Source organism: Trachemys scripta, chromosome 6 (genome assembly GCF_013100865.1).
Source record: "Trachemys scripta elegans isolate TJP31775 chromosome 6, CAS_Tse_1.0, whole genome shotgun sequence".
In the NCBI taxonomy this organism is placed as follows: Eukaryota; Metazoa; Chordata; order Testudines; family Emydidae; genus Trachemys; species Trachemys scripta.
In genome coordinates, this window is record NC_048303.1 from 31,979,305 (window position 1) to 32,102,078 (window position 122,774).

A 122,774-nucleotide genomic window follows, 5' to 3' on the forward strand; every position below is an offset into this window, starting at 1 on the left:
TATTTTAAAATAGTTGCCTAATTTCAAAGTTTCTTGCCTGGCAACATTTCATTTCACTGTGTGAAGATTGTCCATTCCATGATTATTTGTTTGCCACACAGGAAAGCAACCCATAATAAAATAAACAGTTATCTTAAAAACCACTCTTCAGCAGGGAATGTTTATAGTCTTTCTCTGTAGACTCATTAAAAAGAGATTAATATTTATATATTTTCCCGCTTATATATATGTCTTTAAAACAGCTTTTTTTTTTTTTTTCTTTTTTTTTTTTTCTGGTGTCAACATGCAAATACTGGCTCACAAGAGAACAATACAGGGCTCTCATACTAGGTTCTGTGTACTCTTTACCCTAGCTTTGCCTGAATTGGCCACCAGGCAGTTACTCTGGAACAGGTGTATTTCCCTTGGTGGCATAGAGCTGATGAAATGATCCCTTTGTCACAAGTAAGTAAGACCACTGAGCTGTGTGAATGTTCTTTAGCTCAGATCTTGACCACTACAGCTATGCTCTGTAAGGGTATATTTACACTTCAAGCTGGGGTTGTAATGCCCAGTTTGAGACATACCTGTGCTAGCTTTGCGCTAGCGTGCTAAAAATAGTGTAGCTTTGGGGTGTTGCAATCAGTGGGAGGGGCTAGTCCCCACCCCCATATACATGACTAGTGTCTAGGATGGGTATATACTTGGGTAGGCTGGCCAGCCCCTCCCGCTTCTTAAAATGCCATGCCTACACTCTATTTTTAGCATGCTAGCATGGGTATGTCTCCTTGAGCTAGGAATTACATCCCCAGCTTGAAGTGTAGACGTATGCTAAAAATCTTCAAATATTACCAGTTCTACCACATGGACTGTGTTTTTACCTAGTAGTTATCCTATTGCTGTAAATTTGGCTTTCCCTAGAATATATTATTTATGTTTAGTCTTGATTTTGCATTTTTTGCAATGAATTTTCTGCATGAGACTGAGTTACATTCTACCTTACAACTTGCAGTAGGTATTAAGTAGCAATAAGACCAAACCAGCTATTCACCCACATTCTGTGAACTACCAAGAATGTATCATCCTCTGAATACATATAGCATACTGCTAAAACTGAGTCCCAATTTCATTTCCTGTAACTTTCTAATTATCTTCTAAGTTTAGGGAAATATTCAAATGAAGCATGTGTGCTTGTTTCCAAGCACAGATGAATACAAAGAGGTTGTGCCAGGTGTTACTAAAATTGTTTCGTGGGTCATATTATTAATCTTCAAAACTACAGTGTGTTATGTAGTACCCTTAAATATAGGTATGTTTTTGTTCTTTTCATTGAACAGAAGTAAAAAAAATTACAGCGAGGGCAAGTGATGAAGGAACTAGCCTGGCCTGTGGGTGGCTGACATTAAGTTCTCTGCTCTGCCACAGACATTGTTTGCCCATATGCAAGTCACTTGGGGACATATTTGAAAGGTATTTTAGAAACCTAAAGATGCCGATAGGGATTTTCAGAAGCACCTTTCTTCATCTTTGGGCACCTAAATATCTTTAAAGATCTGGTCCTTGATCTCGCTGCCCCTCCGATAGAAATAAAAGTACTTCCCGACCTCACGTGGGTTGTGAGCATACAAACACTAAAGATTATGAAGTGCTCAGATTCATCAGCAATGGGGGCATAGAAATACTCAAGATAAAATAAGTTGAGTTGTAGCCATGTTGGTCCCAGGATATTAGGCAAGATGGGTGAGGTAATATCTTTTATTGGACCAATGTCTGTTGGTGAGAGAGACAAGCTTTTGAGCTACACAGAGCTCTTCTTCAGGTATTAAAAAAATGACCTGAAGGAAGAGCTCTGTGTAATCTCAAAAGCTAAGTTAAATGAATGGTGAAAAACATTGAAGTGAAACAGGCAGCCTGATTCTGCTGTGCTGTTGTTAATCTAAGGACACTAATTAAAGTCTCCTATCAAAAGCGCATGGTCATGTGCACATCATATATTGGCGCACCCATAGGGACAAAACATCTCAAACTGTACAGATAAGTGATCTCTTTCCTGTATCGAACATGCTATATGTGGAATACCCCAAATCTACCTCTGACCTGCCAGAGATGCTGCAGTTTTCTCAGCTAGTACTAAGTGACTGTGATTAAACAATTTGAGCATTAAATTGTCCGCACTACTTGGTGATTAATTTACACCTTAACACCATACATTTGGGATTTCCTTGCACTATAGTTTTTCTGTTTCCTCCCTTTTAACTAAGTAAGCTAAAACTGATATAAATAGAATGTCTAATCTAATCCCTATTAATAGCTGTTTATCTTGCTTAAGTTATGTTGTTTATCTTGCTTTTCCTACCATCAGCAAAATGGAGGATGCACACATTCTGAGATGGGGTGATTGTTTATTCATATAATTTTTTTCTGAAAAGATGACTGAAATATGCTGAAACAGAAGACATTGACTTATTTTTGTCTGTTTGCGGTACTCAGGAAGATATTGTACAGAGTGTTTAGTTATGTATATTGAACTGTTTATTCTGTTTAAAGAAGATATTTTATATGAACTGAAAAATACATGAACTATTCAGGATTCAGGTCAAATCTTTATTATTCATTGAAAGATTGTAATAATCATATCATAGCATTGCGTGTAAAAAGCTAATCAGGTGACACAAGGGTTTGGCGCTTAATTGGTACCATTGTGCTAAACATTTAGTTTCAAATATTAGTTTGAGCAGTTTGGATGTAGGTAAGCATATTCTCTTTAGAGTATGTGTCATGAATTCCATTGTAGGTGCTCATGTATATAAGATTGGTGTCATTTGCATAGTTGTACCCATGGAGGTCGCATGTGAGCCTTGTGTTCTTGTATAAAGGCATAAATGGCAGAGCAGCCATGCCCCTCTCTTCGTTCCCTCTTACCACCCATGGCAGCAGGGCAGAAACTGGTGAGTGTACGACCCACTAGTTCTTAACTTTGGCTAAACCTCACTCTTTAAAAAAAAAAAAAAAAAAAACCTTCAGAACTCTCCAATTTATTGGTTTATGACAGCCATGAATATCTACCTGTCTGAACTTAATACTGATGATCAGACCCGCCACTGTACACACTTCACTGTACAGGGCACCTCAACATGGGGCACTTAAAACTTGCATGGTTCAATCTCTGCACATTCTGTGATGGACTAATTCTATTAAATGATAGATACAGTTCTGCCTCTACTGCTTAGGCCTTGTCTACACTAAAGGGAAAAGTCTATCTAAGCTACGCAATTTGAGTTACGTGAATAGTGTAACTCAAATCGACGTAGCTTAGATCTAGTTACCGCGGGGTCCACACTATGCGACCTCAACGGGAGATGCTCTCCCCTCGACTCCCCTTACTCTTCTCGATCAGGTGGAGTACAGGAGTTGACAGGAGAATGATTGGTTGATTTAGCAGGTCTTCACTAGACCTGCTAAATTGACTGTTGATGTATCGATTGGCGTAGCATTGATCCTCCGATAAGTGTATACAAAGCCCTTAGAGTCTTTTATACCAAATCAGTGTTCAATGTGCCAATCATTCTCTGCAAGAATGTGCAAATCATGGGATACTTGGTTGAAGCTTCATCTCCTGGAGTAATCTGTGAAGATCTGTTTGTTGAACTTGTCTCCACAGGACCCAATCTTGGTAGAGGACATGCCAGCTTCATTCAGCACTCCAACTAACAGGCCAGTGACATCTGAGACCAGCACAGAGAGGACTCCTGTAAGAAAAGACCTGGCATCAAAGCAGACTCCCCAGCACTGCTGCCGATACTCCTGGAATGAAATTTACTCCAAACACAGGCAGACATTCCAAGTAGCGCTCCATGTCATCCCATAAGGACAGACTACTTATGGCTTTGTGGGAGAAGCACCAAGCCCTGCTCTGTCAAGGGGATAGAGGAAGACCCCCTCCCATACAGATTGCAACTCTGGCGATAAACCTTTGACATCAACACTCAAGCTGAAAATGTATCTCTGGAAGAGATATGGTGATCTTTGCTACCCAAGCATCTACTGGTGCAGACTCCTGGTACCGAGAGCACTGTATATCTTGGCACCAGCCCTAAAGGAGGTCTCTTCCCCCTCTCAGACTCTGGAGGCAAATGTTCTTACCACCTTTAAACAGAGAAGCCTCTCCTCTGAGATTGTGGGGGAACACCACAGAAAGGCCTGCTGGCTCTCCGTTACAGCCACTGTCTTGTCAGGAATGGCATTGGACTAGCCAATACTAAGCAAGCCAGCCATAGCTCATAGATCATTGCCATGGCTCCCCTATCCAGTTTCTCTCTCTACTCCCTACCCATCTGCTTCCCCAGTTCTCTTCAGGGACTGTCTCACAAGAGATGATTGCAAACAGAAGTGGCCTTGTTGCTTCATCTAGGAGCCAGGGAAAAGGTGCCCCCAGAATTCAGGATATTTCTTTATCTCAAAAAAGAAAGGAGATCTTTGTTCTATCCTAGACTTGAGAAGACTAAACAAATGCATTACACCATCTCTGGTTCAGGATGATAATGCTTGACCCCATTTCGTGAAGCTCAAGACTGGTTTGTGACTCTCAGCCTCCAGGATGCATACTTCCACATAGCCATCCCCCAAGTCTACAAAAAGTACCGAAGATTCACAGTGGCACCCGGCTATTACCAATACAAAGTACTGTTCTTTGGATTCTTTGTGGCACCAGGAGTATTGACAAAATGCTTGCCTGTGATAGCAGTGCCTTAAAGGAGAAAGGGAATCCATGTCTACCATACATGCATGACTGGCCGGTCAGAGGTAGGTTCCAGAAAGAGACTGCAACAGCCCTAGAATACATCCTTTCCTTTTTCTTGCAAGTAAGACTCCTGTGAACTATGAGAAATCTTGTCTTGCACCATCAGACAATGTAAAGCAGAGATTATAGGAGCCATGATAAAATTTCAGTCATTGAGAGCTTATCTACCAGAGGATAGGTTCTGTAGTCTCCAGTCAATGACACAAGTCCTATAATCAAATCTGACAGCAATGGTGTATACATATCTGAGGCTACTAGGCCACATGGCATGCATGCATATGATGCTGCTTGTCAGACTTTACCTGTCAGCCTTGCAACTTTGACTGAGGTCCGTGTACTCCTGTCCAAGTATCACATGAACATGAGTGCTCCCTGTTGGCTGTTAACCGTTATCAGGTAGGTCCTCAGTGGCTCAGCCTCCGGCTAAGTCGCACATAGTTTAAAAGCATGAAGGAACCCCTTCCAGGGTGAAAGGTCCACCAGGGTCTGTCCCTGAACCCTTGTTGATGTCTTTAGCCCCATCTCTGGGCTCAGTTCTCAGCCCCTTCTGGGCTAACTCTAAGTCCATGCCTGCCCTTGTATAGAGCAGTCCCCCAGGGCTTTCTCCCTGGAGATTTTGTCCTCAGTGATTCTCTGTTTTCAGCTTTAAATTCTGGCCCCTTTCTTAGGTTTTTAATACTGAGTCTTACCCCTTCTTGAGGCTTGGGCCACTTCCCCAGTGACTGATGTGGGAGAGGGGGACCTGGGCCCGCCCACTACTCCAGGTCCCAACCCAGGGACCCTACAAATAGAAGTCCATTGCTGCTATCTTTAATAGTTGCTGCTGCAGCATTCCCTGGACTGATTCTCACTCTGTCCCATCACCACCTTGGATCCTCTGTCTATTTCCTGTTTGTCTATTCCCCTTGATGGGATAGATCTCTCCCAGACCTCCTTGTCTAGAGAGTTTCCTCAGCCTCTGACCTGATTTCTCAGAGTCTTCTCTCAGGCCTCTTTGCTGTCTGTCTGTCCCCTTTTAGTCAGGGTTCTTGCTCACAGACCTATGTGCCTGGAGAGCTTCACAGTCCTGTCCTTTCTCCCCAGGCTCTTTACCTGTGGAGTTTGTCTTTTCGTCCTCCTTCACCCTTCTGACCCCAGCCAGAAGCTGATGTGCTCAACCCCTGAAGCTTCTTTTAACTGAGCCTGCTGCATTCTGGCTGCTTTCCTGGAGCCTTTCTAAGCATTCCTAGGGGACCCACTTTCACTGTACTTTTTGTGGGACAGCATGTGGTAGGACTGTAAGGACTCTGAGGCCCCTTGCTAGAGGACCCAGTACACCCCATCACAGAGCCACATTGATAATAATTGGCTAAGGCATTTTGGCTGCCAGGCATCTTGCAAATGTCCATTTGCCCGATCACCTAGTGCACTGCCCCCAGACATATCTCAAAACCATATTTGTCTATTGTACCCAGTTATTGACCTGATGGCTTGGATGTTGGTGGTTGAGCCCTATTGACGAGGTTCCTGACAGGCTCAGAAATTTTCATACAGAGCAGGAAACCATCTACTAAGAAGGCCTACTCCTCCAAATGGAAGCAGTTCTCCATTTGGACAGTGCAGGGTAATTTGGACCCAGTCAAAGATCCTTGACTATATACTGCACTTGAAACACACTAGACTAACATTTTAGTTCTGACAGTCCACCTTGTGGCAATATCTGCTTGTCATGCTTCAGTGCAGTCATACTCTATTCTCACATCCAACAGTACCAAGATGGCCTCCTACATAATTACCCAGCTGTCAGACACCCAACTCCTACATGGGATTGTGACACCATTATCTTGAAACTCCTGGAGCCTCTATTCAAGCTGTTATTGGATTGTTCAGTATGTCTCCTCATCCTTAATGTGATCCTTCTGGTTACCATCGACTCAGTTTGGAGGTCAGTGAGCTCCAAGCCAGATCTCTGTACACATCCTTTCACTGGGACAGAGTGGTTCTGAGACTGCATCCTAAGTTCATTTCTAAGGTGGTTTCAGATTTTCATCTCATTCAGCCGATTAACCTACCAGTCTTCTTCCCAAAACTACACTTGATGCCAGGAGAGAAGAAGCTACGTACTTTAGATGTTTCCCACCCTGCTCTGTTACCTTGATGGGACAGATAGCCTTTTTGTCTTTGTGGCTATATTGAGCTCTTTGAAACACCAAGCCATCTCATCACAGAGAATCTCCAAGATGTGGAGATACATTGCATGATCCATATCAGCTGGCAAGCATCTTGCTCTGAATGTCAAGGCATGCTCCACTAGGGATCAGGTAGTACCTCCAGCTTGCTTCAGGAACATGCCAGTATGTGAGATCTGTAAAATGGCAATGTGGGGCAATCCACTGACTCTTTTGTGAAACATTATGCCTTTTGGCATGGAAGCTAGATCTGATGCCAAGTTTGGGAAAGCAGTATTTCAATCTGTGTAATCCTTCTGCCAGGTAGAGCTGATAGCAACACATGCCTGGTTCAATATCCAGGGGTTCCTTTTAACAATATGAAACCAAACTAACTCAAAACCCCACCCAGTAATCTGGGAAAACTAAATACCAACCGCTGGGCGCCTCTAAGGGTATGTCTACACTACGAAATTAGTTCGAATTTATAGAAGCCGGTTTTATTGAAATCGGTTGTATACAGCCGATTGTGTATGTCCACACAATAAAATGCTCTAGGTGCTCTAGTCGGCAGACCGCGTCCACAGTACGAGGCTAGCGTCGACTTCCGGAGCATTGCACTATGGGTAGCTATCCCACAGCTATCCCACAGTTCCCGCAGTCTCTGCCGCCCCTTGGAATTCTGGGTTGAGATCCCAATGCCCGGATGATGCAAAACAGTGTCACGGGCGGTTCTGGGTACATGTCGTCAGGCCCCTCCCTCCCCCGTCACAGCAACGGCAGACAATAGATTCGCGCCTTTTTATCTGGGTTACCTGGGTTACCTGTGCAGACAACATGGAGCCCGCTCAGCACAGCTGAGCTCACCGTCACCATATGTCCTCTGGGTGCCGGCAGACGTGGGACTGCATTGCTACACAGCAGCAGCTGCTAACTGCCTTTTGGCGGTAGACGGTGTAGCATGAGTGATAGCCGTGGGGCTGGCAGCCGTAGTGCTGCATTGCACCAGCCCCTTGCAGGCGATGGTATATTATGACTGGTACCCGTCGTCGTCGTACTGGTATGGCTGTCAATCATGGCCACCTGGGCAGACATGCTACTGTTTCGATGATGACGGTTACCAGTCATAATATACTATTTTCTGCCAATTGCCCAATATTGTCTGCTAAGCACCCAGAAGAGGCCGAGGGCGATGCTGGGTGCTGGCGGACGTGGGGCTGGCAGACGTGGGGCTGCATTGCTACACAGCAGCAGCCCCTTGCCTTTTGGCAGATGATGGCATATTATGATTGGTACCCGTCATCGTCATACTGGTATGGCTGTCACTCATGCTGCAGCGTCGGCTGCCACCTTAAGATGTAAAAAATAGATTTGTTCTGTGTTCATTTGCTTCCCCTTCCTCCGTGAAATCAACGGCCTGCTAAGCCCAGGGTTTCCAGTTTAATCTTTGGGGGGACCATTCTGTGTGACAGTTGTTTGTGTTTCTCCCTGTTCCTGTACCTGTACGCCATGTCGTCACTCGGCCCTCCCTCCCTCCCGCCCTCCTTCTCCTGGTCCATCAGATACTACTTTCGCGCCTTTTTTCTGACCAGGCGCCATAGCTAGCACTGGGATCATGGAGCCCGCTCAGATCACCGCGGCAATTATGAGCACTATGAACACCACGCGCATTGTCCTGGAGTACATGCAGAGCCAGAACATGCCAAGGCGAAACCCGGACCAGGCGAGGAGGCGATTGCAGCGCGGCGACGAGAGTGATGAGGAAATTGACATGGCCATAGACCTCTCACAAGGCACAGGCCCCAGCAATGTGGAAATCATGGTGTTACTGGGGCAGGTTGATACCGTGGAACGCCGATTCTGGGCCCGGGAAACAAGCACAGACTGGTGGGACCGCATCGTGCTGCAGGTATGGGACGATTCCCAGTGGCTGCGAAACTTTCGCATGCGTAAGGGCACTTTCATGGAACTTTGTGACTTGCTTTCCCCTGCCCTGAAACGCCAGGATACCAAGATGAGAGCAGCCCTCACAGTTGAGAAGCGAGTGGCAATAGCCCTGTGGAAGCTTGCAACGCCAGACAGCTACCGGTCAGTCGGGAATCAATTTGGAGTGGGCAAATCTACTGTGGGGGCTGCTGTGATCCAATTTGCCAGGGCAATGAAAGACCTGGTGATAGCAAGGGTAGTGACTCTGGGCAACGTGCAGTCAATAGTGGATGGTTTTGCTGAAATGGGATTCCCAAACTGTGGCGGGGCCATAGACGGAACCCATATCCCTATCTTGTCACCGGAGCACCAAGCCACCGACTACGTAAACCGCAAGGGGTACTTTTCAATGCTGCTGCAAGCCCTGGTGGATCACAAGGGACGTTTCACCAACATCAACGTGGGATGGCCGGGAAAGGTACATGATGCTCGCGTCTTCAGGAACTCTGCTCTGTTTCGAAAGCTGGAGGAAGGGACTTTCTTCCCGGACCAGAAAGTGACCATTGGGGATGTTGAAATGCCTATCGTGATCCTTGGGGACCCAGCCTACCCCTTAATGCCATGGCTCATGAAGCCATACACAGGCAGCCTGGACAGGAGTCAGGACCTGTTCAACTACAGGCTGAGCAAGTGCCGAATGGTGGTGGAATGTGCATTTGGACGTTTAAAAGCGCGCTGGCGCAGCTTACTGACTCGCTCAGACCTCAGCGAAAAGAATATCCCCATTGTTATTGCTGCTTGCTGTGCGCTCCACAATATCTGTGAGAGTAAGGGGGAGACATTTATGGCGGGGTGGGAGGTTGAGGCAACTCGCCTGGCCGCTGATTACGCGCAGCCAGACACCAGGGCGGTTAGAGGAGCACAGCAGGGCGCGGTGCGCATCAGAGAAGCTTTGAAAACGAGTTTTGTGACTGGCCAGGCTACTGTGTGAAACTTCTGTTTGTTTCTCCTTGATGAACCCTCCAACCCCCCCCCCGACCCGGTTCACTCTACTTCCCTGTAAACCAACCACCCCACCCCACCCTCCCCTCCCCTCCCGCTTGCAGAGGCAATAAAGTCATTGTTTTTTCACATTCATGCATTCTTTATTAGTTCCTTACAGAGGTAGGGGGATAATTGCCAAGGTAGCAGGGATGGGTGGGGGAGGAGGGATGGAAAAGGACACACTGCATTTTAAAACTTTAACTCTTATTGAAGCCCAGCCTTCTGATGCTTGGGCGATCATCTGGGGTGGAGTGACTGGGTGGACGGAGGCCCCCCCACCGTGTTCTTGGGCGTCTGGGTGACGAGGCTATGGAACTTGGGGAGGAGGGCTGTTGGTTACACAGGGGCTGTAGCGGCGGTCTCTGCTCCTGCTGCCTTTCCTGCAACTCAACCATACGCTCGAGCATATCACTTTGATGCTCCAGCAGACGGAGCATTGCCTCTTGCCGTCTGTCTGCAAGCTGACGCCACCTATCGTCTTCAGCCCGCCACCTCTCCTCTCGTTCATGTTGGACTTTTCTCATCTCCGACATTGACTGCCTCCACGCATTCTGCTGTGCTCTATCAGCGTGGGAGGACATCTGCAGCTCCGTGAACATATCGTCCCTTGTCCTACGTTTTCTCTTTCTAATGTTCACGAGCCTCTGCGAAGGAGAAACATTTGCAGCTGGTGGAGGAGAAGGGAGAGGTGGTTAAAAAAGACACATTTTAGGGAACAATGGGTACACTCTTTCATTACAAGGTCGCATATTTCGGCTTGCAGGCAGCCATCGTAGGCCACAGTGTTTTGGCTTATTTAACCTTCTTAACATGCGGGAAAGGTTGCAAACAGCAGCGCATTTCCCATCTCAAGGATGAATTGGGTTGTCCATTTAAAATGGGGTTTCAATGTAAAAGGAGGGGGCTGCGGTTTCCCGGTTAACATGCGGCACAAACACAAGTAAACCACCCCCCCCACACACACACACACGATTCTCTGGGATGATCACTTCACCCCTCCCCCCCACCGCGTGGTTAACAGCGGGGAACATTTCTGGTCCGAATAGCAGGAACGGGCGCCTCTGAATGTCCCCCTTAATAAAATCACCCCATTTCAACCAGGAGAGCTTTCTGGAGATGTCCCTGGAGGATTTCCGCTCCATCCCCATACACGTTAACAGACTTGCTTGCTTTTTTTTGTAATGTTTACAAATATTTACAAAGTTACACTCACCAGAGGTCTCCTGTGTGCCCTGAGGGTCTTGGGTGAGTTCGGGGGTTACTGGTTCCAGGTCCAGTGTCACAAACATGTCCTGGCTGTTGGGGAAACCGGTTTCTCCGCTTCCTTGCTGCTGTGAGCTACCTACAGTACCTCCATCGTCATCTTCCTCGTTCCCCGAACCGTCTTCCCTGTGTGTTTCTCCAGTGAGAGAGTCATAGCACACGGTTGGGGTAGTGGTGGCTGCACCCCCTAGGATCGCATGCAGCTCCGCGTAGTAGCGGCAAGTTTGCGGCTCTGCCCCGGACCTTCCGTTTGCTTCTCTGGCTTTGTGGTAGGCTTGCCTTAGCTCCTTAATTTTCACGCGGCACTGCTGTGTGTCCCTGTTATGGCCTCGGTCCTTCATGGCCTTGGAGATCTTTTCTAATACTTTTCCATTTCTTTTACTGCTACGGAGTTCAGCTATCACTGCTTCATCTCCCCATATGGCGAGCAGATCTCGTACCTCCCGTTCGGTCCATGCTGGAGCTCTTTTGCGATCCTGGGAGGACTCCATGACGGTTACCTGTGCTGATGAGCTCTGCGTGGTCACCTGTGCTCTCCACGCTGGGCAAACAGGAAATGAAATTCAAACCTTCGCGGGTCTTTTCCTGTCTACCTGGTCAGTGCATCTGAGTTGAGAGCGCTGTCCAGAGCGGTCACAATGAAGCACTGTGGGATAGCTCCCGGAGGCCAATAACATCGAATTCCGTCCACACTACCCCAATTCCGACCCGCAAAGGCCGGTTTTATCGCTAATCCCCTCGTCGGAGGTGGTGTAAAGAAACCGGTTTAAAGGGCCCTTTAAGTCGAAAGAAAGGGCCTCGTTGTGTGGACGTGTCCAGGCTTAATTCGGTTTAACGCTGCTAAAGTCGACCTAAACCCGTAGTGTAGACCAGGCCTAAGAGGCAGTACTTCCTCACTCACAAGCAACGAGTTTGTGTATAAGAGAGTATTTTTATTCAAAGGAAAAGGGAACCCAGCACTAATTTGAGATTAGCAACTATGATTCAAAAGTATGTGGCCACAAGCACACTCACCCCACAGTATGTTGGGCAATGGCCTTTGCTTTTTAAAAATCACTATTCGGCTCCATCAAGCCTACTCAACTAAAACTGTTTTAAACCACAACTTGGAGTGGGAGACTTGGTTTCTATTCCTGGTTCTACCGTACATTTTTATGAGACATTTGAGGCCTGCTCCTGCTTCTTGGTTTAACTTCTCATTAATTTATCACCACTTTAGGATAAAAATTGTCAAGCAGACACTGATTTTGACCTATTAGAGCCAATTTTAGTAGATGGGGGTCTGCCCTCTTTAAAGGGCATAATTGGGAGAGGAGAGCAGCAGCCATGATCCAGCAGCCATACTAGCATGGTTATGGCCCTGCCACTCCCTACTTTCCAGCTAGGACATTATTGGGGTAGTGGAGAGGAGGAGTGTGTGTGCTAGGCCTTCTCCTTCAAGGTTACCCTCTTCCCCCTCATTGCAGGAACAGCAACTTAGCCAATAAAGTTCCTGCCTCACTGCCCACCATGCAGCTAGGACAATTTCAGGATGGGAGGAGATGTCTGCTCATGTGAGGGGATTCCCATACATCACTGCATAGCTGTGCCCTAAATGCCAAAGTGCACATTGTGGATCAGAAAACATGTTTCTGGTACTGATTTCAATGACTATACTTTTTCTCTATATTTTCTATTTAATTTTATTGTTAGTCTATTTGTTTCTAAATGTTCTTCAGTCTGATACCTTCTAGTGCTTCCATTTGGTAAATCACATAAGACACTTTATTTAAAAAAAAAAAAAAAAGACTTAATTTCGTCCCATTGAATCATTACAAATAGATTTAACAGCCTGGATAACTTATGCTGATTTCACTAACTGCTTCTGGACTTGATACTGTCATGTGATAAGCACTCTATTCCAATCCAGCAAAACATTTAAGTATGTGCTTAACTTTAAGAATCTAAGTAGTCCCATAGAAGTCAAGGGATGACTTGCATTCCTTTAAGTTAAGCACATGCTTAAAAACTTTGCTAGATTTGGTTAGAGTGCTCAGCACTGTGCAGGACTGAGCCCTTTTTGAGTTGATTTCACTAACTAAAAACAATACATTAAGTCCGTCAGCACAGGGAATCATTAGACAAAATCCAGGATACAGCTGATGACATTACAAAAATAAAAACATAGGACCAAACCGTGAACTTCTTGCTCATGTCTCATTCAGACAAAACTTTGATATCTAGGGGAGTTTTGTCTGAATAAGTAGTGAGTTCAGGTTTAGTCCATGATTTTGGTCAGCACTGATGGTTAAATTATTGATTCACAAGAGTTTATGGCTTGCAAAGTATCTAAATAGTTATAAAAAAAAACTAAGAAATTTAAAATGTTGGAGTACACTATCATATTAAAATACTGTTTAGCAGTATTTAATATATTTTAATGCAGAAACAAAACAGAACAAAAGTATCTCCTGGAGTATGTGACCCAAACATGTCCACTTAGTGCACCCAAACAAACTTAACTCTGCCCTGCAGTAGAATCATGGAATTAGAGCTGGACAAAAAAAATTCATCTGAATGATTTTCTGATGAAAAATGTCCTTTTCGCAAAATGGAAAGTTTGTACTAGAAAACAACTTTTGCCAAAAATACTCAATTTTCCAACAACAATAACAACAACAAAAAATGATGGCTCCCTGACTGCTTGCCTGGACAACTCTTGTCAATTTCACTTTCTGCAAAGTTTGAGTGAGTCTACATGGTGGGACTTCTCTGGAGCTGCAGACTTTGGGAGCCTGGGCAGCTGCAGAGTGAAACTGATGTTCTTGTTATCTAGATTTGGTACAAACTCTTGATATACAGTTTGGGGCCAGCCATCAATAAAGCTGGTTGGGGTTCAATTGAGATAGGAGTTGAGGGAAAGAAGATACTTCACCTGAACTGGCAGAGAACTGGAGGAGACTTGTTTTCCTGGAATATCCAGATTCCACCAAGGACTTCCAGGATTAATTTGCAATGGACAGATTTATAGACACTCAGCTGGATATAGACTTGCAGATCAGGTTCAGCAAAAGGCGGTCAAAGGCACTTTGAAAGGCTGTAGAATTTTCCATGGAACTTCTCCTTGCAGCAGTGTACCAGAAGAGTAAGCAGTTTCTAGTTGCCATGAACCTTGTACATACAGCTCCATGTCTAATATGTATGATGGGGGTGGAAAGGGATTCTAATCTGGTTTGCTTTTGAAGGATTAAACTGAAATAATCACTTTTTCTGTTAAACAAGGGAAATTGGCAATAATATAAAAATGAAGGGTAGCGATTGAGTTAAATCTGCTGGTACTGTGGAAAATGGCCACAGAAAGGATTGTTATAAATTTAGGCTGGCTAGAGCAGAGCATCATAAGTGCTTATGAAGATCCTTCACCCAGTTCAGGAAATGGGGTATGTGGGGAGGTACAAGGATCAGCCCAACAGTTTTAGATCTGGGCAAACAATAATGAGAGCCTGACTATTGAGTGTGTGATAGGATCTGTGAAAGGTATGGGGATAATGGATGGTGGTTAAACGTAAATTTAAGACATAAGACGTGCTGAAAAGGCTATGGAATAGGGGATCCAAAACTTACTATCTAATTGATTTCAAAGGGAAACTATGACTGGGGAACCTGCACTTGTTTGAAAACTGGATCTCTGGAATTTGGATGGTCAGAAGTCTGGATAGCCAAGATGGTGCATTTGCTAATAATCGGTTTGGATTTTATTATGGCTAATAATGGTAATAAATACCAGGAATGGTGTCTTACAAATTGTCTGTGGACATTCCTTTTAAAAATGTGGCTGAGGTGCAGCAGATGATTTGTAGGCAATTGGTTTGCAGTGAACTAATTGTACTGCTTCCAGAGGCAGAAACCAGCTCCATTTTGTGGTAGCTTTCCAGCAAAAGTAACATGGTGAGTAGTTGTAATCTGTTTTGCCATCTAGAGCTCAGGCAACTCTTAACTGCTAAAATTCTGCATTCAGATCCAGAACAGATTCCTGACCTTTTTGCTGAATGGTTTTTGACCAGCTGTAAATAGTTTTTTTAAAAAAAAGGGGGAGAGGGGTTGGGGGAGAACCATGGTTACAAAATGTGAACCAATGAATCTAATAAATGCTAAGAGTAAAACTATAAGGGGGAGGGGTGCAAGTGAGCTCCCAGAGTTTCTATTGGACTTGTTCCAGTGCAGTGCTGCTCATTTAAATGAGCAACAGTAGAATGGTCTAAGATATTCTGGCTGAGAATCAGGAGTTCTTCTCTCAATCCAACAAAGATTAAGGTTGTATGGCAATGGTCCAGCACAAGATTGATACTGGGAAAAACTGGACAATTAAACTGCCACCTTATTGTTTACCAATAACTAAGAGGGAAGAGGCATTGCAAGCCATTGAAGAAATATATTAGCAACACATGATTGAACCTTCCACTGGTCCTTGGGTCTCACCTATAGTTCTGGTTAAGAAAGAGTGGCAGCACCAGATTCTGAAATAGAGAAAATTAAATGAAGTTACTTTAAAGGATTCTTATCCAGTGCCACAAACAGATGATACCCTGGATGCTGTGACAGGTCCAATTTGGTTTTCCACACTGGATCTTAAAAGTGAGCATGGGCAAGTGGAAACTGAGCCAAAGATCAGTGAAACAACTGCTTCACAACAGCACAAGGCCTGTGGGAATTTAAAGTGCTGGCTTTTGGCTTGTGCAATGCACCAGACACATTTGAAAAGCTAATGGAGAGGGTATTACATGGCATGCCCCTCTTAGCTGCTTTGCTATGCCTAGATGATATCTTGGTGCATGCTAAAACCTTTGAACAAGAGCTAATACTTATAAATAATCTTTGATAAATTTAAGATTTGCAATCTGAAACTGGACCCAAAGAAAAGTTATTAGAAAAATATTTACCGTGGGCACACAATAAGTGAAGGGGTAATTTCCATTCAGGAAAGAGAGAATTGAAATTATACAGAAATGGTCACTTCCCTACTCTGATGTGCAGAATAGGACTCTGCTCCTATTACAAGAAGGCTTATCTGTGGGTTTGCCAATATTGCAAAACCACTCCATAGGTTGCGTGAGACAGGAAAACCATTTCTGTGGTCAACAGTGTGCAAATTAGCATTTTCAACGTTTGAAAAAAGCTCTTGTGACTGCTCCCATTTTACCTTACAATTACATGTTACAAATCCCCTTTCATATTTGACACAGATGCTTGTATTTATGGCTTGGTGGCAGTTTTGAAAGAAGAACACACTGATGGGGTGTGCTCCCTGCATTAGCCCTGTAGGAGCTGAATTAGACCAGGAGGGGCCCGATCAGCTAATTATGCTGCAAACAAAAGAGTTTTAGGCTGGAGACAGTTAATTGAAAAGAGGCTCACCTGTGTAGGAACAAATGGGTCCTAAGAGCCAGGTAGTGGGCTACAGACAGAGGCTGCTGGGAAAGGGCGAGGAGTTGAACCAGTGGTAGGAAGCAGTCCAGGGAAGGAGCAGTGAGGGCTGGGAGACGAAAGCCCAGTACTGCTGAGCTGAGGGTCCCTGGACTGGAACCCGCTGGGGAGGGTGGGCCTGGATTCTCCCACCCACCACTGGAGTGGCCAGGGCGTGGGAAATGCCAGCTAGCCAGCCAGCAGGTTTCGAAAGACTGAATTCCCTGGAAGGGGAGGACCTTGGTGACCTGACCGGACGGCCAAGCCATGAAGAGGATGCTGCAGATCCAGGAGTGAGTGGGGCTGCAGACTGAGACAGGACGTGGGGAAGATGCCACTGGAGGGAGAGCGCAAGTTGGCAGAGCTAATTCCCAAGACAACCAGCAGGAGACAATAAGCGGTGAGCAGAACCTGTGACAAACACACAGGACTTAAGAGGGTAGTGGTTTATTACATCAAAAGTCTAAGTTCTCCGGATATAAATTATTGCACCATCAAAACTGAATTCCTGTAAGTGGTTAAATCTGTAGAACACTTTCAATATTATTTATAGGAGAAGTTTGTGGTCAGGACAGAGCAGTGGTTTCCCCAGGAATTGAAATGGGGGGGGGGTCAGGGCCAATGAGATGTATATAAAGGAGATATGAATAAAGTAAATGTTTTGTTAGGATAATGCAAACCACATAACAGGTCTAGAATTCTAAAAAGTATACATAATTTTTTTTTAAATTATTTAATTTAAATTGACTTTCGAAAAGTAAGCCATCATGGGATAAGAGGGAAGTCCTCTCATGGATCAATAACTGGTTAAAAGATGGGAAACAAAGGGTATGAATAAATTATCAGTTTTCAGAATGGAGAGAGATAAATAGTGGTATCCCTGAGGGGTCGACTGGGACCATTACTGTTCAACATATTCATAAATGATCTGGAAAAATGGGTAAACAGTGAGGTGGCGAAATTGGCAGATAGAACTGTTTCATAGAATATCAGAGTTGGAAGGGACCTCAGGAGGTCATCTAGTCCAACCCCCTGCTCAAAGCAGGACCAATCCCCAAATGGCCCCCTCAAGGATTGAACTCACAACTATGGGTTTAGCAGGCCAAAGCTCAAACCACTATTCAAGATAGTTAAGTCCCAGGCAGACTGCAAAGAGTTACAAAGGGATCTCACAAAACTGGGTGACTGGGCAACAAAATGGCAGATGAAATTCAATGTTGATAAATGCAAAGTAATGCACATTGGAAAACAATCTCAACTATACATACAAAATGATGGAGTCTGAATTAGCTGTTAACACTCAAAAAAGAGATCTTGGAGTCATTGTGGATAGTTCTCTGAAAACATCCACTCAATGGGCAGCAGCAGTCAAAAAAGCTAACAATGTTGGGAATCATTAAGAAAGGGATAGATAATAAGACAGAAAATATCATCTATATAAATCCATAGTATGTGCACACCTTGAATACTGTGTACAGATCTCGTCACCCCATCCCAAAAAGATATTGGAATTGGAAAAGGTACAGAGATGGGCAACTAAAATGATTAGGGGTATGAAACAGGAGGAGAAATTAAAATGACTGGGAATTTTCAGCTTAGAAAAGGGACGACTAAGGGGGGATATGATAGAGGTCTATAAAATCTTGACTGGTGTGTAGAAAGTGAATAAGGAAATGTGTTATGTGAAGGATTAAATAACAAGAACTAGCAGTCACCCAATGAAATTAATAGGCAGCAGGTTTTAAAAAAAAAAACAAAAGGAAGTACTTCTTCACACAACATAAAGTCAACCTGTGGAACTCTTTGCCAGGGGATGCTGTGAAGACCAAAACTATAACAGGATTAAAAAAAAAAAACTAGATAAATTTCTGGAGAATAGGTCCATCAGTGGCTATTAGCCAGGATGGGGAGGGATGCAACACCATGCTGAGTGTCCCTAGCCTGTTTGCCAGAAGAATCATAGAATATCAGGGTTGGAAGGGACCTCAGGAGGTCATCTAGTCCAACCCCCTGCTCAAAGCAGGACCAATTCCCAACTAAATCATCCCAGCCAGGGCTTTGTCAAGCCTGACCTTAAAAACCTCTAAGGAAGGAGATTCCACCACTTCCCTCGGTAACCCATTCCAGTGCTTCACCACCCTCCTAGTGAAAAAGTTTTTCCTAATATCCAACCTAAACCTCCTCCACTGCAACCTGAGATCATTACTCCTTGTTCTGTCGTCTGGTACCACTGAGACCGGTCTAGATCCATCCTCTTTGGAACCCCCTTTCAGGTAGTTGAAAGCAGCTATCAAATCCCCCCTCATTCTTCTCTTCTGCAGACTAAACAATCCCAGTTCCCTCAGCCTCTCCTCATAAGTCATGTGCTCCAGTCCCCTAATCATTTTTGTTGCCCTCCGCTGGACTCTTTCCAATTTTTCCACATCTTTCTTGTGGTGTGGGGCCCAAAACTGGACATAATACTCCAGATGAGGCCTCACCAATGCTGAATAGAGGGGAATGATCACGTCCCTCGATCTGCTGGCAATGCCCCTACTTATATAGCCCAAAATGCCGTTAGCCTTTTTGGCGACAAGGGCACACTGTTGACTCATATCCAGCTTTTCTTTCACTGTAACCCCTAGGTCCTCTTCTGCAGAACTGCTTCCTAGCCATTTGGTCCCTAGTCTGTAACAGTATATGGGATTCTTCCGTCCTAAGTGCAGGACTCTGCACTTGTCCTTGTTGAACCTCATCAGATTTCTTTTGGCCCAATCCTCTAATTTGTCTGGGTCCCTCTGTATCCTATCTCTACCACTCCTCCCAGTTTAGTGTCATCTGCAAACTTGCTGAGAGTGCAATCTACGCCATCCTCCAGATCATTAATGAAGATATTGAACAAAACTGGCCCCAGATCCAACCCTTGGGGCACTCCGCTTGATACCGGCTGCCAACTAGACATGGAGCCATTGATCACTACCCGTTGAGCCCGACTATCTAGCCAGCTTTCTATCCACGTTATAGTCCATCCAGCCCATACTTTAACTTGCTGGCAAGAATACTGTGGGAGACCGTATCAAAAGCTTTGCTAAAGTCAAGAAGTAACACATCCACTGCTTTCCCCTCATCCACAGACCCAGTTATCTCCTCATAGAAGGCAATTAGGTGACTGGAAGAACTGCAGTGCTATGATTTCACTGTCGCATACAGACCTGACTACAAGCACAATAGTGCTTGATGCCTTGTCCAGACTGCTTTGCCAGGAGGCTAATTACAGATACTACTGTAATAAAAAGAGCAAGGAATTTGTTTGCTCAAAGGAACGTGTGTACTCAGGAAGAGATGTCGGTTTCCCTTTACGTAATTTGTAGAAGTGCAAATGTTCTTGGTTCATTCATTGGAACAGTGCATGTGGAGGTTGCAGGAATGGACTGTTGAGCAGCTAAAAGCTTCCCACAGGGAGGAACCTGATATCAGCATACTCTGTGATTGGAAAATCATTTAACAACTGCAACCATCTTAGAAGGTAACATCACCTTAAATAAAATAAAAGCTTTCTGGTCACAGTGGGAAAGTTTGGACTTTAAAGATGAAATATTATATGGGGGGGGAGAGGAGGGGAACAGCAGCTTGTAACAGGAAAAGGAAAGTTCTGAGGTTTCAAAAGCTTTAGCCAAGCGAAGGGAGAATTTCTACTGGGGCAATGCTGTCAGGATGTAGAGATTAATTTCCTGCACCAATGTGATGCTTAAATTACAAAGAAGGGTTCCCCTAAAACAGGAAGAGCCCAACGGCAGCCATATGTTGTGGGTGCACTGGTGCAGTGCATTGCTATTTATGTGCTTGGGCTTCTTCCTGAGAGCGAGGATGACAATGAATATTTGCTAGTTCCTACTGATTTCACAAAAGGAATTGAAGTTTGCCTCCTAAGAAACCAAGTGTCTATGAAAGTAGTAGTGGTTCTAGTGAAGGAATTCTTCATCAGCGTTGGGGTCCCTCCTACTGGGTGAGTTAAACACACAAATCAAGGGAGAAACTTTGAATCTAGAGTGTTTCAGCAGGTTGTGATTCTTGGAAGTGACAAAAACCCCACCATGTGACAATCTCATGGGATGGTTGAATAGGTCAATTACTCTGAGGGTTCAGTAGGCTAGTGTTAGTGCTGTTGTGTAGAGATAGGCTTCTGGATCCTCAGTTTCATTGAACAATTAACTGTCCTGGTAAATAAGCAGGATTGCATTAAAGGTACCTCATTCTATCAGTTTCTCCTCCTAATAGAACCACTCCACAGGGCCTTGAACCCGTGCTAAACGCTTGGATTAAAAAGGGTAAGGGTATCTACATCCTTGCAAGTATAGTCCTTGCTCCCCTCTTTTGTAGCCCTGCTTCAGTCATATTATGCCTTCTATCGTTTTGTGATGCTGAAGGATGGATCATTTTCGTAGATTAGGGCATAAGCCTTCTAAAAAAATATAATACAACCTCAATTTTATCACCACAACGCCTCTGAACGACTCGTATGAATCATTTTCCCCTGAGGCATGGTGGTGGGGAAATCACACAGTGATACTGAGGAAGAATAGCTTAACATCCTTTCACATTCTAGTTCTTTCAATGCATTTGAAATCTCTGCACTAGTTTGACAAAGGGAAGAAAGCATCCTGCAACTTGTGCTGTACCTACTGTAAGTTTGAAATGTCAATTTTATTAACTGAAGTTCTCAGTTCATAAAATGGAGGGTTTTATTGTAAAACAATTTAAACTTAGACTCGCTTTTTGGTCGTTTCTGGTTTACAGAGTTGATGCCTTAACTACCTAGTCCATACTCTGCCCTCCTCCCCGACCTACCCCCGAGATACCAGCCTATGGACAGGGGGAAGGGCCCTGGCAGTGCCCCCTCTCCTGATCGTTTTCTGAAGCGGAGGGAGGGTCTGTGGCGGTGTGGGGGAAGCCCCGCGCCTGGGGTCGCACGGCGAGGGGCCACGGCAATCTCAGCTCGCCTGGACTTAAGCGTCTGGTCCTGCGCGTGGAGCAAAGCGCCCTGGGGAGAAGACACCCCCGCCCCCCCGCAATTGTTTCATGTCTCTTGATCTGTTGGCATCTGCCTGGGCCCTTCCAGCTCTTCGGGTCTCTCTCCCGGCAGCGGGTCCTGCCCCTCCCCCGACGGCGGCATATCACCGCCTCCGCCCAGGGGCCAGCGCTACCCCCGCAGCCCTACGGCTGGGCGCTGTCCTGGGCGGCCCTGAGCGGGCGGGAGCCGGGGGCCGCGAAGGGGGCGCCGAGCTGAGGAGCGGTGCGGGACTGGGCGGCGCCGCGGGCGAGGGGCGCTGTCTCTCCCGCGCAGGGCCAGCTCCCTGTCCGTTAGCAGCAGGTGAGAGGGCCCCGCCCGTCACCCTGCGCGGCGGGTAGGTGCCCGGGGCGCGTCTCGGGGGGCGAGGCTGGTGCTTGTTGCGGGGCTCGGCAGGTTTGTGAGCTGTGGGCGGGTTGGAGAGATGCACGGGGGTGCTGTGATCCATTCAGGGGCGGCGTGTCTCGGGTGGGTTGGAGGGATGCACGGGGGTGATGTGATCCATTCAGGGGCGGCGTGTCTCGGGTGGGTTGGAGGGATGTACGGGGGCTGGGATCCACTTAGAGGCGGCGTGTCTCGAGTGGGTTGGAGGGACGCACGGGGGCTGCGATCCACTCGGAGGCGGCTTGTCTCGGGTGAGTTGGAGAGACGCACGGGGGGGAGAGGGGGCGGCTGGGATCCACTCAGAGGCGGGGAGTCTGGGTGAGTTGGAGAGATGCAGAGGGGGCTGGGATCCACTCAGAGGCGGCGTGTCTCGGGTGAGTTGGAGGGATGCAGGGGGACTGTGACCTTTATAAGGTCTGAGTGTCATTTGTGGAGTATGCTTGTGCGCTTGCTTCAAAGACTTCGCCTGCCCTGTTCTTTCTCTGCTTCTTTCCCTCTCTTTCATTCTGTCCAGTACCAGTCTACCGTGCTCCTGTAACACTGTGGGCACACGGGCTGTAGCTCTAGCTCCTGTCCTGGGGAAGAACCTCTTTGTCTTGTCACCGCACTGACACTTTGTCACTTCTCCAAATCTCACCTGAAAATCTTTCGAAGAACTCTGGATTTCTCTCTTCCCGTTATTTAACTCTGTAATCTCTTTGGGATGAAAGATGATGTATACATGCTAGTTGTGTTGTGTTTGTTTCCTAAGGCATAGCATCCATCACATATGGAGGACAATTCTAGTTTCCTAAATGCCCAACCCCCCAAGACACAGCATCTCTGCACTGCGGGATTTTGTTTCATAAATACCCTCTGCTCCCCAGGGGCCCAGATGTTCCTACTGGAGGTGGTACTCTCTCTCTCTCTTTTGTCTTTCCTTTTATTTTTTTAACTGTCTTTGGGTCCAAACAGGAAAAAGTGTTACTTGTACTTTGCTTAGTAACTTCCTATTTCATTATAGCCTCCTTTAATCTTTAGAGAGGGAGGGAGGATGCATTCGCTTAAAGAGAAATCCCTGTTGTACAGCTACAATAAGTTAAACTTATCTTATGAATAGTGGTGTTTCTGTTAAATCTCTAGGATGTCCGGTGTGGAAAAGTAACTGATCTTTGCTGGAAGTGATGCTTGCATGAGTTCAGAACAGTCTAGAATAGATAGCAGTCTCCTTTGGTGCTGAGCAGCCTGATTATATCTTCGGTTCTGACCAGAGGCTATATAAGAAGGTTGCAGCTCAAGCAACTATTCATTTTTTTCACTGCCTATATCAGTAAAAGTTGAAATTCAGCTCTGTCACTAATTGTCAGTCTCTTTTTGAGCACCATTTTTCTAAAAAATTTAATTGCTATAGTTTGATGTAGTGTAGGCTTTTTGCCAGATGTTTGCTGCTTAGGGCATTTTGGTTTTGCTTATGATTCCACTGAGCTGCTTCTGGCTGTTGTGGATCATCCAGATAACTCATTTCTATAATGATATAGTGTCTAGAGCAGAAAAACATATTTGGTGCTGCTTTGCCTAGGGGAGGAACACATAATAAGTTGATGCTTGTATATAAGGCTTTCACAAACACCACATGAAGAACCTAGTAAAATATCCTTAAACTTTCCTTTTAGAGTTGGCTACGTGGGTGTTGTCTCCTGAGGCAGATTGCCTAAAAGAGTTCATGACTACGTTCCTGTTTCAATCTATAGCCAGCTACTCGGTGCCAGGTGGGTTTCATGCTCGAAGGAAGCATGATGTGCAAGGATTTAATTAAAGCATCTTATGGGACAGACTCCAATGCTGAGGGTCATACTAAACTGTCCTTTGAACATGTGGTTCAACCCAGTGAGTAAGAAGGGGTTAGCTCCAAGATCAAGCACCCCTTGAACACTGACATCAAATCCACACGTCATTTAAGTCATTTAAGGTAAGTCTTCGCTGCAATTAAAAACCCACAGCTGGCCCATGTCAGCTTGCTTGGCTCAGGCTGTAGCCTAAACTCTGGTATCTTCCCATCTTGCAGGGTCCTACAGCCCAAGCCTGCACCATAATTAAACAGCTCCTTAGCCCAAGTTGGCTGAAACAGGCCAGCCACAGGTGTCTAATTGCAGTGTGGACATACTCGTAAGACTCTCTTTTTCAGCAATATTGTTCCTTCTCATAGATAAAGGAGAAGAAACAATGAAGATAAGAGTTTCATGACACATTTTGGTAGCATGACCAATGTTATGTAGAAAACCTGACCTATGAGGAGAAGCTTAAAAAAAAACAAAAAACACTGGGCATGTTTAGTTTCGAGAAAAGAAGCCCAAGAGAAGACTAAATCTTCAAATATGTTAAGGGCTGTTATAAAGAGAACAGTGATCAGTTGTTTTCCATATCCACTGAAGGTACGACACAAAGTAATGGGTTTAATCTGCGGCAAGGGAGACCTAGATTAGATATTAGGAAATGCCCTGGGCAACAGTAGCACCACCCCCAGGCAGCGACATCCCATTGGCACCAACCATCACCATCACCCAGCAACAGCCCATTATGTAATTGTAAATGTATACATACCATTAAAGCATTTAATGTTTTTAAATAATGTATTTAGTGTATTTTCAAATTATTACAAATTAATTTTTTAATGTATTTCACTAGTTTTTTTTACATTTCCAAATACATGTTACTATAGTATTGCAACTTTTTTTTATGGAAGGTGCCCCTGAAATTGTTTTGTCCCAGGCCCCCTGAATCCTTTGGACGGCCCTGAGCATCATCAGTGTCAGGCAGAGTGGACTGAGTTAAATCATTGATTTAAATCAGCAAACTGGAAATCTTAATTTAAATAATTTTAATCTTGTTTTGCATTTGTACTTTTTAGTTATCTTCCGAAAGATTGGTTGATTCTCACTGGTGGGTATAGCCACTGAAACATGTTGATTTGCAACTAAATATAGCCTTTAAACTAAAGTAGGTGGTACTTCTTGATGACCAGGGTACATTATGTTTGTTCTGTATACATTTATTTAAGCAGCTATATAGTTTAAAATTATTCAGATTCTTAATTTTTACATTTCTTATGTTAGAAAATAGTGACTGACATATCTCTTATGCACTCTGATTTAATATTTTATTTGTGATGTTTTGTCAAAGTACATTTGGACGGAAATTGGAATTCAATTAAAAATGCACAGCAAGCTTTTAAAAATAGTTTTTTATTTAACTAATAAAAATAATCTTAAATGTGCTATATTAAAAAAAGGAAGTTATCAAAATATGTTTTGCATTTAAAATTAACAGATTTATTAAATGAAGGAAGTATTATCTGTAACTAGTGACCAGAAATCAGTTCAATTCACCACGTCCTTCAAAGATTTTAAAAATTGTAGATCTCATCCTGTCACACCTCATTCTTATTCATAGATTAGAAGAGGTAAACAAACTCTCATACTTGTTCAACACACAACTAGTTTCCTGATTTTTTTTCCCTGCACCCCAAACCCCTGAACCAGCCTGTTGAAAATGAGTAAGTGAGGGTAGGGAGAGTGAGCAACAGGGAGGGGGGATGGAGTGAGCATGGAGTGGGGCCTCGGAGGAAGGGCGGGGCAAGGGTGTTCAGTTTTGTGCAAGTAGAAAGTTGTCAACCCTACTCCTTGCTACAGGCCAATTGGGCAGAATTTTGACAGAGGCAGCACAAGGCACATCCCTGATACAAATTGGAGAGGGTCCAGAGAAGAGCAACAAGAATGATTAAAGGTCTTGAGAACATGACCTATGAAGGAAGGCTGAAAAAATTGGGTTTGTTTAGTTTGGAAAAGAGACGACTGAGAGGGGACATGATAGCAGTTTTCAGGTATCTAAAAGGATGTCATAAGGAGGAGGGAGAAAACTTGTTCACCTTAGCCTCTAAGGATAGAACAAGAAGCAATGGGCTTAAACTGCAGCAAGGGAGGTTTAGGTTGGACATTAGGAAAAAGTTCCTAACTGTCAGGATGGTTAAACACTGGAATAAATTGCCTAGGGAGGTTGTGGAATCTCCATCTCTGGAGATATTTAAGAGTAGGTTAGATAAATGTCTATCAGGGATGGTCTAGACAGTATTTGGTCCTGCCATGAGGGCAGGGGACTGGACTCGATGACCTCTTGAGGTCCCTTCCAGTCCTAGAATCTATGAAAGGCCACTTCCCTGCAAAATATCAAGTCCCTGATCCAAAGTATGGGGACACTAGAGCTGTTCAAAGAAGATCTCTAAACAATTTTGTAACGTGCAAAACAATGACGTATCTCTAACCTCGTTCTCAGAAATTGCTAAACTGTTTTGGCTGAAATTTTCCAGAATAATTCAGTCTGAGGTAGATAACTAGCATGTAAAATTTCAGCCCGAACAGTTAAAGTTTGGCAGAGGTATAACCAATTGAAAATAGAGTTTTATAATGGGAAGTGTCAGGCTGCGTACTAGCAGCCCAGCCTGTAATAATAAAAATAGATTTTAATTGGCTATTAAACTTCATTCTTCAGTGCTTAAGGCAGTCTTTAACAGAGTTGTTTGCACCTTCTTCTGAAGCATGCTGGCCATTCTTAGAGAGAGGGTACTTGACTAGGACTATGGGTTTGATCCAGTATGACCGTTCCCATGTTCAGGTACCAGCCATGGCGCTGCTTTTTTATTTATTTATTTATTTATTTATTTTTGCAATACTTAATCAAAGACCTGTGCAGAATGAGTAATTTGATTCCCAGATGAAGAAGGGCATATGCTGCCAGCAGAGGTCATCCTCTGCATGAGCTGGTTTGTCATCTTTGGTGTCAGCGTCCACCTACCACATTTCGTGGGGTTGCTGAAAGTCTTGAACTAACTTTTGTCGACATTCATAATCTCCATACGCTTCTTTGATTCATGCTTCTGAAACTGTTTCCAAGGTATGGGAGGTCAAATTCTCCCACTCCTAGAACTTCAGTGAGGATTGTGTATATCCTGCACAGGGAGAGCCGAGCATCTGGAGTTCCTTGGGCTGGCTGTTAGGCATTACTTTCTGATTATTTGGGGTGGCTTTTTGAGGTAGGGAATCCAATTAACACTTTATGCCTGGAGCAGTAGGTACAAAAGCTGTCTCCTGCAGGTGGCGTTGCTCCTTCTGTTTTATATTTAATCTCTCTCTCACAACCCCCTTTATATAGCTGCATATTTTTGAACTACTCCTAAGAACATAAGAGTGGCCGTACTGGGTCAGACCAAAGGTCCATCTAGCCCAGTATCCTGTCTACTGACAGTGGGCAATGCCAGGTGCCCCAGACGGAATGAACCTAACAGGTAATGATCAAGTGATCTCTCTCCTGCCATCCATCTCAACCCTCTGACAAACAGAGTCTAGGGACACCATTCCTTACCCATCATGGCTAATAGCCATTAATGGACTTAACCTCCATGAATTTATCCAGTTCTCTTTTAAACGCTGTTATAGTCCTAGCCTTCACAACCTCTTCAGGTAAGGAGTTCAACAAGTTGATTGTGTGCTGTGTGAAGAAGAACTTCCTTTTATTTGTTTTAAACCTGCTGCCTATTAATTTCATTTGGTGACCCCTAGTTCTTGTATTATGGGAATAAGTAAATAACTTTTCCTTATCTACTTTCTCCACATCACTCATAATTTTATATACCTCTGTCATATCCCCCCTTAGTCTCCTCTTTTCCAAGCTGAAAAGTCCTAGCCTCTTTAATCTCTCTTCATATGGGACCCTCTCCAAACCCTTAATCATTTTAGTTGCCCTTCTCTGAATCATTTCTAGTACCAGTATATCTTTTTTGAGATGAGGAGACCACATCTGTACGCAGTATTCAAGATGTGGGTGTACCATTGATTTATATAAGGGCAATAATATATTCTCCGTCTTATTCTCTATCCCCTTTTTAATGATTCCTAACATCCTGTTTGCTTTTTTGACTGCCTCTGCACACTGCGTGGACATCTTCAGAGAACTATCCACAATGACTCCAAGATCTTTTTCCTGACTTGTTGTAGCTAAATTAGCCCCCATCATATTGTATGTATAGTTGGGGTTATTTTTTCCAATGTGCATTACTTTTCATTTATCCACATTAAATTTCATTTGCCATTTTGTTGCCCTATCACTTAGTTTTGTGAGATCTTTTTGAAGTTCTTCACAGTTTGCTTTGGTCTTAACTATCTTGAGCAGTTTAGTATCATCTGCAAACTTTGCCACCTCACTTTTTACCCCTTTCTCCAGATCATTTATGAATAAGTTGAATAGGATTGGTCCTAGGACTGACCCTTGGGGAACACCACTAGTTACCCCTCTCCATTCTGAGAATTTACAATTAATTCCTACCCTTTGTTCCCTGTCTTTTAACTAGTTCTCAATCCATGAAAGGACCTTCCCTTTTATCCCATGACAACTTAATTTATGTAAGAGCCTTTGGTGAGGGACATAGTGTGGACATAGTGTACTTAGATTTCTAAAAAAGAAGAACAGGAGTACTTGTGGCACCTTAGAGACTAACAAATTTATTAGAGCATAAGCTTTCGTGGACTACAGCCCACTTCTTCGGATGCATATAGAATGGAACATATATTGAGGAGATATATATACACACATACAGAGAGCATAAACAGGTGGGAGTTGTCTTACCAACTCTGAGAGGCCAATTAATTAAGAGAAAAAAAACTTTTGAAGTGATAATCAAGCTAGCCCAGTACAGACAGTTTGATAAGAAGTGTGAGAATACTTACAAGGGGAGATAGATTCAATGTTTGTAATGGCTCAGCCATTCCCAGTCCTTATTCAAACAGGAGTTGATTGTGTCTAGTTTGCATATCAATTCTAGCTCAGCAGTCTCTCGTTGGAGTCTGTTTTTGAAGTTTTTCTGTTGTAATATAGCCACCCGCAGGTCTGTCACTGAATGACCAGACAGGTTAAAGTGTTCTCCCACTGGTTTTTGAGTATTTTGATTCCTGATGTCAGATTTGTGTCCATTAATTCTTTTGCGTAGAGACTGTCCGGTTTGGCCAATGTACATGGCAGAGGGGCATTGCTTGCACATGATGGCATATATCACATTGGTAGATGTGCAGGTGAATGAGCCCCTGATGGTATGGCTGATGTGATTAGGTCCTATAATGATGTCACTTGAATAGATATGTGGACAGAGTTGGCATCGGGGTTTGTTACAAGGATAGGTTCCTGGGTTAGTGGTTTTGTTCAGTGATGTGTGGTTGCTGGTGAGTATTTGCTTTAGGTTGGGGGGTTGTCGGTCTAAAGGCTTTCTAGAAATCTAAGTACACTATGTCCACTGGATCCCCCTTGTCCACATGTTTGTTGACCCCTTCAAAGAACTCTAATAGATTAGTAAGACACAATTTCCCTTTAGAGAAACCATGTTGACTTTTGCCCAACAATTTATGTTCTTCTATGTGTCTGACAATTTTATTCTTTACTATTGTTTCGACTAATTTGCCCGGTACCGACATTAGACTTACCAGTCTGTAATTGCCGGGATCACCTCTAGAGCCTTTTTTAAATATTGGCGTTACATTAGCTATCTTCCAGTCTTTGGGTATAGAAGCCGATTTAACGGACAGGTTACAAACCCTAGTTAATAGTTCCGCAATTTCACATTTGAGTTCTTTCAGAACTCTTGGGTGAATGCCATTTGGTTCCGGTGACTTGTTAATGTTAAGTTTATCAATTAATTCCAAAACCTCCTCTAGTGACACTTCAATCTGTGACAGTTCCTCAGATTTGTCACCTACAAAAGCCGGCTCAGGTTTGGGAATCTCCCTAACATCCTCAGCCGTGAAGACTGAAGCAAAGAATTTACTACTATAAAATTGGCAATTGATTCTGGCATGTCATTAACTCTTAATCTTATTGTAGCTCTTAAATGCCTTTTTGTCACTAAATATAGTTATTCAGTGACTTAAAACATCAAGGGGAAATCTGGTTACTCAACTTTGTTTCTTTTAGTCAAAGGATGTGAAATTCAAACAGTTAACCCAGTTGATACAAAAATCTGTTGTACATATTTAGCTGAAACGTCTTAATTTACTGGAAAAACAAATGCAGTAAATTGAGAATAAAAATTTCCCCACATTTTTGTATGTGCTGTTAGTGATTAAGAATTTGCAAGAGCAAAAACTAGAAAAGAGCTACATTTATCTTCATAGTTGAATACTGGCTGCTTATCAAGCTTTTTCATGCAAACAGCTACACACATACTTAACATCATACAGAGGAGTCATCCTCTTGTACATAAATGTTTGCAAGATTAGTGCCACAATAATTGTAATGAGCATTTTGAAAAATTTTTACATTTAACTAGGTAGGAATTTCTAATGTTTATAAACCTATTTATTTAGTACTAATTGAAGGAATCAAAAGTTATTTTCATAGTATTTGAACACATGGTACAGGAACCACCCCATTTACCATTGAAAGACAGCCTGTGATGTAGAACACAACTGTTTGATAATTATACGGTAGTTTATGACATGAAGTGAAGAGTGGTATATTTAGCTGAAATTTCTGTGAGAATTTAGATAGAACATAATTACTCAAGTGAGAATTTGACCAGGATACCAACACCTCTACAAAAACAACCTGTAAAATTGACATCCAAAGGGTCTATTAAAAACTAAAATGGTGCCTTTTTGCCTCTTTATGATGCAAAATGAAAAGCTGAAAGGTTCTTAACTTTTTCTTTTTGCTTGTTTTTTATCTTAGAAATATCAGCAATGCCATGTCTAAACTTCCTATTTTTGCTAATTGACCTCTGGGGGTTTTGAAGTATGTTTATTTTGAGCTCTAACTCTTTACTCTTTACAAAAGCGTATCCTGTATCCAAAATGTGTTAGTAATTGAAGTTAAATACTTATTAAAAAAACAAACCAAGAATTTTAAGCAATTGCTGAAATTTAGTTCTCTTGACTCTTGTGAGGTTCTCCAGTCATTATAGTGTGTCCCAGGGCAGATTACCTTAATTTCTTATTTAGAAACAAACTAAAAATCAGAGAACGTTAACAAGCAAAAAAAATTACAAGCCCATTGTTTCTCTTCCTCATTTGCAGATCTCTCTTTAAAGCAGCAGTACTGTATGTGCTAATGCAAGACTTTGAGCTAGTACAACAAAAACATAGGTTTTGTTAGCTTTAGCAAATATTTCCCCTCCATCTAACATTAAGATTTGTTAACTATTTCTGTAAAAGCAATCAAAAACATTTTTGGTTTGTATTTCAGTGCAGTGTCTGCCATCCCAAATATTGCAGTATGTGGATTCCTTTGCATGCCTTATACAAGTTTCAGAATGGTAGCCGTGTTAGTCTGTATCAGCAAAAACAACGAGGAGTCCTTGTGGCACCTTAGAGACTAACACATTTATTTGGGCATAAGCTAGAACCCACTTAATCAGATACATGGAATGGAAAATACAGAAGCAAGTATAAATATTATCTGGCTATGTAGACTCTCTCCTCAGGCCCTACGCTACCAGCACTCACAGCTATCTTCGAGACACCATTGACTTCCTGAGGAAACTACAATCCTTTGGTGATTTTCCAGAAAATACCATCCTAGCCACTATGGATGTAGAAGCTCTCTACACGAACATTCCACATAAAGATGGACTACAAGCCATCAGGAATAGCATCCCCGATAGCATCACGGCAAACCTGGTGGCTGAACTTTGTGACTTTGTCCTCACCCATAACTATTTCAGATTTGGAGACAATTTATACCTTCAAGTCAGCGGGACTGCTATTGGTACCCACAGTATGCCAACATTTTTATGGCTGACTTAGAACAATGCTTCCTCAGCTCTCGTCCCCTTATGTCCCTACTCTACTTTGTGCTACATTGATGACATCTTCATCATCTGGACCCATGGGAAGGAGGCCCTTGAGGAATTCCACCATGATTTCAACAATTTCCACCCCACCGTCAACCTCAGCCTGGACCAGTCCACACAAGAGGTCCACTTCCTAGACACTACAGTGTTAATAAGCGATGGTTGCATAAACACCACCCTATACCAGAAACCTACTGACTTACATGCCTCCAGCTTTCATCCAGACCACATCACATGATCCATTGTCTACAGCCAAGCTCTAAGATACAACCGCATTTGCTCCGATCCCTCAGACAGAGACAAATACCTACAGGATCTCTATCAAGCGTTCTTAAAACTACAATACCCACCTGGGTGAAGTGAAGAAACAGATTGACAGAGCCAGAAGGGTACCCAGACGTCACCTACTACAAGACCAACAAAGAAAGTAACAGAACGCCACTAGCTGTCACCTACAGTCCCCAACTAAAACCTCTCCAGCGCATCATCGAGGATCTACAACCTCTCCTGAAGGATGATCCCTCACTCTCACACACCTGGGGGACAGGCCAATCCTCGCTTACAGATAGCTCCCCCAACCTGAAGCAAATACTCACCAGCAACTACACACCACGCAACAAAAACACCAACCCAGGAACCAAACCCTGCAGCAAACTCCGGTTTCAATTCTGTCCACATATCTATTCAAGGGACACCATCATAAGATCTGACCACATCAGCCACACCATCATGGGGGTGCTCGTTCACCTGCACATCTACCAATGTGATATATACCATCATGTGTCAGCAATGCCCCTCTGCCATGTACATTGGCCAAACTGGACAGTCTCTACGCAAAATAATAAATGGACACAAATCTGACATCGGGAATCATAACATTAAAAAACCAGTAGAACACTTCAATCTCCCTGATCACTCAATAAGACCTAAAAGTGGCAATTCTTCAACAAAAAAAGTTCAAAAACAGACTCCAACGTGAAACTGCAGAACTGGAATTAATTTGCAAACTGGACACCATCCGATTAGGCCTGAATAAAGACTGGGAGTGGTTGGGTCATTACAAAACCTAAAACTAATTTCCCCAATACTAATTTCCCCCTACTGTTACTCACACCTTCTTTTCAACTGTCTGAAATGGGCCACTCTTATTACCACTTCAAAAGTATTTTTCCTCCCTTGGTATCCTGCTGTTAATTGATTTGTCTCGTTAGACTGACCTCACACTTGGTAAGGCAACTCACATCTTTTCATATATTTATACCTGCTCCTGTATTTTCTACTCCATGCATCTGATGAAGTGTGTTCTAGCCCACGAAAGTTTATGCTCAAATAAATGTGTTAGTCTCTGAAGTGCCACAAGGACACCTCGTTGTTTATGCTTTATACAAACTCTCTTACCTTTGCTGAGGCATGAATAAGAGATAGGTATCTCTTGCCAGGAGGATTCTCAAGTCATTCAAATGGTGATTGAGTCCAAGTAGATTAAAGTCAGGCTTTCGAATAGGCAAACCAGTCAGGACAATGATCGGAGATGCAAGCCTGGAGGCATGGGGCACTCACACAGGAACAAGAACTGTCTAAGGGATCTGGTCCAAACAGTAGAGCAAGCACAGCATAATTTGGCTAGAGCTCAGGGCAATCTTTGTTCTCAAGGCTTTACTCACATGTCTTGATTCCCCTCATGCACTGATCATGACAGACAACACCCAGCCATGTTATATGTCAACAGACATAGGAGAACAAGGTCTACAGTCCTGCAGAGAGAGGCTCACTTCCTATTGACTGTACAGAGAAGAATATGCAGTCAATTCACTCCCTTCACTTCTGTGGGAAAATGGAATGTTAATGGCCTTCTGGCTCATTAGGTAAAAGTTGGATCATTCAGAATGTGAACTACACAGAGATATTCCATTTCCTGGTAAAGAAATTTGGTCTCCTAGCAACAGATGTTTGTTTGCCTACCTGAATGGACAAGATTTCAATGTTCTGCTCTTGCTATGGGATCATAAAGTGAAGGCAACAGGTGCCTTGTTACAAAGATGATCAAAAGGGACTCTTATATGCTTTCACTCCCTTGTCCTCTCCTCACCGTAATGCTACTGAAGACCATTAGTGATGCAGCACTGGTAATTCTGGTAGCCTTATTCTGGCTAAGGAGATCTTAGTTCTTTGATCTCCTTGACATGGTACAAATATCATATCCATTCTGGACAGAAAGCAGATGGTAGATATTACAAAGGCCAATCATGCATCAGAATCCAGACAGTCTGAATGTAGCTGTCTGGTGCTTAATCAGAGCCTCTTAAGTCGAAGAGGTTATTCAGAGAGGTAATAACCACTATTTTAGCTTCCAGAAATAAATCGACTATTTATTATATCTTCTGTGTATTCAAGGGCCAGGTTAAGACTTATCCCTTGGTACCAGGACAAAGCTCTCACCCCCCCACTACTACATAGGTGCCAGAGATTATCACATTTCTTCAATATGGACTCAGGCTAGGATTGGCAGTTCAGACTCTCAAAAGTCAAGTTGGTCCTTTGGTTAGCATCCTTAGTAGAGCAGACAAGTATAGAGTTTCGTCTTACCCAGATATCCAGTGTTTTTTCTTAAGAAAGCATCCTCCTCCTGAAGTGCATACAGTTCTCATATGGGATCTTGCCTAGTTCTCTGTGCTAGTAAGGCTCTTTGTTTGAACCACTCCTGAAGGTGCCACATTACTTTCTAAACATTAATGTGGCATTTTTGATAGCAGTCATGTCTGTTTCTTCTTCAAGTGCTTGCTCATGTCCATTCCATATTAGGTGTGTGTGCTCGCCACATGCACCAGTGCTGGAAGTTTTTCCTCAGCAGTATCTGTAGGGGACCGACTCTGGCGTCCCCTGGAGTGGCACCCGCATGGTGCGGTATAAGGGGTGCCACCGGCTCCCCCCACCCTCAGTTCCTTCTTGCCGCCAGTGACGGTGCCTGAACATCTGCTGCTTTGACTAGTGTTGTTTAATTCTCTGTTCTTGCGAACTTTGAAAACCTGTAATATAGTTGTATATAGTTAGTAGTTTCTTAGTTATCCTTAGCAGTAGTTTTCAACTCTTCATTAGTTCCGAATGGGACTCAGCCGGGGGACGGGGCATGCCTCGGTCCCCAGGTTTTAAGCCCTGCTATTGCTGCAAAAGGCCAAGCCCTTGGATTGTGAGCTCCCCACGTCTTTGTATGCAGTTGTATGACCCCTACCACAACAGGGCCCTGATTCTGATTGGATCCATCAGTGATGAAAACAATAATGAATGAATAATAAAAAAAAAAAGAGAGGATTTAGTAGACAGGAAATAGTCAAGGCAAAAAATTGTCCATTACTGACATGGGAGAGAGTGGAAATAACATATGCCCCTTAAAATCCAGGAAGGTGCCACAAGTACTCCTGTTCTTTTTGCGGATACAGACTAACACGGCTGCTACTTTAAAATCCAGGATAACTTGAGTGTATGCATAAATAAATAACATGGAAATAACATTATTATCAGCATGTTACACTTGAACTTTTACTGTCCATCAATAACTCATCTGAGAATCTGGGTTGTGTTTCAACAAAGCACTTATGAAGATGAATGGCTCCACTGACTTTGGGGCTTTTGGGGTTATGCTTAGTGTTTAGTACATGGTAACGTGCTTTGCTGAATTAAGGACTTAATGGATGGAGCTAACTCCTTTATAGAAAGAAAAGAAAACCCTTCTAAGAGATTTTATTTTGAGTTATATCTTCCTAAAAAGTGCCTATCCTAAGCTTATTACTGTACAGTAACTACACTGCAGTGTTGACCTATAATACCCAATAGAGTAACAGATTTCATAATGCTTATTAATGCATATATTGGGACACATGTACCACATCCCTCCTGTTGAAGTATGATTCTCTGAACAAAGTCAAGGTTTATTGGTAAGATGATGTGAGGAAGTTTCTAAATTAGTAAGCATAACATTAGGGATTTCAATAAGGCAAAGCATTGTCAATTTGACATCCTCCTTTGGGAAACACAGACAACTGGAAAAAAGACTTAAAAATAAATGTTAGTTTACCTTTGTATTTATTTTGTTTGGATTATTGTATTGGTGTACAGCACTGAGAGAGGTGGAGGAGGTGCCCTATCAATTGAAATAAATAACTTTTTATGTCTATTTCATTACAGTGTTCCCTGCTCCCAGTTATTGTAAAGAAAATGTTTTACTGTTTGCTTTGGATATTTACTGTGCTTTGCAGAACGTATAAAGCAGGTAGGATGAAACACTTCTGTATTACTAACTTGTGTCTTATTTTAAGAAATCTTTCCAAAGAAAAGGAAAAACTGCTATCTTTTCAAGAGTAACTGAATGGAAAAAGTACATTTAAAACACTAGAATTTCGATTAGGTATGTACTAAATATCTAAATGTTTTCAGCTGTATCCCAGTTAATTGGAAATGGTATTTGTGGAGTAGCATAGAGCAACAAATGAAGTAATCACAGATATTGTAGCTGATCTCAATTTACAGTTAGAAAGCAGATAATAAATATAATATCAGTATTTGCTTAATCTCATTATAAACTCACAGAACAAACCACATTAATTAGATAATTCTTTCCCTTGCTTAGGGAAGAGGAGGGCATCTGTATTGAAAAGCCATGACAAAGCTTCTCATTGTCAGCCAGTCAGGATGCAGCTTTTTTGAAGAATTTTAAACTAAACAAATGTGAACTAACAGTATTTAATATTTACAGGCAAGATTTGTACAGCCACGTATTCCCTATTCAGAGACAAATTTAATAAACCTTAACGATCATATATTGTTCACAATTTAAAGAGTTGGTATTTGTCGTCAGTGCAAAATAGTATTTGAGATTCCAATTTTCCTTTATCCTTAGAACAGGAAATAACAGTGCTAATTTGGCAAAAAATTGAGTCTTTAGTGGCTAAATTGGCAGTTCACGTGCAAATTGTTATGCATCACTTTGCAAAGATTTTAAAGTAATCACACGACAGGCAACAAGGTCACGTTTAAAAGGATTTTTGTCTCTTTTTGGCTTTGAGTTGCATGCAAGAAATATACAAATGTCTTCAGAAGCCAGAACACTCTATGGAAGGGATACAGAATGTATAGATGTACAACTGAACAGTAACCTATCAGATAGATCACTATGCAACCAGTATTTAAAATCTTTGATTTGGACACTTGTGTAACAAAAGAAGTAAATAGATGATTCAACCTACCTAAATGCATACATGTAGGTTAACATGGCATTAGAGAAAAAGAGCAAAAAGCATGGAAGAGATGAGTTCCTTTGTTGGGGTGCAGAAGTAAAAAGGAATAAAAGATCACCTACATATGAAAGCAGTTTTGGAAGCTTTGCATTTTAGTCACATTAATGTTGTCCTGTACCATGGGGCACAAACACCACTGAAAAGCAAAGGAAATTTGCTTTCTGCAACTTCCCTAACAAACAGGGTGTTTGAGAGGAGAGCTGGGTTAATAATGTGTAGTATAGAGGGAAATGACACACATTTGGAACAAAATTTGACTATTTCACTGAATGAACTAGATGATGAGCACTTCAGACCACCACCCTATCTGCATCTTATTTTCATATTCATAGACCACGTCATTCTAATGAAAGAGAGTTTGTGTGTTTGTGTGTAATGTTTGTTTATAATATCAGCTATGTTAAAAGAACATTATTGAGGTTGCAAAGTCAAGCACTAAAAAGTTAGGAATTGTCAGACTTAAGATTGCCTGTGCATCTTAAATTATTTCTTTCCATATGGAAAATTTGAATCCAAATAGTTAGTTTGGCAAAGTTATAAGCAATTGAAACAGGATATTATAATAGGAAGTATCCGACAACCTTAATAATACACTGTGATACCAACCCCTCTTATAATGAGAGATGAAACATATGGCAACCTCTAGGGGCAGGATGCATGGCTCAGCTAGCTGTAATACCATGATCACAAATGGTTTTGTTCTGTACCTTTCCCCCTGCTTCCTTTGTCTCTTCAGGTGCAGTGAGTGTGATAGGTAAGGGGGGAGAGAGAAAGAGGGATGCCTTGGTGTGTTTGTCCCTCCTTTGTATAGTTTCAGGCCCCCTCTTGAAAAACATTTCCACTTGAGACACAGGAGCCAAAGAGATTATGTGGATGGATATTCTCTGCTGGTTTTTTCACCTGTTTGAACTTTCTTCATCTTCACTTCCTGCTTGATGACTCTGTTTACTGCTTAAATGCAAATTAAGTAGAGCACCCATTCCTTTGTTTACGACAGACCTGACCTGTTCGCCAACTTCCATCTGGGCAGAGCTGTGACATTTGGAACATATGTTAATAACACCATGCAGGGGAATTTTATAATTTCACATACAATGTTGCCACACACATTTACTGGGACAATACTGACCAACAAATTATGGGTTTTGAAATGATACCTTGAAAGGCATGCTTTGCACAAAGATTATTACAATAAGGTGTATGGTGTGAATACAGGGGTGTATTCTGTCACAAACAGTTCTTCAGATTCGTCTCTTAAAAATGGCTCAGGTGGGAAGTCTCCCTCACATCATCTGCAGTGAATACCTGTGCAACGATTTATGGTAATTTATCTTCTCCTCAATGGCCTGGTCTTTCTTGAGTGCTCCTTTAGCATCTCGATTGTTCAGTGGCCCCACTGATTGGCAGACTTCCTGCTTTTGATGTTCTTAAAAAAATTTTTTGCTGTTAGTTTGAGTCATTTACTAGTTGCTCTCCAAATTCTTTTGGACTGCATAATTATACTTTTACACTTGATTTGCCAGAGTTTGTTCCTTTCTATTTTCTTCAGCTGGATTTGACTTCCAATTTTCATCTCTAATTGCCTCTTTCACTCTGTTTAGCCATGGTGGCATTTTTTTGGTCCTCTTACTATTATTTTTAATTTGGGGTATACATTTAATTTGAGACTCTATAATGGTGTTTTTGAAAAGTTCCCATGCAGTTTTCAGGCATTTCATTCTTGTGACTGTTCCTTTTAATTTCCATTTAACTAGCTTCCTCATTTTTGTGTAGCTCCATTTTCTGAAGTTAAATGCTACCATGATGGGCTTGTTTGGTATTTTTCCTCCCATAGGGATGTTAAATTTAATTATATATATTACCGAGTGGTTCAGCTATATTCACCTCCTGGACAAGATCCTGTGTTCCACTTGGGACTAAACCAAGAATTGCCTCTCCCCTTGTGAGTTCCAAGACTAACTACTGCAAGAAGCAGTCATTAATGGTGTCTAGAAACTTTATTTTTTCATGCTGTCCAGAGATGATGTATCCAGTCAATATGGGGATAGTTGAAATCCCACATTATTACTGAGTTTTCTATTTTTGTAGTTTTTCTAAATTTCCCTTAGCATTTCACAATTACTATTGCCATCTTGATGAGGTAGTCAGTAGTATATTCCTACTGCTCTACTCTTATTATTCAAGTATGGAATTTCTAGCTGTAGAGATTCTGTGGTACAGTTTGATTCATTTAAGATTTTTACTATATTTGACACTGTATGCTTTCTTTCACATATGGTGTCACTCTCTCACCAGCCCAATCTATTCTGTTATTCCTATATATTTTGTACCTTGATCTGATGGTTTCCCATTGACTGTCATCATTAGATCAAGTTTCTGTGATGCCTGTTATATCAATATCCTCATTTAATACCAGGCACTCAAGTTCACCCATCTTAGTATTTAGACTATTATTGAGGATGCGGGTGATGTCAGGGCCTATGGGTCTTGACTGCTGGTCCACAGAATACTGAGGTACTAGTATGTTCCAGCCTGCCACCCAGTGCCCTTGTAATTTTTACTTTGCACATAATTGAGTCTCTAATTGGTAAATAGGACCAGAACAAGGGGATAGGAGATATATTTAAGAGGATTTTCTGGAATCAGACTGTGGACATACTATTTCAACAATGTATTATGGTTCTGTATTTATTGCTGCTTTAGTTTGGTGTTTCAAGTTTTTTCTTTCACTTCTGTGTTAGTATGAGAAATTTATTTCACCTTTAATGAATGAATTATCTTAATGCAGGACCTGGGTTGCTGATTGTGGTGACAACTGTTCCTCAAGATCTGGGAATGACATTTGAGTGGAAAAATAGTTTAACTTACAAGGTGCTCCACCTGTTTGAATAAGTTGAAGTAGGATACTGTGTAAATTTGACGCCAGAAGTTCTCAAGCTTTACTGTAGTAAGGAATGCATTTTAATGGAGATTATCATGTGAACTGCTTGTTCTCCCATTCAGGATCATCTAATGATCCAGTGGTAACTACAGCAGTTACATACATGCAAAAATAAAACTAATAAAGTATTTAATTTGTAATTTCAGTGTAGATGTTCGGGAGCCTAAGCTCTGGGACCTCACCCCTTGTGGGGTCCCAGAGAGCCCAAACATCTACACTAGAGTTAAACAACCCCTTAGCCCAAGTCCTGCGAGCTTGAGTCAGCTGACTCGGGCCAGCCATGGGTATTTAATTACAGTGTAGACATACCCATCTTCTGACATTTTTTGTTTTTGTTTTTTAGATAGAAATTCTATGAGAAATGCTTACATTTCTCCCCAGTCTCCTGAAATTGAAAGAGGTTCAACCTTAAAACTTCTTTGCATTCTGGGAAATTATGACATGCCTTACAGAAATGCAAGTCACATTATCTGGAAGTTGAATCAGAATTTGATTGCACAAGAAAACTACAATATTATCAATGAAACTGTTGCTGGTGTAACCATCCATAATTTCACCCATGAAAGTGCACATGTGAAATGCTTAATTAAATATCCAGATAAAGAACAACTTCTGGTTCACATCAAAGTTAAATCTGGCTGTAAGTAGAATTACATGATTTTGAAATTAAATGGTTTTAAAAGATACTAATGTAAATGATTCCCTTAATAGTTATAGTGCACAACTTTTAAATGTTTTAAAATTATTAGTCCATTTGTTAGATTGTTGTATTTTTAGGACATCTATGTACAAGCATTTTTTCTGAAATGACAGAGGAATACCTGCTTCCCTTGCTGATGCGTGTTCATAGTTCTTGACTTCCGTGGGCTTTTGTTCAAGCTCTTAGATGCTAAAGTGTTACATCTAGTCTACCCGACCCTAACAATCTCCAGGGAAGATACTGAGTAAGCTCCTCTTGTCCAGCAAATTATAATTGTCCTATAAGCTGTCTGAAAGTGATGACCTTTTGCACAAACATGCATTTCAGTCTAAAGCTCCTGTGACTGGGGATGAATTAAGGCAGGATCTACAGATTCTTGCTCAGGACTGAGAGGGGGCCAGTGCTTAATTTGTGCCAGGGCTTGCTGGGGCTGAGCCATAGCACCTTTGGGCTTGCCGTATCAGCTATGAAAGTAAAAAGGTTGCTTGATCTCTGGCACCTCTTTCAGTACAAATTAAGCACTGGAGGGGGTCAATTCTTCAGTAAAGTTTGGATCCAAGGATAATATGGAGATATACCTATCTCATAGAGCTGGAAGGGACCCCGAAAGGTCATAGAGTCCAGCCCCCTACCTTCAATAGCAGGATCAATTTTGCCCCAGATCCCTAAATGGCCCCCTCAAGGCTTGAACTCACAACCCTGGGTTTAGCAGGCCAATGCTCAAACCACTGAGCTATCCCTCCCCCATCAGTGCAGCAAAGTCCACCACTAGAGAGGAGAGTAGAAGGCAGGAAGTCCAGTGTGCCACAAGCACTTTAACAAAGGAGAGGTCCATTGCTTTTGTTATCTTGGGTGGGAGAGGGCTGCTTTAGTTTGAGGGGTACTTCAGTTGGGTTGTTCCATTGAGACTAGTTCCATCCTACTCAGCTCCCATTCCTCCGTATGGGGAGCCTGGTTTTGGCACAGGAACATCTTTGGAGTCTCATATTATCCTAGATGCCTCCCCACTGTAAAGATTACAGTGGGTTTCCTTTTTAGGGGAGGGGAATTCTAGCTCTTAGTAGATGGGGGAAATCAGTGGTCTCTTTAGTGTGAGGTGCTGACAAATAATACAGGTAACTCCCCCAACCCTCAAAGTCAAAGGCTCATGCAAGGGCCTTAGATCAGTGATATTACTGGTTGTGGAGTCAAAGACTCTTAGAAGGAACCAGTAGGAACTCTGCCTTTTCAGAGGCTGGCTGCTTTTCTCTCTGACTACTACACTTTTAAGGAGTTTCCTGCCTTTATTCCAAACAGCTAATTTGGCCTTCAGCCCCAACTCGTGTGGGAAGTCTAAGAAGGGAGTTAATTCCCTGCCTTTGCATCATATTATCACTGGTTCTATGGTTTGATTTTGTAATATAATAGAAAACTTGAGGGTGCATCTTATTTACAAGGCAAGTAAGATATATCTATATCTAGAGAGATAATCACAAATATATATCTGAGCAAAATAAACTTTGAGACGGAAGGTCTATGTGTTTATTGGCCCAAGATAAGATTGCTACTGAAAGTACTAAAAGCTGTTTTTTATTATGCCAAAATGCTTAGTTATATATTTTTTTGAGAATTAATTTGGCTAAAAACATTTGTTTGAGTTCTAAGGGCAGTAGTGAGTCAAAGTAGGGATATGCATATTGTAAATTTATTGAAATTTGCCATGAAGCTAAGCCTTCTGACTGGATGAGATCATACTATTTCTGTACAGAATTCAATTATAAGTTTTTGTCTTAGAGTTTAATTCTCTCTTTTTTAATCTGATTATAGTTCCACCAAGCACACCAGGGAATATTTCCTGCATTTACCATTACAATGTTAAATTTACTTGCAGTTGGATTCCAGGAAAAGAAACGTATCTTACAACAAAATATACTCTTGTTAGAAAGCGGTAAGTATAGGACTTTGGCTATGGTGGATGAAGACTGTCACCTTTTGGTCACCAGTTTAACTCGAGGCCTGTAATGAGAAAAGTTATTCTACTCTGTTATCTTTTTAGTCTCCTCTGTGAAATAAATTAATGCTTTTAATCCACTATTTAATGGGCAGATATCCATATCATAATTTGGCATTTATATCCTTATTTGCAATCTCACCAAAGAAATCAAGAACTGAATGTATATGGAGATCAAACTGACCTTTTCACACTAAATGTTGTGCTTCAAAGTCAGGGTGGAGGCATTTTGGTGGAGTAGTGTGAAGAAACTTTCCTTGTTATTGCATCTACTATGGGAATAAATAAATGATTTTTTTTCTCCAAGGCTTTCAACTGAAAATCACTTAAAACAAGCTCCTTACCATCCTGTCTGGCTACACCAAATTTGATTACTTTGTAGTAATATGTCTTACACATAAGAATGCTTTGGAATAAGTCATAGAATCATAGAAGATTAGGGTTGGAAGAGACCACAGGAGGTCATATAGTCCAATCCCCTGCTCAAAGCAGTACCAACAAATCTTTAATTTCAAGCCTTGAACTTTTGTGGGCTTACTCATAAGAAGGGTACATTGTAGCACTTTGGAGCATAACTAGTGTAAACCCCACTATTTATTATAAGTATTATAAATTTATTTGTATTTTGTTAGAACACATAGTGTAATTCTTCATTGTAACTCCAACTGTGTGATGAAGGCTAATATCATTCTTGGGTATATTAACAGGAGTATTGTATGTAAGGCCATGTCTACACTTATGGGTAGATCGTCACTGCTGCGATCAATGTAATGAGTGTTGATTTAGCGGGTCTGGTGAAGACACACTAAATCGATGCGAGAGCGCTCTCCCATCGATTTGTGTACTCCACCTTCCCGAGAAGAGTAAGGGAAGTTGGTGGGAGAGCATCTCCCGTCGACACAGCGTGGTGTAGACACCGTGGTAAGTCGACCTAAGCTACATTGACTTCAGTTATGTTAGTTACGTACAGTAACTCCTCACTTAATGTCATTCCGGTTAACATTACGTTGCTGATCAATTAGAGAACATGCTTGTTTAAAGTTGTGCAATGCTTCCTTATGACATTGTTTGGCAGCCACCTGTTTTGTCCACTGCTTGCAGGAAGAGCAGCATATTGGAGCAGCATGTTGGAGCATGTGGGGGCTTGGAACCAGGGTGGAGTGGCAGTCCCTCTATCAGCTCCCCGTTCCCCTAAGTTCCCTGTGCGGCAGCCACCCAGCAGGCTATCAGTTGCCGGCAGTTCAGCTGTCCCTCCCCCCACTGCCATGTGCTGCTTCTGCCCTCTGCCTTGGAGCTACTCCTGGGAGCCTCCTGCTTGCTGTGTGGGGAAGCAGGGGGGAAGAAGGGTGCTAATGTCAGCGTGTCCCCCCCCCTTCCCAGCTCCTGCCCCCACTCTTGTACCTCATCTCCACAGAGCATGAGGGAGACATGACAGGGTTCAGAACGGAGGGAGCTTGCTGGCAGCAACTGTTGTCTCAACTTGCTGATCTACTTAAAAAGGCAGTGTACTTGGAGTGGAGTCAACATACTTAAAGGGGCATTTCTTTCTCTCTCTCACACGGTGTGTGTGTGTGTGTGTGTGTCTCTCTCTCTCACTCTCACACACACATGCGCGGTGTGTGTCTCTAGCTCTCTCTCTCACACATATACACACACACAGTGTGTGTCCCTGGCTCTCTCTGCCATGCTGTGTCTCCACTCTCCATTTGTGGTGCCTTGTAGAGTATGAGGCTACATTAACAACAGTGTGTTAACCCTTGAGGGCTCAACCGAGTGCTAGTTCATCATTTAGCCATAAGGCATTCCCTGGGAAATATCCCACCCTCTGACTCTACCTCCTCAACCAAGCTTCACAATCATCATTGCTGTATACAGTATTAAATTGTTTGTTTAAAACTTATACTCTGTGTGTATGTGTGTGTGTGTATAATAGTCTTTTGCCTGGTGAAAAAAATTTCCCTGGAACCTACCCCTCCCCCTATTTACATTAATTCTTATGGGGAAGTTGGATTCACTTAACATCATTTCGCTTAAAGTTACTGTAACTGAAGTGGTGTAACTTGGGTCGACTTACTGCGGTAGTATAGACCAGCCCTAAGATATGGGAGATAATTGTTTTGCTGTAATTGGTACTGTGTATTGTATCCAGTGTTGGGTCCCACACTTTAAGAAAGATATGGACAAGTTGGAGAGAATCCAGAGAAAAGCAACAAAAATGATAAAAGATTTAGAAACCCTGACCTAACAGGAAAAGTTAAAAAAACTGGGTTTGTTTAGTTGTGAGACAAGAAGACTGAGGGGGCACCTGAGAACAGTCTTCAAATATGATAAGAGCTGTTATAAAGAGGATGGTGATCAGTTGTTCTCCATGTCCACTTAAGGTAGGATAAGAAATAATCAGTTTAATCTGTAGCAAGGGAGATTTTGGTTAGATAGTAGGAAAAACTCTGACTATAAGGGTAGTTATGAACTGGAATAAGCTTCCAAAGGAGGTTGTGGAACCCCTGTCATCAGAGGTTTTTAAGAACAGATTAGACCAGTGATACTCAAACTTTTGTACTGGTGACCCCTTTCACATAGCAAGTCTCTGAGTGTGACCCCCCCTTATAAATTAAAAACATTTTAAAATATATTTAACACCATTATAAATGCTGGAGGCAATGCGGGGTTTGGGGTGGAGGCTGACAGCTCGCGACCCCCAACATAATAACTTCACGACCCCCTGAGGGGTCCTGATCCCCAGTTTGAGAACCCGTGGGTTAGATAAACAGCTATCAGAGATGGCCTAGGTATACTTGGTCCTGCCTCAGTGTAGGGGACTGGACTAAGTGAAGTCTTGGGGTCCCTTCCAGCCCTACACTTCTATGATTCTATGTCTAAAATGGGTCTTGATACCCTGGTCTAGTCTGGTCCAGTAATTAAGTAATTTTAATTGGTCTTCTAATAAGCCTCCTGAGACAGTATGTTGTTATGAATTGTAAGTCGGTTACGACTGAGGGTATTGAACATGAAGATGATTAACATGTTTTAAATAATGAAAAATGCGGTGACTTTTAGAAAATATAGATATACAGAAGACACACAACAGAATGGATGGAAAAACTTCTTTGGTAAAGTAATCCATTAACTTCTGCAATAAATTCTGCAGAAGAATTAGGAAAGTACCTTTCTAAAATGTTTCCTATTATGGCTGTCAAGATTAAATTATCTAGAGAGAAAATATACACTTGGTTCAAAATGAATTTTAATGAAGAGCTGTTGAAGATAGCCTCTAAATATTTTTTTTCTGTATTTTAGAATGATTTTAAGTGTTTTCCTCTTTCTGCTCTTTGTTTTTGGTAATAGACCCATTTTTATGGAGACAAATTGTGATGATATTTGCCAAACAAATCAGAGTATATGCTGTTTATTTTATCCAGTCACTGATCGAGTCTATGTTAATGTGACAGAGGAAGATGCTTTAGTTGAAGACAAATTGGATTTTCATTCTATGCAAGATATAAAATCAGGTAATTTGATGTACATATCATATTTGATGACCATAGAGTAGATTCATTAAGTTATTAATATCTTCATTTCCTGGATATTCCTAGACAAAAACTACATGAAGATGGAGCTTGTGTTGAAAGTACATATTTGATAAGCTCCTTAAGGGCAAAAAAAAAAAAAAAAAAAAAATACTGGGATGTTGATATTAACCCCAAACCAAGTATTACTAATGCAGGAAATTCACAGTTAAGGTTACAGTTAAAAGGAACCCACACAGGATAAGATAAGAATAGAGCTGGTTGGAAAAACTTTGAGTGAACCATTTTCTGTTGGAATATGTAGTTTGGTTGAAATTGAAATGCTTTGCAAAATCATGTCTGTTTTTGCCAAAATTTGGTTAGGGAGAAAAATGAGGAAAAGTTCTGACAATATTGAAACATCACATTTCAACATTTTTGGAAGAAAACATTTTGGTTTTTCATTTTGAAATGACTGTTTTGAATTTTTTAAAATTTTGTATTGTATGTTATATAAAAATCAAAACAAAACAATTAATTTTTGTCAAAATTAAATGTTTGTCAATCTGAAATTATTTTTGTTTCCAGAATTTTCTTTTGCAAAGAATTTTGAAATTTTCAGGTTTTGTTCCAATTCAGAATGAAACCAAAGTTTAAAATCTCAGGGTACCGAATACCTTTTGTGAAATGGAAATTCCATCCTCCGCTGAGCTCTAGTGAGAAATACTCAGTAAGGCACTTCTTGCAAACACTGTGTCCATATATTAATCGTTGTGTTAAAAGTAATCCATACCCATTGTGTTTTGACTGGGCAATTTAATGTGCAGTTCTATTTTGTTGATAGAATAATGTATATTATAAGTGTACGCACATCCTGACTATCAGTGGGAGCTGTTGGTGCCCACTACCTCTGAAAATCTGCCCACCATCTTTTTAAAGATCACCACAAGACAAAATTTGCTATTTAAGACTGGAACTACTTTTTTACCCCATATTCCTCCCCCCACCCCCAGGCCACCCCCTCACCTTACATGTGCATCTTCTCCAGGGTCCAGGCACCTAATTAGCGGAGCCACACCTGCACAGTTCCACTAATTAGGTGGGTCTCCCTTCATTTTCTCATGTGCAGCCACCCAGGCGCGCACCTTAGAGAGTCCTATCCGTGAACCACCTGAATGGAGCTCGGTCTGCGGAACACAGTTTGAGAACCTCTGATCTAGAATACAGAAGTTTATCAAGATCCAATGGCTGGAAGTTGAAGCTAGATAATTTCAGACTAGAAATAAAGTGTAAATTGTAACAATGAGGGTGTAATTAACTGTTAGAACAATTTACCAAAGATTGTGGTGGATTCTCCATCACTTGCAATTCTTAGATCAAGACTGGATGTTTTTCTAAAAGATATGCTCTAGTTCAAATAGGAATTAATTCAGGGATGTCCTATGGCCTGTGTTAGGCAGGCAGTTAAACTTGATGATCACAATGGTCCCTTTTGAATTTATAATTCATGAGTGAAAATATGTAACTGTATGTGTCACTTGGGAGACATAGAAACTAAATTTCTTTAGTCTTGGAGCATAATTCTGCACCCCATTACCCTTCTCCTTTTCTGCTACTCCACATAGCATATATATGAAATTGCAACTTCAAAAAAATTTACTGGCTATTTTTGGAGAAAAGAATAGTTATACTTTGCTTTTACACAATTAATAAGTTATAATATTGCACTGTCAAAGTTAGTATGAAAGACACTTTTTCATATACACCTCTACCCCAATATAACATGAATTCAGATATAACGTGGTAAAGCAGCACTCCGGGGGGGGCGGGGCTGCGCACTCCAGTGGATCAAAGCAAGTTCGATATAACGCGGTAAGATTTTTTGGCTCCCAAGGACAGCGTTATATCGAGGTAGAGGTGTACTACAGAACTACTTTTATCATGCTTATGTTTATTACTCTGTCATTGACACTCACAAAAAAGAACAAGACAGCTGTGGAGTAGACTTCCCAGAACAAACATTACCTTTCCATTTCAAACTGATGTTTTATATTCCTTCTGTCTTTGTGAATTACACAATAACAGGTGGTTCTTCGAGTGATTGCTCATATCAATTCCAATTAGGTGTGTGCACGCCGCGTGCACAGTCGTCGGAAAGTTTTTCCCCTAGCAGCACCCTTCAGGTCAGCTGTGGAGCCTCCTGGAGTGGTGTCCTCATGGCACTCAATATATGACCCTTCCAACCCAGCGCCTCCTCAGTTCCTTCTTACTGCCAGTGACGGTCATTGGAACTATGGCGTCTTGCTTTGCAAGCTCTCCACATTTCCCAAGCTTCTATTTGGACTGTTTGTATTTTGTAGTTGTTTAGTTCTTGTAGCTCTAGTTAGTAGTTAGTTAGCTGTTGGGCTGGGGGGGGTTGACCCTCCACCCCAACTCTGTTCTCCTTGGGGGACTTACATGCCTAAGTCCCAGGGGCTCAAGCCCTGCAAGTCTTGCAACAAGCCTGTGCCAACAGGCGACCTCCATGACGCTTGCTTAAAGTGTCTGGGGGAAGCACACCAACTGGACAAGTGCAGGATTTGTAAAGGGTTTCGCCCCAGAACAAAAAAGGAGTGAGACTTTTGCCTCAAGCAGCTCCTTATTGAGGCAGCACTCAGACTGCAACCTTCATTGGTGTGGCAAGACCCGGAACCAAGCTCATCGGTGCGCAGCGCCCTGACAGCATTGGTAGAAGCAGCACCATGGAAGGACACTGTGAGAGACCTGTAGCACCGCTGCTCCCGGGCACCGAAACTGGAGGGATCGACCCGGCACCGGTCCCATTTCCCCATGCAGAAGCAGCACCAGCAGCAGGGGAGGCGTGCATCTCTGACTCAGAGACCCACCCCTTTGGAGCTGGCCAATGGGGCACGTCCCAGAGAGGAGTACCCAGGGCCAAAGACTTCGGCCCCGCAAGGGGGACCATCAAGTCCAGTGCCATTGGACTCCCCAATCCAGGTCATTAAGGAGGTGGAATTGCCATCCACCCCGGACACTTTTGAGGCCGTGAGGGACCTAATTGACATGACTGCACCCCGGTCCTTCGAGCCAAGCCTCAGATATTGCAACGTGTGGCACCGTCTCAAGGCAAACCGATGATGTTCCATCCCTCAACACTGCCACTCGGTGTCGCGGCACCGGTCGCACTGGCGGCACTGCTCCAGGTTGCGCCGGTGCTCCCAATCGCAATGCTGATCCTCACGCTGATCCCCGTCGTTCAGCAGGTCTTGCTCCTGGCACCGGTCAGTGTCCCCGCACAGATCCCGATCTTGGCGCCACTCCCCAGCTTCGTGGTGCCACTCACCAGTCTTGAATCATCTGTCCCACTTCTACCGTGCTTGGTCCCGAATAACTTCGGACTGCAGGGTTCTCCATACGGTAGAAGTGAGATAGTCTCTCCAATTCTGCTCCTACTCTCCCTCCCACCCCTTCACCATCCCTCTTCAGGGACCCTTCTCATGAGCAACTCCTTATCCAGGAGGTGCGGGCGCTTCTCGCCAGGGTAGCAGTGGAGGTGGTTCCTCAGGAGCTCAGGGACAAGGGATTCTACTCCCGATACTTCCTAATCCACTCAATAAGTTCATGGTAAAGTTGAAGTTTCACATAGTTTCCTGGGGCATCATTATTCCCTCTCTGGATCTGGGAGACTGGTATGCTGCCCTCGACATAAGACACATATTTCCATATAGCTTTTCGGCCTGTACGCAGGTGATTCCTACACTTCGTAGTTGACCACAAACATTATCAATTCATGGTCCTTCCATTCAGCCTCTCAGCAGCCCCCCAAGTGTTCACCAAGTGTATGTGGGTAGTGGCTGCTTTCCTCCATTGGAGCCAGGTGCAGGTATACCTATACCTTGATGACTGGACGCTCAGAGGCCACACCGGGGGGGCAGGTGGAGTCTCAAGTCTGATTGGTCAGATTCACATTTGAGAGACTGTGTCTGCTCCTCAACCTTGGCACCAACCCAAAGAATAGAATTCATTGGAGTGGTGTTAGACTTGGTTCAGGCAAGAACCTTTTGCCAGAGTCCCAATTTCAAGCCATGAAGGACATCATTCAAGGCCTCAGGCAATACCCGACCACTGCAGCAAAGGGATGCCTGAGTCTCCTCGGCCACATGGCAGCCTGCACTTACATGACCCAGCATGCCAGACTGAGGCTTAGGCCTTTACAGGCGTGGCTCGCTTCAGCCTATCGCCCAGGATGCGACAGCCTGAATTTAGTGGTCCTGGTACTGGGGCAGGTGCTCGAGTCCCTTCAATGGTGGCTCGACGCTCGGGCAGTATGCAAGGGAGTCCCCTTCAAAGCCCTCAACCTTCCTTGTCCCTAGTAACAGACGAGTCAGCTCTGGGATGGGGTGTGCATTTGGGATATCTCCAAACGCAGGGCCTTTGGTCGCAGGATGAGCTCTCCCTTCATATCAACATCAAGGAGCTGAGGTCTAGCATGCTAGTCACACAGCCCTTTCAGGCCCGACTACAAGGTCAGTGCATAGCAGTTCTGACAGACAACACCACTGCCATGTTTCACATCAACAAGCAGGGTGGAGCCCAGTCCTCTCCTCTATGTCGGAAAGCCCTCTGGTTGTGGGAGTTCTGCATAGCCCACTCCATTCACCTGGAAGCATCCTATCTACCAGGAGTTCAGAACATACTGGCAGACCACCTCAGCAGGTCCGTCCGCAATCATGAGAGGTCCATCCGGCCGGATGTCATACACCTCATTTTCCAAAGGTGGGGGTTTCCCAGGTCGATCTGTTGGCCACTCGGAGCAACCGAAAGTGCCCAATGTTCCGCTCCTTCCAGAGACGCAGCCCAGGCTCAATCACAGACGCATTCCTGCTATCCTGGGGAGGCCACCTGCTCTATGCCTTTCCCCTGTTCTCTCTCATGCACAAGATCCTACTCAAGGACTGCTGGGATGGGGCAGAGATAATTCTGGTAGCACCAGCGTGGCTTCGACAACATTGGTACACCACGCGCCTGGAACTGTCAGCGGACTCTCCGGTCACGTTGCCTCTCCTCCCTGACCTGATCACTCAGGACCACGGTCGCCTTCATCACCCTGCAGTCCCTCCACCTCATGGCTTGGAAACTTCATGGCTGAACCCCATGGAGCTTCTGTGCTCAGAAACAAGTAAGGGATGGCCTACTCAGCAGCAGGAAGCCCTCCACTAGAGCCAGTTATCTGGCAAAGTGGAAAAGATTTACCTGTTGGTGCGACCAGCGTCGTACACCCCCTTGTCAGGCACCTGTACCTCTCATCTTTAGAGTACCTTCTGCACCTGAAACAGCAAGGCCTGGTAGAATCCTCCATAAAGGTACACCTCGCTACTACCTCGGCCTTCCACCCGGGAGCATCTGGATGCTCCGTCTTCACCAACCCTATGGCTGGTCAATTCCTCAAGAGTCTGGAACGCCTACATCCCCAGATCAGACAGCCTGTCCCCATGTGGGACCTTAACCTGGTCCTCTCCAGGCTAATGAGGGCCCCCATTTGAACCACTGGTGACTCGCTCCCTTCTCTATATGTTCTCCCTGTCATGGAACATATCCTTTATGTTCACCATTACATCAGCAAGGAGGGTGTCTGAGTTAAAGGCACTTACCTCAGGCCTACCTTGTACGGTTTTCCACAGGGATAAGGTGCAACTCAGACCTCACCCAGCCTTTCTTCCTAAGGTTGTGTCACACTTCCACTCTAGTCAGGACATTTTCCTGCCTGTTTTTTATTCTAAGCCTCATGCCAGTAACCATGAGTAGAGGCTGCACTCCCTGTATATTCAGCGAGCACTAGCTTTTTACATCGAGCACACTAAGCAATTCAGGAAGTCAAACCAGTTGTTCATAGAGGTGGCAGACCAGATGAAAAGACCCCGGTCTCATCTCAAAGAATATCTTCCTGGATCACATCATGCATCCGCATGTGTTAAGAGCTGACCAGAATACCAGCCCCGGCTCTTACGGCACACTCCACGAGGGCTCAGGCCTCATCAGCGGTGCTCCTGGCCTATGTCCCAGTACAAGAAATCTGCAGGGCAGCAACTTGGTCCTCGGTACATAAGTTCACCTCTCATTACGCCATTGTCCGGCATGCCAGAGATGATGCAGCTTTCGGCAGAGTGGAGCTCCAATCAGCAATTCCACAACTCCGACCCCACCACCTAGGTAAAGCTTGGGAGTCACCTAATTGGAGCAATCACTCGAAGAAGAAAAAACGGTTACTCACCTTCTTGTAACTGTTGTTCTTCAAGAGGTGTTGCTCATATCTATTCCAAACCCGCCCACCTTTCCCCTCTGTCGGAGTAACCAGCAAGAAGGAACTGAGGAGGCACCGGGTCAGCAGGGTCATATATTGAGTGCCATGAAGGAGCCACTACAGGGGGCTCCACAGCCGACCCAAGGGGTGCTGCTAGGGGAAAAAATTTCTGACTGTGTATGCGGTGCGCATGCACCTAATTGGAATGGATATGAGCAACGCATCTTGAAGAACAACAGTTATGAGAAGGTGAGTAACCATTTTTTTCTTTTCCCCACTATTGGAGAACTGGCTAAGCCACAATATTCAAATCTGAAATTGACCCTGTTTGTTTAACGCTTTAGACTGAAGTTAGATGCAGAGTAGATGCAGTTTACATTGCATCATTGGTTAGTATTTTTATACCAGGTTTGGGCAGAGATTGTTTTTTATCTTGATAGTTTTCATTCACTACATAACGAAGAGTTTTCCTAGGTAAATGTTCCGCTGGTTCAACTGAAGAAGGAAATCCATTAGCGTAAGACAAGAAAAGCCATTATGGAAGTTATCTTCAGAAGATTAGAAGTACTAAAAGAAAAAATTAAATGTACTGTAACAACATGCTATTTTCCTGAAGATCAATTCTTTTTTTTATCTCATTTTACATTCTCTGCAGACAATATAAAAAATATTACCTGCATTTATCTTTATAATGGCTCTAGTGTTCGCAGATGGACTGCAAGAAAAGTTACCTATCTTAAAAAAACAAAATACACTCAGGTTAATATTCTGTAAGTATCGAATACCTTTCTCATAAGAAAGTTTTGGAATGATTGAAGTATAAACTAACTGTACATATTTACTTTGCAGTAACAGTACTTGGCATTAATACATACTTTACATTTTCAGACTGCTGTAAAACATTAACTAATTAACCCTTAACATACCTGTGAGGTAGACTGGCAAGTATTATCCTCATTATAAAATGGGCAAACACGCAGAAGGATAAAATGGCTTGACAAGAGCACACATTGAATCAATGGCAAAGCTAAATTTGGAATTCAGAACTATCTAGTTCTTAGCACTTTGCACAGCTAATGAAACAGTGCTGCCTATTGTTCCTCTGCAGTCTTTCATATGTCTTTATGCATTTCTTTATTCTTACCAGTTTGCTGGTATTCATTATGCAATAGATTTCCATGCCCTAACCCTATCTGTTTAAACTGGAGTTGAGGTTGCTGAGAAATGAACACCAACATATCCAATGTAAATACAGATTTGGGTAGAATGATGAAAGAACAAAACTGCTGGCATCAAGGATAAATGCAGTACAAATATAAAACTCCTAGTAGTCAGTTTTATACTTGCTTTGGTAAATTTGCAACTATGTTTTATGTTAGATAAATACAAATGGTTGGAAATTAAATACAATAGACTTAATTCTGCCTTCAGATATGCACATATAACTTCTTTTGGCTTCAATGGTAATTGCATTGGTATAGCAAAGGTCAGTTTATGCTGTTAATATTGAGGTCTCTAGTAATCAAAAAGTTTGAGATTAAGAGAAAAACAGAAGAATGGGTAGGATCACTACTAAATAAGTAAAGAAACCACTTTATAGAGGACGTGGAAGTAACAGCCACTGACAGCAGCTATTATCTTTTTTTTTTTTTTTTTTGGAATGAGAAGTACAGAGTTGACAGTGAGTGTCCGGAGAATTCTGTTGAAAGGATTGATGACAGAGTAGTGAAACAGTTCCTAGATAAATTTAATGAAATAGCAGAAGTGGATGGTATAAGTGTAAAGAATTAGCAGAGAAAACTGAGAAACCACTAGAGATAATTTTTAACAAGAAGAAAGGTTATGTCATAGTTTCAGACCAATTGCACCATTATTCCCCCTCCGTGGTCCACCAAGGTCACCTGCTTTAGGTTTCTGGCTTCCAGCCATCACCTCTCTAGAGCGGAGACCTTCATCTCAGTCCCTCCTTATTGGGCAATCTTTAAAGCTGCACAGTTCCCTTCCTTAGCTGTGATATCCCCAGCAAGCCAGACTGCCTAAAAGGTTAGTATCTGCACTTTGCTATCTCTCCATAGTGTTCTCTCCAGTGTATTGCTTGCAGTTATAAATTAAAATAATCTACAAAAGCAAGCACGTTTATTCTTAAGGTGAAAGTGTTACAGAGAAAACATGAAAAACAATAAATAACCTGTATGCATACTAAAAAGTGTACCAAAGGTCACCCCTAACTCCAAGTTCAAGCTCTGGTAGATGTCAGTCCTTCAAAATCCACAGCTGGGTTCTCCCTGTGGTTATAAGTTCATAGCTGTCTGTTCCCTGGGCAGGTTCAGCCAATTCTTTATACAGGTACAGCCTTTAATTTCCAGTCTCTGTGAAGAAGTAATCAGCAGCCCATCACCATCTCCTCAGGGTGTAGCTCCAAAAGGCTGGGTTTTTGAATAACCAGAGATTAGGAATTTGCATTAACTTCTCTCTAAGTATTCCCCAGGAAATCCACTGAACACTTGTTTCCCAAAAGCCCATTTTTGCCTGGCTTTTAAACTCCCAGGCCTCACATCTATCACATCTCCGCCCTAGAGAGGTCACACGCAATCCTGGCCCCCAGTAATACATACACAATTCATTTAATACAGTGTACTTCAAAGATACTTAAACTTAATTCAGTACGGTCTCCCAAGGATGTGGCAGGACGTTGCCATCTCTGTCACTAATTATATTACATAGGATTTCAGGTCAGTAAATAGTCCTTAAAACCAGAAAAAAAATTGCAGGAAATTGCTGACAAGCCTAATTTCAGTATTAGCTGCAATACTTAAGCAGATAACAGGGGGATCTTACTGTAAGTAAAAAGAAGGAAAAAATTATCGGTCAATACTAGGCACATCTTCAGCGTACCTTTCTGCCAACCCAGGTTTAGTGGGTATAATTCCTCCTACCAGCAGATGGACAGGAAAAAAGCAAACATCTCATGCTGGTGTTACCCTGGATTTGAGGGGTGTGTGTACCCCAAAATATAATTAAGTCAATTGCAGCTATATTATGTGCATTCAGCCATCATGAATTAATAAAATAGAACACCACATACTTAAGGGTTAATTAGAAAGCAGGCTTTTAGTTGCAAGGTCAAAACTAACTGGCAGTTTCTGCTAAGCAGAATGGGAAGAGGGGAAAGAACAGTAAACAAGTAAGACTGAAAATCTTGGTGGTTGGAAGACCTTGAGTCTCAGCTCCTCTGATATTAAAAGTTTATTGAAAGTTTAAAAAAATGATGACTTAGTAGAGATCACTATGACCTGTGTGTTTTGTAAAAATTAGTTTTAAAAGATTAGCTAATACAGTGTACTTTGGAGCAATCCTCTGAAGCCATATTGAGAGACATTTTTCCTGACACCTTATCTCCCCGGTGGGTAAGCAACTGCCACTGTGTACCCGCTGTTAATTACTCACTACTGATCCAGAGTTTAGGGTTTGTATAGAGTAGGGATTGGCAACCTTTGGCATGCGGCTTGCCAGGGTAAGCCCCCGGGTGGGCCGGGCCGGTTTGTTTATCTGTCGCGTCCGCAGGTTTGACGCGGGCCAAGGGATGTGCTGGCCGCCGCTTCCCGCGGCAAACTGCAGCCAGTGGGAGCCGCGATTGGCCGAACCTCCGGACGCAGCAGGTAAACAAACTGGCCCAGCCCGCCAGGGTGCTTACCCTGGCAGGCCATGTGCCAAAGGTTGCTGATCCCTGCTATAGAGGGACACCAATCTTACCTGATAACCTGCTTTCTCTAAGCAGTCCTGACATTTCACCCTTTCTCTTGTATTTGCAGCCTTGACATCGAATTCAGCTTTTGTATTGATAGATTTGGGATTCTTTTTCTCTGAAAATTTTAATGTAATGAAAACATATAATAAGCAGGGTTGGTAGCAACACCTTTTATAAAGGTTGCCCAACACTTCACATAATACCCTAGTTTCAGTTGCTCCTAACTTTGACAAACTTTAACCATTTGGGCTGAAATTTTCTGTTAGTTGTCTGCCTTGGGCTGATTGTGAAATTTTTCATAAAAAAATAATAGTAAAAACATTTCAGCCCGTTTCTGAAAACTAGGTTAGGAAAAAATAAATTTGTTTTGCAATGTTAAAAAAATTCTAGTGACCTTTTCTTTGGGTTTCTCTAGTGTCCCCATGCTTTGGGCAGGGACTCAAAATTTGGCAGAAGGGATGACCATTGTGTCAGAAGGGATGACCATTGTGTCAGAGATGTAACTTTTTGCTGTTCCTGTGAAAATCTGCCAAATGTGGCCAAATTATAAAAATTTGAAAAATCTCAGTTTACACAGTCTCAATAGGCATGTTAGAGGTTAGCAGCTAAAATCTTTGAATATTCCATCCTCACCAAGTATGTTCCATCCCCTCACAGCCCCTGGTGCTGACCAGACTGCACATGCACCATCCCCACAGGGTAACTGAGCATGTTTCACCAGCTCACTTGTTACTGGGCTTAGGATTGCCAACTTTCTAATAGCAGAAAACTGAACACGCTTGCCCCGCCCCCACCCCTTTTCCGAAGCCCTGCCCGCACTCACTCCCCTCCCACTCTCTCACTTGCTCTCCCTTACCCTCGGGCTGGGGAAGGGGTTGGGATGCAGGAGGGGGTGAGGGCTTTGGCTGGGGGTGCGGGCTCTGGAGTGGGGCTAGGGATGAGGAGTTTCGGGTATGGGAAGGGGCTCTGGGCTGGGGTAGGGGGTTGGGGTGTGGGAGGTGTGAGGGCTCTGGCTGGGGGTTCAGGCTCCTGGCTGTGAGTGGGGCTGAGGGGTTTGGAGTGTGGGAGGGGGCTCTGGCCTGAGGCAGGGGGTTGGGGTGTGGCAGGGGGTATGGGTTCTGGGCTGGGGGTACAGGCTCTGGGGTGGGGCCAGGAATGAGGGGTTCAGGATGCAGGAGGGGGCTGGGGCAGGGGTTTGGGGTATGGGAGGGGGTGTGGGCCCAGGGAGGGAATTTGGGGGCAGAAGGGGGCTCAGGGCTGGGGCAAGGTGTTGGTGTGTGGGAGGGGGTGCAGGGTGCAGGCTCTGGGAGAGAGTTTGGGTGTGAGAGGGAGTTCAGGGTTAGGGTTGGGGTAAAGGGTGTGGGCTCCAGGCAGCGCTTACCTCCGGCAGCTCCCAGGAAGCGATGACATGTTCTTCCGGATCTTAGGTGGAGGGGTGGCCAGGGGGCTCTGCGCCCCCCGCCCCGCCTACAGGCACCTCCCCCACAGCTCCCATTGGCCTAACTGGGCTATGGCTGTGTTACCCTCACACAGTGATGCAACCTTCTTCAGCCCAGGAGTGCAAAGCTGGACATGTAGTTGCTACTCCTGTCCACTCTGGGCCAAGGTGGGACTGGACACCATAATGAAGGGCAGTGAGTCTCTCTTCTGTTCTCTCAGTGACTCCCTTGCTGATACCCAGGCAGCATGGAGGAGGAAGCCACTTCACTTAAATGCAGAGGGGACAAGAGCTGACCTGGTGGGAGGGAAAGGAGTAGATTAGGACAAGGAGCCTGGTCTGGTCAAAAGAAACTGTTGGAGGTGGTGGGTAAGAATGGTACTGCCTGGGCAAGGAGACTGAGAGAGAGGAAGTGGGTAGATTAAGAGGCATTGTAGTTGATGAATTTTGTTTATAGTCAGATGAAATGAAACAGGTTTTGTTAGTCTCTCATCACATACTATCTATGAGGAAAGTGTGTGCTGAAATGGAACAAACTCTTTCAAAAAGTCTCTCTCTTTCCTTCTCTCATGGTATATCTTGTCACTGGTACAGCCAGGCTTGTCTTTTTCCATATTTGAAATGCATGTGGCAGTTCATTGCTTCTTGCCTTTTTCTTGTGGAGAGTGCTTCTGTGTACATGCATCCTGCTATGAAATGCTTTTCAAGAAGGGTGCTGCATGTGTACATCTATCTGTAATACTCCTGCTTAGGATTTTAACCCAGTATTAACTAGGCTCATGGATTCCCCATTAAATTGATTGTTCTGTTCACTGCTGCTCCTTGAACGTTGCTGTTTTCACTGCAGTTACATCTGTTTGGCTCTGTGCTGACTGCACATATGCCTCCTTAACAGTTAACAGCCTTTAAATGGTTCTAAGACTTGAACAAAACCCTACAGTATGGATTTGCAGGGGCAATACATTGTGGGAATGGCATTTATTGGTAGTTAAGCTTCCTTTAAGAGAATTTCACTAGAAGAACATAGCTTGTTGTTTGGAATTTATTGAATATTTGTTTTAAACTATAATTGCTAATTGAATCTAACATTTTATGAAATGTTGTAACGGTGTTGGTCCCAGGATATTAGAGAGACAAGGTGGGTGAGGTAATATTTTTGTTGGACCAACTTCTGTTGGCAAGAGAGACAAACTTTTGAGCTTACACAAAATGCTTCTTCGGGTCTCGAAAGCATGTCTCTCTCACAAACGGAAGTTGGTCCAATATAAAATATTACCTCACCCACCTTGTCTCTGTAATTAAAACTAAGCCCATTAACTTTTTTAGTTGTCCTTGATTTAAGAAAGGGTTGCAAATTAAATTTTCTTTGGTTTTTGTAATGACAGGGATCAAAATTTGAAGGATGCAATTCAAGAGGATACCTGTCAAAGCAACAATGGATCATGTTCGTTTTTCCCCCCAGATATTCCATTTGCTGAAGACTATTGTTGTCAGGTGAAAGCTGAAAATGTCTTGGGTGTAGGCATATCTGATTGCGTTCCTATAAATATGAATAAAATAGGTAACTTCTTTTGTAAAATACTTAAAGATAAAATACTACATAACGAGATCAAATAAAACCATGCTGACATTTAGTTACACAAAATAACTTTCTTATAAAAATCAAGTGAAAAGCGTTAAAACAAAAAATAAAAATAGAATATCAAATTGAGGATACAGCATACATTTTAGAATAGGAAATAAATGGGGCAATCCACATTTTTATAGCTTTTCATTCTGAGCAAGCACATAATGGTCCTCAGTTTGCTCTGGGAAAAGATTAACTGAATCCTGAAAAAGAGTGGAAAGTTTTCAAGTGTGAAATAGACTGAAAGGGAGTCTCTTTGGCATACGTTGGATCTAGGGCATTCCACCTTGCTTCCTGAGATTGTAATTGGGATGATAACCTATTGAGTTTCTTGTATGTCAGCCAAAACAGAAATCTTTCTATATCAATTTATTTTTCTGTAGAAATTCTCTCTAGGCCTGATTACATTCTGTATGTTCTTCATTTGTAAAAAAGCAGCACTTATGGGCTCCAGAGACCTCTTGGTTCTAGGTGCTGTGCAAATAGATAACAAAAAACACAGTCCCTGCCAGAAGGAGCTTACAATTTGAGTATTAAATCTGGTCTCTTTCCAAATTAAGTTTAAGGCAGACCTGGTTAACACAAATACCGTGAGTGGTAAGAGTTCAGTTGAACAAACATAACTTGAAAGTGTAAGAAGAGCTGCTGAAAAGCTTTTTAATTTAAATTTCTCTCACTAGATCACTTGTGAATGTCATACAATATTGTTCTGCAACACATGAAACTATGTATCAAAAATATCAATTGGAAAGGTAGATTATTCCTAAATGACAGTTTTGTTACACATTTCAACAGTCCGTCAGCATGGTCAGGTTTAATGTAACTGAATTAGTGAATGTTCTTCCCAAGAATTTAGTATTTCTTAACAACTTTTTGTCATTGTTACTATATCTAAACTGAAAAAAAAAATCATTTAAATTATACAGATGCTTATTTTTCCCAACCTTAACTTAATAAGTTCACATTTGCACACAGGTATAATGAATTTTATTCAAAACAATTTCCATTTGTCTTTCCTGCTAATTCCATTTTACTGAACCTGCAAAGAATTGAGAGGGTCTCAGGCCTTTAGATTAGAGCTGGGCAATATTTTTTTGGATGACTAGTTTATCTGCCAAAAATGCAGTTTGTGACTGATTGAAGCTATTTGTGAATTTACTGAATAGTTTTGGCCAACTTTTTTTTGGCGGGGGGAAGGGGGGAAGGACAGGTGGAAAGGGGAAGAGAGAGAGTGAGGAGGTGGCATTTGCCAAATGGGATGGTGATGGTGCCTCCCTTTTAGCCCGGTGTTTAGGGCTCTTAGGGATGTGGGAGACCCAAGGTCAGTTTCCCGCTCTGTCTGAGCAGGGGATTTGAACTTGCATCTTTTCTATGTTGCAGGTGAGTGCCCTAGCCAGTGGGATGTGGGATATTTTGGTGATCTCAATCTCTTGTTGAAGCTGTTCCACTTTGTTTTAAATAATTAATTTTTGGAACAAGGATGTGAACTTGGGTATTCCACCTCCCAGGTGAATGCCTAACCACCAAGCTATAAAGTCTCTCTCTTTCCCCATTACTATTTAAGTATTTACACATAGTGGAACAGTTTAAACAGGAGAGATTGACAGAGACTGGCTCCATACTACCCTCTAGCTCAGTGGTTAGGGTATTCTCTTACAATATGGGAGAACCATATTCAAAACCCGGCTGCAAAGACTATACTTTGGTGTCACTCAGTAGTCTAGCATTCTAAGAAACCAGTTTACAAGGAGAATGGTAGCGGGCTCTGCCTCTTGGGACTTTTCTGTCTTAGCACTTGAATAATTGTTCTTCAGTTGGTTGCATTGCACTGATTTGAGTGAGTCCACACTATGCACCTGAACTGGTGTATTGTTTGCCATAACATCCACTCTGGAGCTGCCTTATACTGATTCCGCTGTGTCCTTTGACAGCTCCTTCAGCCAGTAAACCTCCTTAACTTTATAAACAGATATTGCCCTCTTCTCTACCCTTATATAGCTGCCCCCCACCCAAATGTGCCCCACTCTGCAGGACGACAGCTGATTTATTGGCTAAGACTGCAATATTTGCCCCTCTGTATCCCTTCTCCACATTATTAACCCCCAAGACCCTGACCATACTTTCCCTAAGTTACACTCCAAGGCATGTTCCCCTGCATGTATTGCTACCTCTGCCTTCCAGAAATGTCCTCATTTCAGTAATTGTGCTCCTCATGAGGGGATCAGCACTACCAACTGTGGGTGTTCCTGGAGGAGAATCATAGAATATCAGGGTTGGAAGGGACCTCAAGAGGTCATCTAGTCCAACCCCCTGCTCAAAGCAGGACCAATTTCCAACTAAATCATCCCAGCCAGGGCTTTGTCAAACTGGGCCTTAAAAACCTCCAAGGAAGGAGACTCCACCACCTCCCTAGGTAAGGGAGAAAGGGGAACAGCACAAGGGGATATACATGTCAAATTTCAGCCTTGGTCAGCAGTCCACAGCTGGACTACTGGTTCGAGGGCGTAGGCACAGAGGAGAAGTAGCAGAGAAAGAGACCCTTAGCCAGGAGATTGAAGTTAGTGGTAGATAGTCAGCACTCTTCAAAATCATGCTACTTATTGGAGTGCCTCAATGTGGATTTACGTACCAAAGTTTAGGTCTTTTATTTTTGAATTTTTTTTGGCCTATATAAAAGAAATACCTCAAAAGCCCCATCTTTTTCTCTTACATTGGTTTTGCACCTTTACCATTAAAAAATTAGCAGTGGAATACATTAATATGGATGATTAGAACCCTGGAAATCTGTTTTATATCCGTGGATCATTTTTGCGAATTGGCTGTAGATACAAATTTTGTATCTGTGCAGGGCTCTATGGATAATTCAGTGGGGAAGCAGAATCAAAGCATCTGTGTTCTTCAATTGATAGCAAGAACATGCTATTTAAAGAAGAAACAAACCCTTCGCATGCACCCTCCACCCAAAAGCCAGAATTGAATCTGCATTACTGTTTGAACATTTACAAAATTTTATTAATTAAAGTACATTACGTTGCTGTTCCTTTCTAAAGTGTAATATATACTGTAAGTAATATTTTCATATAAAATGTAATTTATATATTTGAAGAGATTAGCATATTGGCAAAAGCTCTTTTTGTAACCAGATACATGCAAGCTGTGTCAGTCTGACTCTTACTATATTGCCTACCCAATCACCTCAACACTTCTCTAACTTAAGTGTCTCCTGAACAGAAACTGTCAGTTGTGTCAAATAACACTGTGGTTCTCTGATGTTCAGATTTGTCCAGTGAGAGCTCGTCAAAGGTTTTAAGACTTGTATGTCTCTAATTGAAAGAGGTTTTTGATTATTGTTGTGCTTCCTTGCCTTTCCATATCAATTCTCTCAGCATGTTGCACAGAACAGTGTTGAAAAACTTTACTCTCATTAGTGCATTACCAATGTGTGATTAAACGCCCTTCCAGTCTTGTACACGTAATGCAGTACATTTATTTACTGCAATATTTAAACTAATGACTGGGAGAACTAGTGTAAATTACTGAATTTTTAGTAATTTGTAAATGAAGGTCAGATTCTTCAACCATCAGGCATATTAAGTAGCACTTTGATTTAAATTGGATGATTTGAAGTGCTATTCAGCATCCAAAAGGATTTTAGGATTTGGCTCTAAGTAAACAGATGGATTTATCTTTTCCCAGAATACCTACATTGCTCACTCCACTGTGCCATTCTTCTAGTTAATTATTTAAAATAAATAAATCCATTATGCTTATCACAAAACCAAGCAACCATAACATGTTGTGTACCTCTTCCTCCCTCCATCCTGCCTGATTCCACTTCTTCCTCTGTTATGCTTTGTCATAGCTTAGCTAGGTTAGAATCTGAATAGGATAGAATCCACATTTTTATATCTACATAAAGACTTGTGAATTACAGTTCAGTTTTATTCATGTGAAAACTCTGCCTGTGTAGTGATCCTACTGAGGAAAAAAAGTACAACCTCCTCAGTGGGTACTTCCCAGCTGTAACATTCTATGATTCTAAGAACATCCACCATTACATCAGTCTAGCCTAGTCTCTCCTCTCCTCTCCCAATACTTGTCCATTCCCTAACAGTTCTGCCAGCCCTTCACTCAAACTCCTGTCACCCCTGAACCATCTTCCAACTGAGTTCTCCCTTATTTCTCCAGGTAGGACTCAGCTGCAGCTCTATTATTTTTTCTGTCCCCTGCCTTTGAGAGGAGAATGTGGTGGTTACATTATAAATAGAAACAAATTCAATGCATTTACATATGAAAGAAACTTGCACATCTGTGTGCAAGTTAGTCTACAAACAGTATAGTTAGCTGTGCATGTAATCTCTGTCCTATATGTAGTTTTTCATCATTACAGTTGGTATATATGTAATATGCACCGATATGTGCAAATCTGTTACAACTTGCGTTGTTAGAATAATAAAGTAACTATTCCTAGAATTTACATACTCAAACTATTCTAAACTTTTATTTGAAGTCAACTTGTACAATGTTTTTCTATTAAAAGTATGAGCTTTTTTTCTTAATTTCAGTGAAAACTAAGCCTCCTAAGATAGTTTCAGTAGAAACAATTGCTGGTGTAAAGCAATTGCTTAACGTAACCTGGGACAAACCTGATCCAACATTACTAGATTTAAATTGTCGTCTTCGATACAGAAACACAAATTCAAATACTTCGGTAAGTTACATCATTATTTTCAGAATATTAGATCATTTGTCACTGACGTAAATGTTGTTCCTTTTAAATGCTGATGACAAAAGGCAAGGATGTAAGATCACTAATAATAACTCATGTATTAGTAATGTATCAAATGTAATATAAGCATGCATGATATTAGAATATTAGAAAATAGAGATGGATAAGACCTTCTGTTTCACTGTCAAGGGTAAATTGTTCTTGCCCTTCTGTCTGTTTCAGAGCCATCCTACTCCTTACTTGTCCTAGGAAAATTTCAGTGGAGGTACCCTCAGTCAGACCAACGATCAAACATGTTTTTCTTATTATTATTTTCTGGCAAATACAATAGTTATGTTTACTCTAGGTTAGATTACAACAAAAGTAGGAGATGTTTCTCTGACAGCCTGGGTCCTGGCAGGATAGAAATGTGTAAGCAGTGTGTTCGAGAAGGTGGCTTATGTCTTCCCTGCATCTCACAATTCATCTGACGTACAATTCTAAGTGGAAATGATTCAGTGTGGGCCCCTCTGTTTGCCCTTTACAAAAATAGCTTGTCTACTCTGTCCACCTGTCTGAGTCCAATTTATAAAAATAACTCCACATACATTTAGCAGGTATTTGAGCCTATCATAAACTAGCTGAAGGTCTCTGCATGGCTTGATACTTTTAAAACCTTCCATTAAAAAAAAAAAAAGCAAACCCTTTTGTCATGGGGTTATGAAAGTGGACTTGACAGAGCTGACGAAAGAAAGCTCTTTGAACCACCCAGTTCCTGTGAGTTTAAGTCTATTACACGGAAGGTCATTTTCCTGGCTGCAATGGCTTCAATCTGCACAATGAGTGAGCATCATACCCTAGTGATGGATCTACCTTAACTAGATTTTATAAGAATAAGATGGGGCTGTGGACTTAACTGACATTCTTCTCCGAGGTAGTGTTGAAGTTCCACCTGTTAATGAGCCTATCATCCAACATTCTTCCTATAATCACATGTCCTTCCCCAGGAAAGCGCTTTTTCATATGCTCATTGTTAAGTCTTTGGGGTTCTAACTGGAGTGAATTAAAATTTGAAGAAAATCCACAAAACTTTCTTTGTTTTGGAGACCATTTCAGGGATGTCTGATTGTATTTTGTATTGCTATGATTTGGCTGAGCTGAAACAAAGAAGCCATATCAAGGCTCACTTAATAAGAGACAAGGCAGCCACCAGGGGTGCCATCGTCGATTTCTGGTCCTCTCTCCACACATTACAAAGCATTATTTCTTTGATTTGGCCTCCAGGTGGGAATTCTGATTTCAGATTCTCCGTACTCTGAAGCTTGTCTCCAACATAGGTGTAGCCAAACTTCCCACTCCCACCCCAAAAAATTTTTATGCATTTCTTTTTTCAGTTGGCTGAGATTTGAGTGTTTTCCCCCCCTTCCTTATTGATTAATTGTCACACTTCATTATCTTCTTCAATATTGATTTAAGAGGTTATCTTACCCCTTTAAGTATACATTTTAAAAAAAAAACTGCCCTATTCCCACTGTTGGTGTCGGGCTTGTGGGATACTGCATGTTTTAGCTTTGCTCTCATTTTTGTTTTGGGACAATCATGGAACTTCCCTGCTTTCCTGGGCTGAGACGCTTGTTCTGATTATCTCTTTAGAGTAGGTGAAAATTATAAACCATATAATTCTTCTTCTTCTTCTTCTTCTTCAAAGTGATCATTATTGCCACTCATCTATATGTTTCCCCTCAGAGTTTGGAGGATAATTTTTCAGGGGGAGTTTCTCTTGGCACATGGTTTTTCTGTCTTTTCATTGGTACAGATATTTTGATCATATGTTGATCATCTTTAGATTGTCTTATTGCTGGGACCTTTGGTTCCCATGCAGTTGGAGATGACAAACAGTTGTAGGGCAGCATTGATGCTTCAGAGAGGGCAGGGTGCCAACAGAGATTCATAGATTCTAGGACTGGAAGGGACCTCGAGAGGTCATCGAGTCCAGTCCCCTGCCCGCATGGCAGGACCAAATACTGTCTAGACCATCCCTGATAGACATTTATCTAACCTACTCTTAAATATCTCCAGAGATGGAGATTCCACCACCTCCCTAGGCAATGAGCCTAGCTCATGCTCTCTACTTCATTACTACTGCCATTAAGGGTAAAATGTAACCTTAAGAACTGGTGCCGATCTTGTGGAACAATTGCAAAGATCCAGCAATGAGAAAGCTACACACAGAAGCACTATTTACAAGATGAGTAGCTTTCCCTTTTATTTATAATGGAGGGGTGATCTGGGAGGCATGATAGATATGGTCTTTGAGGTTTTTAAGTAGATAAAGTATCTGCTGAGGTTTATTTTTTTTGTTAAGAAAGACAACATATTTTGTGTTCATGTTTTCACTTTTAGGTAACAACTAATTTCACTATGAATCAAAATAAAAGAAGAGCATCATTTAATCTCAAGGATCTACAGGATTTTACAGAGTATGCTATAGCCATTCAATGTGTTGGTGTTGAATCAGAAATCTGGAGTGAATGGAGTAAAGAGAAAATAGGAAGAACAGAACAACAAGGCAGGCTAATTGTTTACAACATAGTTTTTTACAGGATTGATTTTGAATCTTTGGCACAGAAGTTAATATTAGCAGACTATTTTCAGCGTATTGTCAGTTGGTTGATGTCATAGTTTGGCTTTGAAATTGTGAAAACAAATACATTCAATTAAAGAAGGCTAGAAGGGGGGAGGGCAGAACAAGAGATAAACTGAAAGGGATAGAGTGAGGAATATACAATGGAGGAGAAAAAACGGGATTATTTAAAAAAAATAAAAATCTAGAGCTAGGAAAGAAGAGTGAAATGACCATAAAGAATGGAAATAAGAGACTGATTGCAGCATAGAGAGAAGGTATACAAGGGTCAGGAAGGAAAAAAAAATTCAACACTGCTGTTAATCTTCTTTAAAAAGCGACAGCAAGTTTTCTACTTTTTATTGTTTGTTTTTAATAGCTCCTTCAAAAAAAGTGGATTTGTGGAGAGTAATTGAATCTTCACCATCAGCTGCAAATAGATATGTGCATCTTATGTGGAAGGTATGTACACGCATGATTTTAAAATCCGAACTGCCTCTTCCAGTAGAAATTGCATTTTATCATCTGTGTTATAGGACATAAAGATCTGTCAAGTCTGGCTCAGACGAGCTCCATACAAAGCTAGAACAGAACCTACAGAAATTTTCTGTTAAGTAACATGATGTTGACTACAACTTTGCAGTCAGCATTTACCCTATGACCATGCTGACATCATATTCAACATGATCTGAAAAAACTGACTGCTAAGTCATGATGGTCAATAGTCAATATAACTAGTTAGTTAATATAACTTCTCACGGTTCTATTCAAATTTACAGTTTTGAAACCTTCTTCATTAAATTATCACCACTTGACTATGCTAGAGATAAGAACTGAATGGTAACATTGTGCTTGTAGAATCTTGATTGAAGTACTCATAAAAATATATTTTAATTTGAGCTGGTCAAATGCAAGAAAAATGAATAATTTGAGTATTTCAGTTATCTGTTGAACAACTTATTTCAAAAACTGAATTCCTTGAAGAAATTTGATGGAAAAACAGTAATATTCATTGTATAAATATTTTCAGCTGCTATTATTTGATCAATTTGATCAATTTAACAGACTTTTTAAGCCTTTACATTTATTAGAATCCAATAAAATCTGTTTTTAGAATTCAACATTGTTAATTATCCAGAAGATAATCCAATATACCCACTGGCATGCTCAAACATTTCAAATTTTTCCAGAATTTCTGTTATGAAGTAGTTGGAAGAACATTCTGGATGTTGACTCTCTGATGGACTCACCAAATATTTTTCAGGAATCTTTTCTGAGTAACCAAATGAGGCAAACTGGAAAACAGATTACTGAGAAACTGAAATATGTTTGCATGAAAATAATCCAGAGATAGAAAAAGGAAAAATTCTGGAGTCCTGGCAATGTGTCCAGTATTTATGTTTTATATATTTATTAAATGTGCTTTTGATTATATAAGCAGTATTACAAAACACACACAACTTTTGTATTATTTTTTTTAAACAGGTGTTAAAAGAATATCTATCTTCTGAGTATCTACTTGGCTACAAAATACAGTACTGTCCAGAAAACAATGCTTCTTTTAAAATGACGCACAACACTACTGACCAGGTGGCCACGCTCCTTTTAACGGGGGAAGCCTATGTGATATCTGTTGTTGCATATAACTCTGTTGGAGAGTCTCCTGAGGCTACTCTAAGAATTCCATCTATTGGTGAAAAAAGTACGTTTTTATAAAATGGTGTGGTAGATATTCCCTTGGATCACTGAAACAGCCTTTTCCGTATCCATGTGATAATTCATTTTGCCTGTCTTAAGTACTGTTGCGGTGAAAGTAAAATTGTGGTAGAGATTTATTTTTTTGTCCTGGATTCTACAGATGGAGAAGACCTACTAATTCATCTAGCTCCTCACTATGTCAGTACAGGATTGTCTAGTTTCACTACTTTATTTAACACAAGTGCAATAGACTAATGGAACAGCATACTCTGGTATGGAAGAGAATGCATTAAAGCATTGGTATATCATTGTACTTCAGCTTGTCATATTTTCCTATTAGTAATAGTGCTTCCTGTTTATAAGGCCATTAATAGGAGTCACTGTTTTATTATGTTATTATGTTATGTTTATTATGTTATTTATTAAAACTAATTGGCCTCTGTCATTGATTCCTTATTTCCTATTAAAACACAAGTCAAAACCTACTCTTCTGTGCTACTACAGCCAATAAAATGTAAAATAAGTCTCTGTATGAATATATATTCCAATTCTTCATGTCTCTGCACCCCATCTACTTTCACATCTTATTGTAACCATTCCATTATTGTTTGCTGTGTTATCAGATACTCTTTCTGTGCGTATGTGTGTACATGTATAAATAAATAAAACAATGCTTTACACAATTAAGTTGAATTTCTTGTTTGACTTTTGCTAAGTCAAACACTGTGTTCTATAGATAAAAATCTGAATCTCTCATCACTGAATTGCTACACTATTATGGATGTTTGCTCTATTACAATTTTTATAACTATTTCTGTTAATTTTTACGTGTTGTTAATTTGCAGCTCCCAAATGGATTGATACAGTGAGGACACTTACTTTAAATGAACAAATGGTTGTGGAATGGGAAGCATCAGTTTCAGAAATAAGCAGATATGTCATTGAATGGTATGAGGAGTTGGAGACTGAGCCCTTGGGTAGATCATGGCAATATGTATTAAATACTACAAAGTGGACAGCTCAGAAAGGTAAGTTTACTATGCTTGCGTGACCTTATAATTTTCAGATCTCTATCAGTTACTTCTTAACCTAAATCTAGAACACAGTTTTTTTGTTCAAGAAAAAGTATTTTGTTTCTCTATTTAACATAGGCTGTATGTTATACTGTGCTATCTTTCTCTGGGGTGTGGGCAACATACTCTCGTGTCTAGCTAAAGTATGGTGACACACAGATACAATTATTTTTCACTGCTTAGTAAGATAACAAGCCTGAGAGTCACCGGTGCATGACAGCAAACAGTGGACAAAATTGTAATCAGAAGCAGAAATGGATAGTAGCCGTTGAACCTTTCCATTCAATATTTGTAGCAGCACCTATTTTGCATATAAATTGACTAATATAAACAAGTAGTGACATAAATAATTTTAAGTAATCTTTTGAAAACATAAGCAAAACATTGACATTACTAGCAAGTAGTTTAAAATAGCAACAAAACCGATAATTAATAAAAATTCAACTTCACTACTGTTAGGGCAAATTACAAAATATATAGTTCTTTAGGTGTGATCAGATGAGTGCCACAAGAAAATACAAAATTGAATGTTTTCCAGTTCTTGGGAAATGAAGACAGGTAGTTTTGGAGTGGAAATTTGTATTCTAGTTAAAGAGAAATGAACATATTTTTGAAGCTCTTTGGCAACACGTTGCAACAAGAAATTATTGAACATAAAAAAATAATTGCACAAGTCAACTACAGTATGACACTGAGTATTCTTTTTACTAAATATTCAGGATTCTTCAGGTTGTTTGAACTAAAAATCCTTTTTCTTTCTTCCTCCTTGTATATAAAAGCAGACTCAGTGCTAGACTCAGTATAAATATATAGGAAGATCTGGTCCTTGCCTCACATACAGGGCCGGATTAACTCTCTTGTGGCCCGGGGCTATTAAAAATTGTGGGGTCCCTGGATATAAGTCTTTTTTCCTAATTTTAAACAAAATGATCACAATTATGGAATCGAGGCTATTAACGCTATACTAAACTTGCCTTTTAATTAACATAAAGCCATTCTGTGGTTACATTCAGTCTTAAAACATGTAGAATATAATTAAGAAGTAGGTTATTTTTAATTCACTTACCTTAAAACAGCTGTTCTATTAGTTTCTTTCTGGGAGGGAGTTTGGTGCAGGATGGGGCTCCAGGCTGGGGCAGAGTGTTGTGGTGCAGGAGAGGGTGCGGAGTGCGGGCTCTGGGAGGGAGTTTGGTGCAGGAGGGAATTCTGACCTGGGGCAGGGGGTTGGGGTGAGGGAGGGGGTGCGAGGTGCAGGTTCCGGCAGGGAGGTGCTTACCACAGGCGGCTCCCAGCCGGCGGTGCAGCAGGGCTCAGGCAGGCTGCCTGCATGCCTTTGCCCCACGCTGCCCCCAGAAGTGGCCAGCTGCTGGCACATCTCTGTGCACTCTTGGGGGGAGGGGGACAGTGTGTCTCCATGTGCTGCCCATGCCCGCAAGCACCTCCCCCACAGCTCCCGGGAACCAGCCAATGGAAGATGGGGGGACAGTGCTGGGGGCAGGGGCAGGGGCAGCATGTGGAGTCACCTCCCCCCCTTCCAGGGGCCGCAGAGATGTGCCAGCAGCTGGCTGCTTCCAGGAGCGGCTTGGGGCTATGGCATGCAGGAAGCCTGCCTGAGCCCTGCTGTGTCGGGGCCCCACTTAGCCTGGGGCCCTGGGCTGCAGCCCCTAAAGCCCCTGTGTTAATCCGGCGCTGCTCACATATCTTAAATCTAGAAAATATGACAAGACAGACAAACAGTAATAGGCAGACAACAAGCAAGCAAAATATCAAAGCTGTAAACATTTTGTTAGTCTTAATTTTTTACTTCCTTAAAATCTCACCCATCCCACCTTTATCCTGGTGTCCAACTGTCAGCCAATGTATTACTAATCCAACATGCTGCCCTTCCACCCCACCTAAATAGATTTAGGCTTGGGAGGTGAATGGGAAAGTAACACATCAGATGGTACATATGTTAGAGTTACTAAAAGTGTCTTGAGGCAGTTCCAATTGACCTCCCCTACTCGTCTTCCCCACACAGGGGAGTTGTAAGGAAATTAAGATTTCTACTCTGGGGCTTCCCTAAAAGGCTTTCCCCATTGCTCTTCAGGCCTTGCTGGAATGCTTGGGAATATTAGAGGAAAAACAGGACATATTTTAGGATCAGAAGATCTATCTACAGCTTTCATTTCATATGCTCTGACTTATATTGTGTTTTTAATTAGGTAAAGAAACATTTATAAAAGTGGAAGATTAATAAAGCTGCTTTGTGAAAAAAATCCATTGATACAGTGTTTTCAATGTTAACTCATTATTAGGTTGAGTAGAGGGATTTGTTTTGAAATACTTTCATAAATTCTGTGGTAATGTTCCTCCCATTCAATATGTTCACTTGACATAATCCTTTGATGCAATATTTTGTCTTACTGTGGTGGTGATGATTCAGAATTCTCAGCACGAGAAGATTCTCTTTAAGCAGTTTTGAGTTTCTGTTTCCGCTTTTCCTTTCAGGAAGTTGGTAAACTGCTTCTGCAGTTTTGTTACTGTCTGTATACTTGTCTCTGTTCTAAAGAAGCCATATTTTGATGGCTTTCAATTCAGTAACACCAGGGGATTCCCATTGACTTTGGTGGGGCAGGGATTTCACCCCCAAAGTACAACTATTTAATCTAAGTGTCAAAATAACTTTAGGAAACAGAATCAAGAAGAATGAATTTCCAGACAGTCAAACTGAAAATAAAACTCACATTATTATGTCAAATAGAAAGTAATTAATAAGACCCCAATCCATCAAAATTCTTAAATATATGCTTAACTTTAAGCATCTGAGTAGTCCCATTGACTATTCATATACTTAAGGTTAAGCATGTACTTAAGAGGGGGGAGACTTTCAAAGGCACAAAGGGGATTTAAGTATCAGGGGGTAGCCGTGTTAGTCTGTATCCCCAAAAACAGCAAGGAGTGTGGTGGCAGCTTGTTATATGGTCTTTATATAAAAAGAAATAACTTCAAAAACATTTGCCTTGTTTTATTGAAGTATGTACATATAATTCTAAAATAGTTTCTGGTCTCTTGCAATTTTACACATCATGCTTATTGCAAGATTGTACTTTTAATGCACGTTAGGAGATGCACTTTTAAATTTATCCTTCTGTGATTTAAGGGCAACATTTTTTAATTTGGGTACCTAAAGTTAGGCTCCTAAATTCATGTTTAGGCACTTAAATGGCCTGATTTTCAAAAGTGAAATTTCAAATAGTGAAAATTACAATACAATATACAATAGAATAACAAAGAGATTAAAAAATAGAGCCCAAAGAAGGAAAGAGAAGTAGTAATACAGCACAAACTACTTCTACAGGGTGAAAATAAGACCAGAAAAAAGAAAGAAAGAAACAAACAAATATCATTATTGGTCCATATGGTACACTGCTACCTAAAGCTATATGACACCATCAGATCCACATTAAAAATCTCAGAAGTTTCTTAGTGCATTTCGGGGCTGCTCAAAGCTGTGATAAGTAGTTGAAGATCTGATGTGATCCTTCCCTTCAATAGAGCTGTATTTCATAACTTTGCTGAGCAGTTTCCCCAAACAATCATGGCTTGATTATAAGTATATGTAATCCTCATAAAACATTACACTGTATTATAGTGTCTAGATTTGAAATCAACCAACATGTGAAGGGGAAATCTTCTATGTTAATGTCAGTATTATCTGGAATAACTCACGCTCCTTATCTGCAGATATGGAAATTTGTCTGTCTAGTGTATATATTTGTGACAGTTTAAATCTTTCCCCAGTATTGTTCATATTATGTATAATAGGTGAGAACTAAATTCATTTTTAAAAACCACTACTTCACTGAAGTGGGTGCAAAAAGGGCCACAGAGATTCTTGCTAATCTTGCTGTATTTTTATTTTACATATATGGGAAGTATAGTGAAAATAATATGATCTGTTATCATTAAATTAAGTTATTATTTCTTAGTTTTTAAACCATTTCTTCATTGGTGGTAAACTGAAATTGGAAATATGTTAATTGATCAGTGGGCCCTTTTCTGATTTCCATTATATAAAATTGCACAATTAAAAATAGTAAACTCTTCTCAGTGGTTTGAGCATTGGCCTGATAAACCCAGGGTTGTGAGATCAATCCTTGAGGGGGCCATTTAGGGATCTGGGCAAAGATCTGTCTGGGAATTTGGTCCTGCTTTGAGCAGGGGGTTGGACTAGATGACCTCCTGAGGTCCCTTCCAACCCTGATATTCTATGATTCTTTTCGGCAAACTAGCACACCGGATTTAAAAAATATGAGAAGACATACAACTGCACATGACATCACTGACTTGTCAGAGAAGCAGTTTGACCAAGAGATTGATTTATTTTACTAGTTTATACAGTCCTTTAGATGCTTCCATTACAGAAAACAACACAAAACAAGAACAGTCAATCAAATGTTAAACAAGCTTAGTGAGTCTTGATTCTTATTCTGAGGATTGCTACACTCAGACTGACAGACTCCTGTTAAGAGCAAATGTCATTAAGGGAGGCTCTCAATTAAAAAGCAAGAGACTGCTCTAATTTATGGTGGTCAGCAATGGATTCAGTGAGCTGAAAAAGCAGTGGAGAATTGACATAGTTCGAGGGTCGGGCCATGTCCACTTTTCCCTGCTATACTAGCCACGGAGGGGGAGAGGAAGTGGCATCAGAGCAAGAGCCTCTGCACTGGCTTTACACAACTGATGATGAATTATGGGGTGATCCTCCTTCACCTGAATAAACTGGTTGTAGATTTAGATAAGATTAGGCTGGTGGTGTGGCTACACTAGAGAATCTGGGCCAGAGTGTTCAAACATTAATTCCAGTGGTAAGCGTCTCCCATTAAATTTCAACTGGCTGAATAGGGGTTGGGGAAGTTGCTAGACCATCAGGGTTTGAATGATAATTGCCAAGAATTATACCTGGAAATAAGATGCCACTGTAGAGACTTCAGTTACAGGTGTCCTGATGTCAAGCTGCTTACAAGATGAGCAGCTGCATTCTGCATAGCTGGAGCCAGTCGGAGCTCCCTTGTTACTTTAAAATGCTTTTATTACATCTTAAAGAATACCTCTTTTTGACTAGAAATAAAAATAAAAAGATGGAAATAGTTTCAGAAAAAGAACTGAAGGATCATCAGCTACTCAATGTCCTCAATCCTACCCAATAAACTTACAATAATTAGCCTTGTCAAATGCTAGTGATGGTAAGATATTGTGAACATGTAAATTGCTACATAAGAAAAAGTATAATATTCCTTAGTCAAAATATTTCTAGTGAAAAATTAGTCTGAATTCAAATACTTTTAGAAAAGGTGCCAAATAAAGTTCATTTTCTCTCCATGCGTAAGTACGTCAATGGGTATGCAAGAGAATAAGCATAGATTGCACTCATAAAAACTGAGGGAAAATACCAGTATGGAGCAATCCTAAATTCATCTAATACTAGCAAGAAAATACAACTTTATTTTCCTTATGTAAATGTAAATCTTAAATGAAGGACATGTATCTGAAAAGTATTTTTTTCTTACAGATGCCTTTAAACCCTTCAAATGCTATAATATCTCAGTGTATCCTCTCTATGGAAATAAAATAGGAACTCCACATTCCATACAAGCTTATGTTCAAGAAGGACGTATGTATATGAAACTATCAATACGGTCAAACCCTCTGTATTACTTTCTATCTTGTAATAGCATCTGTGCAATGTGCTTAAGACCTGTGTTATTAAGGGAAGGAAGTAGTGATTAGTGCATAGAACTATGAGTTAGAATTCCTGGTTTTTATTTTCAGTTCAGCTATTGACTTACTGTGTATTTCATGGAAAGTAATTTAAACTATGTGCCTCTGTTTTCCCATTTTTGATATGGGTATAGAGCTCAATTGCAGGGTTGTTGTAGGCTTGAGTAATGTTTGTAAAGCACTTTGGGAACCAGAAGAAAGCTGCCACAAAATGTATTAAAATTGTTTTTTTTTTTATTGTAAATATGGGTCAAAGCTTAAAAATTGCAGACTCATTTAGACATAGTTTATGCTATTTCTCAAGGATATAACTGACTGAACTTTTTTATGTTCAAATTTATTTTTTCCAGTGGAAGGGTGATTTTGGGGCACAGACTAAAACAGCTAGTTTGAAAAGTTTGAGTTTTTCTCTCTTTTTACGGTGTAATGGAAAATATATGTTCCTGCATAATAATATTTTTTTAAATGGTAGAAAATCTTGCTGTTTCACATTGGGCAGAAATCATGCATTGATTCTGTTTTTAGTAGAACTGTAACGTGAATTGGATGAATTATGCAGCTAATTGTAAGAACCAAGTTTGGTGGTAGATTCAAGATTTCAGGCTGTGGACTGGTGAAGTCTCCAGGGAACTGGGTACAGTACAATGATAATAGAGCATATAATTGTTAAGGAAACCTAGATGTATTGGCTTATTCATGACGGGACAATCGCTGGTTGGTTTCAATGCTATTTAGTTATAGTTAAGATGCTTTGATGGTAGTGGTGGTTGATTGAGAGAGGGAGGAGATGTTATGCCTTTTGAGTGGACTGGAGCATACAGAGATCTTGCTAAATAGTTTTTGAATTGTGCATATAGAGGTTTGATTACATAGGTAGGGAGGCTGATCTTGTGGACAGAGCATTGAATTGGGACTTGGGAATCCTGGGTTCAATTCCCCACTTACAGACATCCTGTATGACTAGGGCAAGTCAATTAACCTGTCCTTTGCCTTGGTTTCCCATCTGTAAAATTGATGTAATAGTTTCCTACGTCACATCAGTGTTGAGGATAAAATCAGTGATTGTGAGGTGTTCAGATACATACCATCATCACCATAGTAAGTAACAAGAGAGAAGGTGCAAACATCACCTAAGAAGATGGTATCTCTGAAAAGCTGAGAAAAGCTAGGAATAGTGTCTGGTCTCTGATAAAGGGTATATTAGGTAAATAGTACCTGTCCCTTATATCACGGATTAGTAAAGTTGTACCATTTAAAATACTTTATGTACATTTATTACATTTCTGTATTTTTTTGTAGGTCCATCAGTTGGTCCTGTGGCTAAAACAGACAGTCTGGGAAAAAATGAGGCTATGATAAAATGGAAGAAGATTCCAAAAGATAAAAGAAATGGATTTATTATTAACTATACAATATTTTATAAACCTGAAGGTGGAAAAGAATTAAGTAAGTAAAAGTTCTCCACTCTGTTACACCACTGTGCTGACCCAGGATGTCGGTTACTTCATGAAGATATTAGCATACAATACCTATTGCCGCTTACAACACCAGAAAGTTTTGCCAGAGAGAATTTCACAACTTTGTAGGGTTAAAGTGGTGACTGATCACTTTCCAGATAATGTTATATGTTTCAGGTGGGGGAGCAGCAGAGTTTATCTATGATTTGTGCGTTTTACCATGGTCACCGAATGCGCTTTGCTGCTCTCTGTCATTCTCTTCACAATTATAAAATGCTAAGTGCTCAATTATGTAGAACCCAGGCCATCCAAGAGTATGTCTACATAGTAAAAAATGAAACAAACAAAAATGTGACAGATGTAGTCATGTTGCTTAATGCACTAGTGGAAGGCATTCAGATACTAAAGTGATGACTAAAGCTGTGTGAAATTTTCTGGTCTAATACAGTTAATTCACCAAAAAACATAGTTTCAATTGACTGGAAATTATCAGTGAGTTTGACTCCACACATTTTGTCTGGGAAGAGGTTTTTCAGGGCTGGCTTCAGAGGGGTGTGTGTGTGTGTGTGTATGTGTGTGTATACGTACATAAACTTGTTTGGGATGTGGGAAATTGAGGTTTGAATCCTCACTCTGTATCAGGGACTTGAACTCAGCTCTCTCCTCTCCCAAGTGAGCATTCTAACCATCAGCTGATAGGCTAAACTGGGTATATTGCTTTCAGTTTCTCCTGTTGAAACTGTTGCACTTTGTTCTTAAACATTACTTAAACTACTTAAATATTTCATGGGCGCAGGGATTTGGATGCTAGGTGAGTGCCCTAATCACCAGGCTATAGACTATTTTGATCTCAGTCTCTCCTGTTGAAGCTGTTTAATTTTGTATAAATATTCATTGGGCAAAACAGAGAGCGAGTGAAATGACTCTCTAGCCTGGTGATTAAGGCACTCACCTTGGGAGGTAGGGGATATGGATTCAAATCCCGCCTCTGATTCAGACAGAGCCTAAATAGAATAGAACCCTAGCTTGCACTGGTGAGCATTACGTAAATTGTCTGAGTAGTCTCTTTGCTGATGCATGTCACAGCTATATATCTGAAAGTATCTGTTGCTAAAATACCTAAAGTTTATAGGATATGATATCTTTTAGAATTATACTTCACAATGGGGTATTCCAACAAAATAATTCCCACAGGATCTGCATATATTTTATGGTCTCCATGTTATGTCAGTATGTCAGTGATGTAGCTGAAAGAAAATCACCATTTATGAAGAATTTTGAAAATACTTGCTGTAAAAGGTTTTTTGTTTTTTTAATTTATTTCTTTTAATACTACATTATGTAGGACTGTCTTAGTTGCTCTTACTTAGTTCATCTCATTTTCCATAGTTGCACTTGATCCTGGTGAAACGGACCTGAACCTCTGTTGTAGTAGTGCAATAATTATAGCTGTTCAGATTATCCTCTTTGCTTCCATAAGGAGAGAGGACCCATTTAGAAATTTCTTGCCTGTTCTTGGAAGCTGCTCCCAGTTTCTGGATCAATATGGTGGAAAGTTTGAGTTAGAACTTGTTGTATTTGCTGTCTACTTTGTGGATTTTTCCTGTATAGTGGATGATCTAGTCCAGTATGATTAGCTACTTATTCTAGATTAAGCTACATATTTATTAAAGGCACTTACTCAATTTATATAAGCTCGAATTGAATCTGTTTTTTTTTCTGTTGAAGAATATGACCTGTTGTATTAATCTAGATGGAATATATTGGCCAAAAGCATTAACATAACCCGGTCGTTGTCCAATATTAAATAGTTTTAAACAAGATTTGGGGATTGACATACAAAGACCTCAGCCTGCTGTATACCATGGCAAACACACCATTAAAAATCCATTAAACCTTTTATTAAAGATACAGTAAAGAAAAACAGGTTAAGTATTTGAAATGTAAAGTATTGAATAAGCTTTTAATTTTAACATTCCTTGTTCCCTTTAGTTGGAGAGAGATTTTAGAAGGGAAAAAACTTTTGTTTGACAGTCTTTTAGGTGTTAGCAAACAGGGCCAGCTCTAGGTTTTTTGACGCCCCAAGCAAAAACAAAAACAAAAAAACAAACCTCCTGGAATGCCACCTCTGGAATTGTGCCTCCCCAAGCATGTGCTTGGTTTGCTGGTGCCTAGAGCCGGTCCTGTTAGCAAAGGTTCTGGTAACTGTCCTTTTGGGAAAGAGACATGAGTAGAGATGGGCTGGAACTGGCGTTGCTCCTGTTAAAGTCTGGATCCATTTCCTAGAAGACAAAACAAGACAAACACCCACAAAAGGGCGGGAGGAAACAGCAACAATAGAAAATGCAGCTTCTGTCTCTGATGTTGACTCTGACTTGCAACCTCATTGCTGGAAAAACACAGGCACATCACATGGTCTGACCAGCCACTCTGAGACCTGGCAAACTTGTACCAGCTGTTTAGGGTATTGCTTTTAGTTGCCTTTCTGATCACAGGCTTACAGCAATGTTGCAAAATACACTGTCTTGGACAGCTAAGCCAGACTCTTATTAGACCAAAGGAAAAAGGAGAGAGAAAGGAAAGAGAAGAAACAAAGTAGAGAAGTAAAAGGACACATGGGGAGAGTTATAAAAGAGAGAGACAAAGTCTCACATACCAGGAAGTGTTTGGGTTTCAGCCAGTGGAGGTGGCAATGTCATTTGGCTCCCTCTCGCTTTGGTTCTTTCTGGTCAGGACATCTGTTTGAATCAGGATGACAAAAGCCCAGGGTCCCAGGAGACAGTGGCAGCCATGATGGTGAAGCTTGCTCCAATAGCCAATTTTTCCCGCCAAAGTCTCGTTTTCCACAGAGGGAATGGTGGGTGGAAGAGCCCATCCCCTCATTCTTTTGTCTACCAATTAAGCCTTGTTTCTGACACACCAATTTGGGTTCACACTTTTTTTTCTTTTTTACTAAGCATGATCTTAAAACAGTCCTTGATTTTATATCAGGCCTTTTTGTTTGGACTATAGTCAGTCTTTCTGTCTCCCTTTCGTAACTTTTCCCATCAACATTTGTTGTTATAAGTTACTGTAACCGCTCATGAACTTAGTCATTTTTTACAGCTGAACTCACAATTAGGGTAAATTTTTCTGTAACAGATTTTACTATAAACAAAACATTTTTCTATAAACAAATCTGACTGTTGCCAAGATATTTTAAAAAAATCCAGCCAACCAAACCTCCACTCATTAACATGACATATTAAAACTAAGTAGTTATAAGCAGATTGCTCAAGTCTTACAGCTTGGTAACAGCAGATGAGTAGCAATGCTATACTCCGAATTCTACACATCTGCTAGCATCAGTCAGACGCAGAAGTCAACAAAAGGGTCAGTGACCCCTGCAGCAATGTAACATAGAAAAAGATGTTAGCTAAATGGGGAACAAACTTATTTTCAAGCTTCTAAGATGGTATTATAAATACAAGAGTGAATGAATAAATAAAGAAATAAATGAAAAATCAACAGTAACAATTTAATAAAAAACTATGTATATTGGCGTTTCAATATAGAATCTTGCTTATTTTTAAAAATCCCCTTTCTAGAGTTTGGTGTATCAATGTCAGTTTTTGGTACAATCCCCTCACTTTCCTTGTGGATGTGGCAATTATTTATATTGTGGTCGCTATTAGTAGTGGTCAGCTGTTGCTGTTTCTTGAACCAACTCCTGTGTATTGCTTAGGACTGAGTCAAGAATAGCCTATCATCTTGTGTGCTTCATAAGTAGCCAATCCAAGAAGCAATCATTTAAGCTGTCAAAAAATTGCTTTTCTGAACTAGTCACCCAATTATAATTCTTTTATTAGACTTGCGCGCCTTTTCCCTCTTGCTAAACATTACACACTCAGTACATTTTCCTGTTTTGAAGACTAGTAGTACAACCATTCTAGTATATTCATATTTTTCTCACTTGGGATTTGTATCCCTACAGAGTCTTCTTTATGATCCTATCCACTCAAATTTTCATATCATGAGCTTCAATGGAATCTTTTAGGTATAGTGCTATTCTCTGACTTCTGTGACCTAGCCTGTCCTTCCTATCTATCTTGTAGATAGGTATTGCTGAATCTCACTGCTTTTTGTTCACTGCTTTATTTCAGAAATGCTTGTTATGTCAAGGCCCATTTTCTTTGCTAGGCGTTCTTTCCTCTTTTTGCTTTAAGCTTCTCTCTTGGTCTGTAGCCACTTAAGGCATTCTACCTTTTTTTAAAGATCTCAAAATAGTGGGTCCTATTGGAACTTCATTTGTTTCTGGATGCCCAAATCACAGCAGGGGCCAAGAGTACACTTGCCAATATGTAAATGGAAGAAGGAAGTTGCAACTATTACTGTATGATGTAGACCTCTCCACACTTATTCTTGCTATCTTATTTCCTGTCTGGTTTTATGCAGTATGCTCTCTGCCATGCTATCCCTGAAGACTACTCAGCTTTCAAGACAATTCTGTTACTCTCACATGAGCGGCGCCGGCTTCCAATTTTCCCTGAGGGTGCTCAATCCCCACTCAGCCCCAGGTCTTGCCCCCACTCCACTCCTTCCTCCAAGACCCTGCCCCACCTCTTCCCCATTTCTTTTTGCCCCCTCCCCCGAGTGCGTCCCATCCCCACTCCTTCCCCTCTGTCCTAGTGCCTCCTACCTGCTGCGGAACAGCTGATCCACAGCAGGTGGGAGGCGGTGTGGGGGGAGGAGAAACTTGGCTGCTGGTGGGTCCTAAGCACCCACTCATTTTTTTGGAGCACCCAAGGAGTCGGCACCTATGTCTCACATCCTTCATTACTCAGACCTGGGGTTCTCATCTTGTGGGTGGTCCAGTAGCAGACTGCAGAATCTCTCACAGAAACAATTAAATTGCAGGATTGTGAAAATTATACAACACATAGTTTACCAAATATTTAAAAATCTTAGCTTCTTAACCAATTCACTTGTCCCTAACAACAATTTAATTCTGCATTTCTAATTAATGTTTAGACAGTGGATAGTCTAAGGGTACATCTACACTACAGGGGGGAGTCGATTTAAGATACGCAAATTCAGCTACGTGAATAGCGTAGCTGAATTCGACGTATCGCAGCCGACTTACCCCGTTGTGAGGACGGCAGCAAAATCGACTTCTGCGGCTTTCTGTCGGCGGCGCTTACTACCACCTCCGCTGGTGGAGTAAGAGCGCCAATTCGGGGATCGATTGTCGCGTCCCGATGGGACGCGATAAATCGATCCCCGAGAGGTCGATTTCTACCCGCCGATTCAGGCGGGTAGTATAGACCTAGCCTTACAAAGGAAATTATACAAACATGAACGATCATTATTTTTATAGTTCTTCTCTGAAATTCAGCCTGACCTTCCTTGTGTTAATGGGTCTAAATATTTTCAGCCCTACCATTTTTCTGTAATTCTGTGAGATCTCATAAACTAAACTTTTTTGGCTGTGTCAGTACTTGGATGGAAGACATCCAAGAAACACATAGGTGTGGCATATAATGGGGTTGTCAAGTATGTAGGGTGGTAATCTTCCTTCTGAGTCTGGATTGGACTGTGCTGTGCTGAACAAATGTGGGATGGTAATGCTGTCTTTTAGTTCGGACATAAAACCAACTTTCTACAGCTTGCAATAATAGAGATGCCATAATACTTTTATTAAGAGTAAAGTATTGGCTCTGGTTATTATATTTTACCTATCTAAATTCAATAGTGAATTTTCAGTTGGATATAGAATTATTCACTTTCTGTCCTGAACTGTGATGTTGCATTGTTATGCTCTGTTCAACAATTTCAGTGTTCCACACTGATGATCCCCTTGATTACATTGTATTTCAGCTTGTCTCTAAAGCATTTGGAGATCTTTCAGTGTGACCAGTGCTATATAAATGTAAAATTGTAGTAGTTAACACTTACTTTTCTTTAATATGTATATCTTTTTTTTTTATATAATATCTTTGTCTGAAAAGATGAAACTGTGAACTCTGATGTTCTGCAATACAGTCTGAAGTCTCTGCAAGCAAACACCCAGTATACTGCTCATGTCATGGCAGCCACCAAAGCTGGGGGAACCCATGGAAACAGAATAACCTTCAGCACTTTGAAATTCAGTAAGTAATTTTCAATGTTAACTGTGATTGCTTTTACAGTATTTTTGTGTAAGAGATATCGTTTTTTGATTTAGGCATTTCTTAGGCCAATCCTAGTCTACTCTGCCTCTGACTTTTTGAACAAAACAAAGAAAAATAATCAAAAATTAGTTTAAATTTAATTCAGCTCATTGGAAGACATTGTAAGCCAAATTTACAACAGATTAAAAGTTTTAAAAACTAAGGTCCCAATACTGCAAGTGACGATGCACAGGCAGACTGTTGTGCTTGCATGAATCGCCACTGAAGATTGTGGCTCTGCGCACATGCAGTAGTCTGCCTCTGTGCTGTTACTTACAGGACTGGGGCCTACTATGTCACCAGAAGGGGAAAATGTCTATTTTAGGCCTGGTCTACACTGTGTGTGTGTGGGGGGAAATCGATCTAAGTTACGCAACTTCAGCTATGTGAATAACTAGGCGACGTACTTGGATCTATTCACCGCGGTGTCTTCACTGCAGTGAGTCGACTGCTGCTGCTCCCCTATCAACTCTGTGTGCACCTCTTGTCGCAGTGGAGTACAGGAGTTGACAGGAGAGCGCTTGGGGGTCGATTTATCGCATCTAGTCTAGATGCGATAAATCGACCCCTGCTGGATGGATCGCTGGCTGCCGATCTGGTGGGTAGTATAGATGTACCCTAAGGAACTGGGCTCAAAATATTTATGCATTGTGATTTCTTGTTGTCTCTTTTTTTTCTCCCTATATGGAAAAACTCCCTGCTAACAAACCACATGTTCCTCTGAATTGAACTCGGCCAGTAGGATACTCAATACACACTTGTGGTTAATATAAAATAATCTTTTTCTTATTTTCTTACTGTCTATATTTGTATCTTTCTCCTAGGGATATCATAGAATAGCTATGAATTGAAGTTAGAATTGTTATATCAAGATGTTAAATGGAAGAAACAATGAATGCCAACATTTCCTCATTTCTGCTTCATTTCTGCTGGCAGAACACTCTGAGACCTGTCCCCTGTATCTGACTTTTTGTTCATTTTATAGTGTGCGGGGGGAAGGGGTTGGCACTGGATCAGCTCCTGGAATAAAGCAGCAGCTAAAATTGGAAGCAGCTGTTTTGAGATCCTAGGAAAGCCCCATTACACAGTACTGTCTGTAGCTCTGTAGTTGTGACTAGAGATAGGCAAAACATTTTTGACAAATAGATTATTCACCAAAATATGTTGTTTTGGTTGACTTCTCAAATTTGATTCAATTACTTACAGCTGTGAAGAAGTTTTAGTAAACTGTTGGGGTGAGTGTGTCTGTCCTTTCGTAACCTTTAGCTCAGTGGTTAGAATGCTTGCTTGGGGTGTAGGAGCCTCAGATTTGAATCCTGACTTTGGAGCAGGGACTTGAACTCAGATCTCCCACATCCCAGGTGAGCAGACTAACTGCAAAGCTAAAGGCTATTTGGGGGCAGGGGTACTCTCTGCCTGATTCAGAGGAGGGGTTTAAATTCACATCTCCTGCCTCCCAGATGATCACCAGGATATAGAGTCATTCTCACTCAATCTTTCTTTGGTCTTGTGAATATTAAAATATTTATACAATGTGGAGCAGCTTCAACAGGAGATACTGAGAGAAACCAACTTCAGATTAGCATGTAGCCTGGTGGTTAGGATGCTCATGTAGGAGTGGGGAATGCTGAGTTTGAGTTACTGCTTCAGCAAGGAGAATCAAACCTGGATCTCCAACATCCTAGGCAAGTGCCCTAACCACTGGATTAAACATTACGAGTGATGGATATGCTGAGAGACAGTTTGCTGAAGCTACCCAGACTTTTCTGGTTTGATGACAGATTTTGAACATTTGTAGGAAATGAACCAAATATGGTTTCTGCTTTTGTTTGTTTGTTGGCCAAACCGAAAAATCAGTTGTTTGCCCAACTCTGGTCGTGACTGGTTTGATCTGCAAAATACACATCAGTTAGGGCTTGTTTACACTTACTTGGGGATCAGTGCACGGCGATCGATGCATCAGCAGTCAATTTAGCGGGTCTAATGAAGACCCACTAAATCGACTGCAAATCGCTCTCCTGTACTCAACCTGAATGAGAAGCGCAAGGGGAGTCAACGGGAGAGCGTCTCCCATCGACATAGTGTAGTGTGGACCCTGTCGTAAGTAGATCTAAGTACGTCGACTTCAGCTATGTTATTCACGTAGCTGAAGTTGCATAACTTAGATCGATCTCCCCCTGTAGTGTAGACAAGGACTTAGTATGTGTTGTATAGTGGCATACAGTACCTTAGTCAGTTGGTCAAGGATGTGACAATCAGAGCTTTTATAACTTGGGCTAATAAGATGGCTTTAATTATATAGTCTAAAAATGAAAATTTGCTCGGTAGTGTAATATAGTAAGAAATGTTTCAATGCTTGTTCTTTCTCTAAAGGTGAAGAAGACTTTATTTTTATAACAATACCATTTGGATTCTGTATGCTCTTATTATTAATCCTTGGGATAACCTGTACTCTAAAAGAACACACGTGAGTAAATTTTTGTGTGCTTGTTAAAGGTGAAAATAATGCATTTTAACACACAGAAGGCTAGTATTTTTATTTAAAAACAATGCTGGCTTATTAAAGACTCAAATCTGTATGCAGATAAGAAAATATCCTGATTTGCTGAAATTAAACAAATAGACATATGTTTAGAATTATTGTGATTGCAGCCAGTAGATGTATTTCTTCACTATAGTTGCAAAAACAAATACTATTTATATAAAATGTGATAGGCCAGAATAAAAGAGCTAAGACCAATTGAATGGCTTTCTGCCTGTTAACACGCTTTCTCTCTCACTCACTCACACACCCCCTATGTTTAAAGACCATGTAGGTTGCAAAGTCAGACAATCCAAAAGTTAGGAAATGTCAGAACTAGGATTGCCTTAATTTGGCCTATTTGTGCGTATGCGTTCAGATTAGGACTGTCAAACAATTAAAAAAAATTAATCATAATTAATCACATAAAAATCAGAATTAATCTCAGTTTTAATCACACTGTTTAAATAAATAGTATTCTATTATTGTTTAATATTTTTGGATGTTTCCTACATTTTCAAATATATTGATTTCAATTACAACACAATACAAAGTGTACAGTGCTTACTTTATTTTTGATTACAAATATTTGCCCTGTAAAAAAATAAACAAAAGAAATAGTATTTTCCTGTTCACCTCATAAAAGTACTGTAGTGTAATCTATTTATCATGAAAGTGCAACTTACAAATGTAGAATTTTTTATGTACATAACTTCTCTCAAAAATAAAACAATGTGAAACTTTAGAGCCTACAAGACCACTCAGTCCTACTACTACTTCAGCAAATCGCTAAGACAAACAAATTTGTTTACATTTATGGGAGACAGCTTCTTATTTACAATGTTAGCTGAAAGTGAAAACAGGCATTCACATAGCATTGTTGTCGCTGGCGTTGGAAGGTATATACATGCCAGATATGCTAAACATTCGTATGCTCATTGATGCTTCAACCACCATTCCAGGGGACATGCGTCCATGCTGATGACGGGTTCTGTTCGATAACAATCCAAAGCAGTGTGGACTGACACACGCTCATTTTCATCATCTGAGTCAGATGCCACCAACAGAAGGTTGATTTTCTTTTTTGATGGTTAGGGTTCTGTAGTTCCTGCATTGGAGTGTTGCTTTTTTAAGATTTCTGACACCTCATTCCTCTCAGATTTTGGAAGGCACTTCAGATTCTTAAATCTAGGGTCAAGTGCTGTAGCTATTTTTAGAAATCTCACATTGGTATCTTTTTTGCGTTTTGTCAGATCTGCAGTGAAAGTGTTCTTAAATCAAACAACATGTGCTGGGTCATCATCCAAGAGTGCCATAACACGAAATATATGGCAGAATGTGCGTAAAACCACAGAGCAGGAGATATACAATTCTCCCCCAAGGAGTGCAGTCACAAATTTAATTAATGCATTATTTTTTAATGAGTGTCATTGGGACCGGCAAGAATAGCATTACTGATTAATGAAGCCATACTGGAGCCAGCCAGGACAGAGTGGCACACCCATGCCACCACTGTTTTCTATATCAACAAAGAAGGAGAACAAGATTGATCATCTCTGCATATAGAGCAGTCAGTCTCTGAAACTGGTGCATCAATCCCCAGATCCTCCTGTCTGCAGCCTATCATCCTGGTATGCAGAAGGTAGTCACATACTCACTCATCAGACGTTTTGCTCATCAGACACTCTATCAACCATCAGGTGGGAACTTCACAATTCAGTGGTATATGATATGTTCACATGATGGGGGACTCCGACCAGAGACCGATTCGCTTCCCAGATGAACAGCAAATGCACCACGTACTGCTCTGGGGAGCCCTCGGCCATTGTTCCTAGGGCGATACTCCTGATCAGACCAACTCAACTACGCCTTTCCTCCACTACCACTCTTGCCTGGAGTGCTGCACAACAGCTGATGAGACAGAGCGATGGACATTCTGGTCGCCCCGTGCTGGACCAGACAATTCTGATTTCCCAATCTCCTCTACACGTCATCTAGGGTGACCAGATGTCCCGATTTTATCAGGACTGTTCCGATATTTCCTTGTTTGTCCCGCGTCCCGACCAACGTTAGGTCGGGACACTGGACAAACAAGCAAATACTCCAAAGCCCGGAAGTGCTCGCGCCCCCCCGTCCAGATATTTGACTTGGGTGATCTGGTCACCCTAACGTCATCCTGCCCTCAATTCTCATCCCGAACTTCCCCGTTCTGCTGACTAGGTGACCAGATGTCCCGATTTTATAGGGAGAGCCCCGATATTTGGGGCTTTTTTTTATATAGGCATCTATTACACCCCATCCCCTGTCCTGATTTTTCACACTTTCTATCTTTAAAAAAAAAAAAAAAAAAAACGAGGAGTCCTTGTGGCACTTAGAGACTAACAAATTTATTTGGGCATAAGCTTTCATGGGCTAGAACCCACTTCATCAGATGTATGAAGTAAAAAATAGAGGAGCAAGTGTAAATACATGAAAGGATGGGGGTACTTTACCAAGTGTTAGATCAGTCTAACGAGAGAAATCAATTAACAGCAGGATACCAAGGGAGGAAAAATAACTTTTGAAGTGGTAAGACAGTGGCCCTTTACAGACAGTTGACAAGAAGGTGTGAGTAACAGTAGGGAGAAATTAGTATTGGGGAAATGAAGTTCACACCTTCTTGTCAACTATCCGTAATGGGCCACTGTCTTACCATTTCAAAAGTTATTTTTCCTCCCTTGGTATCTTGCTGTTAATTGATTTATTTTGTTAGACTGACCTAACACTTGGTAAAACAACCCCCATCCTTTCATGTATTTATACCTGCTCCTGTATTTTTTACTTCATACATCTAATGAAGTGGGTTCTAGCCCACAAAAGCTTATGCCCAAATAAATTTATTAGTCTCTAAGGTACCACAAGGACTCTTTTTTCTTTTCTTTTTTTTTTTCCTGATACAGACTAACACTGCTACCACTGAAACCTGTCACTTTCTATCTAGTCACTCTACTGCTGACCCAGTACAACGGCAAGATCAGGCATCCCAGTCCACATGCACTCCACCTCAGGGCATAGTATTTGGATGGGCATCTGGTTTACAATGGTTGTGTTCTTCGGCTGTACAAGATATTTTCTCCAGCAGCAGGAAGAATTCCACTGGACAATGTTACCAAGCCAGATGGAGACGTTTCTTGTCTTGGGCACAACAGCGGGAATTCCCTTCATCCTGGATTACATTCTGTCTTTAAAGTCATCTGGTCTCGCCCTCAGCTCTTTGAGAGTCCACTTAGTGGCAATTAGTGTGTTCCACCCTCCAATGGAAGGTTGCTCTGTCTTTACATGCCCACTAACTGCTAGGTTTTGGAGAGGCCTATTCAGAACCTTCCCATCCATCCAAGTGATAACGCTTCAATCAGACATGAATCTGGTTCTCTCTGTTTTAACAAAGCCCCACTTTGAACCATTAGCATTGTGATCCCTGACCCTCCTTTTCATGAAAGGCACCTTTCTTGTTGCTATCACTTCTGCTGGAAGGGCCACTGAACTTGGAGCTATGATGGCAGACATGCCATTAACAATCAGGAGGTCCTCTAGACTGTTTATTACAGTAGCGGAGCGACTTAGGGTACAGTCCATCACCATCCAGAGAATCTCCAAATGGATTTCTGATTGTATTAAACTCTGCTACCTACTGTTGGGCCTCCCTCCCCCGCACAGGGGTGTGGGCTTACTCCATGAGAACTCAGGCTTCGACCAGGGCCTCCCTTCAGACATATGTAGGGCAGCCACATGGAGTTTGGTACACACCTTTGCAGCACACTACACCTTGGTGCAGGACTCAATGGCAGATGCATCCTTCAGTATGGCAGTTCTCTGCATGATCTTTCCATCCTCAACTCGCACCCTCCTCCCACTTAAGTACTGCTTGTTAATCACCCCCAGTGGAATACATTAGGGACCATCACTTGCATAAGAGGAGGAGGTTACTTACCTGTAACTGAGGTTCTTTGAGATGTGTGGTTCCTATCTGTATTCCGCTTCCCCCGTCCTTCCCTTGTGCTTCAGATGTGTCAGATTTGCAGTAGAGAAAGAACTGATGATGCGGTCAGTCCGCCCCAACCTTTATCACCTCAGACATTTGACTCCGGGTGTATGGTGCGCATGTGTAACCTGTTGTGAATACGGATAGGGACCACACATCTTGAAGAACCTCCAGTTACAGGTAAGTAACCCCGTCTTCTCTCTTTAGAGCAGCGTTTGAATAGTATGCAGTAAGCTATGGGGCCTCACTTGACAATGAGGATAAAACAAAATATGAGGACTTCCTTATTAAGTGAGCATTGTCCATCTTATGGACCAAATGAGGCTGGGGAACTGTGGGGGGGAACGTAGTAAGTGATCATATGATTAAAATTGTAACATAATTCATACACACAAGGTATTAGATTAAGGTTACACAGGCAACCTTAATTCTGGCATTTCCTAACCATCATAATATTCTTTTAACATAGTTTGTACAATTTCCTAGGTTTTTAAAAAAGCAAATGGAAAAAGCAGAGATTCCATCATGTGGCATCATACTGATACCCATATGGTTCATAAGCAAGGTAGGAACATTTCCATCTGTGCCACTTCAGCTAATGGAATAACTGATAGCAGTAGTCATCCTGCTGTGTGGACCAACACTAGAGGGAATATGATGCCACACCTTTTGCAGTGGGTTTCCCAGATATTTGCTGACAGCAGGGGAATGCTGAGTCTCGGGAATCTTGGGTTCCATTTCAGTGTCTGAACGGGAGTGTGCTGTAAAGGGCACAGACTCTTTTGCCTATTCGTACCACATGTGACACTTTCTGCCCTGTCCTCTCCAACCTGTTGTTGTTGTTCCAGTTCAGTCTTTTTCCACCCCTAGTTCCTCATCCCAGTCCCAGATTCTTTGCCCAGTCAGTCGCAATTTCCCCCTCCTGGCTCCTTATCCAATTTGTCTCTCTCTGTCCCTGCTTTCTCCCTCCACTGGCTCCCAGTCCTCCCTTCCTAGCTCCTTGACCCAGTCTTTCTGCCCAGCCAGTCCCAGTTCTTGGCCTGGACCACACCTCTCATCAGATATGTTCCTCATCTTTGTTCTCCCCCCAGCTTTCTCCCAGTCCCAATTTCTCTTTTCCCCTGCCAGCCTCAACCCCAGTTCTTCCTGCCTCACACTCCTTGTCCCAGTTTACTCCTCCTCTCACCTTCTGTCTGGTTCTTGGTCCTCTGCATTTGCGTTAGGCACTGTCCTCTTCCACGCTGCTGATGACGATGTCATTGAGAGCACAGAAGAGAGTCTCTCTACTGTCATATTTGATGCCTGCCCCAACCCTGGCCTGGACCAGAATTACAAGGAAAGAGTGGCTTTGCACCTGAAGTCCTGGGCTGGAACATGCTCAGTTGCTCTGTGAGACTGGTGCATGCACAGTCTGGTCACATGTAGATGCTGTGAGGTGTGGCGCATCCTCTCTGATGACAAAATCTTTGGAGACTTTAGCTATTAAACCATTAGAAGTCTCTACTGAGCATGTGCAAACTGATTTTTTTTAATGGTTACAATTTAGCCAAATTTAGGCAGATTTTCATATGAAGAGCACAAAAGAGCATAAAGGCCACCCCTGGCAAAAATTTCAAGTCCCTGCTCCAAAGCACAGGATTCCTAGAATTTCACAAAGAAATGGTCCTAAGACTTAACACTGCAAAACAACATATTTTCCCCTAAACTTATTATCAGAAAAGGCTGAGCTGTTTAGGCTGAAACTTAAAAATCTGCCTAAGGCAAACACCTGATATAGAAAATTTCAGCCCCCAAATATTAAAATTTGTTAAAGTTATATGTGATTGAAAACATGGTCTTAAAATAGGAGGCTTTGAGTAATGTTAGTAGGTAGCAATTCCAGCTCCACTTATAGTACCCACTGTAACATAGCTTATATAGCCTCAACGCTGTGTATTCTCTTGTCTTTTATATTTGTCACTCTCTCTTAATATGTTTATGAAGAACTAGGCCCTGAGCCTGCAAAAACCTAAATACTTGCATAACTTTACTCAAATGTATAGTCCATAGGCTTCAAAGGTGCTACTCATGTGAGTAAAGTTATGCACACATGTAAATAATTGTGGGTTCAAGGATATAATTGGTACTGGCAGCAATTCTGTTTATCTTTAACGCATTCACAAAGCTAATTTTGGTTACTGATTTTTATTAAAGTCGTTTATGCACTTTTTTATATATAAATACAGGAATTGGCTGTGCCCTATTTTGGCTGGGAGATCCTACTGTTCAGGTTGTGTTCCCATGTAAATTCTAATTTTAAACTTTTTTCTGACTGCCACAGTCTGCTGAGTATTGATTTGGAGACAGTGTCTTGAATGCAGTCAATCTTTTCTGTGAAATAGGCTGATAATTATGTTGCACCTAAAAAAAAAAACAAAACGAAGGGCATATTTTTGCTGCAGAGTTAACTCAAATGTCATCCACACACACAAACCCTTCACTTGAGTTGGCTTGCCTCTCGGGGATATTGGTAAGGCTATGATTTTGGCACGGGTATTTTTAATAAAAGGCATGAAGAGGACATGGGCAATAAACAATAAATCACAGAAATGTACATATAGTAATGCAGTTTTCACTACATCAGGACAATTGCCTGGTGCCCCACACCACAGGGGACCCTGTGAAGCTAAGTTAAGGGTGCTGGGGCCCAGGCTTCAGCTGAAGCCAAAGCCTGAGCCCCGCCACCCGAGGCTGAAGCCAAAGCCCAAGCCTTGCACAGAATCCGTGACAGAATCGTAGCCTTAGGTATCGGCTTCAGCTCAAGTCAGCACAACTCATCAGCTGCTTCTGGACTGTGGCTGCTGTCACTTGAGCTAGGTTAACTCAAGAGGAGTTAAGTTAACTTTACAACAAGGACATACTCTAAAAAATAACCCAGACACTCTTCATTCCAAGCCTAATTTAGGCATGTCATAATAAAAATTTGGCTTATGTAGCTTGAATAGTTACAATTGCAGTTTTATTTTCTGTATTTAATGGTAAACATTGGTTTAAACCAAAAACTCCGGTCCCAGGCAACACATTGCTATTGCTTTTAAACAATTTTTCTCTAACCCATGAGAATTGACTTGAGGGAAAACAGTTCCCCATATTATAATAATTAGATAATGAGTACAGGGAAAGGACTTCCCTTGATAAATGTTTGCCATTCTATTCCTGGTTAAATATTTTCTGTATTTAATCCATTCATGTACTGGTACAGTGTTCCTACAGCATTCATCATGTCAGTCATCTAATTCCTACATCAAAAGGCCAAATCTCCTTTCTGAATTGCAGGTTGAAAAAGGTTTGCTGGCCTGATATACCAAATCCTGCAGAGAGCATTGCTGTGGAGTGGCCTACTGACATGCTTAAGGTAACATCACATTGCTGTTAAGAAAAACAAATATGTGATGTGAGTAAATTTTCTGATAAACAATTGAATCATGATGGACTAGATTCATTAAATCAGTGATGATTATAATGATGCTCTTTCAGGGATGAATTTGACCAAATGTAACCACCTTTTATTGATACCTCCATAAGCACCTATATTTACTACTTTTTATACAGCATGATATGTTGTACTCCTGTAGTTCATTTTCCCCAACTTGTCTTGAATGAGATGAGTTTCTGTCTGTGGTGGGGCCTATGTTCCAGATGCTCATCTATCTGCCCAGTTAAGTGGGCAGTCATCTCTAAAGTAATTCACCCATTCTCATTAGATTACAACATATTTTAAGAGATTACATCCTAAAATATGAGTCAGAGTAGCATGTTTAAAATTATAGCATTTATTACTCTTTTTTACAAGACAAAATTCATATAGAATAGGTGTAAACAAAACCATATTACAAAAACTGTCAGATGTTTATACTTTTGGGAAGTTTTGTTGCAGAGAAAGATAAACTTAACAAAAACTGACAAACGCCCTTGAAAAATGTCCTAGCCTGACCCATCACAGAAGATGACAGGTATGCAGGAGTCTGTATTCCTGTCTCTGAGAGGGTCTGAGTGTGCTTCTCTGTCACCCTTAGTTCTCAGTTTTCAATTTCCCAGGCCCCATCTCAGCTTTCCTGTGGAGGACTAAGATAAAGGTTCTTCCCTAAGTGCCTGTCAATGTGTATTTTTCTTTTGGTCCACATGTGTTTGAGATTGGAATCTTTTGGCCAGCAGTGTCCATCGAGCTGTGTCTGTGCCTTGCTTATCCTCAGCCCCCACCTTCCCCACCCAATGGCATAGAGAGCAGAGTGAGTCCAACTGACCTGTTCCTTCTTAGTGCCTATCATATTATCGTATCATATCTTCAGTTTTGTCACTGAATCCATTTTCATTTATTGAAATCTAATAGAGTTGGACAGATGTCACTAAAAGTGTAATTTAAAGACAATGGGGTTGCGGCTATAACTCAGGGAAAATTTTGCCTGTAGAATTTACTGGTCATCATATGCAAAATGAAAATACTCTAATGTGATTCCTGGCACAGTTAGAGTTTGAAGGGCTTGTCAGTTAGAAAACAGTCATTTTACTAGTAAACTGAGAAAATTTGATATGGATTCATTGAGACAATAAATATGGAGCTTTACATTGCCATTTTCATAGTCACTTTTCAGAAAATTGTATTTCAGGAGAAATGCATATCAAGGTTTCATTAAATGGTTCTTAAACATACAGACTTGAACAGAGCTGAAGTGGTGGGGGTGTTTTTAAAAGATCTTTGCAATGTATCTTTCTTTGTACTGATGTAAGTTTCAAGTGTTTCCTTTTTGTACTGACAGAATAATTTGCCTCTGAAGGAAGTACAATCTGAGGATGGGATAGTAGATCCTGAAGGTATCTCTGTTTTGGAATCATGCTTTCCTGCTGAAGACCACACTGCATTATTAGTAAAGAGTCATGAGAACTATGATTCTAAACATACAAATGTTTGTAAAAAGGACATGGGTAATGGACATAAAAAGATTTTGTATGGTGAAGAATATGAAGTTGTAAAACCACTATCACCATCAATTCCATATATAGTTACAGAACAAGACTTCAGGAGTCAAATGCTGCTTTCAGCTTTGATGCCTACCAGGAGAATCCAACATCAGCATCTAGAAATATCAAAAGAGGGCTTATGTGAGTCCCTGCATTCTTCAATTGAGAATTCCAAAGAGAATGAAAAGGAGGAAGTTCTAGAACACACAGATTTCAAAGAAGAAACTAAAATCAATCCATATCTGAAGAATTCTTTAATACAAGGGAATTTCTAATTTCTGAGAATTTGCCAGAATACAATACGGAAGCCAAAAACCAATTGCTTGTATTAGCCCCTTTCCAGCAAAACACTATAGGGCAACCATATGTGACACTGGACATTGTTTGGACTGACCACAGCTAATCAGTGCATACCTGCAAAGTCATTTTGAGGTATTGTACTGTCCCGCTGGTCTGCTGCTTTCTTGTTGAGGGAGTGTTGCCTTCCATACATACATGCATTCAAGTTCTCTTAGCATCACTTACTTGACTGAAAACTACCAGTTTGTTTGAACTACTTTGAAGGAATTAATGCATTTCATCATCTGTTAATTTTGACTTCATATTATTGTTCTCTTTAACAGACAGACATAGAGAAATATGCAGTAGTAAGGCACTTAATTCTTCTTATCCCTCCCCTTCCAGTTTATTAAAACAAATTTATCTTTACCATGACAGTATCCATCAGTGCAAGCAGGATGCTGATTTCCTTCTTGACAGTCTCTTTCCGAAGCTGGCTGTTGCAAAGGCCGTGCATGCTTACTCAAACATAGCCAGGATCTTCAAATCCCTTCCTTTCTTCTTTCTTAAAGTTACAAGAAATAGAACTTCTCATTTCCCTTTCTTCCTTCCCTTATCTTCTGTTTTCAATTCTATTTGTAGTGTTCCTGCTATTTGTCAAGTAATTGGAGGCTTTGCTGTTCCTCTAGTCACTTCAGTCATCTGGTTTGGATATTACGCTTCCTGTTTGTGTCTACAAGATTTTGTCTGTGGCCATAGATTTGATTGGATTCTCTGTCACGCTCCTGTTTCATTTTCTCTTGGTTTTATCTTCTGTATTTTACTCTGTTTTTCATTTCTCCTGTTTATTTGTCACTCATTGTCACTCTGTGTGCCCCATCCTATCATCTTACTCCTTTGTCACTGTAGATCTCTCCTGGCCCTCCAGCTGCTTCTCCAGTTGATGTATTGACTTCCTTGACTGAAATGGCTTAACTGAACACAGCCTCTTATGTAGAAAAGAGCATCGAATCTATATTTAAGGCAGTGCTTCTCCTCTAACTAAAGGAAAATGCTGAATTGAACTGAGTAGTCAAAGGAGTCCCTTGAAGATTATCGCATTAAACCTAGAATTTCTGGAAATTACACTTGGAAATCCTAGAATCTTTTTTGAGCATGCCATCTTTAGAAGTGTCTAGGCAAGTAGGACTTAGTCCTGAGCTCAATTTTGCAGTATATAACTTCATTGAGTTCAGTAGTTACTCTTGAAATGAGATCAGAATCAGTCCCATAGAGAATTCTGATGATAATTAGATGATTTGCAAAAACATTTAAAAATGACAAATCAACATAAGCAAACCTATTGAGCGTGGAAGAGGGAAACTCTTGTGGTTACACCAGAGACATATTAATAATCAAAAGAAAAAAAATGTTCATAAGGGGACTGGTTCTTTATAGACCAGAAAAATTGAATCAAAAAGTCTGTTGGAATAAAGGCCAAGCTGCCTTCTATATTTGTATAGATCCAAGCACACTGACAGAGCTCAGTAAAAAATATTAAAACTTAAAATGACAAGTGTTCAAGTCCCCATTCACCGTTTGGGCAGCCGGGCCTAATGAGATACGTGACTCGTCCTTTGATTATTTTCAAGATAATATTAACCATTTTTATTTTCTTTGAATTTTATCCCAATAGCACAACAAAGATGACTGAGCATATGTCTACACTGCGGCTAAGTGTGTTCCTCCCAGCCCAGGTGGACAGACAGACATGTGCTAGATCTCCTTGAGCTATCACGCTAAAAATAGCTGTGTGGATGTAGCGGCATGGGCTAGTCACCTGAGTAAAGACCCAATGGGTTGGGTGGGCTTGTACTTGGGTGGCTATCCTCTGCTGCAATGTCCATACTGCTATTTTTAGCATGCTAGCTCAAGCAGAGCTAGTGTGTGTCTGTCTACCTGGGCTGAGAGGCATGCTCCCAGCTGCAGTGTAGATAAATTCTAAATGGTGCCAGGGACTGATAATGGGCTATTAAGCCATTAATTTTGAAATGAGTTAATTGAATGTAGCCCACATTATCAGTACCCAGAAGTTGTTACAATGTGAAAAGGGTTGGGAGACCAATGTGAAATGAATTGTTGGTCTGCTGACTTCCAGAATTTGCATTAATTGGCATCCTAAGACTAGGACTCCCAGGCAGTACAGTAATCATCATAATCCTCATCCTTGCTGGCATTCTTGGTTTGGGGTACTGAATGTGCATGGAGAGTCCACTTAATCCTCTTACTCTTAGGGATGATCCCTCCAAATCAGAGCTGGGGCTGCTTATTGAGACTGTGGGAAGGTGTGCGTTGCCTGTTGAGTATTCTTAATGAATACTAACATTTACTATTTAAAAAAAAACTTTGAAAACATATTCCTGCAAACACCAAATTGCCTAAAAGATTGCTCAAACTTATTCAGTGTGAATGCAGAGCTTGTCTCCTGGACCATCCTCCCTCCCATTGACTATCAAATAGTATCATTGTGGCATCTGTATCAATTGTTTACATGGAGAAGTGATATTAGGGAAGTATTAATGTAATTTAGCTGCTGGAAATAAGGAGACACAAACATGTGACCAGCTTTCTGCAAACCACCAGTAAGTGCTTCACAGATCAACATTGGTTCATGGACCAATTAGAGAAACTGGTCTAAAACATAGGACAGTCTACAGTATAATCTTTATTAAATACTGGACTGCATGTACTGCATGAACAAGACCAATAATCTGCAACCCTTTCCAAACAGTCAAATACTTGTGTATAAAAAAGCCAAGTGACTGCAGTCACACAACTATCATATCTAATGCACTATTTAAATCAGATTTTTTCATTTAGTTTTGAATGCATCTGCTCTGTATCGGTTCTTTAAAAAATAAATCAGTAAAAATGTTATGGCAGTAGTGGGGTTTTTGTGTTTGGTTTGTTGTTTTACTGTTAGAGCATGTGAATACAAACCCTTAAGTTTTCTAAGCAATGAGAAGTGAGGAAGGATGGGTTTTAGTGAGAAAGGCACAGGACTGGGAATAAGGAGATCAGGGTTCTTCTTTTCCTGGCTCTGTCCCCCTTTCTGTGTAATCTTGGATGAGTCTCTCTATACCCCAGTTTCCTCCTCTGTAAAATGCCTATTTGTCAAATGTGTAGTGAGACTAAATTTTAAAGCACATTTTGATCCTTGGATAAAAAGTGCTAAGTCAAATATAAAGTAGCATTAATTTCAAATGAGAAATGTAGTTGTACTGATGTTTTTTGAAGATCCAGGTTTTAGTGGTGGGACATATGAATTTGAATTAAGTGTCTCCAGTTCCTTCAGTTATTCTGGGAGACCTAACTTAGTCCCTACTGGTTAATGTACCATTCATAGGCCATCTGGATAGAAGGAAGGAATTTTTTAATTGCGGACTCAGTAGTTGCAGAATGATAGTCAAGTATGCATTTGGCTGTCTGAAAGGAAGATGGTGCTATTTGTGTAATAGTTTGGAAGCACCAGAAAAAAACATGCCAACCATTATATCACTGTGTTGTATTCTGCACAATATTCGTGAGAATAAGGGAGAAAGCTTTACTGCTGGGTGGGAGGTGGAGATCCAAATATTTGCTCAGTGGTAAAAACAGCAGATGTCCCATAGTAAATGGAAACACACGGGGAAATATTGTTAGGGATGCCTATTGTTCTTATTTTGAGTCTCATCCCTGAAAATGTGTGGCTGTACAATCAGCCATTAGCTTGTGGAGGGGGGATTTGGGTTCACTGTGTGCACTGCTTATGGGTGATGCAAGTGTGGTCTTGTTCAAGTACGTTTTAAAAACCCTGTACATTATTTTAACTTTGTTTAAAGTAGTTTCTGACTTTCATGCAGTAATGAGTCATAGTGTATGAATTTTATTTTTTTTTATTATGAAACAACAGTAATGTAACAGACCAAAAATAAAGTTGGTATAGAACCAATACTAAAACAACTTGTAGTCGAACATACATTTAAGAAAACAATAGTACAGCTAAAATTGAAGATGCAATGCAGGGCAGAACAACAGTTAAAGGGTGGAGAGCCTGAAAGTCACAGGGAGTATGTGCCTTAGTTCTGCCTCTTGTTGTTCACAGGACTTCTGGGATTGAGTGCACAGTGCAAAGTTATCAGGGATGCTGGGGTCCCTCCCAGGTGCAACTGTCCTCTGTGCCCAGAGGTTGACTCTACAAGGAAAATGGCCTCTGGGACCACTGCTGCAGGGGTAGATTGGGGAGGAATTGCGGGGTGGTCCCAATATTGTATTGTTGAGGGGCTGAAGAACATCAGCCTGTGATGAAGCAGTGAATTTTGGCTTGATATAGCCTCCATGAGCTGTCTCTGTATCTCCCTGTCCATTTCCAAGCTCTCTTTGGCTATGATAATACTTTCCCTGGTGACTGCAATGCTGTCCTCGGCCACTGTCACAGCCTTGTTTGTGAGCTCCATTTCTTTCTCACTGTGGGTCCTCAGTACTGCCTCCACTTCTCACCCAGCTTTGATTTTGGGGGGAAGATACTGCTATGAAGTCTGAAAATGTCTCATCCCAATTCTTTCTTTTTTGCCCCCCTCAGGTTGGCCGGGCACTCCACATATGATAGAGGCCCCGTCCTTGGTGGCCTGGCCACTGCACGTGCCGTGGCTTTTGGAGTATAAAAAAAAATCTGATTATTGTTCGTTTTCCAGACAGGCCATGATAGCATTTTTGTAATATGTGTTTGTGACTTTACCTCCCTGAGATTCTTCCCATTCTTGGAGAACCTTAGAGGTGGCAAGTGGTGTGTGTGTGTGTGTGTGTGTGTGTGTGTGTGTGTGTGTGTGTGAGAGAGAGAGAGAGAGAGAGAGAAAGATACTGGTTTGAAAAAAACACCCTGTTTACTATTTTTAGCATACTGGCTGAGATGAGACCTAGCACAAGTACATCTACACAAGCTGGGAATCACACTCTTAGCTCACAGTGTAGATGTAGCCAGAGCATAGCACCTGTCCTGATAAGAGCAGTGGCTCTTTCCAAACTACTGTACCCCTTTCAGGAGTCTGATTTGTCTTGCGTAAACCACGTTTCATCTCACTCAATCTACTTGCTTACAAATTCAGAAATAAAAATACAAAAGTGTCACAGCACACTATTAGTGACAAATTATTTACTTTCTAATTTTTACCATGTAATTATAAAATCAATTGGAATATAAATATTGTACTTACATTTCAGTGTATAGTGCCCTATAAACAAGTCATTATCTATACAAAATTTTGGTTTGTACTGACTTTGCTATTGCTTTTTATGTAGCCTGCTGTAAAACTAAGCCATAGGTGAGTTGATGTACCCCCTAGAAGACCTCTGTGTACCCCCAGGGGTATGCGTACCCCGGTTGAGAATCACTGGATTAGAGCACCCTCATTCCTTTGTGTAAAGACCAGGGAGCTGATGGGCAGCTTGGTTTAAATCCCACTGAAAGTAATGGGAGATGGCCATTATTAACTAAAGGAAATGTTTTGATTTTGACTTCAGCAACTATGAATTCTTGTGAAACTTAAAGCAAACCCCCAAACTGTAATAGAATGCTAAACTGTATTATACTATTTGGACACTAGGTGGCACCGTGTGTAAAATATCTTATTTAAATGAACCTTGACCATACTTGGGAGAGCATTAAAGATAGGGTGACCATATTTCCCTATGCTGAATACGGGACACCTGGTAAAATTACTCATATTCAAGCAAGTTCAATGGCAATCAATCATATAAATGTTCAAATTAACATAAAGTTGACTGAGCCCCTGTTAAAAAGAAATATTGCATAGTTGGATTCTTTTTATTTACCTTCTTATCTTTAAGGCTTTAGGGTTCATATGTGGAGGGGTGACTCACATAACCTAACCCCCCCCCCACACACGCACACACATGGGGAGAGGTCTCACACACGTACATATACACACACTCTCTCTCACTCACTCTTTTGTACACCTCTCTCACACATGGGGTGTAACCGATTGACCTGACCTTCCCTGTCCAGAGCTATCCGCCCTCCATGCCTGGTTGGGCCCCCGGGATGGACCCACCTCTCCTAGTACCTGGCACCTAAGTTCCTTCTAAGCTGCATGGCCGCGCAGCTGCCTATTAAGCCTCGCTCAGGGCTGTGGCAGGAAGAGTTGCCCCTCCCTGCTGGCTGCAGTGTGGACCTGCCTCAGCCAGGGGAGGAGCCCCTCCCTCAGCCTGGCCCAGGCCCACCAGAGCTGCCAGGAGAGGAGCCTCTCCCTTGGCCCAAAGTGGCCAGACGTGAAGAGAGTAGCCAAATTGGATAAAAAGGCTGAAAGAGCTTTTACAACAGACATCACTCAGTTAGAGAACTGTGGGGTCTAGAACTTGGTGACTGTGTTTGTGTCAAACTGGATGGAGAAAAGGGATGGACAATTCCAACTGTTGTGAAGAAAAAGAATTCAGCGTCCACGCCATCTGTGATCAAGACCGACAATGGAGAGTTCAGCAGGAACTGTTGGCATCTACAGTTTGTTCCTCAGAAAGAACAATCAACAGAGCAAACTCTACAGCTGGCAGATGCAGAACAAGGTGACTCAGGGATTTCAAACTGATCACAGCCAGTCATAGCAGCTAATGGACAACCAGATGACGAAGTTGTTACATGTTCAGGTCATTTAATTAGAAATGAGAGACACTTAACGAACTGATACATACTGAACTTCAAAGACAGTGTGATAGTGTAAATATTGTCAGATTTCAGAGTAGCAGCTGTGTTAGTCTGTGTCCGCAAGAAGAACAGGAGTACTTGTGGCACCTTAGAGACTAACAAATTTATTTGAGCATAAGCTTTTGTGGGCTACATCCCACTTCTTCGGATGCATAGAATGGAACATAGATTGAGGAGATATATATACACACACATACAGAGAGCATGAACAGGTGGGAGTTGTCTTACCAAGTAAGTTGTCTTACTTAATTGGCCTCTCAGAGTTGGGACCCATTTTATTTTTATTTATTTAATCTATTTATTACTGACCTCGGAACCGACTGTAGGAGTGGGCTGATAAAATTTGCGGATGACACAAAGCTGGGAGGCATTGCCAATTCGGAGGAGGATAGGGATATTCTGCAGGGAGACTTGAATGAGCTTGTGAATTGGAGTATCAGAAATAGGATGAAATTTAATAGTGAAAAGTGTAAGGTGATGCATTTAGGGATGACTAACAGCAGTTTTAGTTACAAGCTGGGGACGCATCGGTTAGAAGTGACAGAGGAGGAGAAAGACTTCGGGGTCTTGGTAGACCGTAGGATGACTATGAGTCGACAATGTGACGTGGCGGTGAAAAAAGCCAGTGCGGTCTTGGGTTGCATTAGGCGAGGTATATCTAGTAGGAACAAGGAGGTGCTGCTTCCGTTGTATAAGGCGCTGGTGAGACCTCATTTGGAGTACTATGTGCAGTTCTGGTCTCCCATGTTTAAAAAAGATGAACTCAAACTGGAACGGGTACAGAGAAGGGCCAAATGATCAGAGGAATGGAAAACCTGTCATATGAAAGGAGACTAGAGGAGCTCGGGTTGTTTAGTCTGTCCAAACGAAGGCTGAGGGGGGATATGATTGCTCTCTTTAAATATATCAGAGGGATAAATACCAGGGAGGGAGAGGAACTGTTCCAGCTCAGTACTAATGTGGACACGAGAACGAATGGATATAAACTGGCCGTGGGGAAGTTTAGGCTTGAAATAAGACGAAGATTTCTGACAGTCAGAGGGGTGAAATATTGGAACAGCCTTCCGAGGGAAACGGTGGGGGCGAAGGACCTGTCTGGTTTCAAGATTAAGTTAGATAAGTTTATGGAAGGAATGGTTTAATGGAAAAACATGATTTTAGCCAAATGAATACCCTGCCTTGGTAGGTAAATAGTATAATGGCCAACGAGGGTCAGGCTGGAGACTCTTGCCTACATGCTCGGGGTTTTACTGATCGCCATATTTGGGGTCGGGAAGGAATTTTCTTCCAGGGTAGATTGGCAGAGGCCCTGGAGGTTTTTCGCCTTCCTCCGCAGCATGGGGCAGGGATCACTAGCAGGAGGGTTCTCTGCCAATTGAAGTCACTAAGCCACAGGATTTGGGGACTTCAACAGCAGAGTCAAGGGAAAGGGTAGGGACGGCTTTGTGGCCTGCAACATGCAGGGGGTCAGACCAGATGATCATAATGGTCCCTTCTGACCTTAAAGTCTATGAGTCTATAACTCCCACCTGTTCATGCTCTCTGTATGTGTGTGTATATATATCTCCTCAATCTATGTTCCATTCTATGCATCCGAAGAAGTGGGATGTAGCCCACGAAAGCTTATGCTCAAATAAATTTGTTAGTCTCTAAGGTGCCACAAGTACTCCTGTTCTTTTTGTAAATATTGTAAATGTTAGGAGTGTAGAAGTTAACAAGGGAGATATAACGGAATGTTAAACTGTATTACTGTTCAGCCACTCGGTGGTGCGGTCTGTAAAACACCTCATTTAAGCTAAGCTCAGCTGCAACCTGGCAGAGCACTGAAGGTTCTTATGATGAACACATCTGGTGTGGATAAACAAGTTCTGTAGCAATTCCATACCTGGTGCAGGAGCATGACAACACCTACCACCAAATATCATAAGACTTTTAATATAATTGCATGAGTTAACAAGCCTGCATTTGCCGGAGAGACTGATCACCCCTAATTGCTCAACTGTAGATTCCTTTCAGTGATGACTGAGAAGCTGCACTGCATCTGCAGGCTCTGTATGGTGAGTTCATCCCTCAGGGGATGATCCATTTGTCTGTTTTCCCAGAAAGCTTTTTCCAACTCTTCTGATCTAGTGTAAAGTTTTATTTTTATGTAGTTAATGGATTTTGTTTCACAAAATCAAGCTCTTCTACCCCATTCTTTGTGTCTGTGTCTAATATTCTGAATTATCTTTGTAATCTAGTGCCAGCAGGTTCTACCAGTGTTGCTCTCACAATATAGAGTCTTTCCTTAAAGCCCCAGCTCCTGGAGTCAAGTGATTATATGAGAAGTTTTTTCATTTAAAAATAGTACGCTTCTAGCCCCCATGGCTGTAATGAAAAACTTGAAAACATGATTCTACAGGTTCAGAAACCGGAAGTCAAAGAAAAAGAATCTAACACTATTTTAAAAAAATCATATGACTTCTATGCCAATCTCATGATTTTTGAAGCCTGACTCAAGGTATTTGATTGGCAATATTGCCTACCATTCCTTTCTATAGCAGGCTTTGGGTTCTCCCATGGCCCTTCAGCAAGATCTGAAATGCCTAAAGTGTCTTGTGCTCTAATAGTTTAGTTCCTTGTTCCCACTAGCCCACTCTCTGACACAGATGTGATTCCAAAGGAAGTGATCCTAGATTAATCCCTGTATATAAAGATCCTCAAATTTCTTTAAACTGACTTGTTTCCAGATGGCATCCTGGGGTTGCCTTCACCTTCAGCACTACAGTGCCACTACTGAGCCACTGTAGCACATTAGTGAAGATGCTCCTATGCTGATGGGAGAGCTTCTCCCGTTGCTGTAGTTAATTCACCTCCTCGAGTGGTCCATGAGGTCCTGGTCTATGACTGGGGCTCCTAGGAGCTACCTCAATGCAAATGATAAATAACAACAATACTAGTAATAATACAATCAGTAGCAATATATTATTTCTCACATCTTTAGTAAATGCCACGTGACTAATTTTGTGCTGAACAATGCAGCCAGTATAGCTAAGCTGAGGAGAACTTTGCAAGCCAAAAGATTATATGAATGTAGTAATGTAGGGCTGGTTTGCACACATTTTATTACTGTCAAAATACACAGAAGGAAAGAACACCAGCGATCATGTTATCTATGTCCCAAATCCTGTGATGCAATGCACTCAATGTGGTGTGTTCATGAAAGTAGTGTTAACTGCTTCTGCTGGAGTTGATTAAGTATTTTAATCATTTGGTCTGGTGTACTAAAAGAAACCTCACAGGAACAGATAAGAATGTAAGAGCTACCATACTGGGTCAGACCATAGTCCATCTTGCCCAGTATCCTGTCCTCGACAGTGACCAGTACCAGAGCTTCAGGGAGCAATTATGAAGTGATGGAGCTTCTGGTAGTCAGAGGTTTAGGGTCGCCCCAAGCATGGGGTTGTGTCCCTGACCATCTTGGCTAATAGCCATTGATGAACCTGTCCTCCATGAACTTCTCCAGTTCTTTTTTCAACACAATTATACTTTTGGCCATCACAACATCCCATGGCAAGGAGTTCCATAGGTTAGATGTGCATGTGTGGAAAAAGTACTTCCTCTTATTTGTGTTAAACCTGCTGCCTATTAATTTCATTGGGTGACTTCTAGTTTTTATATTGTGTGAAAGGATAAATAACACTTTTTTTCCATACCATTCATGATTTTATAGACCTCTATCATATCCCTCCTTAGCATCTCCTCCTGTGGAAGTTGTTCCATACTGTGGATCACATTTGTTGCCCTTCTCTGAACCTCTTCCAATTCCATTATATCCTTTTTGAGATGGGGTGATCAGACCTGAACATAGTACTCAAGTTGTGGTTGCATCATGGATTTATATAGTGGCCTTATGAAATTTTCTGTGTTATTTTCTATGCCTTTCTTAATAGTTCCTAACATACTGTTAATCTTTCTGATCGCTGTTATGCACTGAGCGGAAGATTTCAACAAACCATGTATGGTGACGCCAAGATCTCCTTATCTGTTTGTAATAGCTAATTTAGAACCCATCATTATATATGCATAGTTGGGATTATTTTTTCTACTGTGCATTACTTTTCATTTATCAATGTTGAATCTTATCTGTCATTTTGTTGCTCAGTCAGCCAGTTTTGTGAGATCCCTCTCTAATGCCTCGCTGTTGGCTTTGGACATAACTATCTTGAATAATTTTGTATCATTACACACTTTGCAACTTCACTGTTCATCCCTTTTTTTCCAGATCATTAATGCATATGCTGAATAGCACAGGTCCCACCCAGTACAGATCCTTGGGGGACCCCACTGTTTATTTCTCTCCATTGTAAAAACTGACCTTTGTTTCCTACCTTTCAAGCAGTTACTGATCCACAAGAAGATCTTCCCTCTTACCCCATGTCTATTTAGTTTCCTTGAGAGCCTTTGGTGAGGGACCGTATCAAAGGCTTTCTGAAAATCCAAGTACACTATATTGATCGGCAAAAAGAACAGGAGTACTTGTGGCACCTTAGAGACTAACAAATTTACGAAAGCTTATGCTCTAATAAATTTGTTAGTCTCTAAGGTGCCACAAGTACTCCTGTTCTTTTTGCAGATACAGACTAACACGGCTGCTACTCTGAAACCTGTCATTATATTGATCGGATCACCCTTGTCCATATGCTTGTTGACTTCCTCAAAGAATTCTAATAGATTGGTGAGGCATGATTTCCCTTTAGAAAAGCTGTATTGACTCTTCCCCAACAAATCATCTTTATCTACATGTCTGATCTTCTATTCTTTACATAGTTTCTAACCAATTTGCCCAGTACTAAAGTTAGGCTTTCTGGTCTGTAATTGCCAGGATCGCCTCTGGAGCCCCTTTTAAAAATCAGCATTACATTCGCTACTGACCAATCATCTGGTGTTTTCATACTACATGCCACACTTACTATAGTTAGTGTTTCTGAAATGTCATATTTGAGTTCCTTCAGCACACTTGGGGGAACACCATCTGGTCCTTGTGACTTATTACTGTTTAGATTATCAATTTGTTTTAACACCTCTTCTATTGATACATCAATTTAAGACAGTACTTCTCTTTGCATGACAGAAGTGAATACCTCTGATGTGGGTATTTCCCCCACATCCTCTGCAGTGAAGACTGTTGCAAAGGAGTCATTAGACTTCCCTGCAATGGCCTGGTCGTCTATGAGTTCTCCTTTAATGCGTAGTGGACCCACTGCCTTTTTGGCAGGCTTCCTGGTTCTGATGTGCTTAAAAAAATTACTGTTCATTTTTGCATCTTTCACAAGTTGCTTTTCAAATTCTCTTGGCCTGCCTTATTATACTTTTATATTTTACTTGCAAGACTTTGTGCTCCTTCTTATTTTCCTCATTAGGATTTGACTTCCAAATTTTAAAGGATGCCATTTTGCCTCTAATGGCCTCCATTACTCTACTGTTTAGCCATGGTGTTATTCTTTTGGTCCTTCCATTTCTTTTTGATTTGGGATATACATTTAATCCAAGCCTCTATCATGGTGTTTTTAAGTGGTTTCCATGCTGCTTGCAGGATTTAACCCTTGTGACTGCTCTTTCTTATTTTTATCTAACTAGAGTCTTCATTCTTGTGTAGTTCCCCTTTTAAAACTAAATGTTACTGTGATGGGATTTTTTTGCCCCCCCCCTCCAGGATGCTGAATTTAATTACTTTATGGTCTCTTATCCATCAGATCAACTATAGTTACCGGTTGGACCAGATTCTAGTTAGGACTAAATCAAAAATTGCTTCTCCCCTTGTGGACTCCAAGAGTAGCTGCTTCAAGAAGCCATCATTATCGGTGGATAGAAATTTTATCTCCACAACATGCCCTGAGGTGACATCATTAACTGATCAGTATGATGATAGTTGAATTCACCCATTATTATTACATTCAAAGAACCAACTCTGAAGCCTTTTCTCCAACATTGTAATTTTGAAAGCACCCTCAATGAGTTTGAATAATGGGACTCAGTGATAATTGCCATGTGATTTTTAGATCATGGATTATAATTCTTATGTTTTAAAATGTTGCATTACAAAATTAATATTGATATGTAAATAGCACAATGTTTGTGAGATTGTGTATACGAAATGTGAACTATGTTAATGTTTTGGAACGCTAAACTTTTCAGTGTTAACACTGAAGTAATTTTTGGTAGTGACAGTGTGTTTGCCACTTTGGATATAGAGGAGAAAACCTATGAATAAAAATAAAATTTTATTATGTTCCATATTTTGTTCTTTGCCAATAGCACTTTTAGTACAATTGTAAAATTCAAATAAGCTACTCTACCAGCCCCAGGCAGCATGCCGAATTGCCGCCGCAGATGGCGGGAGCAGTCCGTGTGCCGTTAGGGCGGCACGCACATTTCCGCGGCTGTGGCAATGAAGCTGCCGCCGAATTGCCACGCCGCGGAAATGCGCGTGCCGCCCTAACGGCACACCGACTGCCCCGCCTTCCGAGGCGGCAATTCGGTGCGCTGCTTGGGGCGGCAAAAACACACGGACTGCCACCCCTTGCAGATTGCCGCCCCAAACACCTGCTTGGAATGCTGGTGCCTGGAGCTGGCCCTGCTTCTTCTCTGCCTCTTCCTCCCAGGCCCATCCCCTTCTCTGACCCCCCCCCCCCAAGGCCCGCCCATCACACACTTCTCTCCCCCTGCCCCCCAGTTCCTTGCAGGATTGTCTCAAGGAACCCGCCCTGCCGGTGGGCAGCAGCCCGGGCTGAGCAGGAACTGGTGTGAGTTAATGATCCGGCGCCTCCCCCTGCCTTGCAGTAACCAGGTTTTTGGTTTGGGTGCCATTTAGGGTTGCCAGATCCCTGAAAACTAGGCACATGGCAACGCTAAATGGCACCTAGACATATAAGCCAAAAACCCCACTGTCCGGGTAAAAACCAGATGGGTGGCAACCCTAAAGAAAACTGTCACACAGACTATTCTCAGTCAGAACCCCGAGTTATTAGAATTCTAATTCTGTACCTTTCTCAGGTATTCCTGGTGCCTCCAGCTGATTAGTTTATTGTCTTGGTTCAGTTTATAAAGTAAATAATACCCATTTAGTTCCTTTAAGTTACTTGATATCTTTACAATTTGATTACAGAATTTCTATCATGTAGCCAAAGTATATTGAGCTTCTGTATTTAAAATTTTAAAACTTATCAAACAAGCATGGAAAAAGTTCATATAATTATTTTATTTGCCTTTTGTTTCCAAGGTTAAAAAGCCAGTGCATTGACATTTTGCTATTTAATTAAAACCTCTGTGTTATGTAAATCTCCCTTTAATCAAACCATGAAAATGAGCTCTGGAAACAGACTTTAAAGGGAGCGGGGGGAGGAGGAGTTTCCTCTTGGCTGAGTCTCTTCTGTAAAGAGACTGTTTTGGAAACTGTTTAATGTCAACATATGGGCTAAAACAGATGTGTAAACACATGGTGTAGACGTGTTCCCAAAGCATTACTCTCCAAATTGTATAAAGAATACAAGCTGAATATGGTACAACTCTTTCCTGGTGTATCTAAAAATCCCCTGGACCTTTTCTTGTCTCCCCTTCCTTCATGAATTCTTTACAAGGAGCGTATCTGTGGAAAATACTCCCAAATTAAAGCAAGGTTTGATTAATGTGAATACTAAGGTGAACTGAGTTAAACTTGTTTTAGACACTAGTACCTGAATGATCTGTGTGTTTCTTTAAGAAAGCCATAACCATATTTTCATAGTGCTGTTCACACATTAACCAATCAAATAGCACAAAGAGGTCAAAACTTTCGAACTTGGGTGCTTGAAGTCTGCCAGCTAAACCCATACTTCCACCCTTAAACCAGGCCTCCAAGTCAAGGTACTTTGATCCGACACACTGAAACCAATGAGAATTGCAACTGCTCAGCACCTCTGAACATCAGGCCAATCTTCATTTAGGTGCGGATGTGGCTTTGGGTGCCTGACTGGAGGAACCCAAGTTGGAACATTTTAGCCTGACTTCCTATTTGTGAGAACACATTATTTATACGGTAGGTGCCTACAGCTAGTAGTCTAGGAATGTGGCATTTACGTTAGAGAAACATCTATAGGAGAAACATGACAGGGGGGAGGGATAGCTCAGTGGTTTGAGCATTGGCCTGCTAAATCCAGGGTTGTGAGTTCAATCCTTGAGGGGGCCATCTAGGGATTTGGGGAAAAATCAGTATTTGGTCCTGCTAGTGAAGGCAGGGGGCTGGACTTGATGACCTTTCAGGGTCCCATCCAGTTCTATGAGATAGGTATATCTCCATACATTGTGAAAGTGTGTGTCTAATGGAGTCTGGGACTGTGGTAAAGAATGTAAATAACAGTACTATTAATGTGACCTCAGGCCACATAGGAAAAAAGATTGAAAACATGTGAGAATATGTGTGGCCTGGATTATAAGATTTAAAACAAGGCTCAAAATCTAAGATGATCACTCAGAAAATATCCACAGCACAACTGAACCCAGAGTAGCAGTGTATTCATAAAGAGGAAGTTAGAGCCCTAGCCTGCTGTCCAAGAGAGAGGCAGAGTCTACGCTAGAAAGTTTGACTGGCCAAACTTGCCTTGTGTTTGGTACAATCTGGCATGTGTCCACACTTAATTTTGTGTTCTACTGCTATAAACGGTCCTCCAACAACAATCCCACAATGCAACTGTCCCCTCAGCTGTGACCTGTCTGGTCAAAGTTTTGAACTCTGCTGACAGTGTCTAAAACCCCTCCTCCTATTTGAAATACCTAGCATGTTTGCAGCTACATGTGTTCCTGTTACCAGCTACCTTTCTCACAAGTGATGCAAGCATGGCTCCCTCTCATCCTTGTGTTACTTTGTGGTCTTGGACAGTGGTTCTCAACCAGGAATCCGGGGCCATGAGCAGGTTTTAGGGGTCCACCAATCAAGGCTAGCATTAGACTTGCTGGAGCCCAGGGCTGAAAGCCAAAGCCCCATTGCATAGGGCTGATGCCTGGGGCCCTGAATCCCACCACCAGGGGCTGAGGCTGAAGCCTGAGCAATGTAGCTTTGCAGGGGCTCTTGTGGCGTGGGGCCCCAGGCAATTGTCCTGCTTGCTATGCAGAAAAACAGTTGTTGTGACACAGGTGGGCCGTGAAGTTTTTATAGCCTTTTGGGGGGTAGGGGGGAGAGGGGCTCAGAAAGAAAAAGGTTGAGAACCCCTGCTCTTGGAGAAAGGGTCTGGATTTTCTTGGCCTGTGGAGAGAGAAGTGTACAGCTCTGGCACGTCTGCTGGCATAAAGGTATGGATGGTGGCCTTTTGAAAGTAAGGAAAACCTTGGAGTATGCCAGAGATAAGGGCCAAGGCTGGGCAAAGGGGAAGGAAAAGAGACAGACTTACCAAGTCAATCCAGACCCTCCCTGACTGCCTCTTGGTAACAACTGTGCCATCCCAGGGGGACGGGGATGCTGATGGGTGCAACTTCTTATCACACCCCTGGTTAAATAAACCAAGGGAGGTGGCTTGGAAACTCAGCATGCCATTCCTCCACCCCATTCCTTCCACCACTTCTCCATCAACCCTCCCTTCCTTCCTCCCTCACTCTGGTAAGTGCACTCATCTTTTAAATGCTTCCCAATTAACCTTCCAACCCCCTGGTTTACTTTGCTGGCAAAACATTCTAGGGTAGACAAACCCATACAAACTATTCATTACACCGGTGAGAATGGAAATGCTACAAATCACTTATTGAGGCTATTTGAGGGGGCAAGGGAGGGAAAGTATAGATCTTTCAGGATAAAAAGCTGATGTTATAGCAGATTGCACTACACTAGAATTACAAAGCAGAAGGAAATTCTACTTGTTACTAACGTACCAAATAAAGCATCACATTTTAGCAACTGATCTGCTTCAATGCAGACTTTTTACTATATCTGGATGAGGTGTCTAGGCTATGCTTCTGTCACCCCTTATAAACCAAGCAGTCAGCCAATTTTGGGGGTCTGGCAGTTTAGGAGAGGAGATTGAGGATGGTCACTTTATTTTTTTATGCAAACCTGTTTATCTACAAAGAATGTACAAAGTCCTGTTTCCCTGAACACAGTAGGAATCAAATATCAGGAAATACTTACTTTGCTCACCGTTCTATGCCTCGTTCCAGCCAGCACTCTGCTTAAAAAGCTTTTTATCTTTACTTTCTCTCAAGGGCCTGCTACAAGTGCTTCCCAAGCAGTCTTTGGTGCTACCTCACTGCCTTCAGTGGTGTTTCTGGTGCTGCTCTCTCCCACTCACACAGCTCCACCAGACAATACCCAGCCTCTGGTGATCCCCTAGAGAAATCCCTCCACCCACCTAGCTCAGACCCCCTAACCAGCTTGGCCTGGGGCCCGTGTTTTAGGCAGAGGCTCCTATTGTTTTATCTATCTAGTCCATAAAAGAGCATAACTGCTTTTACATTTCTCCTGGATGAAGGGTGACTGGTTATTTCATCAGCTCTATCAAGGTTTCACCCAGCCCCCAACATAGCATTTCATATTAGCTGCTGAAGGCGGGAAGTGAAACTGCATATGAGTCTATCTTCACCAGAAATGGGTTCAGCCATTGTGCCATCCGAGAATGTGAACAGTTGCTTGTCTTCTATTAGCCATTAGCATTGGCCATTCCCAACTTTCCACCTGAAAAGGTGTGCTGCTAGTTTAGGCAGCACACTTGTTGCAGGCTTTGTGAACATAACTCACATAAAAAGGCAACCTTAGGTCTGTCTAGCTGTAAACACTTTTTGCATCCTCACTCCACAGCCTATGGAACAAATCACCCATACCTTGATAAATAGTACACTAAATGCAACACCTAGAGATTACAATTGCTAATGGCATTGTCATTGGAAGTCAGATGTCATCACGTTTTAGCCTCCCAAAATCACTCTCCACCACCATCCCATGCTTGTTGTCTGTTGTCTAACTGGGATATGGTGTTATGTCCCATCACAGCAATCTCCGTGGCAGTCTTATTCTGTATATTTTATGTGACCAGCAACAGACTAGTTTTTGTAATTCAAACGGCCTAATATATACTACTAAATAAATAGACCCACTGGAACATGTAAACAGCAGTATTATGACCTATATATGACCCACCGAGTACGGTTTTTATCCATGAGTCTCATGGACAGAAGGAATAGGTCCAACAGGAAGACAAATGGAAGTCACCTCCATTCAGTAAGGAATAGAAAAACCACACACAAGGTTCTTATAGAAATTAAATCAACAGGAAGGAGCCAAACCACTAACAAGAGGCTAAGGTGGTCATTGCTGGAGAGAGGAAACCCAGATAGTTATCTAAAGCCTCGTCCTATGTAAGTTTGTGTTCTCATGCAATCTCCCAGGAGCACCAGACACATGCTCATCACCTCTAACCAAAGGCATCCTCTGAAGCTGCAGTCACCAGCCCTTCTCTTTGATTCCTTACATTGGCTCCCTGTTAAGCATGACATTAACTTTGAACTGCTTATCTTAACAGTAAGCACCATACAGCTTTACACTAGATTCTAGCACTCGGGTCAACAGAGGAGTCCTGCATTTCTAGACAGGATCTTAGATCCTGCAGACTTGAGCCTTATCCACTGTCACTGCTGCCCACATCCTCAGCTCCATCAGTTATGCTAGGCTTGAGGGCTGGGGTGTGCCTCCTGCTCACACTCAGCATTGCGCTTTCTTCTCTTTTACCCCAATGTATGAAATATCTTCTTCAAACTCATTTAGCGACACCCATTTCTTCATTCAAGTCCCTTGTAAACATCCTGTGTCTTGCAAGAAATCCACAACCCAGTGACTTCTTTTTTAAACATAGCTTGTTTAAAAACAAAACCAAAACATCCCTTCTAAATTATTCCCATATGGGTCTGGACGTCTGACTGTATCTCCATTTTAACTGTGAGCTCCTCAGGGTTGGAAATAAGATCACTGGGCATTGTCCAGCATTGAACACACGTGTGCTAAATTAATAAGATTAGTGCCTGAAAGGGGACGCAACAAAGAGTAGCTCTGTGAACTGTGATGCATTGGTTGATGGCAAAAGCAAACTATCAAGGCTAAATATATACATGCACATCCGCAACAAGTTGGCGAGTGGGAAAGCTCAAATGGAGACTCCAGAATCAGCTGCTCTTGTGCATTCAATATCCTGAAGATGGGGAAAAAAATCCCTACCTGGCAGGATGCGCTGATATATGATGGTGGTGTGTGTTATGGGAAAAACTTAGAGCGGAAGAAAAGGGGATGGCGTATGGAAAGGGGAGCAGGATGGCTGTAAGGGAATCCGATGCATGTTCTACCTTCCTGTAGTAGGTCCTAGCCGGGGCTCGACCCTTCCGGGCAGGAGGGGAGCCACACCGACTCACTACTGTGGGAACAAGCAGTCAGTTAGTCCCGAAACTCCGGCTCTTTGGTGCAGAGTCGGAGCAACCACAGTTAAAGCTCAGGCCCTTGACTGCAGGGGGCTGAGCGAGCAAGCAGTTCAGAGCCCAGCCCCTGGATCAGGGCGGGGCAAACACAGTTAGCTCAGGCCCTTGTTGCAGGGGCTGAGCGAGCAGACAGTTCAGAGCCCAGGCCCTGATCCAGGGCCTGGGCAAACACAGTTAGGCTCGGGCCCTTGTTGCAGGGGCTGAGCGGTCAGATAGTTCAAAGCCCAGGCCCTGGATCAGGGCGGGGCAAACACAGTTAGGCTCAGGCCCTTGTTTGCAGGGACTGAGCGGATAAACAGTTCAGGTAAGGCACGCCTAGGCTTCCGTAGCCGAGCGTTGGGTGAGGGGGAAGCCTGCCACCCGTGCGGAGGGTGGCAGGGGGGAACGCAGGCCCACCCACTCCACTGCGTTCCAGCCCGGGGCCCTAACAGCGGTTGCTGCCGCTGCTGGTCAGTGGGGTATCCAGACCGCAACACACTGACATAGGCTCACACTCGGTTACAGCCGGACCGGGGTCGGCTACCCCCGGGCTGCTTCCATGATCCCCCTTAAAGCCTACCTCGTTCGTCGCGCCGGGATCGGGCCAGTCCATCTGCATGGGCTCCTCTCTGCCCGGGCTCGGCGGCAAGTCCGGTAGCTCTGCCGGGAAGTCCGGCCAATGGTCCTCAGGCGGCTCCTCTGGATAGCAGCAGGGGCGAAGGGGTTCGGGTCCAGTCTCACCCTCAGGGTTAGTGGGGTGCGGTTCCCAGGGATTCTCCCAGTGGCGGGCGTGAACGGGCTCCGGCGGCTCCTCCTCGTAGCGGGCCCGGGGTAGCTCAGGCCAGCTAGGGTCCAGGCCTCGGTCTTCGACGGTCTCCTGGCCGGGAGCTCCCGGCTGCACGTCTGCTCCCTGCGGTGGCTGGCCGCCGACTGAGCTCTGGCGGCCGGCCTTTATACTTCCTGACCCGCCCCTTGACTTCCGGGGGGCGGGGACAGGTGGTGGTGGTCCCACCCACTCTGGTGCCTGCACGTGGGCTCCCTCTTCTGGGCAGGAGGGGAGCCACACCGACTCACTACACTTCCGTAACCAGCAAAGAAGCCAGGAGCAATCCAGGGCCCCAGGCACACACCCCACAGCTCCTCCCCCCCCATTGGCCTGCTTCCCAGGGATGGGGGGTGGGATTGCCTGCATAAGTGGGTGGGGCTGTTGGCGAAGGAGCAGGTCTACTGCCATGCTCAGGGAGGCCAGGAGACCCAAAGTTGGTGTTTCACTTCTGCTCCCCTTCTGGCAGCCTCGGGGGGGCGGGGGCTCTTGCATCTGGCCTGCCTATTCCATGACTTCTTTTGGGCAGGGCTTCATATGGGGGGAAGGAGCTAGTGCAACCTGATTCTCAACATGGTAAACCTGGGCCCTGTTGTGCTGACCGGCATGGGGGGGGGGGCGGCGGGTGAGCGGTGTCACACTTAGCGTGTGTGCACTGTGGAGCACTTCAGGGAGCCAGCAGCTGCCTGGACAAGGCTTTGGAAAATTTTGCAGGGACGTCATTGTTGGGAGGCAGGGAAGGAGGGTGGGAGATAGGGAGGATGGGCAGATGCCAAGGAAGTTAAGTGGGTGAGAGGCTGGGAGGGAGCCCAGCTGAGTGAGTGTTAGGCAGGCTAAGTTGGTAGCAGCAGGAGTGGGTGGCTAGCAGGTAAGAGGGATGGATAAGAGCCTGAAGGATGGCCGGTCAGATCTGTGATTAGCCTGTTGGGAATATGGGAGATGGTTGGTGAGCATGGGGAAGGAAGGCTGGGGGGAAGTCAGAGGTCTCTGAGTTGGAAGATAGGAAGGGGAGGGTCTATCTGTGTGGGAAGGAGGTAGGGAGGGGGTGCTGGTGTGTGGTGGGGGATCACTAGGCCTGATCCAAGGGCTGGTGCAGGTTGGAGGATCTGTCACTAGGGAGAACAGGGTGAAGTGGAAGGAGCTGCTGGTATTGTGACTGGCAGGAGGCTCCTGCCCACTCCCAGCGGCTGCAGCGAGTAGGGTCAGGATCTTGATGTGGAGGTAGTAGCCGCTGCTCAGCACTTGTTAGCAAACAAGTCACTCAATTAGCTGCCTAACTATGACTATTTCAGCCCAACGCCAGGCTTCTATTTAAAAACACCACTGTGGCCAATCAGTGCTGTGGGCTGAATTCATTTAGCCAACCTAGCTGGGATTACACTCTGAGATCACCCCACACTCCAAGACGCATGGTCACCTTCTTCATGGGACTCCCATCCGCTAGCAGCTGGTTGGGCAGGAGCCTCTTCCTGTTATCTCCAGAAGGGAAGGGACCGCTAGTGGTTGTCTAGGCCAGCCCCCTGCACAGTGGCAGGACGAAGTAAATCTAGACCAACTCTGTTCTTAAAAACCTCCCGGGATGGGGATTCAACAAGCTCCCTTGGGAGCCTGTTCCTGATCTTAACTACCCTTATAGTTAAAAGCTTGTCCTAATATATAATTTAAACCTCCATCACTGCAGCTTAAACTATGTCTTGTCCTAACTTCAGCCGACATGGAGAACAATTGATCGTCGTCCTTGTTTCAGTCCTTAACATATATGAAGACTGTGATCAGGTCCCCTGTCAATTGTCTTGTCGCATCACGAAACATGCCCAGGTTATATTTTAACCTTTCCTCATAGGTCAGGTTTTTTGAAACTTTGTATCCTTTTTGGTCCTCTTCCTAATTTGGCCACATCTGTCCTACCCTGGTGCATTCAGAATTGGTCAGAACAGTGCATCTGAGGCCTCACCCATGCCAAGTACAGGGAACAATTACCTTGCTAGGCTTAACCAGACATGTTTTATGTCAGGGGTAGGCAACCTATGGCACACGTGCCGAAGGCGGCATGCAAGCTGATTTTCAGTGGCATTCACACTGCCTGGTTCCTGGCCACCGGCCTAGGAGGGACTCTGCATTTTAATTTAATTTTAAATGAAGTTTTTTAAACATTTTAAGAACCTTATTTACTTTACATACAACAATAGTTTAGTTATATATTATAAACTTATAGAAAGAGACCTTCTAAAAATGTTAAAATGTATTACTGGCACGCGAAACCTTAAATTAGAGTGAATAAATGAAGACGCGGCACACCGCTTCTGAAAGGTTGCCATTTTATGTAATACACCCCAGAATATAAGCTTTTTTCGCAACTGCATCATTTTGTTGGCACATGTTTAATTTGTGATCCACTTTAACCTCCAGATCGTTTTCAGCAGTACTACAGCCTAGCCAGTTAGTCCCCAGTTTGTATTTGTATTTTTTTTCTAAGGGAAGGACTTTGCACTTGTCTTTATTGACTTGTCGGCTTGTTAATTACAGTCCCATTCTCCAGTTTATCAAGGTCATTTTGATTGCTAGTCCTGGTCACCAAAGTGCTTGCAACCCTCCCAGCTTGGTGTCAGATGCAAATTTTATATGTCTACGAGCAGGGCCAGTGCAACCCATTAGGGGGTTGCCTAGGGCACTAGCATTTGTGGGGTGGGGCATTTCAGGTCCTTTGGCGGCGACCACAGCAGCCGGATCTTCGGCTGCCCCGGTCGTCGTCGGCATTTAGGCGGAGGGAGCTGGGGCAGCGGGAGGCGCGGGGAGGACCGCCTGCAGCAAGTGTGGGGGTGTGTGGCACGCAGGGGAACTCCCCGCCCCAACTCACCTCTGCTCCACCTCCTCCCCTGAGCATGCCACCCCGCTCTGCTCGGCTCCAAACAGCTGATTGGTGCGGCAAGCTTGGGAGGTAGGAGAAGTGGAGCAGCGACAGCGTGCTCAGGGAGGAGGCGGAGCAGAAGTGAGCTGGGACGGGGAGCTGCTGCATGGCTCCCCAGGCCGGGGGGAGCTGCCGCGGGGGTGTGTGTGGGGGAGGGTGCCTCAAGGTGGAGGGGGGGGGGGAACTGCGGGAGGGGGGGGGGGCCTTAGGGGGGGGGGGGGGGGGGGGGGGGGAGCTGCCACAGGGCTTGGGGGGGGGCAAAGTGGAAATTTCGCTGAGGGCACGAAACATCCTTGCACCCGCCCTGTCTACGAGCCAAACCATGTCATTAATGAAAATGTTGGACAGAACCAGCCCCAGGACAGACCTGTTGCAAGACCCACTACCTACACCCATCCAGTTGACAGCAAACCATTGATAGCTACTCAGAGTATGGGCTTTCAATCAATTATGCAGTCACCTTACAGTAATTGCATTTAGACCATAGATCTTCAGTTTGCATGTGAAGGTTTACTAAACTCAAGCTATATACAGCTTTCCCTTTAGCCACTAGGCCAGTAACCCTGGCAAACTTAGGTTGGTTTGCATGATTTGTTCTTGACAACTCCATGTTGCCTATGATGTGTGGGTGCACCCTATCCGCCCAGCCCCTAGCCCTGCCCCCCCCAATCCCTTCCCAGGCCAGTAGCTACCCCTGCTCCTTTGCACAGTGCCCAATAGCCAGTGTCAGCTTTTACATGCTAAACAACCAACTCTTACTGGGGGTCATAAACCAAGCCCCACTGTGTCACCTGATAGCCAAGGATACCTTTTAGAGCATGACCACTGTACTTGCAAAAAAAAAAAAAAAAATCTGTGCCTCGCTACATAATCCCCTGCTTTTCTCCCCAGCCTGGCTCAAAGCAGCCTCCTCCTGGCCCCAGCCCTACCCAGGCATGGTGGGCGGGGCCCTGGTCAGAGAAGGGAGGGGGTTTGTGTGGCACCTCGCCCCCCCCCCCCCAACGTATCTGCAGGTCATGCTTGGGGGGAAATGTGGGACCACAAGAGAAAAAGCTGCAGCCACTCTTGCAGGAAAAGTCTGAGTCATGCTGCCAAAAATGGAGCCTCCACAGTAGGGACCTTACATGCATGAGAATATTTACTGCTAGCTACCCCTGCCAGATCATGCTGGCTCATTAGCAAGGATTGGGGCTTTAGCCTGTCTGAGTTTAGCTCCATGCGCGCAGTCTCCCAGTATGCTAGGCAGCCCCCAGGGCCAGGCAAGGCATGATCCAGCCTCCTGGAACCAGGCCAGAAGCTGCCTGGTGCCACCCAGAAAAGACCTGCGCACTGGGAAGCTGCCCGCAACATGAGCCGCTTTAAAGAGGCATTTTTGCCTGCCTGCAGGGGCCTGGACTTACTTATGCTGTCAGGTGGGGAGTGCGGTGGGGAGGGGTGGAGAGTGTGAAAGCTCTTTATCCTCCACTGACACTGAGAGCAATTAATTAAAACAAAGGCAACAAAATGGATAATTATAAATGTTGTAGCTGGGGTAGGCAGGTGCTATGCTGAGTGTAACACTGCCACCTACTGGCAATGAAGGCAATAGGCACACCGGCTCATTGAACAAATATAAGAAAACAGCAGGTCCTGGGGCCACCTACTATGGCTGGTGTTACCAATACATAACTGGCATGAAAAGTGCTGGTTCCTGGCTCTTTGGGTTCAAAATGTAGTTGGGAGGGGCCACTTGTCCCCCCCCCAGCTGCTCTAATGTCAGTGCAATAATCTGTATTGCCTGCCCTCTATATGGCTCGACCAGCATCATCGTGAGCCAATGGACGTTAAGGCTCGGGGAACAAATTGGAAAGGCGCTTTGACCAAGTGAGCAGACCTGAGCATGCACACATCCGTGCATGTGTCTGTGTGGTTTTATAGACGGCAGTCAGTGTATTTTGGCTGCCTGGGGGGCGTGTGTGCACACCCAACCCAGTCAGCTCCCCTGTGTGCTCTGTGTATTAAAGATTTCGGGCTAACGCTGTAACATACGAAGGCATTGCAGCACCTATCGCCTAGTCCCCCTCTCACAGAAGTGTCAGGTATCAAAGGGGTAGCCCTGTTAGTCTGGATCTTTAAAAGCAGCGAAGAGTCCTGGGGCACCTTATAGACTAACAGATGTAGAGGAGCATGAGCTTTCGAAGAAGTGGGTATTCACCCACAAAAGCTCATGCTCCTCTACGTCTGTTAGTCTGTAAGGTGCCACAGGACACTCTGCTGCTGTCACAGAGGGGAATTCCTAGCCAGGAGTCAGGTGCCCAGGCTCTCTGTGCATTGTATGGGGCATGTGCAGGGCCCATCTCACAAGGCAGCAAGCTGAGCTTGGCAACACCTCACCTAGTCAGGAGTGAATGGGGCAGGGCTTAGGCCCTGAGGCTCAAAGTTATTTAGGTGACTCAGGGACAGGTCAGTTAGAGGCTTGGTGTGCTCAGCCATGAACCCTTGCCTGGTAGTAGGGCGCTAAGCCAGCGCAACCCTTTCTTATGACAAATGAGAATCTCAATGGCCAGGAGCCCCACCGTCAAAGCTCTGCCCTGCCTGATTTGGACCAGAAACTTTTTCATAGATGCCAACACCAGAGAGGACTGCTGGGCTCCTGCATGATACCGGCTGTAGCACTTCCCCAAACTAATTCCTAGAGCATAATCTTTTAGCAAACGACCACAGCCTTTTGTAAATTGCTCCAGCGGTTAACCCCTCTCACTGTTAAAAAGGTATGCCTTATTGCCATGCTGAATTTGTCTCACTTCAATTTCTCACTGTTATACTCCCACCACCAGTGAATGAGCCATATTATTTAGATTATTTGATTTAGAGGCCAAGCTGTCTGCTCACTTTAGTAACAAACAGGAGACAAGATTCCCTCCTCTGCAAAGATTACAGGATCAAGACATCACCACCATCCCATTCCCTAGCCTCTGCATTTATTTTATTGAAACATGACCCATGTTCCAAGATCTTGGCACTGGCCCTATGTGACCTCTCTCACCATGACTTACATGGGGCCATAAACGAGAAACTACACTATACCCCTGGAGTTAGAACTCAGCACAGTCCCATTTTACAAACACTGGGTCTGGACTCAGATTACTTGAGCACTGAACTTCAGACAGACTATTTGCTCCAGCTTCTAGCTAGTGTTTTTCCTGGAGCCTGGGAGCAGAGGAATAGAGCTTCCTTTCTTCCACAATTATGTTAGTGGAGCCAAATCTGTACTTCCTGAACTCTGGCACTGTTATACTGTCTTGATGAGTATTCTACATGAGTATGTATTTCCTGTGGAAAGCGCTCCCTTCCCGTCACTCCCCATTCACTTTCAGTTCTGTAGGTTCCAGTAACTGTTTAAATAACTAGTTTCAAGTTTCCAGCACTCAGTAGCTATTAACCTGTTCATTAAACTAACCTCTGATCTATATACTCGTGCCTATGCAGTGAGAGTTCAGTTGTGTTCGTGCTATGTCCAGATGAAGACGAACTGGTTTCACACCCTTCCTAGGAGTTGCATTGCTTCTTGAGAGTGGACGATGCCGATATGCAGAATAAAAAGAGGCCAGTGCAGCTTGAGGTGACAAGAACAAAATATTGGGACACATGGGGGGGCGGGGGGAGAGAAGCGGCGCCGCCAAAGCAAAAAAAAAAAAAAGCCAGAGTGCAAAATATTGGGACAAATAGCATCCCGACGATACATTGCAGGACAAACAACTAATTATCAGGACGTCTGGTCACCCTAGTGCAGCTACTTAAGGAGACCTAGATGGAACACAGTGGTTATAAAGACTACATACTAAAAATACAGCAACATTTTAAGCTTGAAGACTCTCTCAGGAATTATCTATAAAGGGAAAGGGGTCAGAGTCCATTTTAATTATATGCTAATTAACACTGAAGTATAGACTGTGCCCCAATTTATGGTGAACTTTATTTACTGTTCCATTTTATTTTACTAGTGGTGTAAGACATTTGGGAGATATTTAAGATTTCCACCCAGATAGAAATACAAAGAATGTTTTTCATGACTGGACTACCTGTAACTCCAGTGTTAAAGATGAATCAAATTCAGTTCTCGGTAAAATGTTACTCAACTTCATTGAAGTCAGAATTTACCTCGCTAGAGAGAAAACTGCCAATTTCTCCCACCCCATACTTTCCCTCAGTTGCCACACTTGCAAATGAAAGCCACTGACAGCACCTTTTGTCTGAGGATCACAAAATGCTTTACAAACAATGATTTTAATCTCAACATAGAAAGTAAGGGACATCCCTTTTTACAGATGAAGGAAATGAGGCGTAGAAAGTTTAAGTGACTTAGAAAAAGTCACACTTCAAGTTAGTGGCATAGCTAGGAGCACTCAGACCCCCACTATCCCAGTCATGTATGTTAGCTACAATCTCTCTTCATATAGACTCTTTAGATTACATTCCCCATGTTAACTAAATCTTAAGATATGTTTATTTTGCCTCTAATTTGAGACATTGCTTTTTGTTCTGCTCCTAGTTTCCATTCTCATGATATACAAAGCAAAATGTCTACCTGCCATGGCAATAGACAGTCATAGTAAAATACATTGTCTAAGGTTTTATCTTAACATAAGAGGGTTCTCTCCCCTCCCCCGACCCCCAGAACAGAAAAAGATGGCTAAGGAAGGCAAGCCCTGGTATGCTGAGATTTTATCAGTCTTGAAAAGTCAACAGAATTGCAGCCACAAAGCATTATCTATTTAGTTCCAAATTCTTAATGGGCAGGTAATTTAAGAAGGGAAGCTTGTGGTCTTTCATACATAGATATAAATTTTACATTTGCAAGTGCTGTCACTGTGATTGCACATGCAAATGGCTATTTAGGGTCCTTTCTGTGTCTCCATCACTTCGTTTGCAGAGAGAGTACAGTAAATGCAGAACAAGTGGGTAAATGTTTTAGCACATGGACACTGGGTCTAACCTTTTAAGAGCATGCCTTTAAAAAAACAAAACAATTTTATGAATAAATTTTCCTCGTTATTAGTGTGTTCAATATATTCTCCTCTGTATCTGTACAAAGAGCTACACTCCTCAGCTCTT

General features: G+C 42.3%; 1 protein-coding gene across 1 annotated transcript; it reads left to right on the forward strand.

The window, feature by feature from the left end:
• The first annotated feature begins 19,923 nt into the window (after window positions 1-19,923).
• On the forward strand, window positions 19,924-97,666 carry IL31RA (interleukin 31 receptor A). Its single transcript, XM_034773225.1, is given in 20 exon segments — window positions 19,924-20,107; window positions 36,081-36,165; window positions 40,474-40,770; window positions 42,637-42,757; window positions 46,166-46,329; window positions 53,283-53,397; window positions 59,199-59,374; window positions 64,006-64,151; window positions 66,552-66,717; window positions 67,151-67,233; window positions 68,257-68,473; window positions 69,315-69,497; window positions 75,097-75,198; window positions 76,605-76,751; window positions 82,750-82,890; window positions 85,324-85,417; window positions 92,808-92,886; window positions 94,289-94,745; window positions 94,748-94,869; window positions 94,871-97,666. Coding segments are annotated over 19 exon segments (2,916 nt in total). The 5' UTR covers window positions 19,924-20,107; window positions 36,081-36,110; the 3' UTR covers window positions 94,922-97,666.
• The last annotated feature ends 25,108 nt before the right edge of the window (window positions 97,667-122,774 follow it).